Genomic DNA, 144,179 nt, shown 5'->3' with positions numbered 1-144,179 from the left:
CAACTTCTGGGACCCCAGTAAGTTTCACTCTGTAGGGTGGGCCAGCAAAGACAGGGTTATGACCCCTGTTCTTTCTTTGTTTCAGCGCATCTGCTTAGGAATTCTGAACTATTTTAGATCTGTTGAGCGAACGCTGACGATCAACACTTCAGGCCTTACCTTGGTTTCAGGGAGCCTGGTCCCTACCTCAGAAGACAGTTCCTGGGTAAATAAAGTAAAAGGAGGCATGGGCGCCTCACAAGGCCTAGGTGCTCACCACTATGCCCACGGGACACCTGCCGAGCACAGGGTGAGGATTGTGTTACAGTTTTTTTTCCCATGATTATCTTGTCTTCCAAGCTACTACTTCTTAGCACCTGGAATCAGTTAAAATAATGAAGTAACAGGCGGGAGTTTCTAGGAAAATAACTTTTTTGAAAAATTGCAGTGAAAAGGGAAATGGCTTTTTAACCACAGTAAATACAGTGTCCACTTGAGAGCAGGACACAGGCAGAGAACACAAAGCCCTGGAAACCACAATAGGAAGGAAGGCAGGCATTTAGCTGCTGATTTATCCACTTTATAGAGAACAGACAAAGAGGAGTCCTTTCAGAGAACCACATGGCCTTACAGAGGAATTCTTATAAGACCCTCCTTGACATTGCAAGAAGTACTTTTTTTTTTTTTTGCCTCTTTTCTGTTTTCTAAGCCCCAATTAAAAAAAAATAGATTAAAAAATAAATGTAGGAAAAAAAACTTGAAAGATTCAAATATTGAATTATTCTATCCCTCCTCAAACCTGCTGGTGGTGCTTTTAATATCTCTTGGATATATTTTTATATAATCTAAAAAAATTCATATTAAACCTCATATTAAATCCCTTTCTTTGGGAGTAAAGTTAAAAAATATATTTTCTTGAAATATTATAGACACTCTTGCAATATGTTCATCTTAATCTCCAGAAATTTTATTGATGGTAGGGTTTAATATGAATTTTTTATCTTCTTGAAAGATACTAGCTTGACAAATGTGAAAAATAATATCTATTTAGCTACTAAATAGGTCATATTTTAAACTTGTATGACCCCTGACTTATGATTGTCATGTTTTATTAAGGGTATGAAATCTTATTATCAACTGTTGCTTATATGCAGTCTGGAGTAGTGCTGTCCAGTAGAAATATAACACAAACCACAGATGTCATACACAATTTTCTAATAGCCACATTTTAAAAAACATAAACATGAAATTAATTTTAATAATATAATCTATTTAAACCCAGTGTATCTAAAATATCATCCTTCTAACATGTAATCAATATAAAGAAATCATTGATGAGATATTATATATTTTTTCATACTAAATCTTCAAAACCTGTTGTTAATATGCAGCTAATATGTACAGGTATAGTACATCTCAACTCAGATGAGATGAGTTACATCTCAAGCCACATTTCATGTGCTCCATAGCCACATGTGATTAGAACCTACTGTATTGAATAAATCAGCTCTGGATATTAGAAAACATTTTCTTATTTTTCCTGCCTAGTCATTTCAAGTCCAACTTACTCAATATCTGGGAGATTCTTCTTTTTGGTCTTCTTCCCTATCAATTTCCCCCTCCCCCCTCCTCACTGTATACAGATTTTCCTTTTTACCTTTCTTCCTTCTTCCTTTGATCCTAATTTATGGTGAGCCAAGTTCAGTTAGTATGTCCCTCAGTGGAACTGGAAAGGAGGGTTAAGACACTTTTGAAACAAACACACCCATAAAACAAACACATCTTTTGTCTTGCTAATATCCAGCCTGTCTTATACCACATCTGGGTGTGTTATTTGCTAATAGATTAAAAAAAGATCTTTCTTACCACTGCGCCCCTCTCCCAGTTTGTTTGTTCTAGGATGGGGTAGGGTGGAAAGGAAGGTGGAGAGAGGAGACAAATCCTATCTTGTCCCATTGATTGTAGGAGGAGTTTCTCAAGGGTAACAGAGTATTTCTTTCCTGTGGTCTCATAAATGGTAGGAATAACATCACCCTTAAGAAACTGCCAGCAGCTGCTACTTTAGTGTGAGAAACTCAAGGAGGTAGCCTTTCTTTGAGGTCTTTAATAGGACCATGTGATTTAGCTGCACTCCTTGTATGTGGCCATGTCAGCATTTAATCTAGAATGTCCAGACTAGCTATGTGATTCTTTCTCATGTAGAGGATGGAAGGAACAGATGCTAATTTGTTGGGTTGATCTTACTAGGCCAGAGCTAAGGCTACCAGGAGCAAGATTTTTGGGCTTAGCAGCCAGCAGAGATAAAGAAGAAGCAACTGAGATGGAAACCCTCTTCCCTGGGCCCAGTGTTTTTGATCCCACAAAGGAAATCTTAGGCCAGTATTAACGCATATTTGCTCAGTGATAATACCAAAAAAGGAAAGCCCTTACAACCTGTCATGGGCACTTTGCCACGTGCCTACTTTAGGCACAAATTCTTGCCATTATGGGACTATTTAATAGGCATGTGGCAGAGTAGAAAAGGCCCCAGAATGAGAGGCAGCAGGCTTTTCCTGGCTGTTTGACCTTGAGCATGTTTCTTCAGGCATGTAGGCCTGACACATTATGGCATGTTCAGGATCTGCCTGGATTTGGCATGCCGGTATCAGAGACTGTTGTAAGTAAGTAGCGGGAGATGAAGCTGCTGAAAAAAGGAGACCATGAAAGGCTAGGCTCTGTTCAGGATATGGAACTAATTTCAAGATTGGTGAGGAAGAGAGAATTTTAAATAAGAAAATGGCACTCCTCATTGCTTTATAAATTTCTCAAGATCTTTGCCCAAACATAATCATGTTTATTCCCTTGCTTGAACTGTTCATGAATTTTTCTATTCTCACAAGATAAAGTGATAAAGTCCAAGCCCTTTGGTGAAGTTTACAAGGCTGGGTGCAAGCCGGCCCCTGCCAACCTCTCAGACGTCATTTCCCTCCTCCTGTCCCTATACCTTCATTCTTACAGACCTGGGCCTGCCCTTCCTCTGAAGGGGCAGAGCTGTTCATGCCTCTGAATCTTAAATATAGCTACCCTTTTGTCCCTTACCTCCTCTCCTTGATAAAGGCTTACTCTATTCAAGTCCATTCAAACATTACCTCTCTGAGAAGTCTTTCTTATATCTCTATACAGAGCTTAGTGCTTCTTCCTCTGATTTATCTACCTACATTACAGCACGTGACTCATTCCAGACTGTTGGCTTATCTACTCCCACAGGCCATGAGCCCATCATTCATTCATTCTCCCATTCTTATACCCCACAAATGTTCTGACCAATAAATATACTAGGCACTAGGCATACAGCAGTAAACAAAACTGTCACAAATTCTTGCCATTATGGGACTATTTAATAGAAAGAGACAGATATTAAATAAATAAGTGACATTGTAGAATGGCTAAAGGTTTGACACCAAAATTTCTGCAGACATCCTAGGCCCTTGCAGTTGGGAGGGGCCAGTGGACTGTGAGCAGAAGTGACATGTGGCACTTCAGTCCAGAGCATGTAAGGGCTGACCCATGACCCTCCAGCTCTCGTCCCCTGCTGCAGCCAGTGGAAGGCATGTGTCAAGCCACAAAATAGAAACATCCTAGATCCTTGGGTCACTGCTAGAAGAGAGAAGCCCAGAAAGCGACTAGTCCTGCAGTGGACTCTGCCTGAGTTAGAAATTAATTTGAAGTGTTGACTACTGAGCTCTAAGGTTGTTTGTCACAGAATAATCTAGCCTTTGTGGACTGGTAAAGATGGTGATAGAAGCTGTGGTGGAAAATTAAGTAGGATAAGGGGATAGAGAGTTGGTGATAGGATATTGCAGGTGGAAGGGAGGTGATCAGGGAAGGCCTTACTGAGAAGGTACAATCTGAGTAAAGACCTGTAGGAAATCAGGAAGCAGACCATGTGACTGACTGGGAGAAGAGTGCCAGGCAGAGGCGAGAGCAAATGGGAAGGCCCTGAGGCAGAACTGTGTCCAGCAGTGTTATAGGAACAGCAAGGAGCTTAGTGCAGCAAATGAGGTTAGAGAGATTGGCACATATACAGGACCTTGTGGATCATTCTGAGGACTTTGAGTGAGAAGAAGAGCCCTTCAAGAGTTTTGAGAGTGATGTGATTTGACCTTTTTTTTTTTTTAAACATCTTTGCTGCTATATTGAGAATAGACTGAAGGGCTGAACAGAGACTAGCTACTACATTGATCAAACTAGAGACACCATCTGAGAAGACACAGGATGAGAAATGGTTAGGTTCTGTATGATTTCCAGGCTGTTGGGATGTAGAATACGAGAGAAGTCATTGTTGATTCCAAAGTTTTGGCCTGAATATCTGTAAGTTTGGAGTTGCCATCATCTATGATGTGGTTAGCGCAAGTTTGTTGGGAAGATCAGGCTCTTGGTTAAGGGCATTGAAACTCTGCCATTCTTAATAAAAGTTCAGGTGGCAAAAAGCAAATAGAGAGCTGCATATATATCTTTCACCTAGTAGGTATCTAATAAATGTTTGTTGAACAAAGGAAAGACTGTTCATAACAGAATAGTTGTGAAGTCACAAAAAGTCTATGTAAATGAAAGTGCTTTGCAGAGTCTATCATACTGTTCAAATTCAGAAAAAAATAGTTTTGATAAAGTATTATACTCTACAAGTGAGGCAGAGACTAGGAGATATTTTTTGTTTTCCTTTTAAAAGATTTAAAATATTGAGCCTAAAGATTGAGTCATTCACCCAACAAAGTTTGATGAGTTCTTAGACTGTATTAATATTATTATTAGTAGTAGTACTGTTTATTATTTGAAATTAATGAAAAGATGATTTAGAAAAAGGCAAGTTAGTCAGAGAAGTGTTGTCTACATTTCCAAAAGGCCTAAACTTCTTGTTCACAAGTGATAGCAGAAACCAGTAGAGTGAAAAGAGTTAATGATGACCCAGCAATTTTCCTATAACTACTATACTCAAATAGTTACCTTGGCATCAGTAAATTTGCAGACTTAAAAGCATATGAATTATCCCAAAGGTCAGATTATACCTTAGCCAAACAGGTAATTATTGCCTTCCTTTTCTTGCCGGAAAGAAATTATTATCCTCCAAGAATAATATTGAAGGATCAACTTTCTAAAACACAAAAAACATTAGAAGGAAGGTCTTCTACATAGCCATGGGAAAAACTAAAATAAAAAGGAAATATTATAATGACTGAACCATAATTCTACATAGGGTAATTTGGCCATCTGGTCTTCAGGTTCATCTTCTGTGGACACAGGCATACATTTCAGACACAGGGAGGGAAAAGGAAAAATATGTATGTCTATCTAAAGTGCTCAAACAATGAATTGGGTATGGGGAAAGTGGGGGAGGAAAAAGACCATTTAAATAGCTGGTAGCATTAGAGTCAGTGTCTTGACTCTGTTATTGCTTTCCATCAGCTTTAGAACTTAATCCAGTTGCCATTTCTTTAACAGCTCAGAAAATTGTGCTGTACAGGACACTGAGAAAGAAAGTTCTTTTCCAGTGAAGTGGGTAAAGCATGCCATATTAAGTTGTCCCTTTTTTTCCTCAGAGAATAATTCATTTTGCATAACAGGCTTTAGGAGCTAAATGCCAATAGAAGTCAACATGTAAATCTAAGTGAACTGTTTAATTTTTATATGTTACATGTAATTTTCTCAGCAGCATTTTTGTTTTCCACTGGTACCTATCATTTCACAAAAAACAACACGTTCACTTTTGGCACTCCTAGACAAAGGAAGCTCCTAAATATCAAAAAGTTTTTGCCTAAAAGAATAGTAAAAAAGTATACCAAAAGCAATCACCTACCAGAAAAATGTTTAACAATAAAATATCTTCTTGGTGGAATGTCATGAACTATAGCTCCTAGTTTTACTTATTAGAATATTTCTGAGTTTCAGCATGAATATTTAAAAATATATAATTGAATGAACAACTCATTAAAGAGGAGTCTTTTCAGGGACTTTAAATATTTAATTACCTGGTGTACTTAAGTGAAAGTGAAGTCGCTCAGTCGTGTCCGACTCTTTGTGACCCCATGGACTATAGCCTACCAGGCTTCTCTGTCCATGGGATTTTCCAGGCAAGAATACTGGAGTGGGTTACCATTTCCTTCTCCAGGGGATCTTCCCGACCCAGGGATCGAACCCCGGTCTCCCGCATTGGAGGCAGGCGCTTTAACCTCTGAGCCATCAGGGAAGCACAGGACATAAAAACTGATACAGAGCCAGAGTATTGAAAGGGCCCACAGAGTACACTCCATCCACCTTTCTGATACTGACAATTATCCATCAACACAAGTAAAACACAAGTAATCATCTGGCCTGTTTACAAAAAGTAAATAATACATCTTCTGAGAGCCATCATGTAATGACTGCTTAAAATTTATAGATAAATGGATTCTATCCAACAACTGATTACTGAACAAAGTTTTTATAAGAATGAATAGATAGGGAATAAAAGATTGGGACCTGTCGGTACCATAGTTTAAATGACTCATGAATATAACAACTAAGAAAAAAATACATATATATATAAAATAGCAAATATTGGTAAGGATGTTGAGGAATTGTAACTCTTGTGTATTGTTGAAAGTGAAAGTGAAGTCACTCAGTTGTGTCTGACTCTTTGTGACCCCATGGACTGTAGCCTACCAGGCTTCTCAGTCCATAGGATTTTCCAGGCAAGAGTACTGGAGTGGGGTGCCATTGCCTTCTCCAAGGATCTTCCTGACCCAGGGATCGAACCTGGGTCTCCTCCATTATAGGCAGATGCTTTACCCTCTGAGCCACCAGGGTTAGTGGTAATGTAAAGTGGTAAGGGAAAGAAGTACGTCAAGGCTGTATATTGTCACCCTGCTTATTTAACTTACATGCAGAGAACATCATGAGAAACACTGGACTGGAAGAAACACAAGCTGGAATCAAGATTGCCGGGAGAAATATCAATAACCTCAGATATGCAGACGACACCACCCTTATGGCAGAAAGTGAAGAGGAACTAAAAAGCCTCTTGATGAAAGTGAAAGAGGAGAGCGAAAAAGTTGGCTTAAAGCTCAACATTCAGAAAACGAAGATCGTGGCATCCAGTCCCATCACTTCATGGGAAATAGATGGGGAAACAGTGTCAGACTTTATTTTGGGGGGCTCCAAAATCACTGCAGATGGTGACTGCAGCCATGAAATTAAAAGATGCTTGCTCCTTGGAAGAAAAGTTATGACCAACCTAGATAGCATATTCAAAAGCAGAGACATTACTTTGCCAACTAAGGTCCGTCTAGTCAAGGCTATGGTTTTTCCTGTGGTCATGTATGGATGTGAGAGTTGGACTGTGAAGAAGGCTGAGCACCAAAGAATTGATGCTTTTGAACTGTGGTGTTGGAGAAGACTTGAGAGTCCCTTGGACTGCAAGGAGATCCAACCAGTCCATTCTGAAGGAGATCAGCCCTGGGATTTCTTTGGAGGGAATGATGCTAAAGCTAAAACTCCAGTACTTTGGCTACCTCATGCGAAGAGTTGACTCATCAGAAAAGACTCTGATGCTGGGAGGGATTGGGGGTAGGAGGAGAAGGGGACGACCGAGGATGAGATGGCTGGATGGCATCACTGACTTGATGGATATGAGTCTGAGTGAACTCCGGGAGTTGGTGATGGACAGGGAGGCCTGGCGTGCTGCAATTCATGGGGTTGCAAAGAGTCGGACACGACTGAGTGACTGAACTGAACTGAACTGAAGGTGGTACAACTGCTTGTGTAAAACAGTATGGTGGTTCCTCAAAAAATTAAAAATAGAACTATCTTATGTCTAGCAATTATATCATATGACCAGCTATCCTATGACCAAGGGCAAAGGGAAGCTGCAACAAGATGGTAGAAGGGGTGCAATCACATACCAGCCAGAAATGCTTGGAGGGCACAAATAAAACTTCGTGTACACCACAGTCAAGGAAAGGGAGCAGTGACCCCCACAAGAGATGGAGCCACACTTGCCTTTGAGTGTTTGAGTGTCTCCTGTGGAGGCACGAGTCAGCAGTGGTCTGCCACGGAGACAGAGGCTCTAGCAACAGCAGTCCTGGGAGGCATATCATGTGGCATAAGTCCTCTTAAAGGAGATCACTGTTAGTGCCACTGTAAAGCCACCAGGGAGGCGCCAGGGCTGGGGATGGGGGGCAACTCACAAACTGGAGAACAATTATACTAAAGAAGTTCTCTTGCTGCTGTGAAAGTTCTAAGCCACACAACAGACTTCCCAACGTGGGGATTTGGAAAAGGGACTGAGTATTCCCAGAGAATCTGACTCTGAAGGTCAGCAGGATTTGATTACAGAACTTCCAAGGACTGGAGAAACAGAAACTCTTGGAGGGCACAAACAAAATCTTGTGCATACATGACCCAGGAGAAAGGAGCAGTGACCCCACAAGAGACTGAGCCAGATTTGCCTGTGTATGCTTGGGAGTTTCTGGCAGAGATATTGTTCAACAGTAGCCTGGAATGTGGGGTCAAGGACACTGAGTGCAACAGTCCTGGGAGTCCCAGCATGCTGGAATAAGTCTTTTTGAAGGAGGTTGCCATTGCCATTGTCCCTACCATAGTCTGGCCTCAGGCCAAACTACAGGGAGGGAACACAGCTCCTCCCATCTGCAGAAAATTGGATTAAAGAGTTACTGAGCATGGCCTTGCTCACCAGCACAAGACCCAGTTTTCCCCCAGTCAGTCCTCCCCAGTCATGAAGCTTGCACAAGCCTCTCATCCTTATCCATCACAGGGAAGACAGAATGAAAACCACAATCACAGAAAACTAACCAAGCTGATCACATGGACCACAACCTTGCCTAACTCAATGAAACTATGAGCCATGCTGTGTAGGGTCACCCAAGATGGACAGGATATGTGGAGAGTTCTGACAAAATGTCCACTGGAGAAGGGAATGGCAAACCACTCCAGCGTTCTTGCCTTGAGAACCCCGTGAACAGTATGAAAAGGCAAAAAGATATGACACTGAAAGATGAACCCCCAGGTCAGTAGTTGTCCAATATGCTACTGGAGAAGAGCAGAGAAATAGCTCCAGAAGGAATGAAGAGGCTGAGCCAAAGTGGAAACAGTGCCCAGTTGTGGATTGTCTGGTGGTGAAAGTAAGTCTGATGCTATAAAGAACTATATTGCATAGGAACCTGGAATGTTAGGTCCGTGAATCAAGGTAAATTGGAAGTGATCAAACAGGAGATGGCAAGAGTAAACATTCACATTTTAGGAATCAGTGAACTTAAACGGACCAGAACAGGTGAATTTAATTCAAATGACTATTATGTCTACTACTGTGGGAATAATCCCTTAGGAGAAATGGAATAGCCCTCATAGTCAACAAGAGTTCAAAATGCAGTACTTGGATGCATTCTCAGAAACAACAAAATGATCTTGGTTTGTTTCAAAGGCAAACCATTCAATATCACAGTAATCCAAGTCTATGCACCAACTAATAATGCTGAAGAAGCTGAAGTTGAATGGTTCTATGAAGATCTACAAGACCTCCTAGAACTAACACCAAAAAAGAGATGTTCTTTTCATCACAGGGAACTAGAATGCAAAAGTAGGACATCAAGAGATACCTGGAGTGACAAGTAAATTTGGCCTTGGAGTGCAAATCGAAGCAGGACAAAGACTAACAGAGTTTTACCCAGAGAAGGTGCTGGTCATAGCAAATACCCTCTTCCAAAAACACAAGAGACGACTCTACACATGGACATCACCAGATGGTCAATACCGAAATCAAACTGATTATATATTTTGTAGCGGGGGAGCCTGGTGGGCTGCCATCTATGGGGTCGCACAGAGTCTGACACGACTGAAGCGACTTAGCAGCAGCAGCAGCAGCAGCCGCCTAAGATAGAGAAGCTCTATACAGTCAGCAAAAACAAGACTGGGAGCTGACTGTGGCTCAAATCATGAACTCCTTATTGCAAAATTCAGACTTAAATTGAAGAACAAAGGCAATGGCAGCCCACTCCAGTACTCTTGCCTGGAACATCCCATGGATGGAGGAGCCTGGAAGGCTGTAGTCCATGGGGTCACTGAGGGTCGGGCACGACTGAGCGACTTCACTTTCACTTTTTACTTTCATACATTGAAGAAGGAAATGGCAACCCACTCCAGTGTTCTTGCCTGGAGAATCCCAGGGACGGGGGAGCCTGGTGGGCTGCTGTCTATGGGGTCACACAGAGTCGAACATGACTGAGGTGACTTAGCAGTAGCAGCAGCAGTGAAAACTACTAGGCCATTCAGATATGACCTAAATCAAATCCCTTATGATTATACAGTAGAAGTGATAAATAGATTCAAGGGATTAGATCTGGTAAACAGAGTACCTGAAGAATTATGGACAGAGGTTCATAACATTGTACAGGAAGCAGTGATCGAAACCATCCCCAAGAAAAAGAAATGCAAAAAGGCAAAATGATTGTTTGAGGAGGCCTTACAAATAGCTGAGAAAAGAGAAGCGAAAGACAAAGGAGGAAAGGAAAGACATACCCATCTGAGTGCTGAGTTCCAGAGAATAGAAGGAGACATAAGAAAGTCTTTTTAAGATAACAATGCAAAAAAATAGAGGGAAACAATAGAATAGGAAGGACTAGAGATCTCTTCAAGAAAATTAGAGATAACAAGGGAATATTTCATCCAAGATAGGTGCTATAAAGGACAGAAACAGTATGGACCTAATAGAAGCAGAAGATTTTAAGAAGAGGCAGCAAAAATACACAGAAAAGGTCTTAATGAACCACAATGGTGTGATCACTCACCTAGAGCCAGACATCCTGGAGTGTAAAGTCAAGTGGGCCTTAGGAAGCATCACTACAAACAAAGCTGAACTCCAGCTTTGTTTGATGGAATTCCAGCTGAACTATTTAAAATCTTAAAAGCAGATGCTGTGAAAGTGCTGCATTCACTATGCCAGCAAATTTGGAAAACTCAGCAGTGGCCACAGGACTGGAAAAGGTCAGTTTTCATTCTAATCCCAAAGAAGGGCAATGCCAAAGAATGTTCAAACTACCATACACTTTCACTCATTTCACATGGTAGCAAAGTAATGTTCAAATACCATCAAGCTAGGCTTCAACAGTGTATGAACATAGAACTTCCAGATGTACAAGCTGGCAGAGGAACCAGAGATCAAATTGCCAATATCTTGAATCATAGAAAAAGCAAGGGAATAAAAAAACCACACACATCTGCTTCACTGACTATGCTAAAACCTTTGCCTGTGTGGATTACAACAAACTGTAGAAAATTCTGAAAGAGATGGGAATACCAGACCACCTAACCTTCCTCCTGAGAAACCTGTATGCAGGTCAAGAAGCAACAGTTAGAACCAGACATGGAACAGCAGACTGGTTCCACATTGGGAAAGGAGTACATCAAGGCTGTATATTGTCACCCTGCTTATTTAACTTACATGTAGAGCACATCATGTGAAATACTGGGCTGGATAAATCACAAGCTGGAATCAAGATTGCTGGGAGAAATATCAATAACCTCAGATATGCAGATGATACCATGCTTGTGGCAGAAAGCAAAGAGGAACTAAAGAGCCTCTTGATGAAGGTGAAAGAGGAGACTGAAAAAGCTGGCTTAAAATTCAACATTCCAGAAACTAAGATCATGGCATCCATTTCCATCACTTCATGGCAAATAGATGGGGAAACAATGAAAATAGTGACAGACTTTATTTTCTTGGGTTTCAAAATCACTGTGGGAGGTGACTGCTGCCATGAAATTAGAAGACACTTGCTTCTTAGAAGAAAAGTTATGACAAGGCTAGACAGTATATTAAAAAGCAGAGACATTACTTTGCCTACAAAGGTCCGTATAGTCAAAGCTATGGTTTTCCAGTAGCCATGTATGGATGTGAGAACTGGACAATGAAAAGCCTGAGTGTGGAATAATCAACGTCTTCAAATTGTGGTGCTGGAGAAGTTTCTTGAGAATCCCTTGGATAGCAAGGAGATCAAGATAGTCCATCCTAAAGGAAATCAGTCCTGAATATTCATTGGAAGGACTGATGCTGAAGCTGAAGTCCCATACTTTGGCCACCTGATGCGAAGAACTGACTCACTGGAAAAGACCCTGATGCTGAGAAAGACTAAAGGCAGGAGGAAAAGGGGATGACAGAGGATAAGATGGTTGGATGGTATCACCAACTCAATGGACATGAGTTTCAGCAAACTCTGGGAGATGATAGTGAAGGACAGGGAAGCCTGGTTTGCTGCAGTCCATAAGGTCACAAAGAGTTGGACACGACTAAAGCTGAAACTCCAGTACTTTGGCCACCTCATGTGAAGAGTTGACTCATTGGAAAAGACCCTGATGCTGGGAGGGATTGGGGGCAGGAGGAGAAGGGGACGACAGAGGATGAGATGGCTGGATGGCATCACTGACTCGATGGACATGAGTCTGAGTGAACTCGGGAAGTTGGTGATGGACAAGGAGGCCTGGCGTGCTGCGATTCATGGGGTCGCAAAGAGTCAGACACGACTGAGTGACTGAACTGAACTGAACTGAGCAACTGAACACCAGATGTCTGCCAGTTCCACAAAGAAAGGATACGTAGTCTGTGCAAAGTACCTGTGGCCAGAGAAGCATGGTACCCAGAGGAAATCAAAAGAATACTTGAATGGCTGGGACAGAGTAATCCAGGTGGAAAGTGGTACAAAACAAAAGTAACCCCAGGTTTCTCAACATTGGCACTATTGACATTTTGGGCCTGATAATTCTTTATTGTGAGAGACTGTCTTGTGCACTGTGGAATATTTGGAAGCATCCCTGGCCTCTACCCACTAGATGCCAGTAGCACCTCCCCCAAGTTATAATAACCAAAAAAGTCTCTAGACATGGCCAAATGTCCTCTGAGGGTAAAATCACATTTGGTTCAAAAGTACTGGAAAGAGATAGGCAGGGAGCAGACCATGTAGGTCTTTTTATGGAGTTTTTTTTGTATTATGAGCAATGGGAAGCCTTTAGAGGCTTTAGATGTTAAAGGGGAGAATGGATAACATAATCTAAGCTCCGTTTCTAAAAGATCCTCTGCTAGTAGTGAATAAAATGGAGGGGAGAATAAGCCCATGCCAGAAGGAAAGTGGAAAGACCATTTAACAGGCTAAACCAGTTTAGAAGCTGCTAGACTAGTTCTAGTGCCCAATAGTGACAGCTTGGACTAGGGTAGTGGGTGGTGGAGATGCAGTTGGATGGATCTGAGACATAGGAAGTAAAATCAACAGGACTTGGTGATAGATTGGACATGTCCGGTGAGATAGAAAGAGACATCTGGAATGATTCGTGCTAGAGGAAGTAGATGGGTGGTGGTGCAATTTACTAAGTGGGGAAGCTGGAGGTGGCCTAGGTTCATGGGGGAGAGCACATGATTTGATCATGTTAAATTTAAGGGGCTTTTGAGATGCCCAGAAACAGATGCTAAATAGATAATTGGATATGTGGGTGTGGAATTCTAGGAGGTCTGGATTGGGGACACACATGGGGGAGCAAATGGTCTGAAGATGGTTATCTCAGCTGTGAAAGTGTACAATCTCCAAGGGAAGGACTATTGGAAGAAAAGATGGAAGTCCTAGGAGCTTGAGTGTGGGCCACTATTTGATGACCTGATAAAGAGGAAATGGCTAACAAATCAGTGATAGCAAGGGAAATGTGGAATGTCAGAAAGCCACCTCAGAAAGTGGGTCAATAAGCAGGGAATGCTAAACCATGTCAAATCTTCATGAGAGATTACATAAAGATGACTATAGAAAGTCTGCTGGTTGGTCATTGTTGGTCTTTGTAAAAGTGGTTCGGGTGGCTAGATGGAAACAGGACCTAGATGGGAATGGGTGAGGTGAAGGAGACAGATGATGTTTTAGGAGGGATTGGACTGTGAGAAGGAGGGACATAAGGTGGAACCTGGGGAAGGGTATGAGGATATTTTAAAATAAGAGGGCCAGGAGCATGTATCAGTGTCAGCTGGGAAATCTCTGGCTGAGATGAAATAGATGTGCAAGGAGAAGAGATGCTTCAGGGGGGGAGGGAATGACCTTAGTGAAGGGGAGTATAATAGGCCCCTCCAGTGCAGCGGGAGCAGCAGAGGCGGGGCAAGCGTGGTGGGTTTGTGTGTGAGTGGAGAAGAGGAGGGGCATCAGCTGAGACTGAGGGAGGCTGGACATTGGGAGTGGGGAACAGGGTAGAGGAGTTTGAAATTTTGAGAGTTATTATGAGAATAATGATTCCCAGGAAGCAATAGGCCCTTGGTCATCTAAAAATAAAATTATGATTGGACTACTCAAAACTTGTGTTAGTTTCCTAGGGTTGCCATAACAAAGTACCACAAAGTGAGTGGCTCACAACAGCTGGGAGGGAAATTTACTCTCTTATGGTTCTGGAAACAGTCCAAAATCAAGGTGTCCGCAGGGCCATGCTGCCTCTGAAGGCCCCGGGGGACCCTCGTTGCCTCTCCAGCTTCTGGTAGTTGTCAACAGTCCTTGGTGCTCCCTGGCTTGTAGATGGATCACTCCAGTCTCTGCCTCTGTCTCCACCTGGCCTTCCCTCCTCCGTGTCTGTTTCCAAATTTCCTCTTTTTCTAAGAACACCAGTCGTTGGGTTGAGGCTCACCTTAATCCAGTATGACTCCATCTTAACTTGTGTACATCTGCAAAGACTATTTCCAAATAAGGCCACATTCACAAATTTCAAGTGGACATGAATTTTGGGAGGACACCAAGTCATGAGATTGTGTTAATGCATTTTAGAAGTGTTTATAAGATTAAGAGAAATAGCTGATTATAGATCTCAAGGGCCTCACATACATGTGAGGCCATACATACACATATGGTATCATAGGCAACAAACCTTGTAGTGTCTCCACTGTCGCTGTGTGATAGATGAAGAAATGGAGTCTAAAGTCTAAGTGACTTGCTTAAAGTGAGGTCCTGGCAGAGTGTATGCATGCTCAGTTGCTTCAGTCGTGTCAGAATCTTTGTGACCCTAAATGCTGTAGCCCTCCAGGCTCCTCTGTCCATGGGATTCTCCAAACAAGAATACTGGACTGGCCATGGATGGGAATGGCTGCCCATTCAAGTATTCTTGCCTGGAGAATCCTCCCATGGACAGAGGAGCCTAGTGGGCTACAGTCCACGGGGTTGCTAAGAGTTGCACACGACTGAGCGTGCATGTATACACGATGATGAAGGTGAATTTTCTATTCTTACTTAAAGCCCCAACCACCAAAGCCGTGCTTTTAATCTGGGTATCATGTGGTACCTTATGCCACGTGGTGAACCCTCAGAGAAGCAAGCAAATAATAAATTGTGTTTCTTGTCAAAAAAAAGTTACTTTCAATGACTTCACATTCTTCATTAAAATTTTTTTTAAAATCATGTGTTTATTTTGTTGCCATTACTATTGGAGTCAGATGTAAAAAATATTGCCAACTATGATAATAAGGAGTTTACCATAAATGTTTTTTTTATTAGAATTTTATGCTTTCTAGTCTTACATTCAGGTCTTTAATCTATTTTGAGTAAATTTTTATATATAATGTAAAATAATGGTCTAGTTTAATACTTTTACCTGTGGCTGTTCATTTTTCCCAATAAGGAAAAAAGAACTAAAGAGATTGTCCTTATCTCATTGTATATTAATGCCTCTTTTGTGGTAAATTAATTGGCCATATATGTGTTGGTTTATTTCTTGGCTCTATATTTTGTTTCATTTATCCAATTTTTTATGACAATGTCATAACTGTTTTGATTACTATAGCTTTCTAATATAGTTTGAAATCTGCAGGGACGGGGTGGTAGGGGGAATACTGGAGTGGATTGCCATGCCCTCCTCCAGGGGATCTTCCCAACCCAGGAATCGAACCCATGTCTCTTACACCTCCTGCAATGGCAGGCGGGTTCTTTTACCACTAGAACCACCTGGGAAGCCCCAGGACCTAAACACAGGCACTCTGGCTTCAGAGACCACATTTATCCCTTGGCTCTATTGTCTGTCTTTTCCCAGATAATCCTGAATTAATTATAAAATTTAATCAACTCTTTAATCTCTCCATCTTAGGAACTACTCTTCCCTGACATTCTTTGTTGTCATCTTTTTCCCTACACATAGCTAGCTCTTTGTACATTCCTCATGTCTACAGCTCCATGCTGATAGCCCACTGTGTGGGAACAGAAGCCTGCCATTTTGTCCATTTGAGCTGGCAAAATATTGCTCTCCCTGTTCTGGTAACTTCCAGGCTTGGCTTTCTTTCCTAGGTCCAGAGCATCCAATTTATGGAGTTCTCAGAAGTGGAGAACCAGGATGACTACTACAGTATGGATGCTGGTTACATCCACACCCAGGACCAGCAAGGGGTGTATGTCATGTATGATGAAGCCTTGAGTGATCTGAAGGACTTAGAGACAAAACTGCTGCTTGTGGCCAGCCATTACATTGAGAGAGAAAAAGGTCAGAAGTCAGATTTTTAAAAATCAACCAGACAAAAATCAACCTATCCAAATGGACAAAAAACACTAAGGGCTCTATTTAACACCTCCCACCTCAAAATATAAACACATATATAATAGTATTGGAAAAGTTAATAAGCATTTATACCTCCCCAACACACACCACTCTAGAAAAGATAAAGTTTTGTTTCCAGCTCAAGTCCCCCATTTGTTGGAAACTGTAGCTTGGTTATCAGTTCAGTTCAGTTCAGTCACTCAGTCGTGTCCAACTATTTGCAACCCCGTGAATCACAGCACACCTGGCCTCCTTGTCCATCACCAACTCCCGGAGTTCACTCAGACTCACGTCCATCGAGTCAGTCATGCCATCCAGCCATCTCATCTTTGGTTGTCCCCTTCTCCTCCTGCCCCCAAGCCCTCCCAGCATCAGAGTCTTTTCCGATGAGTCAACTCTTCACATGAGGTGGCCAAAGTACTGGAGTTTCAGCTTTAGCATCACTCCTTCCAAAGAAATTCCAGGGGCGGTCTCCTTCAGAATGGACTGGTTGGATCTCCTTGCAGTCCAAGGGACTCTCAAGAGTCTTCTCCAACACCACAGTTCAAAAGCATCAATTCTTCGGCACTCAGCCTTCTTCACAGTCCAACTCTCATATCCATACATGACCACAGGAAAAACCATAGCCTTGACTAGACGGACCTTAGTCGGCAAAGTAATGTATCTGCTTTTGAATATGCTATCTAGGTTGGTCATAACTTTTCTTCCAAGGAGCAGGCGTCTTTTAATTTCATGGCTGCAGTCACCATCTGCAGTGATTTTGGAGCCCCCAAAAATAAAGTCTGACACTGTTGTTTAGACTCTACTTGTTGCCCAGTAGCATTTCTGCGTTACATACTAGGTGCAGGGCCCTGAGGGAAGCAAAGTAAGCAAGTGAAATTAATGACTTTTTTCCCTAAGTGACAAAAAAAGAAATAATTGACCTTGGGGAAACTGCAGTTAGAAGCAGAGATATTTCTGAGTTCCTTACAAAAAACCACCAGGATGCAAGAAGACCTGGCTAGGAAAATGTCAGACAAGCCCCAGAGGGAGAAATCATTAGTCAGGGTAATCAAATAACCTATAATCTGTATTCTCTCTCTCTTTTGGCATCACTCAAATTTATCCAGTTTTAGAAATCGATGAGGTAAGAATGTTCCTGTTGGAATAATATGATGGCATTAGTATTCCATTTGGAAAGAAATTAGAGTTTCTAGATGAATTGTAACACCTAGAGGGAAATTTAGCAAGAGATTATGCCATTTTGTAATATATGTAGACTTTAATTAAGGATAATTCATGTTCATATTTTTATAAAATGCTGCTCTAAGAATGTTTGACAGTTAACCTTTCAGATCCCAGAAAGAATTAATTTAGTATTAGTTTAAATTCTTTGTTCTCCCTTTGCCAAAGACCATTTGGGATCTGAATCATGGGATGCAGTGATGGCGTCCAACATTCCAGAGCACCTAATTTCAACTTTTAGCTTTTATCTTTACTGGTGATCCTACATACCAATGCATCATTTTTGCTGATGTTAATTTATGATAGAATGTAACTGTGTTTAGCTACTAAGAACTTACTTTGACTGAAATACTTAGTCACATGAGCATGTCTCACTGAGCTAGTGAGTATATGGCCATTCATTGTGAAATGATTTCCCAACTGCTGCTGGAGAAATTCCTGACCAATGGCTTTCTGTTGTTCAGTACCCATCATATTCTTGATAATCACTAAACCTGAAAATCCCTTACTTTTTAATATTTTATTCTGAAACAGACTACTTAAAATTTTAAGCACAATAATGCTGACAATGAAAACTTACAGTACTATAGTGGGAAAATATTTTAGCTGAATAATGGCAATGGTTACCCTTACTGATTTAAGTTAGTAATTAGCACAACTAAGAAATACGTTAGAAATTTCCCTGAAAAGTTTTGACTTGGTTGGCATCAATTGATACAGCAGTTTAAACTAGGTTTGTTGTTAAATCACCAGGAACCTGTTTTTACAGAGGAGAAATGTATGTTTTGCTTTTAAATTACAGGTTTGAGGAGATTTTAGTAAATCTTTCATGTTAACTGAATTTTGGTTTATATTTCTAAAATTAGTCTTTTAAAACGAAAAGTAAAAACAAAAACCTTTGTTGATCTAGAAGTCAGCAAGTATGAACTTAAGGCCTACCTAGTCTTGCCCATGTCTCTTTAGCCAATTCTTGGGAATCCCAGCTACCCATTTAGTGTTTTCATTCCTGAGAGGAAGCTGACAATCTGACGGGTCCATTTCTACTAGCAATACCTCTATAGTGAGGTCTGTCTCTAATCATTTTCATCCGTTTCTCTCCCAGGTCACAAACAGGGCAGCAAGTCACATATTGACCAGGACTGGGGATGGACCCATGCAGGTGTGGACAGATTTGCTGTGCTGTATGACATGTGGACTTGGGAAGCAACTCTTCTAGAAAGCAAGCGCCAGGTATTTTTGCCTAGAAAACAAAACACCTATTAAAAACATTCTTATAAAACCCAATATATTTTTTTTAAACACCATGGGTCTTTTAGGGCAACTCCCAATGAAGTGAATAAGTATTTTAAAAATCTTAGCTAGTTGTAAGTATATAATCAATTTTATGTTCTTTACTGTGGTTCTTTATTACAAAAAACAAAATGTGAAGGATATGGCTTCAGCTTAGGGGAAATTTGTTAGAGGGCTGTATAATTTAGGCCCTTTTATGACATGTATGCTTTTAGTGAGAATGTGTGTGATGATTCCATTCATGTTCATTGTGCTGTCAGGGACAGGCCTCACTTTGCTAAATGCAAACAAACCGACAGACCTTATTATGGTCTTTAGAAGGGTAGGCCACATGTGGGTGGGTGAGAGCAGTTGGGCAAGGATTTCCAGAAATGGAAATGACAGGATTTGAAGACTAGATGTTGGCATGAGAGAATGAGAGTGGAATTAAAATGACTTCCTCAAGCTCAGGGAGGAGGCTGTCGACTGAAACAGAATGAAAGAAGAGGGGCCTCTTTAGAGGGGAACATTTTTTTGAGTCTAGGACACAAGGCATGGAGGAGAGTTTGCTAAAACCCAGGTGTGAATGTCTTCCCAGGTGGTGCTAGTGGTAAAGAATCTGCCTGCTAATGCAGGAGACCTAAGATACACGGGTTCGATCCCTGGATCAGGAAGATCCCCTGGAGGAGAGGGCATGGCAACCCACTCCAGTATTCTTGCCTAGAGAATCTCATGAACAGAGGAGCCTGGCAGGCTACAGCCCATAGGGATACAATTAAGGCAACTTAGCACGTATGCATGAATGTTTTATAGGAGCTGTAGGTTTGAAGTTCAGGAGCAGTTATGAGCTGAGGTGTAAAGGTGGAAGTCATACCATAGTAATGTATCAAAATGAGTAGTAAAAGAGATGTCTGAAATGGGTCCCTGGGAACACTTACATTTAAGGGGAAGGTCATGGGACAAGAATCCATGAGAGGAACAAGGAGTAGCCAAAGAGACTGCAGCAAAAAGAAAAGGATAACATTAGGAAAGCCCACAGAAAGAAAACAGTCTTAATTGGGAGAGGATGATTACCTGTGTGGAGAACAGTTGAAACATAAAGAAACATGAGTCCTAACAACCAGACGGGGTTAGCCATTAGGCAGTCATCGTTAGCTTTGTAGGACTCTCTCAAAAAGCAGCAGAGGTGGAAACCAGGTTACAGGGAGTTGTGATGTGGTAAGAGGATGTGGACGGGGAAATGTTTTCTTTGAATTGTTTTTCTAGTAGAGGGTTTTACCATTTCATCTACCCTCTGGTCTGTTACTCATGGAGATGTAGATCATCCAATTTTGGAAAACAACTGGCTAGACTTCCAGGATGCAAGCCATAGCTTTGAAAATTGTTCCTCTTTCCAAAGACAACTGATCTCTAGAGTGTGCATCTGGACACTTGATCTGTCAATTAGAAGCTCACTGTGATCAACTGAGTAAATGGGAGATTTAGCCTCATAGTATAGAAACTGGAGAGGCTGCAGTAAGTGTAAGTAATACAAAATCCTCAAACGCGACATGTTTATTTATCCAGACGTGAGTTGTAGGCAGTACCCCTTTTCTTTGCTCTCCCCACCTCTGTTTTCAGTTCTTCTAGGCCTCCTACGGAGGACTTGATAGTAGAGAAGAACAGAAAGGCAAAGAGTAATAAATAAATAAACCAATTTCTCCTCCTTTGGCCTAGTGTTCATTCTGTGCTAAGTTACCAGGGCTGTCTACTAGTTTCTTCTATGGTACATGAAAATATTTTAACTTAAAACAATCATTGAAAATAATCTCCCTCCTTTCTACCCTGAGAATAAGTTCCCTATAATAACTGACTTATCTTTGCAAAAACCCGGAAAATGTAGCCTTCCAAATCAATTTCTGGAATTCCAGAAATTGTCAAAAGAGCCTATTTTTAATTGATAAACCAGACTTTTACCTGGAATACAATTGATTTCCCCCAGTACTGATTCTACTGCTAAGTGTCTTCAGCTGTTTTTGATTGTTCAATATATTGGAATCACTAAAGTTAAAAATTGCTCAAACACATTAGGTTGCCTTAAATCCTTCAAGTAACCATATTATATAAACTGCTCATAAAAATAGAGCTGGTATGAGTTTAGGTGGATTAAGAGACTCAGAAGCCAGGCATCAGCTCTGCCAGTTCCTAAGTGACGTTTATACCAACTGCTAATTCTCTCCATAGCCACCAGAGGACACATTTTCAGGATAATTTGAATTAGTGTTTAGAGCACTAAGAAAAGGGAGGCGGGGGGAGCGCAGAAAATTCTGTGACAAGATGTGTCTGACACTGATTTTCTCTTTTACACTTTCATTTGACCTAAAGTACTGTTTTTAAAAGTTTTTTTAAATCCAAGAAATAAAAAGAGGCTTAGGTTAAAAAAAATGTCTATAAATACAGTATGGTTTGAGATTATTCATTCTGGCTCTTTTCTATTTTCTCCAATATTTGATGCCTACCATCAGTGTCCACCGCACATTATTTTGCCTGCAAGTTGGCCCTTGACATACACAGGTGACATTTGACAGGCTAGGAAGACTTCTTAGACAAATGTCAGTCCAGAGTTCAAATGGAAATGAGCCAGTTAGCAAACAGATAATAAATAGAACCTATGAGGTGTAAAGATCACGGCCCTACCCCTGATGAAAGAATTCATAATAAAATTATGCAAAGGGCCATCTGAGAGCTTTTCAAGGTGGAGGACAAAGCTTGAAAAAAGTGTTGTCAATTTAAAAAGAGCCACCTTTTCCTTCTCAACAACTGGGGGTGCCAGGTAAAATATGACAGTATTTGCGACATACTAAAAAAAGTATGGGTTGTTTATCAGCAATTCAAATTTAATTAGATGACCTGTATGTTTATTTGTTAAGCCTGGTAATTCTACCAACAACAAAGTGATGATGGCAATTTAGCACCTGCCTCTGCAACCTGGTATCACCAGATTGGAATCACTAGCAAGAACCCTCCCCACAATCTTCCCCTGCCAAATAACCAAACAGTAGGGCTCATTGTACAAAAGCAGGTCACAGCAATACAAACTCTATAAACCAGCTCCTGGGATTGCCCTGGTCCTGCCAAAAAGGTTTAAATTCATTGAGAATGATTTAGGGAAGTTACTGTTTCTTTCTTAATCTTCCCCTAGGCTATTGAGTGACAGCCTTCTTACCCCATCACTCCTTTGTTCCTGGTTTGTCTTCTGCTATTTAATAACTGAGTGCTACTCTAGAGTAGAGAGCTCTGTGGATGGATTAATGTCATTTAGATCACCCTGATGGCTCCATTTTCCCTGAGGCTCTCTTAAAGACAAGGGATCTGCACCTTTCTTCATTTCACACTCTAAGGTGTGTGAGTTTTTAACTTGTGGAGCACACTCTCTGTCCTAAGTGTAAGGTGTAGTTCGGGCCAAGGCAGAAAGAGGAAAGACGACCTCAACAGAAGTAGATTACCTTTATTCAGGCAAGGAGGGGCAACAGTCAGCCTAACGACCAGGCTGAGCCTGGAGACAGATCAGGGAGGCTCCATATTTATAGGGTGGTTTGTGGAAGCGATAAGGGAAACATTAATCAGGCGGGACGTTTTGGGTATTCTTTAGTTGAGATGGCATTTGTAGTTGGGCAGGGGGTGATGAGTCTTCTGGGCAGGTGTAGGGGGTGGAAGGTTTCTGAACAGGGGGTGATAAGTCCCAGATAGATGCAACCGGCCTGGAGCATCAGGGCAGGACCTAAAGTTCTGCTTTGTTTTCTCCGATGATGATTTCTAGATGATTCAGCAAGGGCCTTTGAAACTGTTGTTTTGTTTTGTAGGCCCAAAAGTCTCCTTCACTAAGCTTTTAGCTTCTTCTGGTGTTATCCTTTGGATACTAAGGTTGACCCAAGTTCCCATGGACCAGTGTTTCCCAAAGTGCATCCTGCAAAACTGGATGCTAAATAAAGTGCAGTTCTCCTGGGTTCCCTTACCCTACTGCTCTCCACCCGGGTGCCCTTTCCCCATAAAATCTCTTGCTTTGTCAGCACATGTGTCTCCTCGGACAATTCATTTCCGAGTGTTAGACAAGAGCCCAGTTTCGGGCCCTGGAAGGGGTCCCTCTTCCTGCAACAAATGGCGACTCTGGCGGGGACTCTTCTTCACTGAGACTGACATCCTGACCACTCGGGGTACTCAGGGGCCAGCTTGCCTGCCAATGGACCAGACCCAGCAGCCGCAACTGGGACCCTTTTGTCCCTGTCCTCCTCCTGATGCGGACAACTGGCCAGAGTGCCCTGACCAGTAAGGAACAAGAGACTTTATTGACCTCTCTCCCCTTCCCTCTCTCTTTCCTCTCCTTAACCCTTTCTATCCTTCCCTGTTTTTCCAGTCCCCCAGTCCTAGACGCAGGAATCTGGTCGAAGGGCCTTCAGCCTGAGCTGAGGATTGGAGACTGATCACCTCCTCTTGGCAGAGAACTCGAATTCTGGTTCTGGTCTGGTCTGATTTCTGGTAGGGCTGAGTTCCAGTCCTCCCTTCTCTGGAGGCCCAGGGAAAAGTCCCATAACGCCTGGGTATCTGTAGGTGGCAGGAGATGTCTGTAAGGCCACCCCTTTCACCCCCCTTCTCCCGCCTCCTCCCCCTTCTTCTTTCAACCTGGCTTCCTTTCCTCCCTTGAAATCTTTGATGTTAGTACTTGGATGAAGGAAATGGCAACCCACTCCAGTATTCTTGCCTGGAGAATCCCATGGATGGAGGAGCTTGGTGGGCCACAGTCCACAGGTCGCAAAGAGTCAGACACGACTGAGCGACTTCACTTTCACTTTAAATAAAGTGCCCCAGGCTCTCCCTCCTTGAGCCTTAGCATTGAATAGCCTTCAGACACTGGACATCTATTGCTAAGGCAATATTTGATTCCTAGGCTTCTATTGATTCTCAAGTGTTTGCCTTCTTGGGAGCCTCAGGAGTTATTATTGCAAGATGGAGACACTCCTGGTTTTTCTTGCCACTCAGGTTCCTTTACTTCCTCCTGAGCTGTTGCCACCTATATTCAAGCAGTGCTGACACCCTCCCAGTTCTTTCTGGTCTTTCATTCCTAGCTATGGACTCTACACAATGAAAGGTGCTCTTTATCTCCTTTTAGGAAATTCCTTAGTTTGTTAAGAAGTGGGCTGGCTCCCAGGCCTCAAACCATCAGGAAGATCACTACCCAAGGAAACAAAAAATGCTCTAATGCATCTCAAAGTGTGCTTGGCTATCAGGTTGGCAAAAATTGCAGACTCAACAATCCACTCCTTGCTGTCAACTAAATGAACTCACTGGGCACACCCGCACCTTTGATGCTACAGCCACCCTCGGAGCTGAGGCCTTTCAGAAGCATGAGGCCTGCAGTAGAGGAGTGGGGTAAGAGAAGACTGAGGAGGGGCATGTTGAGCTGAGACTCTAGGGATGATGCTGGATTATATAGGCAGAGGAAAGGAATCCATTGCATTGTGAGGCTGGTGGGAGCAGAAGTTCAGAAGCTTTCAGCCAGAGTTGATTTTGTCCATCAGGTGATATAGACTCAGTGTTTAGAATCTAAAGGCTTTTCAGGGACCATTGGATATATGTGCTATCTGCGAGAAAACATGCATTACATGGAAATATGAAAAGAAAATACAAAATAGATACCAATAAATGCTTAAATGACATGTCCATAAAATGTGAAAACTTTGAGTACTTGGAAACATCTCATTACATGTGAAAATAATTTATAGATCAGATTTTCTCACTTCATAAAAATCCTCAAATACATACTACTGAGAAATCAGTCATCATTAATGAAATGTATTGCTCATAGCCAAACAATTTGAAAAGCAAAATTATAAATATCATTTAACATTTTTACCAAAAGAATTGATTAGGATATGGGTTTTAATATATTTGATATAGTATGGGACAGGGTCTCCAAAACTAAGTGTGTCTAAGGCCTATGAAAGTTTTAAAACAACCCAAAAAGAGTAACTACATTGTTCAGAACTACTTGCATATCAGCTGTTAGGTATCTGTTTGGGATTCCAGTCCAGTGAACTCTGAAGAGCTTTTTCTGATTAACACCATGACTAATTAAACACAAATAAAATTTACACGCAGAACAGAAATTCCCTAAGTTCATAAACAAATGTAAAAACAAAATAAAGAGCATATCTTTCTGAGTTTCTTCAACACTTAGTGTGGGGAAGCCTTTTTCAGTTTTTAAAAAAGACTTGTGAACTTCAGTAAAACAGAAGCTTCCCGGATGCTCTTGAGAGTTTTGTACATAGGCCCTTCCGAGTGGAGTCTGATCTGGAATAAATACCTTTATATTTAGAGGGGACTTGCATCCTCCACTTGCCATTCTAACCCCTCTCCCCCACCATTTCTATATATGTGACACTTAAATAGGCAAGCTATTAAAGAGAAGGTGTCATAAATGGGGCTGATGATATAGAAGAGGGGTGGAGGCTACTTGCCTGCCTTTGGTAATAGAATAAAACAGGGGGGGGAGAGTGGGTCTGTGGGAAAAGGTGTTGAAGGTAAAAGAATTTGATGAAGTGACACCAAATTCACTGTCTCATTGGAACTTATAATTGTTAGATGTTGTATTATTCATGATCTTACTCCCCTTTTATGTGTAGAGAGCAGACAAAGAGGGGACAGAGGTGCAATGAGTGCTTTTTCCCTCGCCCTCCCTAACTTGGTCTGTGCTGCTCTGATGCTGCGGCTGCCCACCCAGGGCCAATACCCAGAGCTGTCTCTCTCCTATTGATGGTGAAGAGGCTTCCCAAAGCATGGAAATGGTTGGGAGTTCACTTCTCTTCCTTTGCTGGGCCCTGTCCCCTGACTATAAACCTTATTTTCAGCTTCTGGACAGTTACTTTGAAGCCTACCAGCATGCATTGGACCCAGAGGAGAGATTTGCCTTAGCACAAGTGATCACAGACATTATGCACAGGTGCCCGAGGTTTGACTTCAGTCATCCTTACTTCATTAAGGCCTACCGAGAGGAATGCACCTGTCTGAGGCTTCACCTGCAGCTGGTGAGGGGCATCCTCAACCAGCAGGTGAGTATGTTTGGGTTTTTTTAGCCATGAAATTAAAAGACGCTTACTCCTTGGAAGAAAAGTTATGACCAACCTAGATAGCATATTCAAAAGCAGAGACGTTACTTTGCTGACTAAGGTCTGTCTAGTCCAGGCTATGGTTTTCCCAGTAGTCATGTATGGATGTGAGAGTTGGACTGTGAAGAAGGCTGAGCGCCGAAGAATTGATGCTTTTGAACTGTGGTGTTGGAGAAGACTCTTGAGAGTCCCTTGCAGTCCAACCAGTCCATTCTGAAGGAGATCAGCCCTGGGATTTCTTTGGAAGGAATGATGCTAAAGCTGAAACTCCAGTACTTTGGCCACCTCATGCGAAGAGTTGACTCATTGGAAAAGATCCTGATGCTGGGAGGGATTGGGGGCAGGAGGAGAAGGGGACGACAGAGGATGAGATGGCTGGATGGCATCACTGACTCGATGAACGTGAATCTGAGTGAACTCCGGGAGTTGGTGATGGACAGGGAGGCCTGGTGTGCTGCGATTCATGGGGTCGCAAAGAGTCGGACATGACTGAGTGACTGAACTGAACTGAAGATTCCATGTGAGAAGGGGATGGAAAACACAGGTCAAAACTGAAAACTGTATTTTCCTTTCAGTACCAATTCAGAATCTGGGTACAGCATATACATAATGTTTATTTGTGAGCTTATTTGCATTGTTGAATTCTAAGCATAACTACAGTCTTAAAGGGAGGTTTCCAATCCTGATTACATTTAATAATCCACAAAGAATTGACAACCTATTTTCATTCAATCACAGTTTATCTATAGTGAAAGGACTAAGCCTACCCCTTTGTAAGACATTAAATCTGTAAAATTATATATATATTTTTAATGTTGCAACTATTTCTAGAACACTACAGGAAATGGTCACAGTCTATGACTTCCAGGGAAAAGCTAATACAGTCCCTTAGGCCTGCTTATAATTTTTTCCTTGTAGTCAATTATTTTACAGAAAGAAGTTTTCTTGTGCCTCTTAAGATTGCCTAAAGCTGGTTGCCTTTGCTTTTTCTGACTGATCCTTGCCTCAGACTAAAAAACAACCATGTCTGTATGTAAGGGAATCCCTAAAACTCATGTCTGTGTGAAAATTAGTCAAATAATGAAGATACGCAAAGGGCTGATGTTCTGTTCTTCTCATGCCAAGGCTCATAACTCACATCCATGGGAAAGTTTAACTTTTCTAATTTTAACTTTTATGTGACATTTCTAGATAGAGTGTCAGCGTGAGTATGTCCAGAGGCTTTGGCAAAAAGGCCATCCAGATGCTAGCAATAGATTTGGACTTCCCCTTAACATAATTTGCAAACAACTCATTTCCATCAACAATAGCTGGTAAGTTGGTGTTGTCTTTAGACATTTTACATTTAATTTCTGGATAATTTAAGGGTATGCTGTTAAGTATACTACTGTTCTACAAAACACCACTCAAGTATTTGGTGATGCTGCTGCTGCTGCTGCTAAGTCACTTCAGTCGTGTCCAACTCTGTGTGACCCCATAGACAGCAGCCTACCAGGCTCCGCCATCCCTGGGATTCTCCAGGCAAGAATGGAGAATCTCCAATGGAGCTTCTCCAGTGCTTGAAAGTGAAAGTGAAGTCGCTCAGTCGTGTCCGACCCTCAGCGACCCCATGGACTGCAGCCTTCCAGGCTCCTCCATCCATGGGATTTTCCAGGCAAGAGTACTGGAGTGGGGTGCCATTGCCTTCTCCGATTTGGTGATGAGAGAAGTAAATATAAAAGGCATAGAAGAGGGATTCCTTTGTGAACTCGATATTGATTCACTTTGCAAATAAGGAATAAGAGGCCAGAATTTACACGTACGCACTTTTCACTTTCATGCCTTGGAGAAGGAAATGGCAACCCACTCCAGTGTTCTTGCCTGGAGAATCCCAGGGATGGGGGAGCCTCATGGGCTGCCGTCTATGGGGTCGCACACAATCGGACACGACTGAAGCGACTTAGCAGCAGCAGCCGCCGCAGCAGCAGCCGCCGCCGCAGCAGCAGCAGCAGTCCCTGGGTGCAGAATCTTCATTCCCATGAGAAGTCCTAAAAAACCCAGTTGCTATTAGAATGCTGTCAAAGGATTTATTAGAGGTGCCATATAAGTCAACATACAAGAAACATGGATGTGCTTAAAATTTTTCAAAAAGGAATTTCTTTTTTCTAGCAAGTGTCAGCAGAAAGGTTTCTGCAGACTCATCTTGTGACCCCCACCCCACCCCTTTTGTTATAGATTGAATTTCCTGAGATTACCTAGAGAGAGTTCATAAGGTCACCTCCTTGATATGTAGTGTGACTCACCCTCACCACACCTTTCCAGGCCTTGAGGGTACAGAGGAACCAAGAAGCTGGTGACAAGCTCCAAGCTGGGCTGGAGCTTTAGTTCTATGTAGGTATAGAAAGGGAGAAGGCAATGGCAATCCACTCCAGTACTCTTGCCTTGGCAAATCCCATGGATAGAGGAGCCTGGTAGGCTGTAGTCCATGGGGTCCCTAGGAGTCAGACACGACTGAGCGACTTCACTTTCACTTTTCACTTTCATGCATTGGAGAAGGAAATGGCAACCCACTCCAGTGTTCTTACCTGGAGAATCCCAGGGATGGAGGAGCCTGGTGGGCTGCCGTCTATGGGGTCGCACAGAATCGGACATGACTGAATCAACTTAGCAGGTATAGAAAGGCCCTTGACTTGACTGATACTATATCCTTTATTTCCAAAAGAATAACCCACAGACAAGTGTTTTATTGTTTCTGGCCTCATTCATTTATAAAATATAACATTTTTATGGCAAACATGAATGATTCCAATAGTTGTATACAGAACTTACGGAGAAGGCAATGGCACCCCACTCCAGTACTCTTGCCTGGAAAATCCCATGGGCAGAGGAGCCTGGTAGGCTGCAGTCCATGGGGTCGCTAAGAGTCGGATACGACTGAGCAACTTGACTTTCACTTTTTACTTTCATGCACTGGAGAAGGAAATGGCAACCCACTCCAGTGTTCTTGCCTGGAGAATCCCAGGGACCAGGGAGCCTGGTAGGCTGCGGTCTATGGGATCGCACAGAGTTGGACCTGACTGAAGCGACTTAGCAGCAGCAGCATACAGAACTTAAAAACCATCTTCATTATCATTTTGGGAAGAAAAAGGGGTAAAGAATCAGGTGAAAAATAGAAATAGTCTTGGAAGGTATTTGTTTAATATTTAGACACTTTGAAGTTATCTCGTTCTCAAATATTTGGCTAAAGAAATGTTGACAGGTTTTCCATATACAATTTTAGATTTTTTTTCCGTTTGTTGAGATACAATTGACATACAGCACTGTATAAATTTGAGCTTGCCAGGTGGCACTCACAGTAAAGAACCTACTTGCCAATGCAGGAGACATAAGAGATGCATGTTCAGTCCTGAGTCAGGAAGATCACCTGGAGAAAGGCATGGCAACTCAGTCCAGTATTCTTGCCTGGAGAATCCCATGGTGGGCTACAGTCCATAGGGTCACTAAGAGTCGGACACAACTGAAGCAGCTTAGCAGCTTAGCATATATAAATTTAAGTGTACAGCATAATGATGCGACATACAATGAATGAATCTTATTCTTACTGGCTTTTAGAGTAAACTATGTCTTAAAAAAAGTTCACATTAAAGCAAAAAGCATGTTGTGTAACCTGATGGGCTCCCTGGACAGCCTCTAAGGCCCTGTTGAGCTGCCAGTTTTTTATAATGTCCTGGATTGTAAGAGTGTTTTATTGGTCTTGAAAAATATAAGATCTGGAAACAATAAGTTCTTCATCGTGTAAAATTTGTCATTAATTGTTTCTTTTCATTAAGCTCAGCTTTGAAAAACATTTATCTGCTGGAGTTCCACCCTTCCCTGGGCCTGGCTTCCTGTATCCCCAGCGCCCTCGAGCACCTCCTCAGGGAGGCCCGCCACACTTACAGGCCCACATCAGCCAGTGCCCTCACCTTGCTGGAGAGACGTGTGCTGCAGCTGGCCCTGGATGTGTGGCTCACCCCAGCCAAACCCGAATCCTGGTACAGTGCACAGCTCCAGAAAGATGTAGGTTCTCTGAAGGGGTTAGGTGGGTCCTTGGCAAAGAGAATGTTTCCTCCCAGATGTTACTACTTAGCTTTGTTTTTGTTTGGCTCTATTCCCCTCCTGTTTGGCCAGAGATCGATCATAGTCCTAGGGCTTGCCAACATTTTTATGGGTTTTTTTTTTCATTTTGGTCAATGTTTCCAGTTTATTGGGGTGCTGCTACAGTTATCATTTAAAGGGAAATGTACACAGGTAGGGGGAAAGTATTTTCTGGTTTGTTATAGTTTAACAATATATATTTTTTAATTAAATTTTTTTCTTTCTAAGACGCTTCCTAAAATGTACTGTTTTGTCCTGAGCTAAAATCTGGTAGAGGAGAGATAGCACTGAGTGAGGGAGGAGTCAGTGATCGGGACTAAGTTCAGCCCTGCCATTAACTTGGGTTTCCCTGATAGCTCAGTTGGTAAAGAATCCACCTGCAATGCAGGAGACCTGGGCTTCTAATTTGATCTTACCCTCTGTAGGTACTTGCTATAAGATAAAGGAAATATCCAGGCTTCAGCTGCCAAAAATATCTGTTCCGCAGGTCTATCTCAGCCTCCTATCTTCTCCAGTTCAAACAAAAGTTTGTTTTCTTTTAAATTAATTTTAAATTGATCAAAAAATAGAATTCAGAGTTTTAGCAAAAGAGGAAAACAGAAAATTACCCTAAATATAACCACTCAAATGCATTTGCAGTCATTATTTTTCTGAATTCAAGTATTCTTTATATACATATTTTACATAGTTCTTTCTAATCATATCCTTCATATACTAGCTCCTGTTTTTCTGAGTTGCATCATATTATATATTCTTCCCTGTTGCTAATAGTCTTTATACTTAACCTTTATGACCACAAAATTCCTTTAAGTGGTGAATGATAATTTATCCAACCATTTCCCTATCGATAGACATTCAAGGAATTTCCAATGTTTTATTATTATTAAAAATTCCGTAAGATACATCTCTATGCTCACAGATTTTACCATATTTTGAATCAATTCCTTTGGATAGATTCTTAGAATTGGATTTACTGAAAGAAAATTTAAGTCTTTGGATACATGTTGGCAGATCACTTTCCAGAAAAGTCATGCCAAACTGTAATACCACCAATAGTGTCTCAGGGTACCAGTTCTGCAATATTCTACAGTGTTAGGTGTAAGCATATAATGTCTGTACTAATATATGCATATAATATATAAAGGTGGCATTACACTGTTAATTTTCTTTCCTTGCTATTTGTTGAGATTAAATATTCTTCCAAATGTCATGATACTGCTGTATTTTTTATGAATTTTCTGTTCTTCCCCTTAGATTATTGTTCTCTTGGAATCCTAATATCATTCCTATCCACTTACACAAGCGCTTCTTAAAAAAAAAACTTTAACCATTTGTCCATAGTGTTTTCTGCAACTATTTTCCCCAATTTGTCTTTTAAATTTTTAACAGAAACTTATTTTCATATAGTCAAATCTGTTTATCGTTTCCTTGGTGATTTCTTCTATCCTAAATCCAGAAAGCCAAACTTCCTCCAGATGTTTCATATTTGTCTTCCTTTATTCTAACTTCTAACGGTTTTTATTTTATTTCAAAAATATTTAACTCCTTTTAGTATTCCACCTGGAGTGTGTGTGTCTGTGTGTGTGAGTGAGTATTTGGTGTAAGATATGACTCAAAACAGAATTTTTCCCCACATTATTACCTGTGTAGCCTACTACCATTTATTGAGGATTATTTTCACACTGTATTATGGTACCAGGGTTTCCCTGGTGGCTCAATAGTAAAGAATGTGCCTGCCAATTCAGGAGACCCAGGTTTGATCCCTGGATCAGAAAGATCCCCTGAGAAGGAAATGTTGACCCATTTTGGTATTCTTGCCTGGGAAATCCCATGGAGAGGGGAGCCTTGGGCACTATAGTCCATCGGATTGCAAAGAGTCAGACACGATTTAATAACTAAAACAGCAGCAATTGTGATACCAGATTTTTAAAATGTATTTTTAGTTCTCTTAAAAATTGTAGTGAATATCTAGGCTGATGCCACACAGTTTTATTTTTTATTGATTGATGGATTGTCACTCTGCATGGCTTTCAGAATCTTAGTTCCCCAACCAGGGATTGAACCCAGGCCCTCAGTAGTGAAAGTACTGAGTCCTAACCACTGGACCACCAGAGAATTTCCCATACTGTTTAAATTATTATTTTTCAAAATATGTTCAAATTGAGACCTAGAAATGATAAATGTTCCAGATTAATCTTTTGTACTGGGACAGAAAATGGGGCAGGTATTGTGCTCAAAAGACAAGCAGGAAATTAATAAATCTCTTGATCACTTTGGAAGACTTCAATTGTCTAGAAATTGCATCCTTGAGTAGGCAAGGCCTTTGGTAGATAAGTCTATCTACTCTTGGGATGCCAAACCAGGAAAGACAGACTAGAGGTGGTCCCCAGACTTGGTCCTTGCTGGAAGTGGTATATTAGAGGCTAGCAAAAATGTCAGAGCAGAGGAGGTGACCAAGGCAGGAGGATGTTAAAGAACAATGTAGTAACTTCACGAATCACCCAAGGCTTGGATGACTTGAGCAGAGGAGCACTGAAGAGGCAGCTTGGTGTACTCTAGAACTGTGGCTTGGAGCTAGGAAACCTAAATTCATTCTTGGTGCTGTTGTCTGACCTTAGAAAATGTCAGTGTTGCTTCAGATCCCTAACTGATAAAATGGACATAATAGAATCTGTGATTTAAATCACGGGGATCTTGTGAAAATAAAAATGAGTTAATATACATGAAAATACTTGAAAATTTTGAAACTTCAATTAGAGTTTATAAGAAATTATCATTATTATCATTGGTCACTAAAATACTTGAAATATATCAGAGACTTCTATTTAGGTCATCTTTGTCATTTCTCTCTTTATTTTGGCTTAAAACATTTATAATAATGATAATAGCAAATGCTATGTACCAAGTACTTTTGCATATATTTAACTCAACCCTCTCAACAACCCTATGATACAGTTATGATTTATTAGTTCCTGTTATGGCTATGGTTTTCCCAGTGGTCATTTATGGATGTGACAGTTGGACTGTGAAGAAAGCTGAGTGCTGAAGAATTGATGCTTTTGAACTGTGGTGTTGGAGAAGATTCTTGAGAGTCCCTTGGACTGTAAGGCGGTCCAACCAGTCCATCCTAAAGGAGATCAGTCCTGAGTGTTCATTGGAAGGACTGATGCTAAAGCTGAAACTCCAATACTTTGGCCACCTCATGGAAGAGTTGACTCATTGGAAAAGACCCTGATCTTGGGAGAGATTGGGGGCAGGAAGAGAAGAGGACTACAGAGGATGAGATGGCTGGATGGCATCACTGACTCGATGGACATGAGTTTGAGTAAACTCTGGGAGTTGGTGATGGACAGGGAGGCCTGGTGTGCTGCGATTCATGGGGTTGCAAAAAGTCGGACATGACTGAGCAACTGAACTGAACTGAGGTGCTGTTATTATCCTTACTGCCACTTTACAGATGATGAAACTGAGAGACAGTTAAATTGAGTGAATTGCCCTAAATCTCACAGCTTGTAAGTGCCAGAGCTAGAACTCAAGCCTAGGAACTCTGGATCCAGAGTCTGTACTGCTGACATATTTTTCTTAATATGTTCAAATTTCTTTCTTTATTTTGTATTTTTAAAAGTATTCTGTTTTCTTTCAGCTATTTTCAGCTAAAGTGATGGGTGATCCGTTTCTTGTGGGGGAGACAGGCCTGCTTGCACTCAAATCTGCAGCAGACCAAGGACAGAACCAAGGCCAAGATTCCCAAATGCTGCTCCTGGAGATGTTTTCCAAACTTTTGGAACTCTTGACCCTCCGACATAGGCTGATAGAAATGAGTCTGGAGAGTATACACTTGGCACGGTCAGTAGGGGGACTCACAATCCACATGGAGGGTAATAGACTGTGGATCTTCCTACCGCAAGCCTTGCCCCATCTGTGCCCCCAGAGTAACCAGAGTGAGCTTTCTAAATGACTGAAATGATGACCTCCTTTCCACCTTCCCTCCCTCCCTGTTTCTCTTCTCAGGTCTCCCACAGGCCTCTCTGACTACTCAGCTAGTCTGGGTTCTCCTCTAAGCACCTGGGCTTTTTCTCCATTCAGCCATTGCCTTTCAATTAGGTGCTTAATGTTGGTTTATTAGTTTTCCTGCTAATGTAAGCTCCCTAAATGTAAAAGCTCTGTCCGTGTTGTTTTCCATAGTATCCTATTGGGTATAAAGACTGACCCTCATCAAGCACCTAATGATACTGAGTGCTCAAATATAATGAAGTTCAATAGCAGAGAAGAACCAGTGGAGGGCCTTCAGAAAGGAAAGAATGAGTCAGTGATAGCATCCAGGTCTGGTGGAAGTATGAAATGTTCAACAGGTAGGGGGAGAGAACGCTTGGTGAGTTCTGTTTTGGCTTTGAGCATGAGAGGATGGTAAGACATTTAAGTGAACATGTTCCCTAAATGGGAAAAATATGGAACTTGAGGATCTGTTGCAAACATATATGAGTTTCGTGTTCTGTCCCATGAGAGTCCCTGAAGACACAGAGAGTCCAATTATCCACCATAAACCATGATCTAGGGCCTACTGTGTCCAGGGTCTGTACTGGGAACTTTCCATGTATTAGTTCATTTAATTGTCAAAATATTCTTATGTTATAATAGATTAATGATGTCCTTATGATATGATATTATGATATGATAGCTTGCAAACATTTTACCACCAAGAAAGTAGAGGCTCAGAAAAGTAATTTTCCTAAGATCACATAACCAGAAAGTAGTAGAAGCAGAAATCAAACTATGGGCCAAGATAATATTAACCACTATGATACTACCGCCTCATAATTTCTGATCCTTGTTCTCAGGGAGTTCACAATGTAAAAGTTACCCCTGATAAAGTTTAATATGATATTCTAGTCATATGAACAAAATACTGTGGGAGCACAGGGAGTGGAGTGTTTCATTCTTTCTAAGGGAATCAGAGAGAGCTCTGCAGAAGAAGGCCTAGGGATGATTGTGTACCTCCGCAATTCAAGTGTTCAAGCCCTAAGCCCTGGTACCTCAGAATGTGACCTTATTTGGAGATAGAGTCTTTTACAGAGAAAATGAAGTTATTAGGGTGGGCTCTAAGATAGAGAGCCCTGTAGTATATCTGGTGTCCTTCTAAGAAGAGCTGGTTTGGACACAGATGTATCCAGAAGGAAAACAGTGTGAAGCCATAAGAATGTGGTGCACATCTGTAAGATGAGGAGAGAACCTAGAACAGATCCTACACTCAGAACCCTCAGAAGGAACCGGCCCTGCAACACTTTGATCTTGGACTTCTGTCCTCCAGAACTGAGACAGATTTCTGTTGTTTAAGCACCACCACCCCCAGTTCTTGGTACTGTTCCACAGCAGCCTAGCAAACTAACGTAGGTGTCATTTGAACTCAGCCTTAATGTACCAACTTCTCAAGATGAAGAAATGTGTTTAAATGGGGATAAGAGAAGAAAGGAAGGAATTCTAAACACAAAAGGCTGAAATGCCACAGCGACATCTGAGTGGAGCCTGGCTGCAAGTCATGGGGGAATAGAGCTCAGAGTTGAAGGAGGACAGAGACGGGGTCACAGATCCTTACCCAAAAGGGAGATGATAATGGCCCAGAGTTGAATGACAGACTTCCCAAGGAGGACAGGGGGAAGGTGAGAAGAGGACTGGGTTTGGAACCCCAGGAAACACCAGGAATTTGAAAATGAAGAGGAGAAGCCAGAAAACAGTGGCAGCAGCAGTGGCAGGATGTGGGCAGTAGTGCTTGGCCCCCACCGCCCCCCGCCACAGCCAGGGCCCTGGCATGGCATGGGTGCAGCTCTTTGAGGTCCATCAGAGCAATGAGCAACTGTGTCATCAACAGCCTGAGGGAGCGGCTGGTGGGGTCCCCTCCCAAGCAATCTGGATAACTTGCATGGGGTCCTGAAGGGTCTCCAACAAGGCCAATGGCATGGCATGGGTGGTGGGGGAAAGAAAGTGAAGTCACTCAGTCATGTCCGACCTTTGCGACCCCGTGGACTGTAGCCCACCAGGCTCCTCTGTCCATGGGATTCTCCAGGCAAGAATACTGGAGTGGGTTGCCATTGGGTGGTGGGGGAAGGCTGCTTCAAAAAAAAAAAAAGGAAAAAAAGGAGAAGCCAGTGAAGATAGAGTGGTTATGAGGCAGAAGCATGGAGATCCTGGATTCAGGAGAACAAAATGGTTCAAGGAGCAGACAGCCAGCCCCGAGGATCTCTGAGAAAAAATGGTCAACTTTCTACTGAGAGCAATACTGGTGACCTCAGGAGCACTCGGAAGACAGAAGCCATCTTGCAGGAAATGAGAGTTGGGGAAGTGCCCAAGCATATCTCCTCCTACCTTAACTACTATCTTTAACCACCATAGCTGAGGGCAAACTCAAAACCTTTGTGACTCATTTATTTCACATCAGACTTGGCTTACTTTTGTTTTGACTTTTGCTTTTATGCTTATTCAGATGGCTTGGTTTTCTTACCACTTGCTTTCCTTTTAGGGAAATTAACAGCAAATGTTCTTGGCTTTTTTTTTTTTCTCGTTTAGTCTCTATAAGGATTTGGCATGTGAGATGGGTTTTGAGGAGTTCCATTTGTATCTGAGGCCTGTTCACTTTGAATCTGCATCACACAAGGACAAGGTGGTCCATCCACCTCCTGTCTTTATAACCTCTCTGCTGGAGGACAGTGATTGCATAGACAGGTGAGCCTTGAGAGAGTCAAAGTAAAAATAATGAAACAGTAGAATGGCAATGAAAAATAATTTCTATCAGCATCACAAATGCAATTGCATTCTAAACTCTCTCCCTTATAATCTATCTGCCTTGATGTCAATATTTTGTTTTCCTTTTAATAGGATGGGAAAAAATAAGATCTCAGTCAAGGGGGATAATTTGATTAAAAACATCGAATAACTGAAAAATGGAAGAATCAGATTAGAGAGCTCAAATGGATGGAATCTTAGGCTCAGCAACTGCCCAGGGCAACCATGTTGCTTCCAGATAGAAAGGGGTGTGAGGGTTGGTTTGATGGGGCAAGAATCATGGATCCCTGCCCAGGTGCCTGCTCTTACTTTCCCTGGGACCAGGAAAAAGTCAGTCAAGGTTTTTAGCAACTGTTTGCTCAAAACTCTAATGCAATGTGTATCTAACATATATGGCAATATGTCAGGCTCTTTTGTTTGCCAGTGTAAGATGCCAACTCAAACCAGTGAAACCTCTTTTTCATGCCCCATAGGTTTAGCCCATTGCCTAAAAGAAAACACTCTTACTAGTAACAGACCAGAATCTACTCAGTGGGGGAAGGGAATCTTTTCCCCCCATACAAAGTCAGGGTTAAACTCATCTCCCTCTTCTTTCCTTGTCTGTCTTCCCATGAGGGGTCTTAGCTTTGTCCTGGAGATTCCTGGTATGAGTCCCACCCCAAGGAAGGCAGAGCTGACTCTAAAAGAGGGAAGGTCACCTTTGCTTTGCTATTGTGTATCACTGCTCAAAGTTTAGCAGTATGCTAAAGGAGAGAGCATAGGCTGGAATGAAGGGGTTAGGACCACAGAATGAATTTCTCAACCTCAGAAATTTGAAATTTGAGGTTGGAAAACTCTTTCTTGGAGAGGGCTGTTCTTTACATCAGAGGTAGTTTAATAACATCCCCAATCTCTACTTACCAGATGTGAGCAGTGTGCTTTCCCTCATTTGTGATGATCAAAAATGTCTCCAGCTATTGCCACTTGTCCCCTGAAAGCAAAATCCCCCATGCTGTATCCTGTCATATAACCTAAACCAAAAAGGTGATTTATTGTAAAGATACAAAGATATCTCACAGAAGCTGAAGGCAGGAAGTGTGATTGGGCCTCAAACGAGTCTAGGTCCCCAACCTGGAGCCAAGCTGTTCTCTGGATCATCAAGGGCCTCCTGCCAGAGCAGTTATTTTACACTGCTGTGAAAATAGGCCATATTTTTGTTCAGCCAGAATCAACCCATCAACACAAACTGTCTGAATGTTCTGTGGCCTGGCCAAGTGGTGACTGGTCCTCCCAATGATGACCCAGAGATCCTTCAAGATCTGAAGCACTTTCTGAATTACCAGGGGAAGGTTTTTACATCCAAGGAACTTGTATCTTGAATTTGCATGTGTTTTATGTGTTAATTCCTTCAAGTTATCACTTTGGAGTGCCATTACAACAACATATACCAAACATGAGCATTATTGTTGTTGTTCAGTCACTAAATCAGATCCAACTCTTTGTGACCTCATGGACTGCAGCACGCCAGGCTTCCCTGTCCTTCACTGTCTCTCAGAGCTTGTTTAAACTCATGTCCATTGAGTCAGTGATGCCATCCAACCATGAGCATAGTGACTTACATTTTGAGAAGCACATTCATGCATATTATCTCCATTAAGATAGGTGGTATTTCCATTTACAGATGAAGAAACCAAGATTCCTAGATATTCAATTACTTGACAAAGTCTTATAGTTATGAATGAAGGACCATGTCCCAAGGCAGAAACATGGCTGCAAAGACCATTTAGACAATTGTTGGAACCATAGGAGAGAGTGAGGAACTGAATAAACGGGGCCAAGTCAGTGAGGGGCCTGTGCAAATGAGGTCAAGAAGGTAAGAAGAAATATGGAAGAGAGCAAAGGAATAGTAATCATGAGAAAAGAATTTCAGAAAGTCTGAGATAGATGGTTACCACAACCAAACTGCAAGAAGATTGAGGCCAGTAAGGACTGCAAAGACACTGGAGCCCTTCAGCTTTTGGATGGAAATGCTAAGTCTTGTGTAAAATCTGTCCTTGCTGTTACTACTGGTATTTCAGAGCTGATCCCGTCACTCTGTCCCTCCAGAACAGGCATCTCCTGGCTAACTGTATGGCGCATCAAAATAACCTCATGTTTCTTCTTGCAGATATTCTCCTGCTACTCTTGTCTTAGCTATCTCTGAAGTGGATGATAACCAAATTGGCAAATTTAGTTTTTATACAAAGGAAGCCATTCTTGAGGTAAATTATTTTTTTTATAAAAAGGAAACTAAAGTAAAATTAAGCAACTTGTTTGCATATTCCTTAAAAAGTATAATGTTTAATTCATATTAGTTTGATCCCATATACAAGAAAAGGTTCCACCTTCATAAATAATGATGATGGCTTTCCTTGTCTGACATGTAATACCTCTTGAGATAACCTCTGCTTGGTATTAAAAAGAAACCCATGTTGGGACTTCCCTGGCAGTCCAGCGATATTTTCAAACCTGGTGTTATCTTTCCCTGCCACTCAGATGGACTTCTTTGTTTCTGTATGTGTATGTGCAGGTTTGTATGTGTGTGTGTATGTTTTAAACATTAATCTAATGTTGGCAGTTTTACAGGAGCCTGCCTTTGAGCGTATGTTTGCTAGTTCATCAGAGCCTATGCATCCTGCATCTGACAACTGGGGAAACCTGATGGTGTCCAGATACAGAGCAATTCGGCCTAGAGCCTGCCTTCACAGGATGAAATACTGCTTAGGGAGAAACGAGCTTTAGGCTTGTTGCTGAGGAGCAAGGGTCTCGGCAAATCCAACAGCTTGATCCATATATTTACCTGTTGAGTGAGTGGTGATCCCCACCCTCAACTTAATCTCTTTCTGTATAAGAGAAATTCCTAATTACTTTTACATTTTCTTCCTTTAGCTCTTGTGCCATTCAGGAGTGGAAAATATGCAAGTGACCCTAGCATGCCAGGCTACTCAGAAGAATGCTTTAATGGTGGCTGTCCAGCAGGCATCCTTCTATCACACTCCCCGTGGGAGCTGTCCTGCTGATGTCAAGGTCAGCTGTAAGAGAAGCCTGAGGCATGCTACTGCTACTGTCGGGCTGCCCCATTCTCCCTCCATCCCCCTTCCCCTCCCTCAATTTAACACTCCTCCCTACTTGCTTTTTCCCCATCCTTCCATTTCCCTTCTTCCCTTTCTCCCTTTTTGACCATTTCCCCCTATATTTTTATTTTCTTTCCTTCCCTCTTCCCTTCCCTTTCTCCTTTCCTAATACATAGTAACACATGATCAGATTCTTACTGGGCCTCTTAATTTACAGAAGTTTGCTAATAATTTTAATTTTTCCATTGTGTGTAATGCTGTAATATTGACCAGCTAGAATCAGCCAGCAGAAAATAGCCTATTCCTCCACTCCTACCCTTTGTAGACAGATGATTCCATTGTTTTCTGTTTTATCATTCCTGTATTTCTTTTTGCAAAAGTAAGCATACATTTGCCCTTCTTTTTGTCACAAATGGTAACACAAAAGATATTCTCCTGAACTTTTTAGTTGAGATATAATTCACATAACATAAAATTCACCCATTTAACATATAATTTGCAGGATCATATCATCATCACTACCATCTAATTCCAGAATATTGCCTCGTTCTCAAAAAGAAATCCTGTATCCACTAGCAGTCAATCCCCATCCTCCACTTTCCTCATCTCCTAGCCACCAGTAATCCACTTTCTGTCTCTGTAGACTTCCCTATTCTAGACATTTCATATAAATTGAATCATACAACATATGGCCTTTTATGTCAGAATTTTTTTACTTAGGCACAGTGTTTTCAAGTTTCATCCATGTCGTAGCAAAGTATCAGTACTTCATTTTCTTTTTGTTTTGTTTTTTACTGATGAATAGTATTCTAGTATATGTATATACCACATTTTATGTATCCATTTATCAACTGACAGACTTTGGGTTGTTTTTACTTTTTGACTATTATAAATAATACTGCCATGAACATTTAAGCATAAGTTTTTCTAAGGACATATGTATGTTTTGAGTTTGCTAACACTTATTATTATCTTTTTAATTTTGGCCACCCTAATAGGGTAAAAAGATATCTCTTTGTGGCTTTGATTTGTATTTTTCTAATTACTTATGACATGACATTGAACATATTTCCATGTGCTTATTGGCTGTTTGTAAATATATATTAAAGAAATGTCTATTCAAATCCTTTGCCCTTTTATAAAGTTGAATTTTTTTGTTACTGAGTTGTAAGAGTTATTTGCATATTCTGAATATAAGTTCCTTATCAAGTATATGATAGTTTCTTTTATTATGAAGATCATCTTCTTACTTTCTTGATGATGTTCTTTGAAACAGAAGTTTTTCGTTTTGATGTGTCCAATTTACCTATTTTTATTTTTTCACTTGTTCTTTTGGTGTTATATTCATATTTAAGAAACCATTGTTTAATCAAAGTCACGAAAATTTACTCCTATGTTTTCTTCTAAAAGTTTTGTAGTTATAGCTCTTACTTTCAGGTCTATGATTCATTTATAGTTAATTTTTATATGTAGTATGAGATAGGGCATCCAGTTTCATTCTTTTGAGTGTAGTTATCCAGCTGTTCCAGTACCATTTGTTGAAAAGGCTCATCTTTCCCCATTGAATTGTCCTGGCACCCTTAACAGAAATCAATAGACCATAAATGTAACAGTGTGTTTCTGGACTCTTAATTCTATTCCACTGGTCTATATGTTTGTTTTCATGCCAGTACCACTGTGTTTTGATAACTGTAGAGTTGTGATAAGTTTTGAAATTAAGTATAAGTCTTCCAACTTTGTTCTTTTTCAAGATTGCTTTAGCTATTTCAGGTCCTTTGTATTTTCACATGAATTTTAGGATCAGTTTGTCAATTTCTGAAAATATAAAGCCATTTGGGACTTTGACAGGGATTGCATTGAACCTGTAAATCAGTTTGAATACTATTACCATCTTAACAATATTAAATCTTCTGATCCATGAACATGGGAAGTCTTTTCATTTATGTACTCTTTAATTTCTTTCAACAATATTTTATAGTTTTCAGTGTACAGGTTCTATACTTCTCTTGTTAAATTAATTCCAAAATATTTTATTTTTATATTATTGTAAATGGAATTGTTAGTTTCATTTTCAGTGTTCATTATTAATTTATAGAAAGACAGTTGATCTTTTATCTTGCAACCTTGCTGAGCTTGTAAATTCCTTAGGATCTTCTATGTAAAAGATTATGTCTTCTGCAAATAGAGATAAATTTAACATTCTCTTTTCATTCTGGATGCCTTTTATTACTTTTTCTTGTCCAATTGCCCTAGCTAGACCCTGTAGTACAAGGTTGAATAGAAACAGTGAGAGTGGATATTATTGTCTTATTCCTTATCTTAGGAGGAAAGCTTTCAATCTTTAACCATTACATATGATGTTAGCTATGAGTTTTTCTTAGATAATATTTTTTACCAAGTTGAGGACACTCCCTTTTATTCATAGCTTTTTGATGATTTTATCATGAAGGGGTTTTCGATTTTATCTGTATATAATACTCTAAGGCATTTGTTCCCACTTACCAGTATATCCTAGAAATCACTCTGAATTAATTCACAGAGATTTCCCCCCATTTCCAAAAACAACTTTATATAGTTCTCTCTTATGTCTATATACTTTTGAATGTAATTTAGGTGCAAAATTAAATATAACTTTAGGAAGTCAACTTTCCAGATGGTCTTAAACATTCTCTAAGCCTTATGAATTGTAAATTGTTGTTGTTCAGTCTCTTAGTCATATCCGACTCTTTGCGACCCCATGGACTGCAGCACTTGAGGCTTCCCTGTTCTTCACTATCTCCCAGAGTTTGCTCAAACACATGTCCATAGAGTCAGTGATGCCATCCAACCATTTCATCTTCTCTCCTGCTTCTCCTCCTGCCCTCAGTCTTTCCCAGCATCTATATTCTTGATATATGAATTCTATACAGCTTACCACATTTTACCCCTTAGCACATTTCTGTATTTTCACTCTTTACATTAATAAAAGAGTATACATTCATAAGTATGGCAAGAATATTCAATCTTCACTTCTACTGCCAAATACTAATTCCCATAGAAATCAAATACTGAAGTAGAAAATAGGGATAGAGTAAGTTATATTGATTTCTAAAAATTCAACCCCTCAAGTTTTAATTCAGTACATACTTTAAGTTAGGCTCATCAGATAATGCTGAAGTCTGATTCATGAAGTGAAAATGAAAGTGTTTGTCACTTAGTCGTGTCCACCTCTTTGTGACCCCATGGACTGTAGCCTGCCAGGCTTCTCTGTCCATGGAATTCTCCAGGCAAGAATACTAGAGAAATTATATCCGGTGTTTAAAATGGGGACAGGCTCATAAGTGGTTTAAATACAAGGAATAATAGAGGTTCAACAAGCTATAGAAGGAATTTTTAAAAAAGAGAGCTCACATCTGGGGAACCAGAAAGGGCAGCACAGAGTGGGGACATTTGGAAAAACTTGAAGGATGAGTGTTTTGACTGGCAGAGATGACTATGTGATCATTTTGAGTAGAGAGAAGACCTTCTGATGCTCAAGCATAGTATGAAAAGACAAATGAGTACTAGGAAAAAATGGATGCCCAGCTTGGCCCCACCTGTGGTCTTCATGCATAGTTGACATTTGGAATCTTTTCTTCAATTAATCTTATGAAGAATACCAATATGTAAAACAGATATAAATGGGGTTTTCCAGGTTGAGAGGCTTTTAAGTCACTTCCTGAGATTCCTCCAGGAAGTAAGTGGTGAAAGTCACCAAATAGGAAGATAGAACAGGGGTGGGAAGGCATTTAGAGTAATAGCCTGAAAAGACATAGCACAAGGAGGGGTAGAGAGGCACTGCTGCTGCTGCTGCTAAGTCGCTTCAGTATATGAATACATGAATATATATAGTAATACATGTGAGTTTTATATATATGTGTGTGTGTGTGTGTGTGTGTGTTTATATACTCTTCTACAGATGTGGGACAGGAAGTCTGATATAGTAAGGAAGAATAAATGATGGAGACTTTGAGAGGGAACAAGCAAAAGGAAGGGAAAGGAGGAAGGAAGGAAGGAAAGAAACAGAGAATAAAATTGTTACTAAGATTGTTACTGTGTAATAAAATAAAATTGTAATAAAATTGATACAATAATAAAATTGTTACTGTGTCCAAGCCAAAGGTGGAGAGTGTTTCAAGAAGAAATGAGTCACCAAGGAAGATGAGCAGGTGACAGATAAACATATAAATAATGTTTAACAACATTAATTAGTAGAGAAATGCAATTTAAACTCCAGTGAGCAACCCCTGCATACACACTAGAATGGCTAAAATTTAAACTAACTATTCTGAGTCTTGGCATGACATGGAGGATCTGAAGCTCATACACTGCTGATGGGAATGCAAAATGGTTACCTTGCAAAACAGCTTGGCAGTTTCTTAGAAAATTAAACATATACTTACCATATGATTCAGCAATTTCACTCTTAGGTATTTACTTAAGAGAAATGAAAGCACATGTCGGTCCAAAGACATATGTAAATGTTTATAGCAGCTTTATTTAAAACAGCTAAGAGCTGGAAAAAATCTAAATGTCCACCACCAGGTGAATAGATAAATAAATTGTGGTATATTTTACAGTGGAATATTGCTCAGCAATACAAAGGAATAAGTTGTTGACATATACAACAATATCGATGAAGCCAAACCAAAAAAAGAATATATAACTGCATGATTCCATTTATATAAGATTCTAGGAAGTGCGTTCTAATCTATAGTTGGAGAAAGCAGAGCAGTAGTTGCTTGAGGAAGCGGGCTGGGTAGGAGGGATGGCTATGGTCTTTATTTTTATTGCAGTAATGGTTTCACAGTTGTATACTTTTATATCCAAACTTATCTAATTTACTTTATACTTTAATTTACTGTATACTTTGTGTGTTGTTTACTGAATGTCAGTTATACCTAAATAAAGCCATTATATTTTAGGAGGAGAAGGAAGAAGTTGAATTAAATGTAGAGGGAAGAACAAGAAGAGCAGGAATTGAAATTAGGCTATTTTACATTCTCAGAAGTTCATTGCTGACTCTGAGAGAGCTATTCTAATGGGGATGGAGTGAAAGCCAGACTACCAGAGTAGGGAAGTAACAGAATGATAGAAATGTAGAAGCAGAGAATATTTACAGCTTCTGCATTAGTCTGCTAGGGAAGCCATACCAAGGTAGTACTGACTGGTAGCTTAAACAACAGAAATTTGTTTTTTCACAGTTCTGGAGGCTAGAAGTCCAAGATCAAGTAGCCAGCATGTCAGATTCTAGTAATAGTTCTCTTTGCAGATGGCCACATTCTCACTGTCCTCAAGTCAGAAAGAAAGTCCTGGTGTCTCTTCTTCTTCTTATACCAGCTTTACCAGCCCTATCAGATTAGGGTCCTGCCCTTTGACATCATCTAACCCTAATTGCCTCCCAAAGGCCCCATTTCTAAATGCCATCGCATGGGGGGTTGGGGCTTCAACCTAAGAATTTATGAGGAGACACAAACATTTAGTCCATCATAACTCTTTAAGAAGTTGGGTCAGAATTTTAAAAGAAGCTTGAGGAGTAAGAGAATTAAAAATAAAATAGATATAACCATATTTGTAGGAAGGGACTGGAAAAGAAATTGAGGATAGAAACAAAAGATCATCATAGTTGGGATTTTCGATGCACTTGAGGGAGTCAAGAAATTAAGGGTTCAATTTAGCAGTTTCTATTGTCTGGGCATGGTGGTAAGCTAAGTGATGGATGAGCCTGGACTCATGGAATGCTCTGAATAATCTTCGGAGATGGAGGCTGATAGGTTAAGGGACAGAGAGCCAAGACTACTGCTGAGTGTCAGCACTGGGCTCTGATTACAGAGCTTGTTTTCTTTCCTCTTAGTTCACTCATATCCTTTCTAAGGCCCCTTGTGTCTTCTGAACTAGTATATTCTACTATTTTTAGGAGACTGGGCTAGCCCAAGAGTCTTCAGAAAAAATCAAGATGGAAACTTAAGACTTTTTAACTCAAGATTTTTTTCTTTTGCCTCATTTTCCTTTCCTTCAGTAATTCAGCTGTGGAAAACCTTCTTTCTTTGAAAAAGAATGGGCTTTCCTTTGAAGGCTTAATGTTTTTCTTTTAGTTAGTATTTTAGAAAAATGTAAAAGAATCCTATCTCTCTTTCCTTGTATTTATCCTCCCTAAATAATAGGAATATTGGAAGATGCAGATTCCCCTTTTCTTCCCATTCTTCCCCACCATCCCGCCACCTCTCCCTCCTTCATTATTACATTGTACAGGACAGCATATACAGCCCACCTCCATCTGCTTAGGTTGTACCAGAATGGCACCCTGAGATGATTTTTCAGATCTTGTACCCTGAAGCTCATCAGCTGTATTTCTTGAGAGGCCCCTATACAAAGCACTCCAACTAGCCACCTTGTAAGATGGAGAAATTTTTTCTGAGAGCACTTTAGACAACTCTCTTCTGGAAATAGTCACACTTAGTGCCTCACCCTTTCATTGTACAAAGTGGTATCTCTTCCATGCACTCCCTTACTTTTTCTCTTCTCTTCTCTCCCTTCTACTCTCTCTCACCCCTAGGGTACCCAGCCATTTACATATATTTGGCATCAGTTATAGCTGTTAGATAATTTTACTGTCAGCACCACAAGACTTACAAATTCAGCAAATTTAATTCACTTTGGTTTGAAATATTATAGGAAATAAGTTCTGGTCTGAGAAATCATAGTGGAGTGGGTCCAACCAGAAGAAATTCCAGAATTGTGAATGGCATAGAAGGCATGCTGTTAGCCCCAATTCCAAAAGTCTCAGATGCCCTTACTCATCCTTCAAAAAGATTCCAGGCTACCAAAAGGTACTGCATGGGGGTAGCAGTGGGGGGTTGTTTATAATAACAAAAGTATCCTCTTTTAAGTCATTTAATACAAGTATTATGGGATTGAAGGATGCCTAAACTCCCAGAGTGACCACCATGTGTTAAAATTTTTAAGATCTTGTCTGAAAACATTGTATGAACAAGAAGGCTTAGCTTCTTCTAATATGCTCCAGTCTATGAAGGAGAGTCAACAGTTCCCAATTTCAACCTCTTTTCTCTTCTCTCTCTTTTCCTTTATCTTTCTCTTCCTGTCACCCCCTCCTTCCCTCTCTATTTTTCAAACTCCAAAGAAGGTAGAACATAAGGAAGAAAAGTATGAGCATGTCCAAGTTTTCCACTTCTATTTTAAACCGAAAAGGACAGAACTACCCTCACTATCCTACCATGGGTTTTTCCATTGCTGAGAATAATAGAACAGTAACTGTCAGAGAGGCAGGGCCTCTACAGATATGTATCTATAAACTAGGGACATCCTGTTATATCCTGATCTCATCTCACTGTGACAAAGAGAGAGATTTGTATTCTGTAATAATTACGAATACTCTGAATAACTGAGGCATACCAATGACACTCTAGTCTAATCCTGGCAAATTTAGAATGAAAAAGAAAATCACAAGCAATGCTTCTCTACTCCTCAAGATGCCATTAATCTGACACATGGCCAGAGTTCAAGTGTCCTAAATCCACACTTCCACTGTGTGGATGGGAGATTTAAGACCAATGTGTCTAGTCAGGAGGACCCTTAAGGCCACATCAGTCCAGGGAAGGGACACTGGGAGTACAAACACTGGCCCAGGCTATGGAGTGTGGGAGTGGGGAGGGACTGCTGGTGCATGCTCTAGGCACGCCGTGGTTCCCAACAAGGATGGTGACACAGCAGCATGCCCAGTGAATATAAGAGAAACACTTGAAGCAGGTGAGGACCACAGAAGCAGAGTTACCTGTTCTCCTGCTGCAGTGCCCAGTTTGCAGCCCCAGGTGCTCCTGTCAGTCAGAGAATTCTCAAGTCCTCTGGTTGTATGGTCACTCATCTCCTGCCTTGGGCTCACATGCCTCTGTTCACTTGTCAGGGCTCCGGAAGCTTTCGTGTCTATTCAACTAGAAAAGGTGGGGCTGCGGGACATGATGCTGAACGCCTTCCTCCTCAGGAAACAAGCCATGGCTGACAGAATGAAAAACCTTGTGAGTATAGTAGGAAGGGCTCCCTAAAGATCTCATCATCTTCTACATTTGAGCAAGTAAGAATCCTTAACTTGGAAACTGTTGCTTTCAGCCTATTTGGGTAAAACCATTGAAAATATAAAGAACTGAAAAAGAGAGTTCAATAAGAAATAGAAAGGAAGGAAGTCAAGCAAATTGCAGTCTACTTTTTAAAATATGTACATTTTCGCAAGGGCACATTACGCTTTGTCACTTTCTAAACAGAAAGAGTTTCAGTACCTACTTGGAAACATTTCATGGTTCCTGAGTGACCCACAGGTGCTTAGGAGGTTTAGACAAGGTGAGCAAGGGCATTTGCCATCACCACTATGTTTTTCAGACACTACCACCATGTTTGCATTTAAGGGTTTTATACTAACCTAACCTTTGGAAAATCCATGGACAGAGGAGCCTGGTAGGCTGTAGTCCATGGGGTCGCTAAGAGCTGGACATGACTGAGCGACTTCACTTTCATGCATTGGTGAAGGAAATGGCAACCCACTCCAGTGTTCTTGCCTGGAGAATCCCAGGGACAGGGGAGCCTGGTGGGCTGCCATCTATGGGGTCGCACAGAGTCAGACACGACTGAAGCGACTTAGCAGCAGCAGCAGCAACCTTTGGGGTGCCATTTCCTTCTCCATAAAATTTAAACCTTTAGTCCATTAAAAGTGTTGCTTAATTTTATGAATATTATTTCATTACTCATTACTTTTTTGATGAGGAAGTCCTTAGGCTAATATATAGTTATTTGGAAATGAAATGACGAGGTTTATAATCTCTAGGCTTTGTTCTTTAATGACTGAAAAGGAAGGACTTCAATTTACCTAATTCAGTTCTACAAATTGGATATGATGGAAGCTAGGGCTTCTAGATTACTGCTCAGCAATGATGTGGGCAAACGACTCCTTCTGATAAGTACTTAAGTAAATTACTTTGATACATAAATTACTCTTTATAATATTAAAAAAATACTGACCAAGTGTAAATATATTAGCTCATTAACTGCCCTTCAGGAATATCCAATGCCTATCAGATTAGAAAGGATTCAGGCAAGATACTTGTCGGTTTTGTCAAGGTCTGGGATTTTAGCCTACTTATAAGCTAAGAAGGTAGCCTGTTACTGCTCTGAAGATGCTGACAGAGAACACTAGACTCTTAGGTCAGAGAAAAAGAACTTTGTTACTCACAGCAGAGCCAGCATCATGAGCCTCACGTTTGTGTCATCTCGCTTTGCCTCCCAGGTCCCACAGGGGCAACATGGAGGAGCCGAGGTTGTACACAGTTTTGTGTCACAGTTGAAGAATCTTGAGTTTAGGAATCTACCTCTATTATAGCAAACGTGCTCTATTTCATGGAGGGAGACATTACCTCATCCCTCCAGACTGCTCTCTGCGAACATAACCCTGAGAAATGGTTCAGGTAAAAAGTCATCAGGGCATTGAATTCTTAGTGTACTCACAAGATGTGCAGGAGTAGAAAAGACCCACAGGGAGAGTACCTCCCAATAGGTTGACCTTCAGAAAGAACATCTCAATGGTGTGACCTACTCCCACTTTAAGTTGGCTATAAGTTTGTGCACATATATTAGCTTGGGGAATTCCTATACCCAATTGTCTAATAGGAAAACTATCATTCTCTTTTATCACAGGATGAAATTGGGAAAGTCAAGAGAGATGTTATAGTTGAATATTGCCAGAAGTGAGTATAATATATGTAAACTATACATTCTGATTTCTGACTCTGAACTCAATAAACAGCAGTATTATGTAGAAATCTGGACAATTAGTTAGCTGGTTTGTGTTTAAATAAGCCTATTTAACAGTCCTATTGTTGTTCAGACGCTAAGTCACGTCCAACTCTTTGCAACCCTATGCAGCACAGTCCTTCACCAAGTTTCCCTGTCCTTCACCGTTTCCCAGAGTTTACTTAAACTCATGTCCATTGAGTCAGTGATGCCATCCAACCATCTCATCCTCTGTTGTCCCTTTCTCCTCCTGCCTGCAATCTTTCCAAGTGTCAGGGTCTTTTCAAATGAGTCAGTTCTTTGCATCAGGTGGCCAAAGTATTGGAGTTTCAGCTTCAGCATCTGTCCTTCCAGTGAATATTCAGAGTTAATTTCCTTTAGGATTGACTGGTTTGATCTCTATACTGTCCAAGGAACTCTCAAGAGTCTTCTCCAACATCACAGTTCAAAAGGATTGATTCTTCAGTGCTCACCCCCCTTTATGTCCAACTCTTACATCCATATATGACTAGTGGAAAAACCACAGTTTTGACTAGATGGACCTTTGTCAGCAAAGTGATGTCTCTGCTTTTTAATACGCTGTCTAGGTTGGTCATAGCTTTTCTTTCAAGGAGCAAGCATCTTTTAATTTCATGGCTGCAGTCACCGTCTGCAGTGATTTTGGAGCCCAACGAAATAGTCTGTCACTGTTTCCACTGTTTCCCCATCTATTTTCCATGAAGTGATGGGACCAGATGCCATGATCTTAGTTTTTTGAATATTGAGCTTTAAGCCAGCTTTTTCACTCTCCTCTTTCACTTTCATCAAGAGGCATTTTAGTTCCTCTTTGCTTTCTGCCATTAAGGTGGTATCATCTACATATCTGAGGTTATTGATATTTCTCCCAGCAATCTTGATTACAGCTTGAGCTTCATTCACCCTGGCATTTTGCATGATGTACTCTGCACATGAGTTAAATAAGCAGGGTGACAATGTACAGCCTTGAAATACTCCTTTCCCAGTTTTGAGACAGTTTGTTGTTCCATTTCTAGTTCTAACTGTTGCTTCTTGACCTGCATACAGGTTTCTCAGGAGGCTGGTAAGGTAGTTTGGTATTCCCATCTCTTTAAGAATTTTCCACAGTTTGTTGTGATCCACACTCAAAGGCTTTAGTGTAGTCAATGAAGCTGAAGTAGCTGTCTTTCTGGAATCCCCTTGCTTTTTCTATGATCCAGTGAATGTTGACAAGTTGATCTCTGGTTCCTCTGCATTTTCTAAATCCAGCTTGTACATCTGGAAGTTCTTGGTTCACATACTGTTGAAGCCTAGCTTGAAGGATTTTGAGCATTATTTTGCTAGCATGTGAAATGAGTGTAATTGTACGGTAGTCTGAACATTCTTTGGCATTGCCCTTCTTTGGGATTGGAATGAAAACTGACCTTTTCCAGTCCTGTGGCCACTGCTGAGTTTTCTAAATTTGCTGTCATATTGAGTGCAGCATTTTAACAGCATCATCTTTTAGAATTTGAAATAGCTCAGCTGGAATTCTATCACCTCCACTATCTTTTTCATAGTAATGTTTCTGGGATGAAAGCAAATTGAACTGTCCTCTGACACACAGAGGAAGCAGCATCAGAAATGATAGCAATCTGACCAAGTCAGAAGTTTCTTCTTGACAGAAGTCCTCTATTCTCTTTGAAAAGTCTCCAGGGACTTAGATCCTCGAACTTCTGTGAGAAATTGAACAACTTGAATTCACCTCTGCACATTATGTCTTCTTCTGACTTTTCAGGTTCAACTGCCATATGTCTCACTATGCTCTCCGGGGGCAGATCATAGCATACTGTAACAGCCTGAGAGCCCTACTGGATGATTTCCCTACCATCAGAGATACTTTTTTCATGGTGGGACAACGGCAAGAAAAGAAGGGGTTGAGGAACTCCAATGATGGCCTCAAGAATGACCCCAGGTGTGGAATTTTCTTTCGAGCTGGTTATTCCCCCATCCCCTCCCCACTCCTCCCAGGGGAGAGATTTATTAAGTTTGGTATTTAACCTTGATCTTCTGTCCAGAACAAGAAAGAGTTTATACTCTAAGAATAAGAGTATCTTTGTATTTGAATACAGAAGGAGTTCTTTGTTTATGGGCTGTATGATTGCTTTTTCAGTCTATGAAGTTTTGTTTTGCCCTGGAGTACCCAGAAATTTTCATCAGTCACACCCTTTTATATAAGCCATAATCTAAAATAAGTGAACAAATAAGTAGACATAATATAGAACTGTTGTGGCTTTAATATTTTACTCAGTGGAGTAGAAGAAATATTCAGGCAAAAAGCTATACTTCAGTGCTTTGGGTAAATCAGTGTCCTTCTGTACTTCTCTGATAGGGAAGCAATATATATATATTTATATATGTATAGAAAGCTATTAAGTGATAAGAGTGGAGCTGCTTCTATACTTCCTTAGCATGCCTTATCCAGTTTTCCAAATGTTCTTAATTCAGCCTGTCTAGAGTTCACTCACTTGGGTGGAGGAGTTGGCATACGTTTGTTGTAAGTGACCACATTTCCTTTAAGGAAAAGAAGAGGGTATTACATAGTTGCATAGCCTCTAAGAGCGAGCAGAAACACCCTATAGGGTAAAGTTGCCTCCCTCCTTACTCTCTTTCCCTTATGGCATGGCACAGAATTTAGTGCTGAGTAAGGGAGAAATATCAATCACCTCAGATGACACCACCCTTATGGCAGAAAGTGAAGAGGAACTAAAAAGCCTCTTGATGAAAGTGAAAGAGGAGAGTGAAAAAGTTGGCTTAAAGCTCAACATTCAGAAAATGAAGATCATGGCATCTGGTCCCATCACTTCATGGGAAATAGATGGGGAAACAGTGGAAACAGTGTCAGACTTTATTTTGGGGGGCTCCAAAATCACTGCAGATGGTGACTGCAGCCATGAAATTAAAAGATGCTTACTCCTTAGAAGGAAAGTTATGACCAACCTAGACAGCATATTCAAAAGCAGAGATATTACTTTGCCAACAAAGGTCCGTCTAGTCAAGGCTATGGTTTTTCCTGTGGTCATGTATGGATGTGAGTGTTGGACTGTGAAGAAGGCTGAGCGCCAAAGAATTGATGCTTTTGAACTGTGGTGTTGGAGAAGACTCTTGAGAGTCCCTTGGACTGCCAGGAGATCCAACCAGTCCATTCTAAAGGAGATCAGCCCTGGGATTTCTTTGGAAGGAATGATGCTAAAGCTGAGGCTCCAGTACTCTGGCCACCTCATGCAAAGAGTTGACTCATTGGAAAAGACTCTGATGCTGGGAGGGATTAGGGGCAGGAGGAAAAGGGGACAACAGAGGATGAGATGGCTGGATGGCATCACTGACTCAATGGACGTGAGTCTGAGTGAACTCCGGGAGTTGGTGATGAACAGGGAGGCCTGGCGTGCTGTGACTCATGGGGTCGCAAAGAATTGGACACGACTGAGCGACTGAACTGAACTGAACTGAACTGAAGGGTAATACTTAATAAATATGACCACAGAACAGAAAGATAGAAGGGAATTGAAAGACCACTTGTATCAGACAACTCTTTTACTCCCTTATCATTCATGGATTATTCAACCATTGTTTGTTCAGTGCTTACTTAGTATCAAGCACTTTGCTATGTATACTGGAGTTGCAAAGGTAAATATGTCATTGACTCTGGTCAGGATTAGCTAAAGATGAAGGGACAGAGTTGAGGAATGAGGGTCATGGATAGAGGTCCTTGCCTTATTCCTAAAATAAGGAGTTGAGTTATATTAAGAATAAGAAATATTTTATTTTAAATGAAGATTCCAACAATGTATTAGTGTCCTGCTAAGGATTCTAAGACACCCCAAGCTTATGAGATTGTTGTGATTGATTGCCAATGACCGTGGTCAAGGAAAGGGAGAAAGGAGGCCTCCCTGCTTGTGTTTGCCATCTCCTTGATTAGAAGAGTCCCATATATTCCATAGGTTTAAAATTCTAAGATGCTACTTAATCCTTAAAGGGCTGAAATATACTGTTTAGTTTTAGCAGAAACACCCTGCCCCTGAACAGAACCTAAATAGAAGAGGGGCCAGGGGAAGCTCTCCTGCAAAGAAGGATGCCCCTTGAGGGCTCTGTGCCCTTCATGGCTCTAGAGGAGACTGGAGTCTTGACTAGGCTGACGCGTGGCCATACTCCCAGGAGCAAGGCGTAGTGGTGTTGGCTGGTGGATGATTGAAGAAGGGACAAAGAGAGAGGACACTAATACTCAAGCCCTTACTGTGTGACAGGCAGATCCACCACTCTCTCACACGGCTGCTTTATGAATAAGAAAGTGCTGTTTCCTTTGGGCAGGGGTAGTCCCATGCCAGGGTGCACAGTTTGGCAAGTCAAGTATAGGCTGGATTTTAGCTACTGCTGGTTGCCTCAGGACACAAACTGAACAATGGTACATGGTAGCCTTGGTGCCAAGAACTGTATAGCAATGAATTAAACATGGTTCTTGCCCTTCAGGCAAGGGGAAATAGACAATGACCAGACGTTGTGATAAAGAATAAAATTGAAGTATAATGAAAGAACCCACCAGGCAATATTCAGTATTATCTCAAGGATCAGGGAGGTGGGGATGAAGACCTAGGTGGGCTTCAGGGAAGGGGGTGCACTAAACCTGGGTCCTGAAAAGACTAGTGTTTCAGGTGGACAAGGAAAGAATTTCAGTTCCAGCTCGGAGACCCACATAGATATGAGACAGCATATCTCATGATATGAGACAGCCATGTGGACCTCCCAGTGGCTCCTGTTCCAGGGTATGTGAGAATGAGTTGGGGAAGCAGAATGGAAAGTGCAACGGGCAAGATCCAGAAGTCTGCTCTTTGTCCTTCAACAAACAGGCTTCCTTGGTAGCTCAGACAGTAAAGCATCTGCCTGCAATGCAGGAGACCTAGGTTCAATCCCTGGGTCAGGAAGATCCCCTGGAGATGGAAATGGCAGCCCACTGCAGTATTCTTGCTTGGAGAATTCCGTGGACAGTGGAGCCTGGTGGGCTACACCCATGGGCTCGCAAAGAATCGAACATGACTGAGTAACTAACACTTTCACTTTCAAACAGGGAGAAGGGGGGCAAGATGATTGTTGGTGACCATTTAGGAACGTACTGAAACTGCGCAGACAGGAGATGTTTAGGAAAGTTAAATCAGCTAGGTGCTGGATTTAATGCAGAACTGAGTGAGGAGAAGGAAGAGGAATCTAGGATGTTACCCAGAGTCTCTGGCTTGTGAATAAAAAAATGGTAGTCTTGCTGTTGTTTAATGGGTACAGAATTTCAGTTTTGGAAGATGGAAAAGATGTTTTTTCTGTAGATAAATGGTGGCAGGTTGCCTAACAGTGTAAATGTACTTAATGCCACTGAAATGTGCACTTAAAAACAGTTAAAATAGTAAATTTAATGAATGTTTTATCACATTTTTTAATGGGGGGGGGGGCGGGAAGAATGGTCATGCCATTAAGAGGAGAAATGTGGAGGGGGAGATAATGAATCACAGCTCAAAGGTACCAGCTATGAATTTCTTCCCTTGGTCTCCCAACGAGTCTCAGACTCTTCTTATTCTAGATGTTCTCCACTTTCACATACTTCCATTCCTCCACATCCATCACAGCATCATGCTTCAAGTCTAGCTGCCTCTGGAATGTAAGATCCTTGAGGGCAGAGCCTATCTTCACTTCATACCCTGGGTGTGTACTTCTGCCTTGGCCCTTGGTTTGAAAGAGAGGATGGGGAGGGGGAAATGAGCCCTCAGGAAGTGGAGGCAGGTCCAGCCCCTTTGATTCAATTATGAAATAATAGACCATGTCATCATCTGCTGCTAGGAATCTGGTATGAGGCTTAAGGAAGATTTGGAGTTACTGAAAAACGGAAATGGACATGAAAGCTGATCAAAGGAAAGAAAACCAGTTTTTCCTGGCGTGACACAGCTCAGACTGGAAACCAATTATTTGTTGCATCAATAAAATTAGCAGTGTGATTTCCTCCAGCTGTGCTCAGCAACATGCGACTAGAAGCAGAAAGCAGGCTAGCTAGAGGGATCCAGAGTTAGGGTTTTGCTAGATAGATGGGCTGTAAGTACGAAGAAGTAAAGAATTGAAGGTGCTGGTGGGAGTGTAGATCACATGATCGGCTGTGCTCATTGTTGATTGTAGTGTTTCTTTGGAGCACCTTTGAACAAATAACAGAGATAGGACGAGATTAAGCTGGTTTTGATCTGCTCCAGGAATGGATAGTTTGACTTTTTGGTGGCTGAAATAAGAGAAGTTCTCCAAGCTAACACGACCATGCTTTGTTTCTGAACTTCAAATTACCTGATTAAAATCCTGAGGCTTGAGACTAACCCAAGTAGAGTTTTAAAAATTTTAAGTTTCATGTTCAGAATGTTTGATATGGAAAACATTAGACCTCAGTTAAAATGAATTACATTTTATTTTAGGAAATGAAATGGGTCATCTGAATCTCTCCTAAGGACCCAGAAATAATGACAATCAAAAACTGCCCTGGTGATTTCCAAAATGCTCTCGAGAAGGTGAAACCCTCCCATTGAGAGTCCTTGCTATAGACCAATGGAGTGTGAGTGGAGACTCCACACAAGAGAGCTGTGGGATCAGTAGGACCTGAGGGGTAAAGAAGGAGGCATCTAAAAACCCTGGGTTCTGATTTTGAGGACTTGGAGGTTATGGTTCTCTTAACACAGGACGAAGCCCAGGATCGGGGTGGGGGCGGGGGTGAGGAGGTCGGTTCTTGCCTGTTTTGACTGAGGTGGTCTGAGGCACTGCCAGCCAAAGTGGAGCAAGTTGGGACTAAGGAACTGTGAAGGGGCTTCCAAGGAACTGGCCGTGTTCTATACCCCAGGCCAGGTAGTAGGTAACTGGGCTGTGTGAATCCTTAAACCAGACATAAATGAATTATGTTTATAACAAAAAACCTGCTATACTGGTGCCTAAGAAATGATAAAGTATTGAGTTGGCCAAAAACTTCATTTAAGTTTTTGTAACATCTTATGGGGAAACCTGAACCAACTTTTTGGCCAACCCAATATTTGAAGAGGGGCTTCCCAGGTGGCAGCTAGTGGTAAAGAACCCTCTTACCAATGCAGGAGACAAGAGATGTGGGTTTGATCCCTGGGTCGGGAAGATCGCCTGGAAGAGGGCATGGCAACCCACTCCAGCATTCTTGCCTGGAAAATCCCATGGACACTGGAGCCTGGCAGGCTACAATCCATGGGGTCTCAAAGAGTCTGACACAACTGAAGTGACTTAGCGCAATATAGGAAGGAGGAGGGAAAAGAGGGCCAGAGTCTGGAGAACTTGACAGGAATCTGGTGGGGAAGGAAGGAAAACAGAAGCTGGTCCCTGGAGCCTGAATTCTCGAACTGGACAAATCTGTGCTTAAATCTCAACTTCTTCTCTTACAAGTTGGTTAGGCAAGATCTTTGTAACCTGGTCAGTCAGTCAGTACAGTCACTCAGTCGTGTCCAACTTTTTGCGACCCCATGGACTACAGCATGCCAGGCCTCCCTGTCCATCACCAACTCCAGGAGTTTACTCAAACTCATGTCCATTGAGTCGGTGATGCCATCCAACCATCTGGTAGGGCCTCTGTTTTCTCCTCTGTGAACCACGAACAGCATAGGAACGTCCCAAGGTTGTCATAAGAATTAAGTGAGAAAATTGTCACCCCCAGTATGGTGTCAGTGTTGTAGCCACATGTTCTGGGAAACAAATTTACTCAGAAGGACAATGCAGATAGTGGAGTGCAGTTGATTACACCGGCGGGACCAAGGCAGAGTCTCCTCTTAGCCAAGGACCCTGACCAGTTTTTGTGAAAACCTTATATACCCTAGGAGTACGTGCCCAAACCCACCTCCCTAAATTCCCTGAAACTAGTCTGAACGAAGGAAAAGAAAGATGCAGTCAAAGATAACCAGTGATTCATATGCCTTAGGCCTAGGTAGTTAACAGTGGACAATTATCAATAGGCCTGTGCTCATACCCCAATAAGCATAATAGAATTTATGCTTCTATTCAGTTACACAGATAATTAGCGTATTCTTTTAGGTGACAGAGAGTCTAGGTATGAGCCCTGGGGGTCTTCCCTCCGGGGGTCTGGTTTTCCAGTTGGTATGTCGTTTCCATAGGTACTGGGCATATAGATCAAAGTCCAGAGTCCAGCCCAAGATGGAGTCCTGCTTTCAAGATGGAGCCTGTTCTGTCTGTTTCTTCCTTCATCAGCACCTAATTCATGCCCTCTCTGCTTCCTTTCTTATCACACCTTTCCCTGCGTCTGTGCCCACGCTTTCCTCCCAACACAGCTGTGGCTAAAACCAGCCCAACTGCTCTTCTCCTGGTGAGTTATTTATAACTGTGTCCCCTGGCGAGCTGCCTGAAAAGGAGTCCCGCTGCCCTCGGGCTTAGACACTCGATGTGTGTACAGCAATGCGGTCTCTGGTGCTGCGGCTGGAGGGCGGAGGTATAAATAGTTCACACCGGGAGCCCCTTTTAGAGAGACAAACGCTGTACTACCGGATCTCTCTTCTCATACCGCAGGAGTTTTCAGCCCCGGCCACGGCGTTTGCTGTCTGCTGATGGGAAAGTCTTCCTCAACTTATGGTTCATACCCCATCCTTCTGAAGTGCTGGTTATGTTCAAAACTCTGCCAGAAAAGGTTTGTATTTTTTTATGTGTGCCAGAATGGAAACTGGCTGTTTTTATGTCCCACAGTTAAACATGTCAGTTTCAGAGAGTATCTCTTGTTGGGTTTTTTCCCCAGGAACATTTAATAACTGAAATCTCTCAGCTTCTCATATTTTGCTTGCTTTATTATAATTTCCCTTGTGCCTCGTTATTTCATAGTTCTGCTTCTCCGTGGTCATTACTGAACACTAATGGAGCTTCTGAGACTCCTTATTAATCCTTAATTTCCTCCCCAGCTCCAAGAAAACCCCACCCTGATGTGCTGAAGCTGAAGAGAGGTTGAGATCACACTTAATCACAGTAATTAGCTGGTTTCTGTTTTTTGAAGAGTTCCTCTAAGTACCTCATTTACTGATAAAGGTTAACCATTAAAAAGAATAGATACAGAAATGCATAAAGCATTCAACTATTAACTAAATAAAATGCAGTGTTGAAAACAGCAATTTGGGAACATTATGATTTTTCTTTGGAAGTGAAAACCTGTTTAGCAATCTAGGTTTCTCACCCTTTCCACCCCCTCCCACCCCCGCCCCGCTCAACTTTTTTGACGTGTGGGGCTTCCCTGGTGGCTCAGATGGTAAAGAATCTGCCTGAAATGCAGGAGATCCTGGTTCAGTTCCTGGGTCGGGAAGATCCTCTGGAGAAGGGAATGACAAGCCACTCTAGTATTCTTGCCTGGAGAATTCCTTGGACAGAGGAGCCTGGCGGGCTACAAACAGTCCATGGGGTTGCAGAGTCAGACATGACTGAGCAACAAATACTTGCTGCTGCTGCTGCTAAGTTGCTTCAGTCGTGTCCTACTCTGTGCGACCCTGCTGTGGACAGCAGCCCATCAGGCTCCTCTGTCCACGGGATTCTCTAGGCAAGAATACTCGAGTGGGTTGCCATTTCGTCCTCCCAACTAATACTTATTGAGGTGTAATTAACAAATAAAATTGTATATATTTAAATTGTACAGCATGATGATTAATCATTATAAAATGATTACCACAGTTAATACATTCATCACTTCATAGTTACTTTTTTTGTTTTTTGGAGGTGAGAACGCTTATCCAACTCTAACAAAATTTCAAGTATACAATACAGTGTTGTTAACTATAGTCACCATGCTGTATATTAGATCCTTAGAACTTATTTATCTTATAAATAAAGTTTGTACCTTTTGACCACATCGCACCATTTCCCCCACCATTTCCACTTTTCTGTAAGTTTGACCTTCATTTTTAGATGCCACATATGAGTGAGATCATACAGTGTGTCTTTCTCCGTGGTTTATTTCACTTAGCATAATGTCATTCAAGTTTACCCATGTTGTTGTAAATGGCAGTTCTTTTTTATGTCTGAATAATATTCCTGTGTGTGTGTATGTTTGTGTGTGTGACATTTTCTTTATCCATTTATCCATACACTGGACACTTAGGTTGTTTCCATATCTTGGCTATTGTGAGTAATTCTACATGAAAGTGCAGATAATCTCCTTAATATATTGATTTATTTCTTTTGATATATCCCCAGAAGTGGGTTTGCTGGATCATATATGATAATCTTACATGCAACAGAAAGAAACTGTATCCCTGTCTTACACCAGTCACAAAAATTAACTTCAGGTGGATTAAAGACAACTGTTAAGACTGGAAACTATAAAATCTTAGAGGAAAACCGGGAAAAAAACTCTTTGACACCAGTCTTGGCAATGATTTTTTTTGATACAACAACAAAAGCATAGGTAACAAGAGCAAATATAAACAAGTGAGATAATATCAAACTAAAAAACCTCTGCTGGCAAAGGAACAAATCAATGGAAGGAGAAGACAACCTACATAATGAGAGAAAATATTTGCAAACTATATATACCTAAAATATGTAAGGAACTCATATAACTCAACAGCAAAAGCAAGAACAAAACAAAACAAAAATTTTTTAAACCTATAATCTGATTTTAAAATGGTCAAAGGACCTGAGTAGACATTTTTCCAAAGGAGACATACCAATGACCAACACATAAATGAAAAGGTGTTCAACATCACTAACCATCAGGGAAATGCAAATCAAAACTGTGATGCGGTATCACCTTACGCCTGTTGGGATGGCTGTTATTAAAAATGACAAGAGAACAACTGTTGGTGAAGTTGTGGTGAAAAGGAGACGTTTGTGCACTGTTAGTAGAAATGACGATTGGTGCATCCATGATGGAAAACGGTGTGGAGCTTCCTCAAGAAATTAGAAATAGAACTACCCTTTACTTCATTCATTCACCATGAGCATTTTTTAGGGCTTTTAAAAAATATAAAACTGCTACTTTCTGCAGTTAAGTCATAATTTTTCTCTTTTCCTTTGCTGAATGTTGATATTTAAGATCCATTGTTTGTTTTTTAGTCTTGTGTTTAAACTATGTTGATAAGTAGTTATGTTTTCCTTATAGGTAGGAAGAAATAACAGCCCTCAGGGCAATGTTGTCTGAATACGAGTCCCTGCTAGGAATTTATTTGTGAACTTTGTAATTTGTTGATCATTGGTAATACAATCATATTTTGATGTCTTTTTGGCCACCAATGGCTTTAAAGAAAGAGAAACACATTGTTTTAATTCCCCAGCAGGAGTTACCTTGTCAAAAGACTTGTATAACCCGAGTTCATGAAAAGCTTGTTCATTTTTTCAGATACTGTCTTGTAGCTATTATCATGTATTATTATGTGAAAATGTTTATTTAAAAATTCTTAAATATATTGCCCTAATCAATGCTCATATATTTTTGTGTCCCCTTAGAAATTTCTTGAAACTTATTTCTTTGTATTGATTTTACTCACAGGTAGCTTTTAGAGCCTTAAAGCTAACTCTGCAGCTGATAGCCCCTCTCCATGACATTGTGGCCTACCTTTTCAGTTTTGCTAAACTTGGAAATTGTCCAGCATGGTTTGAATTTCCTCTGAGTCCTAACCCTCTGAGAGGTGACTGGGGAGGAACTGAGGGTATTGGTAAGTGACTAAAGGTGATTAAAATTGCCTTCAATATTCAGTTGAAGTTCCGTGACATGCTTTTTTTTTAAGCTTTATTGAGGCATAGTTGAAGAATAAAATTTGAGTGAACAATGTAATATTTGATATACATATACAGTATACACTGTGGAAGGATTTCCCCCATCTAATTAATTACTGTGAAGCCCTTAATGCTCAGAGAGAGAGAAGTCACTCAGTCGCATCCGACTCTTTGTGATGCCATGGACTGTAGCCTACTAGGCTCCTCCATCCATGGGATTTTCCAGGCAAGAGTACTGGAGTGTGTTGCCATTTTCTTCGCCAGGGGATCTTCCTGACCCAGGGATTGAACCCAGGTGTCCCCCATTGCAGGTAGACACATTACCATCTGAGCCACCAGGAATGCTCAGAAAGACAGGACTAAAATATTTCCTCATAAATGACAAAATGGCAAAGGGAAAGTCCCGTCATATACTGTCTCCAAACTGATTGATTCCACATTTGTTGGCTAAACCACGAAGTATGCCAAGTGAGAGCTGGGGTCCTGGGGTTTTGCCCTGCCTCTGTCACTTGGATTACTGGAAGCTGGGCTCTTTACTCTCTGGGTCTCTGTTGTCATCTGTAGAATAAGGGTGATGATAACTATCTTAGAAGGTTGTTCTGTGGATTAGAATCTGTAAAAAGTTTAGAAGGATGTACAAATACCCTTTAAATACTAGTTTGCTTTCATTCCCTTTCCCCTCCTGGCCTTCCTGAAAGGTCAAAGCCTTGCGGACAGCCCTTGGGTAGCTAACAAGACCCACTTGGTAGTCCTGTCAGTAAGAACAGTTGAGGCTTTAGTTTTATCTGCCCATTGCTAATCCAACTCAGCACAATTTCTCGGATAAATACATGAGATAAAGACACTGAGATGCTTAGTAAACTGGGTTTATCAAAAGCAGTGAAACTAATCTTACTATTTTAACAATTTGACTCCCATCCAAATTATGTCATTGGTCATGTAAATATTAATTAATTGATATCAATATATTATAACATAGTAGCCAAGGATTTTAAAGTGTGAGAAGAGCCAAAACAATGAGGTAACATGCCTATTTAAACCTAAGTGATCTTAAAACAAATGTGATATAATTTGAATCTATTCCTCTCTGGCCAGTGCATCAAGGAAGTGTTTGTGGGAGATTCTGACTTGTTCCAGGAGGGAGATTGATGCCTATATCTGAGGATAGCCAGCATGAAGGAATGGGGTTGGTGCTGCCCCAGCAGAGAAAGCTCAGAATTACTGCAGGCCTACTAGCAAGTCTTCAATAAGCATCAAGAAATTACAGAAGTTCCAAAGCACTCTTAGCTCCTTTCCTTTTGCTAATCTTGGGACTGTTGTAAAAGGGGTTTACTCAGAAAATAAACTAAAATGCTCTCAGTAGAGCTGGATGTTGGGGGGTATGGAGCTGGACGTTAGTTGAGGAAAAGAAGAAAGGAGGATAGGCCAGGAAAAATGCCACCCCCACCTCAAGAAGGGCAGACAGGTGTTATATGGAGATGAGGAAGAGCCAGAGCTGTGTTTCCAGAAGTCCCTGCATAGGAAGTTCTATAGCAGCTGGGAGAGGAGAAGCCCACCCGGAAGATGATCTGGGGGGGACCTACCCCCACTTGAATCAATGGAGAAAAATAGAAGGACTTGTCCTGCAGGAGGATGAAAAGAGGATGCTGGCAAAGGAAACAGGCTACACGTGGCCAGTCCAGAAGGATGAACCCACCAGTGCGACACTGAGGGATAGTAGAAAATAAGGCCCAATTGTTGAGGACCTAGAACTGAGCAGGAAGGCAGTTGGTTTCTTACTATTTATATGCTTATGAACTGGAAACCATTGAAATATCTGGAGGTCCAGGCTTTCTGAGGTGTGCAATTAGAGACCTACATGTTGTCATGTTGCCAGTAAAAATATTTGTGCTCCAGGGAGAATGTACAAAGTTTTACATACTTTGCTTTGCTGAAAATAGATAAAGAGCAAACTGAACTAAAAAAAATTCCACTGTAAGATAATCATCTTTTTTAAAGGCTAGGCTGCTTAGTTCCTGGCCTGCTTCCCAGAGGAGGCAAGGAGAACTAAGGTGAAAAGATGAGATGGATCTGTTCATATACCCACCCAACTCCCTTTAGCCGTTTCAGAATTATTTGGATTAGATAAAAGGACATACGTAGACTTATGTACTTAAAAAAAAAATTTTTTTTTAAGAAACACTTCAAATTTCAGCTGTGGTCCTCCCACTTGACAGAGGAAGCAGCTCTTAGACACTGTGGACTAGTTCTGTGGACCCTGCCAAATTCTCTCCTTCCCTGAAGGCCAGCAACTCCCTTTGGAGTCAGTGTGAAGCAGAAGATGTAATCAGAATGTGGGAGTTTACATTGTGATTTCCTTGTAAAGGATTAGGAGACCAAAGAAACCCAGACACTACACACTGAACTTAGGGTTTCAGGAACAAAAGGTACTGGCTTTGAGTATTCACATGGAGGCTGGGCCGCTGTGATTCTTCTCTTTCTGATTTCCCACACAGAACCCTCCTGTGGAAAGGCACAAGAAAAGGCTCATTTGTTTCCTAGTGGAGAGTCTCCTCCTTCCCCCACCATCGCCCCCCTCCATGACCACATGCAACCACCTGCCCGATCCTCACAGACAGGCTGCCTTCCCTGCCCATGCCCACCATCCCTGCTCCCTCTGAGCAGTGCGACCCCACAGAAAAAGTCCCAAATGAGCAGTATTATCAGTGTGTAACTAAGAAAAGGTAGGCCCTCCTCTGTACCTATATTTTAATGATAATGCCATCTGCCAGCACATAGTTTTGCTGGGAAGTGACTGTGTAAAAGTGCACACACAGAATTTTATAAACAATAATGGAAATAATGAGAAAAATCACGCATAATCCAACTATTCTAACAAGTGAAATAATTTTACTTTACTTCCTTCTAACCCTTGCTCAAATACATTTTACAGAGCTTTAATCACAGGGTATGTGCAACTTTATATTCTTTTTTTTTTATTGTCATTGCAGGGGATTACAAACTTTTTCTCCTGGTTACTGCATAGCCTGACAGAGTGTATTGCTTGTAGACCAAGCACACTAGACCTTGAACAAATAAGGCTCACTGACTACCCCTCCTTCCATCCACCACAGAATTCTTTGAGTTCTTGCACCATTTGCTGTGGAAGTTTCTTTTCAGCCTGATATGACCATCAGATTTATAAAGGATTCATAAAAAGTCTAATGATTGACCCCAATTCTTTCGTGGTTGGAAAAATATGCCCAAAATATTCTTCTGTTATGTGTAAAATGTCCAATGGGTATGAAATCTGGACTGCTCATCCTTTTCTAAGGATAAGCTTCCCTGGTGGCTCAGAGGTTAAAGCGTCTGCCTGCAATGCGGGAGACCTGGATTCGATCCCTGGGTGGGAAAATCCCCTGGAGAAGGAAATGGCAACCCACTCCAGTATTCTTGCCTGGAGAATCCCATGGAGGGAGGAGCCTGGTAGGCTACAGTCCACGGGGTTGCAAAGAGTCGGACACAACTGAGCTACTTCACATCCTTTTCTAAAGCCAAGATCCCATATTGCAAGCACATGTTGGCAACCATTCTCAGACCTGGTTCTTCCCTGATCAGGCTCTTGTGGACAGCCTCCCTGTTCTCAGTCCCCTGCCTTCCATCCCAGAAACATAGACAGAGTTCCAGTACCAGGCCAGTTAGGGTACAAGGCTGCTCAAGTCTGGGTGAGCTGTTTATACAGCCTAACTTTGGAAATGCTTCATAGGTCTCCCATCTCACTTCTGCCTTGGGCTACAATCAGGGATGGTGATCAGTTTCCACATTGCTTCTCTTTGCATAGCAGGGATGTCCTCTCAAGTAGAAAACTATTACTGTCTCCACAGGGAGCTGATGAGCATTTCACATCAGCTGACATTCTGTAGACCTGGAAACAGGGCCCACCCGCCCACCCCACCAGTGCTCCCTAAGGACCGTGATTTTTTTTTTCTGTGCTTCCCCATTCTGAGTGCCTCATTTCCTGAGCCAATAATAGAGATGCTAGTACAGCCATCTAGACCCAGGCCAGGTTCCTCAAACCAGTATTGAGTACCGTAAAAGGCCCCTAGCTTAAATTTCCATCCAAAACACATATAAATCCTTTAGGATAAGGGTCCAAGAAATAAGCCTATTGAGGATCTCTCACATCTACTCCTGAAATGATGTGAATCTCCTAGAAGGATGTATGTTTGTGTATACATATATGTATACGTATTTTTGCCTCCTTGGATGGTCTTGAGTCTTGTTTAATCCATGAGCCATTGACAGGATGAGTCTATGCCAGTGTTGATTTGAATGGTAGGGCTGTAAGAAATGGCCACTGGTTTATAATAATTTCAGGCCCCAAAATTCTCCAAGCCAGGCTTCAGCAATATGTGAACTGTGAACTCCCTGAAGTTCAAGCTGGTTTTAGAAAAGGCAGAGGAACCAGAGATCAAATTGCCAACATCTGCTGGATCATGGAAAAAGCAAGAGAATTCCAGAAAAACATCTATTTCTGCTTTATTGACTATGCCAAAGCCTTTGAGTGTGTGGATCACAATAAACTGTGGAAAATTCTAAAAGAGATGGGAATACCAGACCACCTAACCTGCCTCTTGAGAAATCTGTATGCAGGTCAGGAAGCAACAGTTAGAACTGGACATGGAACAACAGACTGGTTCCAAATAGGAAAAGGAGTACGTCAAGGCTGTATATTCTCACTCTGCTTGTTTAACTTCTATGCAGAGTACATCATGAGAAACGCTGGACTGGAAGAAACACAAGCTGGAATCAAGACTGCCAGGAGAAATATCAATAACCTCAGATATGCAGATGACACCACCCTTATGGCAGAAAGTGAAGAGGAGCTAAAGAGCCTCTTGATGAAAGTGAAAGAGGAGAGCGAAAAAGTTGGGTTAAAGGTCAACATTCAGAAAACAAAGATCATGGCATCTGGTCCCATCGCTTCATGGGAAATAGATGGGGAAACAGTGGAAACAGTGTCAGACTTTATTTTGGGGGGCTCCAAAATCACTGCAGATGGTGATTGCAGCCATGAGATTAAAAGACGCTTACTCCTTGGAAGAAAAGTTATGAGCAACCTAGATAGTATATTCAAAAGTAGAGACATTACTTTGCCGACTAAGGTCTATCTAGTCAAGGCTATGGTTTTTCCAGTGGTCATGTATGGATATGAGAGTTGGACTGTGAAGAAGGCTGAGTGCCAAAGAATGGATGCTTTTGAACTGTGATGTTGGAGAAGACTCTTGAGAGTCCCTTGGACTGCAAGGAGATCCAACCAGTCCGTTCTGAAGGTCAACCCTGGGAATTCTTTGGAAGGAATGATGCTAAAGCTGAAGCTCCAGTACTTTGGCCACCTCATGCAAAGAGTTGACTCATTGGAAAAGACTCTGATGCTGGGAGGGATTGGAGGCAGGAGCAGAAGGGGACGACCGAGGATGAGATGGCTGGATGGCGTCACAGACTCAATGGATGTGAGTCTGAGTGAATTCCGGGAGATGGTGATGGACAGGGAGGCCTAGCGTGCTGCAATTCATGGGGTCGCAAAGAGTTGGATGCGACTGAGCGACTGAACTGAACTGAATAGATTTACTGAGACCTATACCTTTCCCATTCCTTGTAATTTCTTTTTTCAATCTATTTAGAGTCTATAGCCTTGCATACTTTGAAACTTACTTTCAGCAGTATGTTCTTATTCTGCTGAAAACCAATGGAAGTTACTATATTCCTGAGGGAGGGAAGAAGGAAGGAAGGAAGGAAGGAAGAAAAGATAAATCAGGCCTTGGGTTCTGGAACATAAGACTTCGTTGATCTTGTAAAATATTTAATTAGTATACTCACAAACAAACAAACAGAAGTCGATTTAGTTAAAAAGTTAGCTTTGGAGGTGAAATGATGGTTCACAGGGTAGCTGGGGTAGCCTGTATTTCAATTTGTTTGACTTAAAATGTCATCTGTCTTCTAGGATCCGAACTTCAAGAGCTGCAGAAAATGATTGACAGCCTCCAGAGCCCTCAAGACCCAACTCTGGTGTCCCAAGTCCTTCTCCTCCAAAGGGAGGTTATGTTTCTGCAGTTTGATGCTGCAGTGAGGTACCTCATCCGGTAAGGGCTGGAGGGCTATTCCTGTCTATTAAATTCTGTGGGGCAGGTGTTTCTAAGTGCTCACAGAGGGAGGCCACTCTTGGCATGATTAGATAATGAGCTTAAAATAGTCAAGGGCACAACCTGATCCCAAGCACTGCGGCTACCAAATGTGTTCTGCTGCAAAGGCTGTCCAGGTGGACTGTGTTCTTGTTAGATAATAATATTCTTGATTTTGTTAAATGTGATTCCAATGTAGTTAATTTGCATAACAGACTGTTTTATGGGGAATTATATTTTTTTATACTGCTGAAGATTATTCTTCCTACCAAGTTTTACTTTTTTCAGCCCTTAATTACCTTTCAGAAGAACAGAATTTCACTGCACATCTGAAACCAACAAAATTGACTACCTGAGTTAAATTTATAAATCACTTAATTTACCTCTAGCCTTGTAGGTATTAAATACTCTGCATCAAAAAAGAATGTTTGTTTGGTTAATGAGTCATGATTGATCAAAAAACTAGTTTGAATTAAGAATCACAATGTTTCCTGTATAAATAATAAATTGTACATGGGAAGGGAAGTGGTTAGACCTGAGAGTCCCTGCTTATTCTTAAATTGTCAAAATTAACTTCATTTAATAAATTCCCAGTGTGGGTGTTTAGGGGAACTGAGGGGGACCTTGGAGGGCAGTACTCTTATCTGTGGATTATAATCATTTCCAACCGTTTGGCATGAGTGTCCACAGAGAATAGAAATTTGGAGTTTATACTTAACCTAATGTTTTCTCTCTCTGCTTTTTCTTTACTCTGAGCATCAGAGGACTCTGGATTTAGAATGCAAATTCAGCAGGACAAAAATAATCAGGCTATTTGTTTTTTTGTTTGGTTGGTTTTTTTATTGACAGGTTGCTTTGGGAGCTATAGCTTTGTCAAGTAGGGAGGATATAAACGATCTGACTAATTGTCAGGGTGGCCATTCATTAGCCCTGTGGGCTCTGAAAATCTCAAGTCAGAATTTGCAGGGAATTTACATAGACTGAAGAAATAGGACTATACCCCAGAAATTCTTTTGGAATTCCAGCTCCATGGAGTTCATCTTGCTCCTGTTCTCCCAGGGAAACCGCTCTGCTTCCCCTGCTGCTGCTACTGCTGCTGCTGCTACTGCTGCTGCTGCTGCTGCTAAGTCGCTTCAATCATGTCCGACTCTGTGCAGCCCCATAGACGGCAGCCCACCAGGCTCCGCCGTCCCAGGGATTCTCCAGGCAAGAACACTGGAGTGGTTGCCATTTCCTTCTCCAGTGCATGAAAGTGAAAAGTGAAAGCAAAGTCGCTCAGTCGTGTCAGACTCTTCATGACCCCATGGACCACAGCCTACCAGGCTCCTCCATCCATGGGATTCTCCAGGCAAGAGTACTGGAGTGGGGTGCCATTGCCTTCTCCTCTGCTTCCCCTAGGAATTGCTTTTGGGGGCTTTCTCTGCCCTGGCATACTCAGTCTGCAGGAATGGAGGGTCACGTGTCCTATGTCTGGTTTCAGTATTCTATAGTCAGTATATTTTTCAGAGGACCTCAGAAGGAACCAAGAGTCCTTCATTTACAGCATTTCCTCCAGCCCTTTATTTCTTCAGAACCCTTTAGGTTGTGTGTGAGTTTGGAGTCACACAGCTAGTAAGCAGCAGACCAGGATTAGAACCTAGGTGCATTTGACTCCAAAGCCTGAGACCTAGGATGGATGCCAGACAGCAGCAGGATGGATGGAAAGGGAAACTCTGAAGAGAAGACAGGAGGCAGGAGAAAAAGAGAAGTGAAAGATCAGTGTCATTCTACTTGAGGATTTTATTAACACTTTGTGCTGAACCTGCGAGCAATTAAGTCCTCAGATAACCAAAAGAGACAGAAAGCTTGAGGAAGTTCCCTGGCCCTTCCCAGAGCTCGCCAACTCTGGGTAAATAGGACTTTTATTCCAGGAAACCTTTTTCTTTCGTAAATCAAAGCTTTCTTCAGAGTTTGAAAAGAAGAAATTCTCGTCTGAAATGAAAGCAGCATACTTCCATAGACCAGGGGAGGAGAGGCAGGATATAGCTCAGGACAGTGGCCCCATGGAGTCCTCGTTACCTGGCACCTGCTTCACTGTGGCACAAACCAGCTTAGGGTGCCAGAAAGATACATGTTTCTAAGCACAAAAGTTTCTCTCTGCCTCTGTTGCCAAACTCAGGCAAGAACCTGATGCAAATTGGTGTGTCCTCCAATGGTGTCAGAATCACATTGCCTAAGGCCTGCCATTCACCTCTGGGCATGTCCACCACCTATAAAAGTTATTTATTAGCCAATGCAAGAAATGCCTGAGAATTGAGTTTATGTTTAATTTCCAGTGAATTAATCATTTGTGCCAAAGATAAATGCTTGTGTGGTACAGTGATTTAATCAAATCCATCTGTTTAAGTTAGAAATCATAGGCCCCTGCTTGATTTTGTAAGGCCTGCGGGCTAAGGCTGGTGTTTAAGTGGTTGAGGCGGGGGGAATTTAAGAGTAGTATTTTGTGACACATAAAAATTCTGAGGAATTCAAGTTTCAGTGTCCAGAAATGGAGGGGTTTTTTTTTGGGAACACAGCCCTGCCTATTCATTTATGGATAACCTCTGGCTGCTCTCACATTATAACCACAGAGTTGAATAGTTGCAGTGGAGATCATATGCTTCCATGAAGCTGAAAATATTTACTATCCAACCCTTTAAGAAAGAGTTTGCCACTCCCTGATTTAAAGGATTGAATTCCTTTGAAATTCAAGAATGGAGAGAAAGAAGAAAAAAAAGAAAGTTCCTCAGAGGAACTCTATAGGAATAAAACATATGCCTTGAAAAGTGCCACTAATCTGAATGTGTTGTTGATGTTCAGAGTGATTACTGTAAAAAGGAGGAGTTTGAGGAAATAAATCAAAGGTGCCTCAACTTCCTGCCATAAGCCTTATTTAGGAGTACATCAAGGGATCTCTGAAGAAGCAACACCAGTTTTTTTAGTCCTTGAATTTGTGTTGATTTTCTTTTCATTTTTCAATTTATTTTTATGCTCATCTAGTTTAAGTGTCTCTGAACACACAGATATTAAAGTGTGCTTCAGAGTTATCTGGGGATTTCTGGGAAATACAGAGAAACCCTCATGACATCCTGGTCTCCAGCATCTGAGAAGTGAAGAGCCATGACTTTTTCCTGGCCTCCTCAGGACTACTTTGCAGCTGTTTTTTGGGTTTTGTTTTCTTATATATATCCTTGCATCCAGGAAAAAACCTAGCACATGCTCCATGAATTCCCTGCTCCCTGTGGCTGGAGCCAGTTTACCTGGGATCACACTATGGGTAACTCACACACAAGATGACTGGCATTCTAGGAAACCCTTGACTCTTGTTGACAGTAAGGCAGCTGGAGTGTGGCAAAACCGTTCGGAGGATGTGAGGCATCTATAGTTGTATTTTAGTGGGCTGCTGGGAAGACCTGACTTTATTAGGAGCTGGCGGTTGGAGGTGTACCACTGGCACAAGCAACAAATTGACCTTTCATTCCTATGGGTTTCCCTCTAACTTGAGTGCTGCTGGCAAGCTGCACTGATTAGAGCTAGCCCAGCAGAAGGTGCAGGCCAGGGTTTACCAACTGAGGGTCTGAGAGAGCTATCACAATAAGCTGTTTTCAGTATTTCTAAAGGCATGATGAAAAAGACATATTTGTCCAAGTTTTGCAGTAAAGAAAATGTCACATTTCTTTCTTTTTTAAACTGGAATCATAAGAATGAGTAAGATAAGGAGGAGAGGAAACTTGCTTTGATTGAACTCCTACCATGTGCCAACTCCGTGAGAAAGCAGTTACATTACCATCTTTACAGATGAGGGGATAGAGAGAAGTTGCATGACTGCCCCAGGGTCACATGCTTGTTGTAACAGACCTTACATTAACACAGTTTGTCAGACTCCAAAGCCCTGTTCTTTCCTTTATATCATATTTCTTTATCTCTTCCTGCAGCTCAGAGCTTAGGCTAGGTGCTTATGTGGCTTTGAGTTGAAAGCAGGAGAATGCTTAATTTGGTTAAAAAAAAAAAAAAGCTTTCAAAATATGGGATCCACGGAGAGGAAGGAAAAAAAAGAGGATATAGTGCTAAAAATGTTAGATACCATCTTGAACCTCATTTCTTTACATGGCATTATTTTGTTCAGCTTCCTAATAAACAGTTCTATTGATAAAGGGGATGTGGGACCTCCCAAGGACAGTGATCTTAACTGAAGAATTAAGAAAGTGGGACTAGGATAACCAGTGATTTGATCAGTGGTGATGCCTAGAATCGAACTGACTCTGGTCTCTCCAGACAGTATATCATATGCTATGATTCTGTCACTTAGAGTAGCAGTCATATTTATATCTGAATTGTGTTATTTTTTAATAGTCGCCAAGTATGTATAAATTAATAGACCTAGTATGTGTTCAGGGCTCTAAAACTCTCCCAATAATAGTGGTTGTTTGTGGCCCTTAGTTAAAAACTGCGCAAATTTAGCAAGATGAAAGAACAAGTCATTGTTCTGTGTTCTTTTATGTGATAATCAATCTAGTGCAATCACAGGAGGAGATACAGGAGAGACTCAGGGAAATAAAATTATATTCAGTTCCTAGACACATCCATCATGCCACGCTGCACAGGGCCATGGGTCAGGAGCAAAGAGAGTGCTTAGACCATGGCCTGGAAAGGCAAGGCAGAGCAGGGGAACATTTTAAGGTCTGCTAGTTTGAATAATTCCAGCAGGCTTTGGGCTGTAGGGTTGGTCTCTGTTCTATTCGTAATCACTCAGTCATGTCCAACTCTTTGCAACCCCATGGACTATAGCCTACCAGGCTCCTCTGTCCTTGGAATTCTCCAGGCAAGAATACTGGAGTGGGTTGCCATGCCCTCCTCCAGGGGAATCTCCCTAACCCAGGGATCAAACCCAGGTCTCCCACATTGCAGCAATTTATTTACTGTCTGAGCCACCAGGGAAGCCCATGTTGGTCTCTAGTTGCCTGTTAATTAGCCCTAGGATGATTAAATGAGAGGAATATTGCCTCCTGGGTTGCAGAGATCAGAGGAGGTATGGCTCAGACTCGTTTGTTTGGGTATCAAAAGCATGCTAGGCCTTCAGTTGTCTTTAAGAATTGGCTACAGAGGAAGGAACAGTCTCTCCCCAGCCAGCAGGGTTTTTTGTTATTGTTTTTAAAGATGTTAAAACATCATAATAAACAAGAATGGAATTTTAAAATATGAGCAATACAGTCAAGGATTAAACAATAAGATGTGAACAAAGCTGGGCCCAGAGGCTGAGAGAGAGAGAATTGTGTGGATTGGTAGGAGAGAAGTACAGGAGTGACATTGAAGGAGTCAACCAAGGAGAGATTTATTGGGATATTGGGCTTCTGTGCTCTGATTTTGGACCAAAAAGAAATGTTTCCATTAGAATACCCTGCTTTTTAGTGCCACTGACTAAAGAAAAAGGCACAGCTTAGAATTCATAAATATTTTATTCTGGAACCTTACTGAAGACTATAGCCTGGGAGACAGTTTGTCAGATAGCTAAGTATCTAATCTGAAGAAGTAAGGGAGGAGCTGGGATATGGAGGAGTTTGGGCTGACCAATAGCAGTAACAAAAACTCATGTGATCAAGCATCAAAGAATTACTGCTAATCACAAAAGACAGACATCACAAGTTAATGATTCTAGTGCTTTTCTATGTGTGGGAAGAGGTAAGAATCTGGACTCATTAAAATTATTTCTTAGCTATGCATCTTATCTAGACCCAGTATCCTGTTTTTTTCTATCCTGAATTCCCTTCAGAGTGCACCCTTGGAAGGCAGCTGCATTTGCTGATGGCTTGGTGGCAGGCAGCATTCTTTGTTAACTGGTACGGCAGGCAACATTTTTTGTCTGCACTAAGGAAATGGCAACCCACTCCAGTACTCTTGCCTGGAGAATCCCATGGACAGAGGAGCCTGGTAGGCTGCAGTCCATGGGGTCGCTAAGAGTTGGACACAACTGAGCGACTTCACTTTCCTGCATTGGAGAAGGAAATGGCAACTGACTCCAGTGTTCTTGCCTGGAGAATCCCAGGGATGGGGGAGCCTGGTGGGCTGCCGTCTATGGGGTCGCACAGAGTCGGACACGAATGTGGCAGCAGCAGCAGCATCTTTGTATCTCAGTTCCTGACACAGTATCCTGTACATAGTAGATGCTTGAAACATCAGTGTGTTGAGTGAATCACAGGTCCCTTGGCAGGGCCCATTGAGAATCATGAGAAAGCATGTGAACAATATGAGAAACAGGAGAAAATGGTCATATCCACTGAGCATGAGCAACTCCAGGTTCCATCCTTGAACTATCAGGATAAATCAGTGTTTTTATTCAGTGTCTCAGAATATAACTGTATGCAACTATCTTTTGTTAATTCTCACAAGGATGTGAAAAGGGTAATATGATTCTTGCACTAGTACAATGGTTTGATATGCAAATATAGAGCTCCCTTTATCTGTCTTCGAACTTAAGTTCATAAGCCCCTACTTCTTTTTTCAATTCTATGTCATTCAGCCGTATTTAGAATTTAAAGTGGTGAATTTGAGATATAAAATCAGTTACTTCAAGATCATCCCCCTTTACCTTTGTTTTAAATGCCTCCTTTTCACCTTGTTGGTGAGGGAAGGATTCTGCTCCAAGGTTATTGGGATGACCAAACATAAAGCTTTAAATACTGGTCAAATGAGATCAACGGCAGTTTACTAGTTACATATACTCATGGCCAAGGGGAACAGAACATTGCATGCCACATAAGGCCACAGAAGATTTGTACTTGTGAACAGACTGAACAGCTAGGGGCTTGAGAGGCAGGCTTTGAGTGTCAAGAGGATGTGGTGCCTATTGAAGGCACATAGGAGGATGTGCTTGGTTCATTGGAATAATTTTGTGGTCTGGCAGGGAACTGGAAACCACTGCTTGTGGATGGATAAGCAGGAATTATACTCGGTCCCTATGATAAGGAAAGTAAATAAACCTAGGTCCCTATGTTTGACTAGGGGACCTTCCCTCCATAGGGAGGGAAACTTGTAGTTAGGTCATTCAAGGCCCTCCCAGTTTTACCAGATGTCAAGGCAGCACTAATAATGGATCTTAACTTAGGCCTTATACCACACCTTCTCCTCCTTTATGCTTCTCAGAAGTGATCTAAGTTCTGGGGTGCTTATAGGTCATCCTAGCAGTTGAAGAGGAGTGGTACCTCACCCATCTCTATTCAACCCCAGATCTCTTCTGGTTGGCCTGCTGCTCAGCACCCCACTTGGACACTGCCTTGTGGGGTCTTAGGCACTCCGCAGGTCTTTCCTCAACCCTTGATTATCTGCTAATCTCTGAGAGACTGCCTCACTCCCATCAGGGATAACATCTCCCTCAATCATTGCTAATCTCTTTTTTGATGTCTGTTTATGCATGACTTGATCCAAGTCTATGGAAGATTTAGGCAAAAGATCCCTTTTGTCCTGGGGACCTTTTGGATCCCCTCAACTTACCCTGTTAGACAGCACTGGTCTAGAGGATAACTGTCTTTCCCTTGAGAGCTATGAATTGTGAGAGTGAAGGGCAGTGGTAGAGAAAAATAAATGAGGGATGATGTTGCCGAAGAAGAAGAAACCTGTTGACATCTCAAAATATTATCTTGCTACAAATAGCCTTGAAGAGAGTTTTGAGCTTTAGAAACTTGGGTAACTGCTTTTAATGAGATTGCTTTCCTGTTTTGGTAGACGAACATTTTTGGCAGCTGGAAATGCTTCTGCCTACCAGTCTGTCACAGATGGCATGTACCATGGGTTGCCATCACTGAGCAACTCTCCAGTGAAGAGCATTTTTGCTTCCCAACTCAGCCTACCACAACCGCTGGATCCACAGAGCCTCCAGGTGTGTTGAGAGCTATTTTTGTTCTGAGATGTGTTAAGAGCACATTTTGTGATAAAATGTGCATTGTGCATAGGAGGCTCTTCATGCCGAAATACCCATTGGCCTTGGTAAGCTCCCCTTCACTCATACAGTAGAGAGGGCCCCTGTGGCTTGCTGTTATTTCTAGTCAGGAGCTCTGTCTCCAAACCGCTTAACGGGCTAATTGGGATAACAGCTTATCTGCTCACAGCTGGTAGCAAAACCAACACCTGATCTCTTTCATGTAATAAATAATAATGATAGCAATTATGATACATAAATTAGGTCAGCAGCTGAGTTTTGAACAGCCCAATAACAATATGTGTTATCAAATGTAATCCTGGCAACTATTATTGCTCCTAGGCACCAACTCTATTACCCACCTGCCACAACTAAAGAGTTTGAGGTCAGGAAGGCCCGAGATCAGACTGCTATGCAGTCCTGGCAACACTAGGTCACAAACTGTATTAGCTTTTTATGGCTTCAGAGCAAATTACCCCCAAATACAGCATATTAACACAACAGACATTCATTATCTCATACAGTTTCTGAGGTTCGTGAGTCTGGGTACAGTTTAGCTGGGTAGTTCCAGCTCACAATCTCTCATGAGGCTGTGGTCAAGGTCAAGGTGCTCCAACTCTTAGTGGAAACAGAATCAAAAAATTTGTGGACACTTTTGTTTTTTTGCCATGTTACATGGCATTCAGGATCTTAGTCCTCTAACCAGGGATCAAACCCACGCCCCCTACAGTAGAAACTCAGAGTCTTAACCACTGGACCTCCAGGGAAATCCCTGTGGACATATCTTTAAAATCACCTCACAAGCCCATATCTTTTGACTCCAAAACCTCCAACTTAATGTTTTTATGTTACAAAGCTAAGGCAGGTAATGCCAGCATCAACCCCATGTAAGTCTCACACTTTTACTTTCCCTGGCTATAAGACAATGACCCTTGGCCCAAGCCTTGACCCTCATGAAGACCTGAAGACAGGGTTGGATTGTGACTGCTGGGCCTGCTCCTGCTGCCTTTGGGCATTGCTTGGTATTAAGTAGTTGCAGGTGTCCTGGCTGCCTGCCACCTGCATCAACTCCAACTTTGAGAATTGTCTGAAGCCAGTACCAGGTCTGAAACTGTAGAATGGAATCAGATGGACAGGCCCACTCTATCCTGGGCTGCAGGTCATGCCCCATGGAGTAGGAATGCCTTGGCTGTTGGACAGTGATGTGGAAAATATAGAGACCCATGTGTAATGTCATAGCATTCGTTTTGAGTTGTTGCCTAGGATTAGAGCACAGTGGTGATAAAGGACAAATATTTAAGGTTTGTAATACTGAAAAAAATTGAGTAAGTTTACTTTTGTTGATTATAAATATGTATCATTGGTTTTATACTATTCTGGGACTTCCAAACACTAGTACTGACTATTTACACTGAAACTTTAAGTACCCTTATATGTTTAGTTACTTTCTGAAAAATCAGTTTAAAAAACAAAATTATTACTCTCTCCTCTGCATCATCAGAGACTATTCATCAAGAACTATTTCTATATAATAGAGAAGTAATCCCATAATGTTTTAGTGTACAGATGAAGACATCTTGTTCATATACAAATGCCTATTACTTGTGGACATTATTATGTACCATTATTATATTTATTATTTGATTCTTTTAGGCATTTGTGCTGTTCCCTTGGAGAGCATTTCTGGAAGATGGAGGACTATTTCCAGTTACAAGTAGCAGCCCAGATACCCTAGAATATCACATGCAGGTAAGATAGTTCTTTCTGCTTGTCACAGAGAGAACTGAATACAGACTGCAAAGCAGACGTCACTGCATCCGTAGGTCCAATCCTTCATACTCTAGCCAGTGGTGAATAATTTATTAATATGAGATAAGCAAGGTGTTTGATTATGAAGCTATAAATCCAGTGCTGCAGGGTGAATCATGTGTTCTTACGACAGAAGAAAATCATGTTTGCAGCTAGAATCACACTTGAATCAGCTGAAATTCTCCGGCTAATAATGATCTCGGGGAGTAGTCATCCATTTCTGGTCACTCTCTGGGCCTCTTAGAGTAACTCCCAGACTGGCAGTTCAGAGATGTGTGACTCGTGACCCACCTACGGTGGTAGGAAGAGAACTCCTTAAGCAGAACTCAGAAGGAGAATTTCTTTCAAATGTATGTTTCCCTCTGATTGTTCAAGCAAGTCTTATTGTATTAAAATAGAAAATACTTGTAAAAGTATTATCAACAACATGAAAATCAATGATACATTTGCTTCAAAATAATGAGGAGGTGGGGAGTGATGAGGATGGGGTAGAACTGGGCAGAGGTTGGTGGTTTTGGGGACTGAGTGATGAGAACTGTTCTGTTTGCATATATTTACATATGCAAACTGTTCCTTTGCATATGCTCAGAATTTTCCAAAAGTAAAGTTTTTTTTTTAAGTAAAATAGTAAAAATAGTTTAAAAATATGAATCAGAGTCCCCCACTTTGGGGTATGGTTACAGATCATATTGGTTTTTCTCCTGTGTTTTCCCTGTTCATACGTGCATCACACTATTCATACAACCATATACAGACACCACCATAACATTTGGGGAACTTGGACTTCCATACAGAGCCAAATGTCTAATATGTTCAAGGCAGATATTGAACTAAAAATGTTACTCTGATTTTTATGGATTTTTTAAATAATTGAGAGCATGGGGCTTGTAAACACAACTACTGCTAGTTTTCTTCCCCCAGGACCACATGTAAAGGATACATAGAAGTGTTCAAATTGGGTGTTTTGGTTTGGTTTTGTTCCTTTTTGTTTTTAGCTATGCCTCTGTGGGCTGAGTGGCCCTGACCTCAAGGTGGCTCATGGAGAGCTGGCAGGCATGCAACTGCTAATGGAAGATGTTCTTCTGAGTAACTATCCTATGATCACGGATGGTCTCCCAGAACAGCAGGCCTCACCAGACAAAAATACACAGGTATTCTTGGTGAACAGTCTACATACTTGACCAGTGGTGTGTTGTATGAAGGACCTTTCTATTTGGGAGATGGACTAGAGAGCTTCATCTGTCCCATAGCCTCTCCCAGTGTCCCAGGACTGTGCTAGTGCCACACGGGAGCAGCAGTGAAGCAGCAGTAGCCAGTCAGACCCTCTCCAAAGTGCTTTCTTTCACAGTAAATCCTATGATCAATGGTATATCAGTTTCTTTTAATTTTAGAAGTACAACAGACATTGAGGTCGGGGGTGGTCCGTTGAAACCAGTTTGAACAAATACTCCAACTGGCTGTTTTTCCTTGTGAGTCACACATTTAGGACTGGAGTTGGAAGGGTATGATAGAGGCTCCAGGTGAACAGCTCCAGCCTGGCTCCTGTTTTCATCACTCAGCTAGCTCATGGACTCCTAGGCAAGCACTCCCTTCTCCAAACTTGTCCCTCTGAAGCTATAAGGTACCAGGAGCCTGTAGTCCCCTTAGTATTATAGCTTGAAGCAATTCTGCATATATCTGGAACCAGACAGATAACTTATGTGGACACAGGGTAAACTAGCGACCGCCCCATTTAAAGAGCCCCCTTTTCAGAGCCAAACTCTGCACCAGCCATTTCCATGTCCTTACCTTCCATTCGCTCCTTAAAAACTGCCCTCTGCCTTCTTTCTCGTCTCATCACTGAGACTGCTCTCATCAAGAGCACCAGGGACCTTGCCGCTGAATCCCATAGATATGTTTCAGTCCCCTTCCAACCTGACGCCTTAGCAGCGTTTGAAACACTGTGTCCTTCTTGAAGCCTGTCTGCCCTTAGCTTCTAAAGCACAGCCCTCTCCAGTCTTCCTCTGATGTCATGGGCCAGGCCTTCTCAGACTTCTTTGTCAACTCCCCTACCTCTGCTAATCCTGAAAACGTTATTTATTGGGTTCTGGCCCACTTCTACCACTTCCAGGGCTGCATTTTGATTTCCATGACTCTACCACTTTTGCCTTTGAGGGCTCATTTCTCCATTAAAAAACGTGAAGAGTTATAGCTTATAATTGTGTTAATATAAAGAAAAATGTATTTATATCATAAATTGCAGCATTTTATTCAACCTAAGCATTCTTTTCTCTGATTTTCAGTTCAGTTCAGTTCAGTCACTCAGTCGTGTCCGACTTTTTGCGACCCCATGAATCGCAGCACACCAGGCTTCCCTGTCCATCACCAACTCCCGGAGTTCACCCAAACTCATGTGCATCGAGTCGGTGATGCCATCCAGCCATCTCACCCTCTGTCTCCCCCTTCTCCTCCTGCCCCCAGTCCCTCCCAGCATCAGGGTCTTTTCCAGTGAGTCAGCTCTTCGCACATGAGGTGGCCAAAGTATTGGAGTTTCAGCCTCAGCATCAGTCCTTCCAGTGAACACCCTGGACTGATCTCCTTTAGGATGGACTGGTTGGATCTCCTTGCAGTCCAAGGGACTCTCAAGAGTCTTCTCCAACACCACAGTTCAAAAGCATCAATTTGGTGCTCGGCTTTCTTTACAGTCCCAACTCTCACATCCATACATGACCACTGGAAAAACCATAGCCTGGACTAGACAGACCTTTGTTGGCAAAGTAATGTCTCGCTTTTGAATATGCTATCTAGGTTGGTCATAACTTTCCTTCCAAGGAGTAAGCGTCTTTTAATTTCATGGCTGCAGTCACCATCTGCAGTGATTTTGGATTTGATTTTGTTTCCACTGTCAAGTCTAGAAGGAGCCAGTTCACATTGGTGGAGGCACCTGGGCCATCCTGGGTGTCAGCAGAATGTCTCCCTCATCCTCAGGTGAAGATAGGAGTGAAAAAGCTTTCCCCTTAAGGGGCTTTGTCTTTTTGTCAAGGAGGGAAATCTTTTCCAGACAACTTCCAATAGAATTTTCTTGTCTCTCACTGGCTAAAACTGAGTCACAAGTACATATCAGGCCAATTAGTGGAAAAGGAAGTGTGTTTAGATGTGCCATCTGAATCCATAACAGGAGTCAGTGCTTCTCCTAGAAGGAACATTTGCAAAGCTGGATATAGACCAAGTAATACCAAGGCCAAGAAGCGTGCTAGGCTATTTGGTCCTTCTATTTTCCCTCTTTTGGCCCTGTTTCTGATGGGTTATCATCTTTCCCTGACCTCCTAGCCGCCTCTGCCTTGTTCTTTATCCTGTCTCCTGTCCCTTCACCCATTCTGCAAAGTTTAGGAAGAGGTGACTTTTCTTAATAGGTACGTTTGCTTTAAAATTATTGTTTATTTTAATTAGTTTTATTTTATGATTGGTTCTATTTAATAGCATTTCCACATTCATAGACAATGGGCAGCACTGAAATTTATGCTGCCTATGACCTAGGACTCTAGGTTTCCTGTCCCAGCTGTGTCACCAGTTCTGTGACCTTTTAGACTTCCATCTCTAAGAGTCCCAAGTGAAGGGGATGGATTAGCTCAGGGCCTTTATTTTATTTTTTTGAATATTTACTTATTTGGCTGCGTTGGTCCATGTGATCTTTGCTGTGTCGTGTGGGATCTTTCATTGCAGCGCACAGACTCTAGTTGTGGCATACAGGCTTTGCTGCTCCACAGCACATGGTATCTTAGTTCCCTGACCAGGGATAGAACCAGCATTCCCTGTACTGCAAGCCAGTTTCTTAACCCTGGACCACCAAGGAAGTTCCAGCTCAGGGCTTTTAAAATAGTGGCAGGAGCTTGGGGCTTTTTGAGTGGAGGGGTCCAACTATGTGGCCTGTAGGCTGCCCCCTCCTTGTCACAGTGCTTGGGCTTGGTCTGTTGGATATCTTGGGTCACTGAGTGAGATTTCATTTGCATAAGATTCTGAGGATGAAATAAATCCAGAAGTGCATGCATTAGCTGATTGTTGAGGAGGTAGACTGCTAGGTGGAGGGCTTGCCAGGTATTGGCAGGAGTTCACTCTCCTCTGGGACATGCCTGTTAGTTCTTCTTCTGACCAACTCTTTCTGGCAGCCTCACCACCACCCCACCCCATATGTTAATAGCACTGATCTAGGATGGTGGTTCTTCCTGTTCATGGCCAGGAAGCTTGAGTCTCCAAGGTGCTGTTACCTGAATGTCCTCTGATCTGAGTCTGCAAAGGAAAGCTCCTTTCCCTATAACTGAGATATTGTCTTCAGGCCATGGGTGAGATACAGGTCCCTATTCTGTCTGTCATTCTCTGGGTAGCCCTGGCCTTTGTATCGCTGATGTAAAGGAGATCAGAGGCCTGAAAACCTTGTTCCCTCCACATCCTCCAAGGCTTACAGCAGCCCCTCAAGCAACACTCGTTTAAGGAAATGCCAATAAATGAATGAACAAATCATGATTTTAAAGTAAAATTGCCTATTGAAAGATAAATTCAAATCAAGTGACATATTCTCTGCCTAAATTTTAGAGGACGGAAGGAGGAATAGGAGATAAGATAAACCCAAGTTTCCATTTCCTTACCCATAAAATGGATAAAATCTTCAATTTAAGGTTATAATATAGCTCTACCATGATGGGCTGTTAAATCTTGAGTGTGTTGAAGAGTGCTTTTCAAAACGCAGAGGCTAAACATGAAAGTTGACTCATTGGAATAGACTCTGATGCTGGGAGGGATTGGGGGCAGGAGGAGAAGGGGATTACCGAAGATGAGATGGCTGGATGGCATCATGGACTCAATGGACGTGAGTCTGAGTGAACTCCGGGAGATGGTGATGGACAGGGAGGCCTGGCGTGCTGCGATTCATGGGGTCGCAAAGAGTCGGACACAACTGAGCGACTGAACTGAACTGAAACATGAAAGGCTCAATTTTTCAAAGGCAGATAAAAATGTTAGCACCCAAGTAAAAGAGTTTTAAAAGTCAGTGGTTCATGACTCAAGCAGAAATTTAAAATGGAGACATGTCTCTCCTTTCTGAACACTACCTGTGTTCAGGAAGGATGCTTATCCTCCCTAAGTTCTACATGCGCTATTGGCCTGTAAGCCATTCCTCCTGGGGTGAAGAGTCATTCTCCCAAGACTTCGCTGTGTATGAGCTGCATGTAGAAGGTTATCTTGTAGCAGTCTATGATGAATGAGGAAGAATCTCTGTAATGCTTTCAGCCAGATTTGTCCAGAGTGCCAGGACTCAGAAGTCAGTTCCAAAGCAGCCCAAAGGCCTCCAAGCTGCTAGGGGGCCCATGTGATGCAGTGATGTCCCTTGCTTTGCTAAGATCATTTCTGGTGCTGTGGAAGCAACTGGAAGTGCTAAAGGAGCACTGGGGCCGACTCAAGCTCCAAGTCCAGGACATCAACTCTCCCTCTCTCCACAAACAGTTCTCGGAGCTCTATGGGTGAGTGTTGCTTAGGGGGAAATTCATGTGGAGGAGTGGAACCTGGGGTCTGGCAGATTACTGCCCTTGCTCTGAGGGTGACATTTGGTCCTTGAATCTGGTATACCTAGCCCACTGATTGCCAAGGAAACTGGGCAGTGTGTCTGTCCATCAGCAGTGCTTTCCAGGAAAGGCTGAGTTCTGTAGACTGCAGGCATAGCACTGGATTCCACTGAGTAACACTTTACATCATGTACCCAGAGTTCTGGCCCTGGAAACATGCTTCTGAAGTGTCCCTTCAATACTGACTCTAAGCGTTTTAGCTCGTAGGATCCCAGAGAGTATTGAGTAGGTAGTGCCGCTGCTGTGACCTCCTCCCCACTCTCTGCCACGTTGGACTTATGTCTAATGAGTCTCTGAGAGCTTCAGCGTCACAGCCGGGGTACAGTATGGTGCAGTTCGGTCTGTGGCCCATGTTGTTTTTTCAGCTTCAAGAGCTGGCTGGGATGCCTTAGCTGGCAGGAAAGGCAGATGGCCTCTGCCATGTGTCTGTTACCAAACAAGCATTCACTAAGCACCCACCCGGCACGCTGGACCGCACTGAGGACCCTAACCCCCACTTTGGTGGCCTAATCCAAATTGTCTATCTTATGGGCTATGATAGTCAGCTTTCCTGGTAAATAGAGAATGAGAAGACATGTCAATATTTTAAAGAACAAAGAGATTAAATGTGCCAATGAGAAAAGGCCTTGGGATTTAATATTGACTAAGGGAGTGGCAACTATGGTGAATTTAGATGTTGATGTGAGTATCTATGACAAGTTGGGAGGTTTATGCATGATGACAGGAAACAGAACATGAGTGAAAAGAATTGTCAGAAAATCTAAAAGAGAAAAAAAATTTTTGTTTGCTAATTTCTGTTGCTCTTCTTTAATAGAACTGATGTTCTCTACCCCAGCATGAAAGCTATAGCTAGGCAGATGGGGAAGGAAGATGAATTTGAAGAAATTTTAATAACTAGTCAGTCTATTCTTCCCCCAAAAGGAGCTTCAGAAATCGAAATAAAAACTCAACAGGTATGTAGAAGCTGTTTTGAACTTGGCTTGAAAATCTGCTTTATGGCATTAGCATGTAAACCTACGGCTATACCCAAGTGGTGTTTTTCTTCTAGAAGTTAAGTGTAAATTGAGGGTTTGTAAATTGTTGAACAGACTCTAAGGAAGCTTAAGTGTTTAAAGGTATGTGGGGCTTTGATTAAGCAAATAGCTAACCTTAGTGTCTCAGTTCTGTAATTCTAGGTTTTCATATTCTTATTTTCCTCAAATTAAAGTGCACCACCACAAAAAAGACAACAGAAAACATAACCACTAGCATCTTAAACATAAAATTCAGCACACAAGTATCGTCTCACCCCAACACACGCTCACAGAAATAGAATATTTAAAATAGCTTCTGCGATTGTTTTTCTGAGAATAAGACAACACAATTTATGTACTAGTCTGTTTGGTGTGTGTTGATGGTGTGTGGAGGGGTTGTTTTTCCAAGTGTTTGTTCCCTTTGGTCCTGGGACACAGGCTGTCCCTGGCTGTGCTTGTAACAGGGAACAAAGACTCTAGCTGCGTGGGTGTAAGTACAGAGATACATGTCCATTAAGCACCCAGGAGAACTCAGCACTGTCCCTTCTCCACACATACCCCAGTCTCATGACCATTGAGCACCCTTTTGAACTCTGTTTCCTCTCTAGCACCAGGGGTTCTCTGACAGGGAGAAACATGGGCTTTGCAAGCATAAAGGGTAGAGTAAGGGCTCATGGGTATTGGAACAGAGTTTTCTCTTGGTCGTGTATGGATTAATATCTTCTTGTGAAATCCTCCTTGGTATCTAAATTGAGTTTCAGACCTTCACGCTTTTTATAAAACAGGTCATGAAATTCCTGGCCGTATTTAGAGACTCCAAAACATAAGAAGTCACTTCAGACACTGAGCACTTTGCAATTTAGCAGAACCTGGTAAAAAAGAGTTGTATTTTATCAATTGAGATATGAGCCAGGAAGAAGAGACATTTGTCTCCAAAAAGATGCCTCTACCCCACTTGGGAACCTCAAAAAAAGAAACCTTTCTTCTTCCTCAGTAGAGAGTAGCTAAAGGACAGGACCCAGCCCAAGGCCCTTATATAAGAATTTAGGAGCCTGAAGTATAAACTAATAGTGAAGAATGACTCTCAAACTGCTTATTCTAGCTTCAGAAACTTCTGGAAAATCTTGAAATTCATATGATCCAGGAGGTATTAAGGAAAGTTAACAGAGAGATAACACTGGTTGTATCAGAAAAGTCCAAGGAGCAGCATACTCTCCCTACAGGTAAAGTATGTTTATTACTTTAGAAAATAACATTTTAATTATTTTTCCTAATTATAAAAGCAATCCATGTATCTATCCATATTCATGGAAAAACAAAAACACTGCAATGCCCAGAAAATAGTATCTAAAAGTTATTTATTTACATTATTTTTGGCTTCCCTGGGTTTTCATTGCTGCGGGAGTTCTAGTGGTCTCGGCTTGTAGGCTCCAGAGTGAGAGCTCATTGGTTGTGGCTGACAGGCTCAGTGGCTCCACAGTGTGTGGGATCTTCTTGGATGAGGCATCAAACCCTTGTCTCCTGCACTGGCAGGCAGATTCTTCACCCCTGGGCCACCAGGGGAGTTCAAATAAGTACTTTTAAAAAATTTTTATTGAGGTATAGTTGATTTACAATGTTGTGTCTGTATCTGGTGATTCAGTTACGTATATTCTTTATCAGATTGTTTTCCACTGTAGTTTGTTACTAAATATTGAATATAGTTACCTGTGCTCAGAAAGGAGTACTTTTCATGTTTTAAAGAATATCACTTAGCAGGCTTTTAAATAGAGAACATCTGTAAACTTCAGTCTCTTCTGATCAACTCCTAACTGAAATAAAGAATAAAGTTGAAATGGAGGAAATACATGAAGCTTTTTCTTATATATATATATATCTGTCTTAGAAATACACATACTTGGGGTGGGAAGGCAATCAAAATTGTTACCTTTCATCTGAGGTCCAAAGTCAGGAGGACTTCTTGGGCAAGTGACCCGTGCACTCTCACAGGACTCCCACAGGGGCACATGGGGTTTAACGCTCTATTGGTGCCATCTTGACAAGCTTTATTTCAACCTAGAGTTTGTATTCTGTCAGTGGTGTCCAGTGAACCAATGGAATAGGCACCAAAGGCTTGGTGCCTGGGCTCACAGTCCCACCTCCTGCTGCCTCCCCACCTTGCCAGGAGGAGTTCTCTGGCCAATCCTCTGCTCTCTGCCACCCCAGGCATCACTAACCTCCCCCTCACCATCCCCATCCAGCAGTTGCTGCCACTCCCCACACCAGTGGGGGCCTGAGCATGTGAGGGCATGTGTGGGGCATGTGTGCCTGGCAGCATCTCAGGGACTCCATACTGACAGCACTGTGGTGTGTTTGATGAGCGACTTAGTGAAAGTGAGCTTGCCTGCCCATCCCTGTGTACCTAGAATATCCCAGGGCAGAGGATGCAGTACCCTTGGGGTTGCCCATCCATGGGGGATAGGAGCAATGGGCCAGTGGGAAGAAGAGATACCTGGCTTAACTTCTTTGCCCCTCGCTAGGGCATGAAGCCTCGGTCCAGTAGCTGGTAGACCATGTGTATTCATGCCCTGATCACGGGGCAGGGCCCCTGATGGCTTTGAAGGTTGCACTTGCCCTGCCAGCATCCCCAAGCCCGAGAGTTCAACATTAAAACAAAAACACCATGACAGGCCAAGAGAGAGACCGCAGAAGAAAGAAAAATACTTTATATTTTAGTACCTTAATGGTGCTAAACACCTTTTTCCTGTGTTTGGAACAAGCCTGAATTTTTATTTTTCATGGGGCACCATAGATTGTGTGACTGGTCCTCTCTGAACTACAGTGCCTGTTCCTAACTCCTACTAATTCTGTAGGAAAATCCCTGGTCTTTGAGCTAAGGAGAATTGTCTGACTGACAAAATTAATTACGGTTTCCTTTTGAGACAAGGTCCACAGACATTGTAATGTTAATTAATAACCTCTGTCCTCACTAAGACACTGTGGTTTCATCAGTGCTTCAAGTAACTGGATTCTGCAAGCAGGACTTTGAGGAACTGTGCAGCAAGAGGGGAAGCCCCACTAACTGAGTATCTCTGAGAGCCAGAGAGCCCAGTGTGATTGAACTCCAGTTACAGAGCGTTTAACAAGACACAAAGCCTCTGCTGTTTATGCTGTGTTTGCTGCATCTAGGCAGCTTCCTTCTGAGTTCTTGGAGAAAATCCACAAGCATACAGCAGGTGCAGCCATCTGCATGATTTAGGGCCGTGGTTCTTATGAGGTGGCCAGGTGGGGGCCTGGGGGAGGAAGTGTCTTTGCTTTGTGGCTGTGCTGTGTGTTGCCTTATGCAGGGCGCTCATCAGCTGTGCTTCAAAAGGGCCTTCAGTAAGGAGCTGGGGGGAGTCAGGCAAAGGGGAGGGGTAGAGTTATCTTTAATGGTGGTAAGGTTGATATTACCAAACTCTGGCTAGAATATACTGGCCAATTCTAAAGTTTTGTTCAGATTCTGTACTCATAAGATTTTAAAAATAAACAGCAGTAGTGAGAGTGTTTTGTTATTGCTGGCTTGGGGTTTGTTCAGCTTGCTTTGGTGTGAAGGCCTGAGTCTCCTCCTCTGCTGAATGTCCCCCAGTACAAGTGAGGGAGTCCCCACTGTGTACCAGGGGTGCTTTTATATTCTTCGACGTCATCTTCCTGAGACCTCTGTGGACTGGGTCTCTCAGAAGAGGAGGATGGTAAAACCTTGGAAATCTCACTCACCTATTGCTCATCTCAGCAGTAGGAAGCAGCCATAGTAAGCTGGGGCTTCCAACAGGGCCTGCTTCTTCATGCAGTGATCACGCTTTGCAGTCAAGGTTAGCTTGGGGCTAGGGGTTTCTCCAGAGGGAGCTGGAAATGGAGAGTATTGAGAACAGGGGACATCACAGGCTTGAATATTTCTCCTGTTTACTTCCCTCCTCCACACCTTGTCGTGGAACTTAATCTTTTTATGAGCTTCTGAATGAGCTTCCAGTTTGTCTGAGAGCATCTGAAAATGTCACAGCCATACCTAGTTCTTGGTAGTCTGTGTTCCCCCTGAGAGCAATCAAAAGCAGCCCCAGGCATCCTCGCTCAGCCTCAGGGCTTGCTTAACAGAGAGATAGGCTCCACTGATTCAAAGAGGCTCTGCATCCCCCATCGTTGACGTTTTGGCATTGAAGTAACTTTTAATTGACTTTCTCAATTTCTCGAAGCAGTTATAAGACCAGCAGTCTCCAGAGTAGAGACATATAGCCCAGGGATGGGGAAAGAAAATACTAGAATTTCTAAATGGATTAAGTCCATACATAAGAAATCCATGTTACACTCTATAGTAAGGTGTCCTAACGTGACCATGGGGAGGCAGTCCACAAGAGAATAATAAGAAATAATAGAGTTGACAGTTTTAATCCTAGTACATGCTTATCTTCAATCACATTATGAGGTTTTAAAAGATAAACTAATCACATCGAAGAAGTCAGACAAAATTTTTTGTTAAGTCAAAGAAACTATTGGGAGTGTGGACTGAGATTCACTCTCACTGTTGGTGAATCTCACCCTATGTACAGCATGTTTTGCAATATTAGCTAGTGATAGTACTGGATATAGTTATGAATACATAAACAGACATATGTTAAAGGTGAGTCAACAAAAATGTTTTTCTTGAAAGAAGCACAATCAAAACATCTGGGAGAACATGGGTCGAGTCAGCATTTCCCCAGCAGTGTGCCCTAGAGTACTAACTCCTCAACATGTTAATGCAGTAGTTCTCCCAACCACAGACTCAGGGATTACCTGAATCTTTCTTGGTAATACAAGCCAGCAAGGTACTCACTAATTACAGCCTTTGGGTTGCATACGTTTACCTAGTATCACTGATGATTGTTTGCTCCAAACCTGTTTGTGCCAGTTTTACTTGTCATTGTGTTTGAGTAATTTAATTATTATGTAAAGTAATGAAATAGTACAAAAAGAAAGATCTTTTCTATAAAAACTCAATTGAAATAAATTGTGGTACGTCTAGTCAATGGAATATTACTAAGCAGTAAAAAGAAATGAGTTATCAAATCATGAAAAGACATGAAGAAAACTTAAATGCCTATTATTAAGTGAAAGAAGTCAACTTGAAAAGACTACATATTGTGTGATTCCAACCATGTGACATTCAAGAAGAGACAAAATTATGGAGCCAGTACAAAGTCAGTGGTCGATAGCAGTTGAGAGAGGAGAGAAGAAGGAATAAACAGAGCACAGAGGATTCTTAGGGCCATGAAACTATTCTGTATGACACTACAGTAGTGGCTACTTGCTATTATACATCTGTCAAATCCATAGTTTCACAAGAGTGAACCATAATGTACACTGTGGACTTTGGATGACAATGATGTATCAGTGTAGATTCATCAGTTGTAGCAAGTGTACCCATTGGTATGGGATGTTGATAGTTAGGGAGGCTGTGTGTTTTGTGTGAGGATGCAGGGGATTTGTGGGAACTCTGAACGGTCCAGTTATTCTGTGAACCTAAAACTTCTTTAAAAAAACAAAGCATCAGGCATTTGGGTTGTTTCATGGTCTTTAAAATTTATCTCCATAAAAAGAAAGCAAAACACACACACACACAATTGTAGACCACACACTTGTATTATGATTTATGGTACAGAATTCCAGTGAGTGGGTGCATACAAAGAAAAAGCCTAGAGTCTGTGTTAGAAGACTGACAAATATTTGTATATTTGTGAATTTTTAATTTAAGATTTTTTAGATAGTGCATGTCATTTTTAAAGCATTCTCTAGTTTAATAGACTTTTTATGATTGACCAACCAACTCTTACTCTTGATTGCCTTGGACAGGAGGATTTCTACTTGCAGGGGTTAGGGAAGCAGGTAAGGGTTTTATTAGCTTTTTAAAAGTGTTTGGGAAACTGAGAGTAAATAATGTTAGAAAGGTCCCCTTACTCCAGACCTTCTCAGAGCCTTTGCTGTCCTACTGTGTATTGTGAATCTTCAGAGAGAGCATGAAATGTTCTTTGAATTTATATGACCACAGAACCTTGGGAATATCTTTCATCAACTCAAAGAACTAGTGTTCTGGGCAGCAGTTTGAGACGCAAAGGAGTACAGAATTCACACATATGCTTGAAGCAATAAGGCTTTCAACCTACCCACTCACCACCACCACCACCCTGCTGGTCAAGAAGACAACCGTCATTGTTGGCACTTGTGTGCCTTCAGTTATGCGTTGGCTTAGGAGCCAGGGGCTGCTCAGGCACAGTGAGTCTGTGGTGGTGTTAGAGAAGTGCTGTACTGTGTGCTTAGTCATGCCTGACTCTTTGCGACCCCTTGGACTGTAGCCCATCAGGCTTCTCTGTGCAAGGGATTCTCCAGGCAAGAATACTGGAGTGGGTTGCCATTTCCTTCTCCAGGGATTAGAGAAGCGAAGTGCTGCCAAATCAAGGTGCCCTTCCTAGAGGAAGGGGGCCGGATGGGGGTGGGGCAGGTGGGGTGCTCAGAGAAGAGAGGGGAAGTGGTTTTGCCATCAGGAAGTCAAAGTTTCCTTCAGTCAGATGACCTGAGAACAGAGTGAAAGGGAAGAAAAAGCCCTAACTGAACCCCCAGTATGCTATCTCCCTCCCACGTCCACCTTTCTTCTTAGAGAAGCCATACCACACACACACCAAAAATGAAACACATTTGGAGACCACGGACACCACCTGGCCAGGAAGTGCTTCTCTTGGATGAATTCTACTCACCCTGACTTCCCCTGACTCCTGCACACAGATGCAGATGCATGCCGGAACCTGAACTCAGCAGGAAGAAGCGTGCTGGAAAGATTTCTCAAACCTTTAATAAATAGAATGTTTCCCCCTCAGCTATAGAGTTCAGTTCAGTCGCTCAGTCGTGTCCAACTCTTTGCGACCCCATGAGTTGCAGCACACCAGGCCTCCCTGTTCATCACCAACTCCCAGAGTTTGCCCAAACTCATGTTCATGGAGGCAGTGATGCAATCCAAACATCTCATCCTCTGTCGTCCCCTTCTCCTCCTGCCCCCAATCCCTCCCAGCATCACGATCTTTTCCAATAAGTTAACTCTTTGCATGAGGTGGCCAAAGTACTGGAGTTTCAGCTTCAGGATCAGTCCTTCCAATGAACACCCAGGACTGATCTCCTTTAGGATGGACTGGTTGGATCTCCTTGCAGTCCAAGGGACTCTCAAGAGTCCTCTCCAACACCACAGTTCAAAAGCATCAATTCTTCAGCGCTCAGCTTTCTTCACAGTCCAACTCTCACATCCATACATGACCACAGGAAAAACCATAGCCTTGACTAGACAGACCTTAGTCAGCAAAGTAATGTCTCTGCTTTTGAATGTGCTATCTAGGTTGGTCATACTTTCCTTCCAAGGAGTAAGCATCTTTTAATCTCATGGCTGCAATCACCATCTGCAGTGATTTTGGAGCCCCACAAAATAAAGTCTGACACTGTTTCCACTGTTTTCCTATCTATTTCCCATGAAGCGATGGGACCAGATGCCATGATCTTCGTTTTCTGAATGTTGAGCTTTAACCCAACTTTTTCACTCCTCTTTCACTTTCATAAAGAGGCTTTTTAGTTCCTCCTCACTTTCTGCCATAAGGGTGGTGTCATCTGCATATCTGAGGTTATTGATATTTCTCCCAGCAATCTTGATTCCAGCTTGTCCTTCTTCCAGCCCAGCGTTTCTCATGATGTACTCTGCAGAGAAGTTAAATAAGCAGGGTGACAACATACAGCCTTGACATACTCCTTTTCCTATTTAGAACCAGTCTGTTCCATGTCCAGTTCTAACTGTTGCTTCCTGACCTGCATATAGGTTTCTCAAGAGGCAGGTCAGGTGGTCTGGTATTCCCATCTCTTTCAGAATTTTCCACAGTTTATTGTGATCCACACACTCAAAGGCTTTGGCATAGTCAGTAGAACAGAAATAGATGTTTTTCTGGAAATCTCCTGCTTTTTCAATGATGCAGTGGATGTTGGCAATTTGATCTCTGGTTCCTCTGCCTTTCCTAAAACCAGCTTGAACATCTGGAAGTTCATGGTTCACGTATTGCTGAAGCCTGGCTTAGAGAATTTTGAGCATTACTTTTCTAGCGTGTGAGATGAGTGCAATTTTGTGGTAGTTTGAGCATTCTTTGGCATTGCCTTTCTTTGGGATTGGAATGAAAACTGACCTTTTCCAGTCCTGTGGCCACTGCTGAGTTTTCCAAATTTGCTGGCATATTGAGTGCAGCACTTTCACAGCATCCTCTTTTGGGATTGAAATAGCTCAACTGGAATTCCATCACCTCCACTAGCTTTGTTCGTAGTGATGCTTCCTAAGGCCCACTTGACTTCACATTCCAGGATGTCTGGCTCTAGGTGAGTGATCACACCATCGTGATTATCTGGGTCATGAAGATCGTTTTTGTACAGTTCTTCTGTGTATTCTTGCCACCTCTTCTTAATATCTTCTGCTTCTGTTAGGTCCATACCATTTATGGCCTTTATCGAGCCCATTTCGCATGAAATGCTCCCGTGGTATCTCTAATTTTCTTGAAGAGATCTCTAGTCTTTCCCATTCTGGTGTTTTCCTCTATTCTTTGCATTGATTGCTGAGGAAGGCTTTCTTATCTCTCCTTGCTATTCTTTGGAACTCTAAATTCAAATGGGAATATCTTTCCTTTTCTCCTTTGTTTTTCACTTCTCTTCTTTTCACAGCTATTTGTAAGACCTCCTCAGACAGCCATTTTGCTTTTTGCATTTCTTTTCCATGGGGATGGTCTTGATCCCTGTCTCCTGTACAGTGTCACGAACCTCCATCCATAGTTTATCAGCCACTCTATCAGATCTAGTCCCTTAAATCTATTACTCACTTCCACTGTATAATCATAAGGGATTTGATTTAGGTCATACCCGAATGGTCTAGTGGTTTTCCCTACTGTCTTCAATTGAAGTCTGAATTTGGCAATAAGGAGTTCATGATCTGAGCCACAGTCAGCTCCCGGTCTTGTTTTTGCTGACCGTATAGAGCTTCTCCATCTTCGGCTGGAAAGAATGTGATCAATCTGATTTCAGTGTTGACCTTCTGGTGATGTCCATGTGTAGAGTCTTCTCTTGTGTTGTTGGAAGAGGGTGTTTGCTATGACCAGTGCGTTCTCTTGGCAAAACTCTATTAGCTTTTGTCCTGCTTCATTTTGTACTCCTAGGCCAAATTTTCCTGTTAATCCAGGTGTTTCCTGACTTCCTACTTTTGCATTCCAGTCCCCTATAATGAAAAGGACATCTTTTTTGGGTGTTAGTTCTAAAAGGTCTTGTAGGTCTTCATAGAACCATTCAACTTCAGCTTCTTTAGCGTTACTGGTTGGGGCATAGGCTTGGATTACCGTGATATGAATGGTTTGCCCTGGAAACAAATGGAGATCATTCTGTCATTTTTGAGATTACATCCAAGTACTGCATTTCGGAGTCTTTTGTTGACCATGATGGCTACTCCATTTCTTCTCAGGGATTCCTGCCCGCAGTAGTAGATATAATGGTCATCTGAGTTAAATTCACCCATTCCAGTCCATTTTAGTTCGCTGATTCCTAGAATGTTGACATTCACTCTTGCCATATCTTGTTTGACCACTTCCAATTTGCCTTGATTCATGGACCTAACATTCCAGGTTCCTAAAGCCTTTGACTGTGTGGATCACAATAAACTGTGGAAAATTCTAAAAGAGATGGGAATACCAGACCACCTAACCTGCCTCCTGAGAAATCTGTATGCAGGTCAGGAAGCAACAGTTAGAACTGGACATGGAACAACAGACTGATTCCAAATAGAAAAAAGAGTATGTCAAGGCTGTATGTTGTCACCCTCCTTATTTGACTTCTATGCAGAGTACATCATGAGAAACGCTGGACTGGAAGAAACACAAGCTGAAATCAAGATTGCTGGGAGAAATATCAATAACCTCAGATATGCAGATGACACTGCCCTTATGGCAGAAAGTAAAGAGGAGCTAAAAAGCCTTTCCATGAAAGTGAAAGAGGAGAGCGAAAAAGTTGGGTTAAAGCTCAACATTCAGAAAACGAAGATCATGGCATCTGGTCCCATCGCTTCATGGGAAATAGATGGGGAAACAGTGGAAACAGCGTCAGACTTTATTTTGTGGGGCTCCAAAATCACTGCAGATGGTGATTGCAGCCATGAGATTAAAAGACGCTTACTCCTTGGAAGAAAAGTTATGACCAACCTAGATAGTATATTCAAAAGCAGAGACATTACTTTGCTGACTAAGTTCCGTCTAGTCAAGGCTATGGTTTTTCCTGTGGTCATGTATGGATGTGAGAGTTGGACTGTGAGGAAAGCTGAGCACCGAAGAATTGATGCTTTTGAACTGTGGTGTTGGAGAAGACTCTTGAGAGTCCCTTGGACTGCAAGGAGATCCAACCAGTCCATTCTGAAGGAGATCAACCCTGGGATTTCTTTGGAAGGACTGATGCTAAAGCTGAAGCTCCAGTACTTTGGCCACCTCATGCAAAGAGTTGACTCATTGGAAAAGATCGTGATGCTGGGAGGGATTGGGGGCAGGAGGAGAAGGGGATGACCGAGGATGAGATGGCTGGATGGCATCACGGACTCGATGGACGTGAGTCTGAGTGAACTCCGGGAGCTGGTGATGAACAGGGAGGCCTGGCGTGCTGCGATTCATGGGGTTGCAAAGAGTCGGACACGACTGAGCAACTGAACTGAACTGAACTGAACTGATGCTTATTGCTCTTTACAGCATCATATCTTGCTTCCATCACCAGTCATATCCACAACTGGGTATTGTTTTTGCTTAGGCTCCATCCCTTCATTCTTTCTGGTGTTATTTCTCCACTTATCTCCAGTAGCATACTGGGCACTTACTGACCTGGGGAGTTCCTTTTTCAGTATCCTATCATTTTGCCTTTTCATACTGTTCATGGGGTTCTCAAGGCAAGAATACTGAAGTGGTTTGCCATTCCCTTCTCCAGTGGACCACATTCTGTCAGACCTCTCCACCATGACCCATCCGTTTTGGGTGGCCCCACAGGGCATGCCTTAGTTTCATTGAGTTAGACAAGGCTGTGGTCTGTGTGATCAGATTAGCTAGTTTTCTGTGATTATGTTTTCAGTGTGTCTGCCCTCTGATGCTCTCTCACAACACCTTCCATCTTACTTGGGTTTCTCTTACCTGGGACGTGGGGTATCTCTTCACAGCTATTCCAGCAAAGCGCAGCCACTGCTCCTTATCTTGGACAAGTCGCCCCTCCTGACCTTGAACGTGCAGTAGCTCCCCTCGGCCCTCCTACGCCTGCACAGCTGCCAGTCCTTGGACATGGGGTTGCTCCCTCAGCTAAGCCCATAGCTAAACCCCAAACCAGCTTTGTAGGAATTTGGCAGGGGAAGGTCTCCAAACTAGAAGTGTGTAGCCACTCACCAGGCTTATCTGTGAGCCAGTGACCTGCCAGGAGAGTACTGGAAGAAAAACCCTATACACACTTCCTTATCTGAGAATTTCTGAAGCATACATGAGCTCTGCCCTATCAAAGTTTAGATTTGTGAAAGTCTTAAACTTCTTAGAAGCATGAACTTCTAGTCACAACATTAATTCTTTTGGATTTCCTACTTCAACTATATTAGGAGAGTGGCAATATGTCTTATTTACTTTCATTATCCTAAAGAAAACAAAATCAGATTTATTTGTTTATGATGGAAAGTAGCCAATTGTAGAAGAAATGTGGAATCCCATTTTGAAAACCAGGACCCCCAATAAATAACAGTAACTGTAAGGTCCAGAGGCTCCTGCTCTGTCATATCACATTTCTGGGAGGGTTTTGCTGGATGCTTTCTCTTGTGTGTACTGAGTCTCCTGTCAGAGAAATGGAAGTATGAGTAGGAAATCCCATCTAAAATTAGAAATAGCCGGAGGCAGGGAGAGGCCCTGTGGGTGCACTTGCTGAGGGCCAGTCCCACCCCCAACAGAAAAGGGAGCGGAGGAACGGGGCTTGGCTCCTACCTCTGACGCCATAGGTCTCTCTTAGTCTCAAGACTCCCCTGGAGTGAGAAGAGAAGAGAATAGGTGAGGGAAGTTAAGAGGTACAAGCTTCCAGTTGCAAAAATAAATGAGTCACAGGGATGAAATATACAGCATAGGGAATATAGTTCATAATATTGTAATAAGTGTGTATGGTGATAGTAACTAGACTTATGGTGGTGATCATTTTATGATCTATAGAAATATTGAATCCCTATTTGAACCTGGAACTAACACAATGTTGTAGGTTAATTATACCTTAATTTTTTAAAAAAATGACTCTCCTGGCACCATGCACAAGGAAATAGGCCCCATTCATAATTACTGTGCATAGGTACCTTTGCTCTCCCACATGGAAGTTAGAGTGTTGACATACTTCACTGTTGCAGCACTGTCATATATTTAACTTGATTTTATTTTTTTTAACAGATAAGGCATTCACTTGGTTCAAAGCTCAAAATGACACAAAACATATATTTAGAAGGTTCATTGCCACCGCTACATAATCATCTTTTTCAGTTTTTAATGTATCCTTTCAGTGCTTTTTATACATATACTAATTCATCCTTTTATTCAATATCGATTTCCTGCTACTGCTAAGTCACTTCAGTCGTGTCTGACTCTGTGCGACCCCATAGACGGCAGCCCACCAGGCTCCCTTGTCCCTGGGATTTTCCAGGCAAGAACACTGGAGTGGGTTGCCATTTCCTTCTCCAACCTATTTCCTAAGCACCTGCTATTTTCTAGGCTATATATTTTAAGCACTGTTTTGGGCATATAGTAGTCCCCCCTTTTCTGTGGAGAACATGTTCGAACACCCCTAGAGGATGCCTGAAACTGGGGATGGTACCAAACCTTAGACATACACACACGTATGTATACTCAGTTGCTTCAGTCATGCCCGACTCTCTGTGACCTCATGGACTGTAGCCCACCAGGCTCCTCTGTCCATAGCATTCTCCAGGCAAGAATATAGGAGTGGGTTGCCATTGCCTGCTCCAATACATTGTATACTATAGTAAACATAGTATACTATAGTAAACATAGTGTATATTTTTTATATACATACATACCTATGATAAAGTTCAATTTATAAGTTAAACACAGTAAGAAATTAACAATAAAGTGAAGTGAAAGTTAGTCATATCCAGCTCTTTGCAACCGCATGGACTGTAGCCTGCCAGGTTCCTCTATCCATGAAATTCTCCAGGCCAGAATACTGGAGTGGGTTGCCATTCCCTCCTCCAGGGGATCTTCCCAACCCAGGGATTGAACCCAGGTCTCCCACATTGCAGGCGGATTCTTTACCATCTGAGCCCATGGTTGCCATTGCCTGCTCCAATATATATACATATTTGTACTACAGTAAATATAGGGTCTTTACTATATATATGTATATATATATAGTATCCTATGTTTTTTTCTATACATACATACCTGTGATAAAGTTTAATTTGTAAGTTTCGCACAATAAGAAATTAAGGTCTCCTGCATTGTAGGCAGACACTTTGCCGTCTGAGCCACCAGGGAAGTCGTAATAATAAAATTGAAAAATTACAATATATTGTAATAAAAGTTATATGAATGTAGTCACTCCCCAAATAGTGTACCGTTCTCACCCTTCTTTGTGTAATGATATGAAATGATGAAATGCCTATGTGACGAGAGAAAGTGACGTCGGCACTGTGATTTAGCACTCTTCAGGCTTCCATTGAGCTTCGATGATAGGTCAGAAGGGGGATCATCTGCTTTGGGTGATCCTGGATCATACAGCCATTGTGATGTCCATGCTTTGATGCCAGGAGAAGACTGTGTTAGTGGTTGGGGATCCCAGGTGGAGCAGAACATAGCTAAATGGCACAAGATTTCACTGTGATACTCAAAACAGTGCTCAATTTAAAATGTATGAGTTGTTTATTTCTGCAGTTTTCCATCTAGTATTTGCAGACTGCAGTTGACCACAGGCAACTAAAACTGCAGAAAGCAAAACCATGAGTAAGGGAGGACTGTTGTACATCCTAACTAAATAAAGTTCATGGAGCAAAAATCCTTATTCTCATGGAATTTATCATCTTGTAGGGGATAGACAGACAATAATCAAGGCACATAAGAAATAAGAAAATAGTGGAGTGAGGAGGATGGTGGTGTGGTGGTTTGAAGGGACACATTGTCATTTTAAATACGGAGGTCAGGATAGACTTTACTGAGAAAGTGACATTTTGAGCCAAATTGAAGAAGGTGAAGGAGTTAGCTGTGCAGGTATCTGGAGGAAGAGCATTGCAGACAGAAAGACAACCCATACAAAGCCCTGAAGCAGAGCATACCTGTCATGTTTATGGAACAGCAAAGACCCAAGTGTAGCTGCAGTGGAGAGAGTGAAGGAGACCAGTAGGGGATGTCAGAGAGGAAAGATGAAAGGGCAATATCATGTAGGCTCTCGTGAGGACTTCAGTGTTTACTCTGAATGTGATGGGGAGCCTGTCCCAGAATTTGAGTGGCATGATATGACTTATTTTTGAATAGAATTTCTCTGGCTGCTGTGTTGGAAAGAAAAGGCTGAAGAAGGGAGAGGTTGGTTTTGAGGCTATTGCATTATGAATCCAAGCAAGAGAAGATGGCGAATCAAACAAAGTTAGGAGCAGTGGAAGTATTAAGTGGTAAGATTCTGGGCATACTTTTGAAGTCATTGATGGATTGGGTATAGGGTTTGGAGAAAAGGGAAGAGTCCATGATGACTCCAAGATTTTTGACCTGAGCATTTGGGAAAACTGAATTGCCATCTGCTGAGATGGCAAATTAGGGAGGGAAGATCAGAAGCTTAATTATGCACAAGTGAAGTTTGAAATGCCTTTCAGCCATGCAAGAAGAGATGCCAAGTGGGCATTTGATCTAAATTTGAGAGTTGTCAGCATATAGATAGCCATGATACTAGATGAAATAGTCAAGGGGATGAGTATAGATAGAAAAAAAATAAAGGCAAACCAAGGGCCGAGTCCTAGGACACTCTGATGAACTGGGTGGGGCTGGCGGGTAGAAGGAGAACCAGAAAAAGGAGCCTACAAGAAGCAGTGAGGTAGAGGAAAACTAGGACAGAGTGGTCCCCCAACGTTTGGTGGTGGAAGTTTCTCAAGCAAGAGGAAGTGGAAAATTGTGTGAAATGTTACTGGAAGTCAAGTAAAAACACTGGTTTTAGCCATGTTGAGGTCACTGGTATTTATGACAGAATCACTTTCAGTGGAATGGTGAAGGTAACAGCTGGGTGAGCGGGTCTAAGAAGGATTTTGAAAGAAGTCACAGACAGTAAGTGTAGACATCTCTTTTTGAGAGTTTTGCTGAAAAAGGAGCAAAGGAATGAAGCAAAGGCTGATATGGGAAATGGGGTCAAGTGGAAGATTTTTATGAGGTTGAAGAAATAGTGTGTGCTGTTGTGAAGGATCCAGGGAAACAGGAGAAATGATGATATCAGAGAAAGCCAAATTTTTGGAGCAATGACCTTGAATAGGCTTGAGGGGATGGCCTCTCCCTTTATGGTATTTACTGTATCTTTCTTATGAAAGATAGGATTTTATATCCACTGTTCTACACCTTGCATTTTCCACTTAACAATCTATGAATATTCTTTTCACATTAGTACATGGAGAAATTCCTCTCTGTTTTTACAGTTGCATACTATCCTATTGGAAGGATATACCATGGTTTGTGTGTAGTTTCTAAGTTTTTGATGTCCTAAACAATGCTACTCAATAATTGTGTATATGCCTTATCACATCCTTCCTTCATGGCTCAGCTGGTAAAGAATCCACCTGCAATGCGGAAGACCTGGGTTTGATTCCTGGGTTGGAAAGATTCCCCTGGAGAAGGGAAAGGCTACCCACTCCAGTATTCTGGCCTGGAGAATTTCATGGACTATATAGTCCATGGGGTTGCAAAGAGTCAGACACAACTGAGCGACTTTCACTTTTTCACTTATCACATGTGTGTCAGCCTTGCTGCTTCAGTACAGGAGCTAAAGTTCATATTCTGCAGCTGTCTACATTTCTAATCTGTGACTCTTTATTCTTTCTTTTGAATTTCCTGACCTTTTAAAATTAACTCTGTATTCAACTTACTTGAATTTGTAACACTTAAATAGATAAATATAATAGCTCTTCATTTATTTCTGATAATTGTGTTAGTTCAAAATAATTGTTCAGTTACATGTAGGGAATTTATGAAAACAGATGTCATATAAGGTCAACAATTATGGTAACAAAATATTGTCCACTGGGCTTCAGAGGTGTTTTCCAAATCTTTTCTTAGGAATCTTGTTAGAGATCATCCGTATTCCCATGTTCTGAAGGATCCTGTATCCTCAACCACCACCTCCCCTCCCTCACCTGTTAGTTTTTGTGTATTTGGAAATGACACCTTGTGTTGTGTCTTGGACAGTCGCCAACTTGTAACTATTAATAGTTGCTCAATGTTTCCTGATACTATTATTGGTGTTTCTTTCCCTAGACCTTTGGAAACACCAAGTCATGGAAGAAAACTTTTCAATTATCAGACCGCAAATAGTTGAAAATTTTGTACAGAGACTATTGGAGAATTACCAGGATGGTGGATTAGAGGTATGAGCTGAAAATTAGTCATTATAGAGTGTCGTTTGCTTTTTTTTTAAACAAACCCAAATGAGAAAGACTTTCTTTTCAATATATCTCATAATGCTTCCCTTACTCCCCTAAAGTGAAGATATGAGAACTGAGCCTGAACTCAAAGTAGAAATCACATGTTACCATTTTAATTTTGGAAAAAGACTGATTTTTAACTAAGATGGGAGAGTAATATGCATGTTGGCTAATTTCAGATTTGGCCAATTTTTAACATAACCTTGGAGCTTATTTATGGATGAGTTATTTTTAGCAACATTTCCTGTTGTTGATTTTTTTAGTATAAAAAATTTAAGAAAAAAACAAAATAGCCTATGAAAACACTACCTAGAAAATATGTTTAAATGAACAGTATGAAAAAAACAACAGCTCCAAAAGGTAACATTTTCATGCATCCTCCACTCCATCATCTCCAGTTTCCTCTCCCAAAGGAAGCCAGTATCAATAATTTGTATGTATTTATTGGTATTTGAATTCATAACAACTCTGTATAATATATATATAACAATAATATACAGTTAATACATAGAACAGTCATACATATAGTCCTTGGAGTTTTGAACTGTTTACTATTGACAGAAAGTACCTTTCTAATCTAAATCAAAAGAATCTACTGAAAGGGCAGGATAGGAGTATATCTGTAGATATTTGGCCATAACAGAGTTTTTAGGATCTTTAACAAATTACACCAAAGTGCAGTAAGTAGCTATGAATCTAGTTTCCTTTGAAATTCAATCATTTTTAAACCCTGCCTTAGCAAAATGTGCTTAGTTTTTTGAAACATTTTCTCCACATTTATGACCATTATATCTACTACTGTGGGCAGGAATCCCTTAGAAGAAATGGAGTAGCCATTAAGGTAAACAAAAGAGTCTGAAATGCAGTACTTGGATGCAATCTCAAAAATGACAGAATGATCTCTGTTCATTTCCAAGGCAAACCATTCAATATCACAGTAATCCAAGCCTATGCCCCAACCAGTAACGCTAAAGAAGCTGAAGTTCAACGGTTCTATGAAGACCTACAAGACCTTTTAGAACTAACACCCAAAAAAGATGTCCTTTTCATTATAGGGGACTGGAATGCAAAAGTAGGAAGTCAGGAAACACCTGGATTAACAGGAAAATTTGGCCTTGGAATACGGAATAAAGCAGGGCAAAGGCTAATAGAGTTTTGCCAAGAGAACACACTGGTCATAGCAAACACCCTCTTCCAACAACACAAGAGAAGACTCTACACATGGACATCACCAGAAGGTCAATACCGAAATCAGATTGATCATATTCTTTGCAGCCAAAAATGGAGAAGCTCTATACAGTCAGCAAAAACAAGACCGGGAGATGACTGTGGCTCAGATCATGAACTCCTTATTGCCAAATTCAGACTTAAATTGAAGAAAGTAGGGAAAACCACTAGACCATTCGGGTATGACCTAAATCAAATCCCTTATGATTATACAGTGGAAGTGAGTAATAGGTTTAAGGGACTAGATCTGATAGACAGAGTGGCTGATGAACTATGGACAGAGGTTCATGACATTGTACAGGAGACAGGGATCAAGACCATCCCCATGGAAAAGAAATGCAAAAAGCAAAATGGCTGTCTGAGGAGGTCTTACAAATAGCTGTGAAAAGAAGAGAAGTGAAAAACAAAGAAGAAAAGGAAAGATATTCCCATTTGAATTTAGAGTTCCAAAGAATAGCAAGGAGAGATAAGAAAGCCTTCCTCAGCAATCAATGCAAAGAAATAGAGGAAAACATCAGAATGGGAAAGACTAGAGATCTCTTCAAGAAAATCAGAGATACCAAGGGAACATTTCATGCAAAATGGGCTCGATAAAGGCCATAAATGGTTTGGACCTAACAGAAGCAGAAGATATTAAGAAGAGGTGGCAAGAATACACAGAAGAACTGTACAAAAACGATCTTCATGACCCAGATAATCACAATGGTGTGATCACTCACCTAGAGCCAGACATCCTGGAATGCTAAGTCAAGTGAGCCTTAGGAAGCATCACTACAAACAAAGCCAGTGGAGCTATTGGAATTCCAGTTGAGCTATTTCAAATCGTGAAAGATGATGCTGTGAAAGTGCTGCACTCAATATGCCAGCAAATTTGGAAAACTCAGCAGTGGCCACAGGACTGGAAAAGGTCAGTTTTCATTCCAATCCCAAAGAAAGGCAATGCCAAAGAATGCTCAAACTACCACAAAATTGCACTCATCTCACACGCTAGAAAAGTAATGCTCAAAATTCTCTAAGCCAGGCTTCAGCAATACATGAACCATGAACTTCGAGATGTTCAAGCTGATTTTAGGAAAGGCAGAGGAACCAGAGATCAAATTGCCAACATCCACTGCATCATTGAAAAAGCAGGAGATTTCCAGACAAACATCTATTTCTGCTTTATTGACTATGCCAAAGCCTTTGAGTGTGTGGATCACAATAAACTGTGGAAAATTCTGAAAGAGATGGGAATACCAGACCACCTGACCTGCCTCTTGAGAAACCTATATGCAGGTCAGGAAGCAACAGTTAGAACTGGACCTGGAACAACAGACTGGTTCCAAATAGGAAAAGGAGTATGTCAAGGCTGTATGTTGTCACCCTTCTTATTTAACTTCTATGCAGAGTACATCATGAGAAACACTGGGCTGGAAGAAGGACAAGCTGGAATCAAGATTGCTGGGAGAAATATCAATAACCTCAGATATGCAGATGACACCACCCTTATGGCAGAAAGTGAAGAGGAGCTAAAGAGCCTCTTGATGAAAGTGAAAGAGGAGAGTGAAAAAGTTGGGTTAAAGCTCAACATTCAGAAAACGAAGATCATGGCATCTGGTCCCATCATTTCATGGGAATTAGATGGGGAAACAGTGGAAATAGTGTCAGACTTTATTTTGTGGGGCTCCAAAATCACTGCAGATGGTGATTGCAGCCATGAGATTAAAAGATGCTTACTCCTTGGAAGAAAAGTTATGACCAACCTAGATAGCATGTTGAAAAGCAGAGATATTACTTTGCCAACAAAGGTCCGTCTAGTCAAGGCTATGGTTTTTCCTGTGGTCATGTATGGATGTGAGAGTTGGATTGTGAAGAAAGCTGAGCACCGAAGAATTGATGCTTTTGAACTGTGGTGTTGGAGAAGACTCTTGAGAGTCCCTTGGACTGCAAGGAGATCCAACCAGTCCATCCTAAAGGAGATCAGTCCTGGGTGTTCATTGGAAGGACTGATCCTGAAGCTGAAACTCCAGTACTTTGGCCACATCATGCAAAGAGTTGACTCATTGGAAAAGACCCTGATGCTGGGAGGGATTGGCGGCAGGAGGAGAAGAGGACGACCGAGGATGAGATGGCTGGATGGCATCACCGACTCGATGGGCATGAATTTGTGTGAACTCTGGGAGTTGGTGATGAACAGGGAGGCCTGGCGTGCTGCGATTCATGGGGTCGCAAAGAGTTGGACACAACTGAGCGACTGAACTGAACTGAAGCTCTTCAAATATTCTCCATAATTTTATAATCAGCATTTTAGTTCTTACTTGTAAGTAGAGAATTCACAAGGTTGGTTAGAGGCACATGCTTCCTCAGAATTCACATGTGATTTAAATGTATTTGTTTTAAGCTTTCCATTATACCCAGTGTAATACTATGTATTCTGATGAGGGGGTAAAGTGTTTCCTCCTGGGTCATTCTGCAGGTCAGTGGTTCTCAATGAGAGATACAGAGGTGATTAAAGTGGGGTATGTGCAGAAAAATGTTTGAATCAAAAAATTTTATGACTTTCCTTTAAGGTAAGGAAATTCTTACACATGCTTCATCATGGAAAACATTCTATTAAGTGAAATAAGTCAATCACAGAAACGTAAATGCTGTGTGATTCCATTTATGCGAGATATCTAATGTAGTCAGATTCAAAGAGACAGAAAGAATGGTATTTGTCAATGTATAGGGTTTCAGTTTTGCAACATGAAAAGAGTTCTAGAGATTGATCACACAACGGTGTGAATGTATTTAATGCCACTGAACTGTACACTAAAAAATGGCTAAAACGGCAAATTTCATGTATATTTTACCATAATGAAAGCAAAAAAAAAGTTTGTGGCTTAAGATCTACTTGTCCTTTGTCTATATACTTCACCCCAACATTGAAGACAGGATCTTCTAGGAAGAAATATGGGTGTTAATAAACAGGGCAAGCCCACATCAGGCACAGCTGAAACCCAGGCTGCACTGATGAGGCTGGTACCAGCTGACGGTTGTCCAGGATGTTAGGTCTCTCCAAAATCTGTGCCTGGTGGGCCTCGAGACTCTTCTGGATCATCTGTAGTGTCAGGGAGTCCACTCTGTTTCAGTGTCACCCCCCACTGCCCATTCCTGGCAGCTCCTATTTCTGGCAGCTCTTACTGAGCTGAATTTGGACTCCCCACCATCTCCACCATGGATCCTAGTTCTTGTCCTTGGGACACCACAAATCATGGTTCTAACCCATCACAACAAGCCTTTAAATATCTGAGGGCAAGTCAGTCAGAGAAGCTCAGTTGGTGCCGTTGCTAGCACATGTGAATCTTCTGTAAAATTATAAGTGGGATGGGCTCCAGGAGGACACACCCAAACAGGTGTTTCTCTGGGTGGCAGGTAACAAATTGTTACCCCTTCCTCTGGGCAGTGCAGCGTATATCAGGGACACAGACATGGAAATGAAGGAGGCATCATGGTCACCTGGCCTGGGTGCCCCTGTGCAGAGCAGACCACACTAGTGTGCAAGGAAAATCCAAGGCCCACCTTCCTTCCTTTCTTCAGACTACACCAGCCTCCTTTCCTACAATCTGTCTGTAGGAGTGCCCCATCCTCATGGTCAGGCTCCTCTAATTTCATGGCTGTCTGACCAGCCTAGTGTCCTTGTCCTGGGTGCTGTGCTTTGATTAGCGCCCATGAGTGTGCTGGATTTTGTCATAGGTGACTCATTAGGCTAATAGCCACCTGAAGCCCACACAAGGCCTTCAGGCATCCTGATGCTGCCACATTACTAGTCTTGTTATTTTTCAGCCTGGTTCACTCTTTGAACCTCTTGAAATCTTTAAAAATCTGGATTTATCATCTAGCATACTCTGTCACCCTCCTGGGTTCACAGCAGCTTACCCTCAGTATCCTCACTGAAGTTTCTAATAACAAGGTATGACAGATGGGTCCCAAGGCAGTGCTACCCACTCTGGGTCCCCTCCACACTGAACAGTTGCTTTGGGCACAGTCTTGCACTGACCAGAAGCTCATTTGATTGTCCTGTCACTCAGTTCATGTTCTCCATTTGTCCAAAAGGACATCATGAGAAACCTTCTCAGATGCCCTGCCGAAACCCAGATACATTGCATCTGCTGTATTTCCTCAGGGAAAAGATTAATCTGATCTGACTATTCTTGAACCCATGTTAGTATCTCGTGATTTTTGCTTCCTTCTCCAAATTCTAGAACACCAGACTTTCACAATCAGTTTTAGTATATTGGCCAAATTTTATGCCAAACACACTGGCCTGAAGTTAGAGACTGACCTTTTTTTTGGAAATCAGAACTGAAATAGTCTATTTTGTGGATTTCAGAACCATTTTCGTTCATATACTGAAAGTCATTCCCTCATTCAGCAAGTGTTTATGGCTCTCCTTTTTTCTCAAGCAGTTTATTATAGATACAGATGTAAAGAGCACAGTCCTTGCCCTGAAAGAACTCATAGAAAAAGTTAGGTGAACCAGTGATATCCAGAAAAGGTACTTCACATTAGGCACTTTGATAAAGGCACAAATAGGGTGCTGTGTTAGCGTAGAGAAAGGGGAACACAACCTAGCTAGCGGGAGGAGGGATGGGAAGTAGTCCGGGAGGAATTCCTGGAGGAGATATTGTTTGAGGCAAGTTATAAAGCATAAATCAGGATTGGCCAGATGAAAAGGGCAGGGGAGGGAAGGCAACAGTCTAGGAAGGGGGTTCTAGCAGAGTTCAGAGGAGGACGTTGTAAAAGTAAGCAGGGCCAGATGCTGAATGGCCTTGTGTGTAAGCCTTATGAGTTTGGATTTCATCCCACAGTCAGTGGGAAGTCATTGAAGCATTTTGTCAGCAGAGGTAGGTTTTAGAAATATCATCAAAACACTGTGTGTGTGCCTGATGTTAGATGGATTGCTATGAGAAGCACAGTTACAGAAGCAGTTGGTTCCAGTAGGGACTTTGGCCATAACAAGGCCTGGCACCTGCCATCCTTCACCCAGGCTGGGTCTGCAGAAGAATCCATGGGACACTGTGATGCTTTTCCAGCCGATGCCATCCGACACAGTTCAGGTTTAAGTGTTGGTGACACCTGGAGGGCACCAGGCCAACGGTCATCACTCCGGTTCTTATGGAACCCAGGGGCCTGCCTTGGAGGGGAAGTTGGCAGATGAAGGCCCTTGGTGCTGCACTTTGACACTGAGCTCTTAGTGACCAAGGAAGGCAGGATGAGTTGCAGAACAACTTTTGAGAAGCAAATTGCTCTGAGACCTCATAGAAGGACTATGCCAGGAGAAACACGTAGGCTCCAGCCCCATAATAGATGTTTCTCTGGTGGCTCCACTGATGCTCTGGGAGGCCGGGCACCATCTGCAGAAGCAAAGATCATGTGCAGAGAGGGACTGCTGGGAACTGGGGGTGTCCCTGCACCTCTCTGTCACCTGTCAGTCATGGCTGCCTGTCTGCCCCGCTCAGACATGGTCCACATTCCAAGTGCCCACTGAAGATGCCCTGGCTGGGCCCTTACCTCTCTGCCTGCCTGCACACTCACCCTCTGTGTGCCATCCCTTTGAGCTAATCTTTCAGCCCAGGCTCCTAAGGCCTCAGTTGAGCCATTGCAGGGAAGGAAGCAACACAATTTTTCTGGCCTCTGGAGATGCTCCGGGGAGTCCCAGCTATTCTCACTTTTTTTGTATAACACAGACTCACCCAAGGCTTTCTTAACCTGGGCTGGTTCAAATAGCATGCTGGCTAAGAGAGGATGGCAGAGGGCCATGGTGGTTTGAGCCTGCGTTTCTGTTTGTTTGGGAACCTTTATCTGCAGTTGTTATGGAGAGTTAGTTTGAGAAGTGTGCCCTGCTGAAGAGCTGTGGAGGGCCTGTTGGCACACTGGCACTGCCGCCCAGGGCAGAGAGGTGTGAGTCAGTTGCGGCTGACTCCAAGCACTGGGCCCCACCCACCTGGCTGAGGTCACTGGCCAGACCCTGCTGGCCTCCAGTGCAGTCTCATGACTTCTCAAAGCTTCAGGCTTTCATTGTACTCAGTCCGAGAAGTGTTTCCTTTGTGGATGCTAATCCACGTAGCCTTGGCCCTGTCACCATAAAGAAGACAAGGTCCAGGGGATGGAATCTTGGTGTCCTTTGCCTTGGAGGCAGCAGCTGACTTTGGCTGTCCTACTGTTCACTTGCCAGGGGCAGAATGAATTGCCCTCACCCCCTTCAGCTGAGGGACCCCCTTGAGGAGGCCCTGGAGAGTGAGGGAGGGAAGCTGAGCACCACCCCTGACTGCCTGGCTCCAGCTCATAAAATCCTCCAAGACATTCCATTCTGTGTGTCTTGAGTGCATTCCTGCCAAGTTGCTGCAGTTGATAACTTTTACCAAAGTTTGCTATTTTTTAATTAGTATATGTTTTATTAATACATATATTTTATATCTAATTATTTTAATTATATATACATTTTGTGAGTATATTAGAAAATAGAAATATGTATTAGAAAATACACTCATTAGCTTACCCTCATTGATAACCACTATTGTTATTTTGGTGCCTTTCCTTCCAAGCTTTATTTGTAACTTTTTAAGGCAATGGCAACCCACTCCAGTACTCTTGCCTGGAAAATCTCATGGGCGGAGGAACCTGGTAGGCTGCAGTCCATGGGGTCGCGAAGAGTCGGACACGACTGAGTGACTTCACTTTCACTTTTCACTTTCATGCATTGGAGAAGTAAATGGCAACCCACTCCAGTGTTCTTGCCTGGAAAATCCCAGGGATGGGGGAGCCTGGTGGGGTGCTGTCTATGGGGTCGCACAGAGTCGGACACGACTGAAGCGACTTAGCAGTAAACGAAATAAGATTATTCTATATGCCTTTCTGTTATGATGTACTTGACTATATGTTATAAATATGTTTCCTTGTCAATAAACATACATCCACAGCACAGTTATTGGTGGCTGTTTAGTATTTCCCTGTATAGATGAATGAGCACATTCAACCTGTTTTCCATTATTAAGCACTTTAGGTTGTTTCCAATTTTCTTTTCTGTTGGAAGGACCACTATACAGAACATCTGTTAACATATATTTTTGTATATAACTTTTATCATTCTCTAAAGATAAATTCCTAGAAGAGGCATTGATAGGTCAAAGAGCATGAATATTTTAAAATCTTTTCATAGACACTGCTAGTCCACCCTCCAGAATACCTTGCTGATTTCCCCTCCCATCAGCAGTGATGAGGAAACCATTTTCCTCATTCCATCAATACTGGGTTTTATCACTATGTGCCACCTCTGTTAATTTGCCTCAACAACTCAGCTGGCAAAGCCTGTCTCTGCTCTCTCTGGAGGTCAATGGCATGGAGGTTGCACTGATGGGACAGTGTCACCAGGATAATCAAATCAGAGCCAGGGGAACCACCCCAGGCTGGAAGGGAACCTAGTTTCTACAGCAGACTTCCAGGGAGCCTAGAGCTGGCCTGATACTGGAGGTGTCATGGGTAGTCGTTGCATAAAGTGAGCAGGCTGAATCTTGGAGTGGGCCCCAGACACACAAACACACTTACTAGTATGTGTAGAGGGACACATACAGACACATAGAGACCTATATGGATACTCACAGGTGGAAACACACACAGAGAGGTACAGACACACACAGACATGCACTTGTGAATACAGACACACACACAAGCGGACACAGACACACTGGTTGATACAGACGTGCAGAGACACAGGCACTCCCGTGGACATGCAGGTGCTGGTAAGGTGGATCTGCCCGATTGCCCACATATTGGCTCCCATTTCTCTTGGAACCTAAGACTAAGTCTGCCTGGGAGGGGTAGACTTTTCCTCTGTTCCTTAATGGCCATTTCTTCAAAAAGGTGTTGAAAGGGAGGAAACGGGACAGCTGAGAGAGTGAGCACTATGGCCCTCTGACCAAGGCAAGAGGAGGTCCTGTCAGATGCCCCACTTCAGAGGCCCCTCTGGCTCTGCTCCAGCCCCACTGTTCCCCACAGGAGATCCTCACAGCCGAGGGGATGCACCCACCCAGATCCCTGGCTTCCCTTTTGGACCATGCTCCAGACACCTGGGGCCCTGGGATGCCCTGAATCCAGGGCCTGGTCCCCAGATCATCCTTCCCAGAGAGAGAGTGGACCTCACCACCTGTATGCACAGTCTGGCCTGTGGCGTAGACGAGGACAGCTGTGCAAGGGCAGGGACAGCTGGGGTGTCTGCTTACACATATACAACCCTCCCACCAACCAGTCCCACAGTGTGATGTGAGGGCAAAGGTAGGGAGCAACGAGGGTCAAACTGTAAACTATGCATTGGGGCCTATTTCTCCCCCAAGTAACCATATCTCAGCACTGAACTCAGGGTTGTCCAAGAATGATAAAAATCAAACCTGGTCTCCCAAGTCATTTGAAGGTCTGTTTTTCAAAGTGAAAGAATTAAACATTTTCAGTTTAATAGTTAGTTTGATTTATAACCGTTAAATATTTAAGACACTTAGACATCCAGAATGTGAGCCTCCATTTGTACTTTTTTTAAAAAATGAAGAATAATTGCTTTGCAGTACTGTGTTGGTTTCTACCAAACATCAACAGAAATCAGCCATAGGTTTACCTATGTCCCCTCCCACTTGAACATCCCTCCCACCCCCCTCCCCATCCCAACCCTCTAGGGTGTTACTGAGCCCTGGTTTGTGTTTCCTGAGTCATACAACAAATTCCCATTGGTGTTTGCACTTGGTGTAACACGGAAGCGTACATGTGTTACTCTCCATACATCCCACTCTCTCCTTCCCTCCCCCCACCCAGCTGTGTCCATAAGTCTGTTCTTTATGTCTCATTTTTACTCTTATCCTTGACCCTGCGGATGTTAGGACCAGATCTGAAAGAGAAGCTTGCAAGGCTGACGCCAATGGTTTTCTATGGAGGATGAATGGAAGTGGGTCTGTGAGCCAAAGCAACATGTGCCGTGAGCAGTCGTGTGGTGGCGCTGCCCTGGAGGAGCTGTTGTGAGTGATGCCCCTTTCCTTTCAGGTCACTTTCAGGAAAGACCACCTCGAGGCCTGCCTCCTTTCCCTGGGTTGTGATGTGATGGCCAGAGAACGCAGCAACTTCGAGAGCTACTCCATGTGTTACGAGCATATATTGGAGCACGTTAGACAGAAGCTCTGCCAGAAGGAGAAAGTATGTTCCCAGACAGATGAGAAATACATTGGGGAAGGTGTGGGTAGGGAGGCCCAGGAGTGACTCCACAATGCGAGAGGTGTTCTTAATGTAAGAATTGAGGGTAAATGGTACTCTCTGAATTTCTTTTCTTGTTGGCTTATTTTCTTGGGCTCTGGTCTTCTCAGCTGGGATGGTGATGGCCCCAGCAACACTGGTTGTATGCTTTGGAGGCTTCTAGTGGCGAATATAAGAGGTGAACAACAAGGCAGCTGGCCCTTTGGAAAAGATCCTCAGCTGACCTTCCCACTCAGCAAACACAGGGAACTTTGTGCTGTTCCTGGTCCAGCAAGAAGCCAGGATCCCTGAGTAAGCTGTCTTCAGGATGCACATCGTGGGTCTCACTGATGAGACCGTCTTAAAATGAGATCTTATCCCCAAGTGCAGTAGGGCAACACCTACCGTCCTGGCTCCAGCTGGAGCTTGAGGATCTCAAAACGAAGCACCAGTAACACAAATAAGAGAAGTCTGGAGGATGTTGTACTGAATAAATGTTTGAGTTCGACGGTGCCCTGCTTTTTTCTCTTCAGGAACTGGACATTATACGAAGAGGTCAAAGTCCACCTGAAGACAAGGCTGGTCAGGTAGGCCAGTTGTTACTCTAAAAGCTTTCTTCTCCATTTTTCAAATCTACAGTCTCTGCAGTGGCGAGACATGGGACATGCTGCTATCATCTTCTTGTGCCTCGTCCTGTAGAAATCCCGTCAATGACTGGTCCCCTGCAGAGACATCCCAAGAGTGTGTTTGTTCTTTTTAAGCAACAAATCTTTTTTCCCTTAGTTTTTTTGGTGACTCTTGTTATTTTTTATTTCTTTGTTTTTTGTTGTTGTTGTTATTGGTTGTGGTGGTGGTAGCGGCGGGGGGGGGGGGGAAGGGGGCGGGGGGGAGGGGTTTGTTTTCTTCTCAGGTCAGGATGCCATCTGAGGAAAAGGTGATTAGGCTAAAGTGTCAAGGGAAGGCCAGTTTGGAAATGGAAGCCAAGACAGTTGAAGTATTTTCTCCACATGAAAAGTGCTTAAGTAGCATTTCTTCTGGGTTCATTCATTTGTCAACCATTTATTGAGCACCTACTATGTGTCTGGAACTGTTCTGGGACCCTTAAACCTTCCTTAGCTTCTTCTGCCTGTACTTGCACAAGACATTCACCTTCTTCATTGGACCCAAAGCAGAATGCCAATTCAACATTGATATATAAAGAACTCTTTCTGCAGTGGCTATTTGGAATTCCTGAATTAGTTCCCATTAAGAAAAAAATATTTCTGCCACTAGGTTGCAGAACTCAGTCACAGTATGATCATGGAAATCACTGCCCTGAGAGCCCAACTCACGGATTTGGAGGAGGAGAATCTAAATCTCAAAAAGCAAATTAGAAAAGAAGTCCAAGAAGAATATGAAGCATTAGTCCGAGCTTTGTTTGTGACATGTTTGCACATCAAAGTAAGTGACCTGTGTGGGATGTCTGGACAGTCCCGTGGAGAGCCGGGTGTACCTGACTCCCACGGTGACCGTACAGAGGGATCGATAACAGAGTGGGCTTTGTGACAAGAGACTGTTGGGTCCAATAATGCTCCAGCTCTAGGCTTTCGCTGAAGAGAGTGAGTCAGTGATGGGTGGTCATTATTCTACCAAAAGAGATGCTGAATTTTAAATAATTTAGGTATATGCTGTTTTCCTCACTCTACTGCACTGTTACTATCTGATTGCTGTTGAGGCAAGGGGGAGTTCTTCTTCTCCCAAACCCCAGCAGTTTTATGTTACTCTTTTGTCTACTGAATGACCATCCAAAACAGGAGAGGGCAGTACCCTGGGCCAAGCCAAGCCCCAGTGTAGGTAGCAACAGCTACCTCCTAGAAGCTCACTGGGCAGATTCAGAATTGGTGAAACAGCTTTTGAAAATTTTACAGCCCTCAAAACTCCCACTAGCTGGGCATATACAGTGTCAGGGAACTGCTGCTGCTGCTGCTGCTGCTGCTAAGTCACTTCAGTCATGTCTGACTGTGCGACCCCATCGACGTCAGCCCACCAGGCTCCCCCATCCCTGGGATTCTCCAGTCAAGAACACTGGAGTGGGTTGCCATTTCTTTCTCCAATGCATGAAAGTGAAAAGTGAAAGTGAAGTCGCTCAGTCGTGTCCGACTCTTAGTGACCCCACAAACTGCAGCCCACCTCAGTAAAGGTCCACTCAGAAGAGGAGTGATGGGTGCACATGTACCCACAGCACTGTGGAAGCCTGTCACTGTCTTATGACTTCTGAGCAGCTGTAAGACGGAGACCCATGCCTAAAACAGGCCATCAGGGAGCCTGGTCCAGCTGCCCCACAAGTGAGAATTTCAGTACAGCCATACCTCCTCCAAGTCCCCCAAATCTGCCCCTTTCCCTGATAGCAGATGCTCCCCAGAGCCAGCCCCATGTGGGTCCTTCCATCACTCCCTCCTCCCAGGGGATTTCAGGGTGGTTCCTGGACTTGTTCCATTGAGAAGAGTTTCCACTGAGCCTCTCTGCCTTTATCTGGTTATTGCAGAGAGGATTGAACATTGCTTCTTACTGTGAAGTGTCCATAAAGTACAAGTGCTTACAAATACTAAGGGATCCAAACCAACTTGCATTGGGCGTGGCACTGCGCGAAGTGTAAGCAGACAGTGAAGCCTAGAATTTACTAAGCCATCTTTCAGGTGTGAAATTGTTTAAAATTTTCTTAGGTTCCTTTTAGCTTCTGTCAGATTCCAAGACAAGAAATTCTCTATTTCTCTCAGGCTCAACTAGTTGCACAAGCCCCTGGAGGTAGGGAACCCCTGTTTTATCCCAGGGTCCCAAGAAGGTGGTGAAGCTTATGCTGTGTGGTCACTAACCAAGCTTTCTGCTGTGTCTCCTCGGCACTAACCTCCTGTTTCCTCTCCAGGGAAGTGGTTCAGAGGTGACAGGACACCCCACAGTTACTCCTTACACAAGATGCTGGGTCTTCAAGTTGTACTAAGCAGTGAGCAAGCTGTTTCACCTTAAGCTGTTAGCCACAGCCACTCAGAATGAATGGGCTGTTTGATAATGATATTTCCGCTGGAGCCTAGAAAGGAAGGCAGCCAGCCTGATTCCTTCCTCTAATGTGTCTATTTTAACGGAGTTCTTTGTTAGTGGCTCGTGGATAGTGTCTTATCTGCTCAGATTCTGCTGAGTAAATCTCATAGCAAAAATCCCTAGGTTCAAATTCCCAAGTAACCCTTTGTGTGTGTTTCTGGTGCTGAGGGGGTTGAGGGGGAATGGGACGGTGATTTGCTTTTCCACCTGTGACATCCCATTCTTCTGCCTCCTTGGTGTCTGACAACCACAGGCTCTAAGATGTGCAGAATGAAGCCCTGCAGATTGAGGACAACACTAAAGGACTAAAGGGGCCACAAGTGACACTTTCAGACAATGCCCGATAGAGTAATTGTTCGGTTGATGATGTTTTAGTGTGAAATCATTCCTGAAAGTTGGGTTTTAGAAGGCAAAGTGACTCTTCCTCAGCTGTCCTTCCTAAACCTGAGTCTGCACTTGGCAGGAGAAGTTGGATGAGAATCAGCTTAATTTGATCCAGAAAGTGTGTGAGCTCATCGGCGAAGTAAGAACAGAAGGGACTGACAACATGAAAAGCCTAAAGAAGAAGTGGGGCTCCGCCAGGCCTGATGAAGAAATGAAAGAAAATCCAGCCAAAGTATGTGATTTCACTTAGAGTGGGGTATCAGCACTTCATCCTAGCGTCTGACCCTGCCGCTTGCTTGGGTTGCATTCCTGTTCTGTTTCCCAGAGAAAGCCTGTGTCAGGCATTTTAAAAGGGCACTGGGGCTCACTGCACAATTGTCTCATCTTCTGGAAGGCATGTTTCTGACATTTGGATTTATGTCCTTCCGGAGAAAAGTGCTGGGGGCAACCTTTTCTGAAAGTGAGCCTTCTAAGCAGGAGCAGCTGCAGGCCTTGGAGCAGGACAACTGCAGCCTGGCCGCTCTGGTGCGCAAACTGAGGAGCCTGGGCCATTGGAGGCTGGTGGTGCAGCAAGCGCACTTCCGGGGCCAGCTGAGCAGGGCTGAGAAGGTGAGCACTGGGGGAGAGAGGCCCCGCGCAGCCAGGGGGAAGGGTGGCACTGGCCTCCCTGTATGCAGCTGCCGCACTGGTGTCAGGTAGCAAGAGAGATGGACCATCTTAAAGAATCTGACAGTTGCAGATTTCCTGGGAACTGGTAATATCAGAGCCTGCGGAGGAATAGGAAAGAGCCAGAAGCAAATGGCAAAGAAGCAAATGAGAGGACAGATCAGAGAGTTTAGCACAAGGAAAGGGAAAAGATGGAGTTGGCAAACTTTGTCAAAGCACTGCAAATCTTTGGCTTTCAAACATGATTATCGGTGGGAAATGCGCGAACAGTAAGTTGAAAGTCTGTTTTAAGGAAAATTGAAACCAAAGCACATATCAATAGTGGTTTGGAAACTTTGACTGTTTCCGAAAGATTTTATTTATGCTGATCTGTCACACTGTTCTTAACTGAAATTAAGGAGGCAGTGGCCAGCGGGAGCTCTATGCTTCCAGAAATTTCAAAGAATGATGGATGATGGTTCAGAGACTGCTTATGAAACTGAAAATGTGGAAAAGAAACTCATATCCTACCTTACCGTGTTTGGGATGTTCACAGGAAGCTGTGCAAACGAAAAAAGAGTGTTTGAACATCAAGCTAATGGCAGAACGAGAAGTGGCTTTATTTCGTCAACAGCTATTGGCTCTAAGGCAGGCCCTGGCTAGGGCTCAGGCGGACAATGTGAAGATGTGCAGGCAGCAGGAGAATCAGGTATCTGAGCTCAGAAGCCCTCCTCCTCCCTCTCTCTGAACACGTTCTGGCCAGGAGACACGGCACTGAGCTAGCTGCCCGTGGCAGTCACCAGAGTGCCGCAGTGTGAAGCTGAGCAGACGGCACTGCTGGAGAAAGACGGCCTGGACCCCAGCTTCCCTTCTCCCTCCTTTGCAGCCCAGAGACCAGGGGCAGTGGCCAAAAGGCTTTTGTTGTTATTCATATTTGGCTAAAAATGGTGAAATACTGCTCATATCTAAGATTGATCTCTCTCTCTGTTTTTCTCTGAGTATTTTTTTTACCCAGAGAGCATCTAGGGGTCTGAGTCTCTGCCTCTAACACCTTCCTTTCATGCTCCAAGCATGTTTTCTATGAGTGTGGTCCAGCCATCAGCATTATGCCCCAAGCAGAGAGTCTTGGTTCCTTTCCTGGTGACCCACACTAAATCTTAATTTCAGAAGTTACTGTTGCTCTAAAGAACTGGCACCAAAATAAAGGCTTTAAAAAATCTATGCTCTTAATAACTGTGCCAACCCTCTGAGCATAAATGAAACAGAGACCTTAGGTTTAGAGAGACAAGAGCTGAGTTTAAATAACAGCCTAGGAAACAGCCTGGGCATATTTTAAGACATAAAATATAATCTGTTCCTTTTGGACCCTAGTTCCTTCATTATGGTGTGCCAGTGTGTCATGATATATAATTATGTGAGGTCACCCTACAAATATTAATCTTCATTATTAATATAATATTGTAAGTAAGGATCGACCTTCTGGTAACTGTTGATTAGAAAAATTTCAGAACAGAACCAAATTATTACTGCTCTTTTTAAACCATCTGCAACCTGGCTTTTCCCAGGTTTTTTTAGAAGTCACAACAGAGGCAAGATTAGTGCCTCCCTTGCCCACTCTCTGTACGTATTGCATCACCACGTTCTCCCCAGGTCCAGCCCTTCCATTGCTACCACGTGATAAAGGTGTAGTGACATGCAGATGCAGTCTGTAGTAGGAATGACTGCTGGGTCTTGCTGCTGGTTGGCACAAGACAGAACAGAATGGCTGGGAGGTGGTACCTGAACCCAGGAACACGTCACACAATTCTGCCCCTGGGTTTTAATTGAGGGGACAGTTGTGTTGGCCAATGTTTCATTCCCTCTGCTGAGAAAGACCGTGTGCCTTTCTCATTTCCTTTGGCTGTTTCCTCCGCAGGCACAATTGCTGCAAGAGCTAGAACACCGAGTGACCCAGGAAGCTCTCCACAGGCAGCAGCTGGGTCTAATGAAAGCCTCCAGCATGGAGAAGCTCTTAAAGGATGTGGAGCAAAAGGAACAGCACCTGCAGCTCCTTACTGAAGATGCCAAGAGGGCTTCTAAACTGGGCCAGCTGCAGCAGAAGAAAATTCAGAGAGAACTCCGACAGGTAACCCCAGTGAGAGGTAGCAAGTCAGGGCGCACCAGCCAGAGTGGTTTCCTTCTTGTCACGCTCTCCACACCTCTCTCGCCTCCACAGTGGTTTTTCTTACCTTGGTCACTCCCAGGAACAGCAGGGAAATGGAAATGTCTATACCTGGGTGATTGTTCAGGCTGCTTGTGAGCAAAGATGATGACTTGAGTGCCATGAGGCCCAGAATCTTGGCATCTTTGTCATCCACTTGGAAAGCATATTTCCACATGGCTCTAATCTTTGAGCTCGGAGGGATCTTTTAGAAAATCCTGACAAGTAATCTGGAAAAACAGCAAGTATTATTGTAAGGGAATTTTATTCATGGTGTTTCTGGAATTGTAGAAATAAAAAGGAAAGGCTGAAGTGGTTTCCAGACCCAGTATGTTCTTCTTCGATATACCCCACAGCGAAAAAAGGAAATAATGTACATGTGGGCTAATGTAAGTTCCAACAAAGGAGACCACAGGATGAAATTCAGCACAAAAGGAAAAATTAAAAAACCAAAACAGCACTTTCTGGGGCAGGTGTTTCACACATATTCATTGAATAAATAAGTCAATTAATTCCCCAGATATATTAGCAAACAGAAATCAAAAGGTTAAATGTTTGACTGTTTTAAGTGCTCAAGGAAGTCAGGGGAATTTTACAAAATAAATGACCAAAACCTGTATCCTCTCACAGTTCAGGAGGCCAGAGTCTGAAAGCAAGGTGTGGGTCCCTCCAGGTGGCTTGGGCAGAACCTGCTCCCTGGCGCCCCGGCTGCTGGCGCTGACGGCAGTCCCCGGTGTCCCTCCGCACGCAGCTGCAGCTTTCCGTCCGGCCTTCTTCCCTGAATCTCTCTGTGTGTGCGTCTGTGCTTGCTCCACTGTTTATAAGGTCATCAGCATTCAATCTACGGCCCTCCCTTTAATCCAGTATGACTTCATCTTAACTTAATCACGTCTACAAAAACTATTTTCAAATAAGGTAGCATTTTGAGGTTCCAGGTGTCCATGACTTTGAGAGACACTATTCAACCTGTTACACTGTTACTTTTTCATAATTAAAAACAATTAGGAGATGATAAAAAATAAATTTAAAAAGAAAAAAATGCCTGTGATCTCTGTAGACGAGTCACTTTAGACATAGAGACTCTCTGGCCAGGGGACTCTGGGTCAGGGTTGCAAGGGGAGAGCAAACATGAAGTTGTCTTCTGGATGTGGGCCTTGTGTTAGGCCTGGAGATGGTGCTCGGTGCATTCCCTGCAGATGATTAGTTGAACTTAGAGGTCTGGGAGAGAGATCAAGTCTTTGCTTGAAGCCATCAGGGGTCCCACAGGCACTGGGGCTTGGCCTACAAAGTCCTCTGTGAACTGGTTCCTCTCCCCTCCCCGCTTCTCCTCTGACAAAACATAACTTTTGTGAGTAAACTTCTATTATAAGAGGATAAAGTGTTCCAAGGGCTGCCTCTGTTCCTCGCTGATTAAGTTCTTGGCCTTCCTGGTGCTCCTGATTTCCATAAGGCTCAGTTCAGCCTGACCAGGAATTTTTTGAAAACTTATATTCCTGGGATAGCTTTGGACCCACACTCTCCCTGGCAATCCCCCTACCCGACCCTTCACAGTGAACTGATGGAGCAGTTCTGCTTCCCAAAAGCATTTCTGCTTCCCACGCACTTTTCCACTCAGGTGAGAAGCCGGCTTGCCCGTGAGCGTAGTGTGAAGCTGGATGCTTTCCAGTGGGTAGAAGAGCTACAAAGTCAGCTTAATGATGCTGAGCAATCCTCCACCCAAAGAAACTCACCTGGCGGTAAGGATACCCTCTCTCTGGGTAGAATAAGCTCCCAGGGTCTTGGGTGGGGATTGAAGGAGGGTACTGGGGACTAATGATAACATTCCAGTGGCTATGAAGGGAGGGCTTCATATTTGTTGAATGAATGAGTGAACCTTTATTCTCATTTGCAGTTAGAACTTTCTATTTTAGTTTACCTTGGAGTATTGATATATTAAAAGGTTTCAATCATAAAAACTAGTTCAAGTTGAAATATGTCACCAAAAGAAGACTGAGCGCATCACTAGATTCTGAAGCAAGCTAACACCTTAGGAGAGTAGAGGAATAGAACTTGCCACCCTAATGTGTCTCTTTGGCTAAAGTTTTAAGCTGATTATTTTTAAGAAAAAGCAGGCATGGGAAGGGAGTTACCCATTTGTGAGAAATGTTTACAGTTTTAAGAGCATCTCTTTCTTCAGTACAAGGAAGAGATGGATGACCAAATCTCTAGCAATTTATCTGTGGAAAAGACAAATCTGTGTAACAGTGTTACCCTCATTTACTGTGCTTTTCCTGGCAACCTCTCATAACTGACTTTCCCCCATCCTTAACATCTTCTTCTGTCTTTAGCTGAGGATGGCATTTAAGTTGAGTGCTTCAGGAATGCTGCCAGTTACTCAGTTTTCCTAGGTCTCGCCCATGTGTTTGTTGTTGTTCAGTCACTAAGTCATGTCTGACTTTCTGTTATCCCGTGGACGGTAGCCTGGCAGGCTCCTCTGTCCTCCACTGTCTCCTGGAGTTTGCTCAAATTCATGTCCATTGAGTTGGTGATGCTATCTAACCATCTTATCCTCTGCTGCCCCCTTCTCATTTTGCCTTCAATCTTTCAGAGTCTTTTCCAGTGAGTCAGCTCTTCACATCAGATGGCCAATATATTGAAGCTTCTGCTTCAGCAATAGTCCATTCAGTGAATATTCAGGGTTCATTTCCTTTAGGACCGACTGGTTAGCTCTCCTGCAGTCTAAGGGACTCTCAAGAGTTGTCCAGCACCACAAATGGAAAGCATCAGTTCTTTAGCCTCAGCCTCCTTTATGGTCCAACTCTCAAATCCATATATGACTACTGGAAAAACCATAGCTTTCACTAGACAAGACCTTTGTTGGCAAAGTGATGTCTCTCCTTTTTAATATGCTGTCTAGGTTTGTCATAACTTTTCTTCCAAGGAGAAAATGTCATTTAATTTCATGGCCGCAGTCAACCATCTGCAGTGATTTTGCAGTCCAAGAAAATAAAATCTGTCACTGCTTCCACTTTTTCCCCTTCTATTTGCCATGAAGTGATGGGTCTGGTTGCCATGATTTTAGTTTTCTGAATGTTGAGTTTTAAGCCAACTTTTCCACTCTCCTCTTTAACCCTCATCAAGAAGCTCTTCAGATCCTCTTCACTTTCTGCCATTAGAGTGGTATCACCTGCATATCTGAGGTTGATATTTCTCCCAGCAATCTTGATTCCAGCTTGTGCTTCTTCCAGCCCAGCATTTCTCATGATGTACTCTGCATATAAGTTAATTAAGCAGGGTGACAACATACAGCCTTGTAGTTGTTGCTAAGTCACTTCAGTCGTGTCCGACTCTGTGTGACCCTATAGATGGCAGCCCACCAGGCTCCCCCGTCCCTGGGATCCTCCAGGCAAGAACACTGGAGTGGGTTGCCATCACCTTCTCTGACAACCGTGTAGTACTCCTTCCCAATTTTGAACCAGTCTGCTGTTCCATGACCAGTCCTAACTGTTGCTTCTTGACCTGCATGGAGGTTTCTCAGGAGACAGGAAAGGTCTCTAAGAATTTTTCCACTGTTTGTTGTAATCCACACAGTCAAAGTCTTTAGTGTAGTCAGCAAAGCAGAAATAGATGTTTTCTGGAACTTCCTTGCTTTCTCCATAATCCAACAAATGTTGGCAAATTAAGCTGTTGTGTGATTTTCTCTTGTTAATCTCATATCAGTTGAATTCTTAGACCAGCCAAAAGAAGAACCTAGAAGGGTAAAGAAAAATTTCTTCCTTCCTGACAGGATACTAGCGACCACGTTTCTCAGATGTTATTCATAAAGCACATTATGATTCTTGGGTCCTAGGGGCTTGAGGAGTCCTATGGAAATGACAATCAAAACAGCACTCTGGACAACACAGTCAGTGAGCAGCAATGGAACGGAGGCCAGAACCTGGGATGTCTCTAAACTAGCTTCCTCTCATGTAAGATGAGGACTAAGTAAATCCCAAGTTCCCTTTTAGGTCTATCAAAGATATCAATAGCCACAATCAGCCTATTGTTAAGGTCAGTTAGGCCTTTCCTTTCTGTTCCATAGCACAGCCTGGTGGTTGACAGTATGGACTTTGAAATAAGACAGCCAAAGTTCAAATCCTGTCTCTGTCACTGCTAGCTGTGTGACCCTGGACAGGTTAATTTACCTCACTATAAAATACCTACCTCAAAGATGAATCCTGAGGACTCTATGAAACAGTGTGTGTCTGCCACAGAGTGTAGTAACACTAGGTCATTGTGCAAATGTTTGTTATTATACTTTCATACATGTGTGTCCTCCTTTAGCTGTGTTTTCTTTTGGCCACTTAACAGTGGTGTGAGTGATGTGAGGAAACACAGTCAGAAGCAGAAAGATCATTTTTAAAGGTCAAGATAGTTTAGGTTTTCTAGGGAAAAGGCTCGACTTGTGACTTCCGTGGTGGCTCAGACGGTAAAGCGTCTGCCTACAATGAGGGAGGCTTGGGTTCAATCCCTGGGTCGGGAAGATCTTCTGGAGAAGGAAATGGCAACCCACTCCAGTACTCTTGCCTGGAAAATCCCATTGACGGAGGAGCCTGGTAGGCTACAGTCCATGGGGTCACAAAGAGTTGGACACGACTGAGCAACTTCACTCACCTCCTCCCTGCCCATTCTTGTGGCCTGGGCCCTAACAGTGGGACTGGTGTCCCCCACCCAAGCCCAGATGCAAAGAGTGTCAAGAGCACCCAAGGGCCCTATTTTGACCATTCACCCTGAGTGATTCTGTACCTCCCACTATCCTCTACAGACTCCCTGGGGTTTTCTGTTTCTCCCTTTCCCCTCTGCCTCCAGCCTAGCCAAACATCTTTTAAATCCTTCTCTGAGTTAACATGTCCAATCAAACTGCCATCTGTGTCCTCTAAGACCTGCGCATTTACAAAGGAGGGCAAGAGTCAGGCAGGAGGCACATGGGCAGAACCCTAATTACCAGGATAGGAGTGCTGCAGGAATGAAAGAGAAGCCTCTTTTTCAGGAAGCAAAGGTAGAAGTTACTCCCAGGTCTCAGCCCCCATCTGCCCCCTTCTGCAGTGATGGGAGGGGGTTTGCTCAGGAATTTCTACATGTTGTCTGTTGAATAAGAAATGCACAACCTAAAAGTTGTGATTAAGTTTTATTTGAAGAGCTTACTAGAGTTTTTGCTGAAAAAAAATCATGTAGTTGAACATCATAAGATTACTGCTAATCACAAAAAAACAAGTTAATGACTTTAGTGTTTCTCTATGTGCAGGAAGATGCAAGAATCTTATGAATAACTGAGTGGTCTTTCATTGTATGTATACACATATATGCCACGTTATCCACTCATCTGTTGATGAGCACTTAGATTGCCTTCATGTCTTGGCTGTTGTAAATACTGCTGCTATGCTATCTTTTCAAATTATAGTTTTCTCTGTGTATATGCCCAGGAGTGGAATTGCTGGATCATATGGCAACTATTTTTAGCTTTTCAAGGATCCTCCGTACTGTTTCCCATAGTGTCTGTACCAATTTACATTCCCATCAATAGTGTAGGAGGGTTCCCTTTTCTCCATACCCTCTCCAGCATTTATTATTTGTAGACTTTTTGATGGTGGCCATTCTGACTAGTATAATACCTCAGTGTAATTTTGATTTATATTTCTCTAATAATTAGCAGTGTTGAGTATCTTTTCATGTATTTGTTGGTCATCTGTGTGTCTTCTTTGGAGAAATGTCTATTTAGGTCTTCTGCCCATTTTTTTATTGGTTAGGTTTTTTGTCATTGAGTGTATGAGCTGTTTATATATTTTGGAAATTAAGCCCTTCCTTGTCAATCATATCATCTGCAAATATTTTCTCTCAGTTTGTAGGTTGTCTGTTTTATGGTTTATTTTGCTATGCAAAAACTTAAAGTTTGATTAGGTTCTATTCGTTTATTTTTATTTCTATTGCCTGGGAAGACTGACCTAAGAAAACATTGCTACAATTTCAGAGAATGTTTGACTATGTTCTCTTCTGGGAATTTTATGGTGTCATGCCTTATGTTTAAAGCTTTAAGCGATTTTATTTTTGTGTATGGTGTGAGGGAATGTTCTAACAACTTCGTTGATTTACATGTAGTTGTCCAGCTCTCCCACCACCACTTGCTGAAAAGACTCTCTTTTCTCCAAAGTATATATATTCTTGCCTCCTTTGTCAAAGATTAACTGATCATGGATGCGTGAGCCTATTTCTGGGCTCTCTATTCTGTTCCACTGATTCATGCAGGCTTGATCAAGGTTTGTTTCTTGAGGACTGATTTCTCTCTGCATCTCTGAGCCCTGAGCATGCTGGGAGCAGACAGGAAGTAGAGCCCCTTGGGAAGCAAGATGTCTGTCATCTCTGTAGCTTCCATCCTCTGTCCAAGCTTACATGGCAGGAGTGGGGAATGGAGAGGGGACTGGGCTGACTCAGGTCATGTGACCAATTTTGAACAAATCACTGAAGCCAGAGACTGAGATGCCTGGTGAGCTTAGGCCCAGCTCACATGGAGCTGAGGGGAAGGTCAGCTCACTCTCTCCTCTTCACAGCAACTAGTTTACCTTATTTATTCTTAATTGAAGTATTATTGATTTACAGTATCATATTAGCTTCAGATATACAACATAATGATTCAGTATTTTTATAGATTATACTTTTAAAAAAGTTGTTATAATACAGCAACTATTTTAAATCTTCATGGTCTCTGCAGACACTGTCCTCCTCCCCTATCAGATGGGAACACCCTCTACTTGTCCTCAGCCTACCTAAACCTAAACTCAGCTGCTTCTCCTTCCTTCCTGTTAAAATGGAAAAGGTGTTCCTTTTCCTCCCTGGGACAATCACTGTGATCAGCGTCCCATGGGCTTCTGTCTCAGGGGCCTTGAGCTAATCTTTGTCTACTTCCTGTCTATACATTCATATTTCCCCCCCATCTATCCTGATCTTGCAATGAACAATGACTTGTTGAGCATGTATGTGCCATCAGCATAAAACCCACCATAAAATCTGATCAGTTGTTTGAGCCAGAAATCTGAAAGCTATTCTTCCTTACCCTGCATACCCAACTAATTACCAAGTCCTATTAATGTGAATATCTCAGTCTGTCTACTTCTATTCACAGGTCCAAGTAACCCATCATCTCTTTCACTTGGTCATAGACACTCAGGCAAAAGACACTATCCATGTTTTGACATCTTCACTCAAAACTGATGAAGCTGAATCAGATACCCATTTTAAGCTCTAAAATGTTATGAATTAAACCTAGACCTGTACATTGCAACCAGAGATATATTTTTAACATTTTTCACATTACAGGCCGTATATCCCAAGCTCACAACCCCCTAAGTTCTGCTTCCACATCATCCAGATATACCCAGCAACACCTTTTAAAGACCCAACTCATGGGCAGCAAAATAACAAGGATTCAAAGGCCAAAGACTGTAAGTAATGATAAATTTGATTATATGAAACAAAAATGTAAATATGAAATCATCGATTTAGGGTTACTTCAAACTTACATTAAAAATTGTGTATCAAGATCTTATCTCAATGGTTGGATCTTAGAAAATAATATTCTGGGTTTCTCACTAAGGGAATTTGTCCATGAATTATTGCTGAATCAACATGTTCCTGCAGGAAGGAGGGTCTAGGGTTTCCTATTCTGCCATCTTGATGGCATCACTCCTCAATAATAAAATTCTAATGTTGAAACAAGCCCCAAAGCACTTACTCAATTACAATTCAGTAAATGGGTGTAAGTCAGTACAACACCTGGACATGTTCTCTCAATTTTTTTTTTTCAATCATCTACAGTAATTAACTAGCAGTGCCACAGCCTTTGTGTTCCCTGGCAGAGCAGAAATAATTTCAGAAGTCAGCCTTAAAACATGTGAGAAATGCTTGGAATACAGATTAGGTTGAAGTATAGCACATATTTGAAGAATTTAACTGTTTTACCTCTTAGTTTATTGTAGTTTATTCTAAGACACCATTTGAATCCCCTTTCACCACCTTCTCTATGCTATTTTAATAAGTATTACACTCTTTGCTCCACTGTTTTTCAGAATCCCTTCCAGAGAGGTATATATATCTAATCAACACTTAAGAATGCCTCTCCTCTTACCCTGAGAAAAGTTAAGAGGAAAAAATACAATCATTCTGTCAGAAAACATGCCATCCTAAGGCCTCTCTTGAAGCCAATGGTCTAGTTATTGGACCAAAAGTTTGTTGCAGTTAAAGGGAGACACACACAGAGGGAAGAAGCAGGTCAGGAACATACCCAACTGAGAACCTTGACCAAGTAGGGCTACATCATCAATGCCTACCTTTTGCTTGACCCACCAATCTCTGTGCAATCATCTTTCACCAAAACGTGACATTCTACCATGTCTATTTGCTTCTGCAAAAGCCCTTTCCAAAAGGAAGCGATGTCCTGTTGACCTGTATGGGACCACAACGGCTTTCAAGCTTTACTCTATCCCCACTTCACTCCCCAAAGCAAACGTTCCTCATGGGGCAGGTTGCTGATCACAACACTTATGGCTGAGAAACCTGCTAAGGAGCTAAGTACATTAGCGGAGATGCACTAGGTTTCAGATTTAGAAGGGTTATGGTCTAAGACCAATTGTTGGCTACATTATCAAATAAATAAACTAATAAATAAGGAAGTGTCTTATGGGCCCATTGGCTTGTGTAGAGTGGAGACCACAGGCAAAAAGCCTGAGGTCCAGAAAAGTCACGGAATCATCTGGCACCTCTTCAAATCTAAGGTCTGACTTCTTAAACAAGGTCTATGAGACAAGTCAGATAAACACAGACTGGGAGGAATTTATAGAGGGCTGAAATATAAGACCACCACTGATTTTCTTTCAAAAGTAGCACTGCACTAACATAAATGATAAAACATTAAGGAATTTATTGATTTCTCCAAATATGAGATATCTTTCCTTCCTTAGCTGGACATGGCTTTGCATTAATGGATTCATCCCTGACTAGTTCCCTTTATAAACAAGAGGCAAAATATGTATGACAAGGCACACTAAATGGTCTAACCAAGACTGAACCAATGATCTTGGTCTCATTAGTAACAGTGACTTGTAATGATGCTATAATAATTATTCATCATCTTTTAAAAAGGCTCTAATACCTACTTAATAATTATTTTGCAGGTACCTATTAAACACAAAAGAACGGACTGTATCTTCCTACCCAATGTGGCAGATACTGTTCAACTTCCAGCTTTTCAAGTTCAAACAGCTCCATCCAGAACCCCATTTAGACCTGATTGGTAATCATATAGCCTTTTCCCAAGTTTTATTTCTGTGAGCATTTGAATGAATAAAAATGATTCTAAATTCCATTAAGCCTTTTATCTAAATTTTAGCATATGTGAAGATGGTATGGAAGGACTGAGATGATTATATGTTGAATGTCCCAAGTGAAGTAGGATTTGACCCTAAATTTTAACAGTTGATTTGCATTTCTACATCCTAAGCCTTGCCTAGGTCAACCAAGCAGCCTCTTAATATGGGTTCTAGTTACTGATTAGGTCGGAGGACCAAGAGAGAGGGCATTGCTGGCCAGACATATTTATTAACAAGTGAAAAACCAGGTCAGAGACAAATCTAAGTAAATTTCAAAGCACTTATTTCTATTTGTTTCACTTAAGAGCACCATTCTCTCAAGTCTTTTTATTCTTCCTACAAACAGCAAAACCCTCTCCAGATTTTTATAAAGTCCTAATCCTAGTCTTTTTGTTGAGACAGGAAAATTTATCTCGGGTAAAGGAATAAACATCAATAAATAGATAAATGGAACAGAAGAGACCAGAGAAACATATTAACTATCTAAATGCACACGCAAATTTATTTCTGAAACAAAAAACACAAGGAAGGTTGATGACTGAGATCAAAACGAAAAAATCAGCCATGACCAGGTAAGATACCACTGAAGTTTCTCAGGTCCAAATTCACTCTTCATTGTCTTCTATCAAGTAATGAATCTGGACCCTGCAAACATGTCTTCTTTACCACCAGGCAGGATGTTAAGCTCTGTCAGTAGAGGGTGCTGGAGGAAGAAGGGTTTCTCTTGGGTTCTGGGCTCCTCACCTAGGCAGGCACCTGCCGCTTTTGCAGTGCTGACCTCCAGTGGTGCATGCAGTTTCCTGGTGGAGTGCCGTTGGCATAGCACCTCCTGTGAAGGGGCTCCCCCTGGCCCCCTGCCCCACTACCCCACCCTTCACAGCTTCAGTGAACTCCTCTGCCATTCAGCCTTGGCCACACCTTCTCCAATGAAGTGTGGATATAAGCTCAGGAGGGGAGTGATGCACAAGGGTAGTGATGATATAACAAGTGGTAATAGTAAGTGGAAGGACAAAGAAAACACTCTGATATCTGCTGGTAGGAAATGGAAGGCAATCTCAGAGTGTTAAAATTTTCAAAGTGGAACCCTGGGCGCAGGTGTGCACTTCTGTTTGCTCTAGAGAAACATTCACACATATAAGCAAAGTGGCAGGTACCAAGATATTCTTTTAGAAAACAAAAAAATCTACAAATTACAGCCTAATTGTTCTTCAGTAGGTAGATACTTACTATAGTCATAACTACATATACCAACAGAGAATTTAAGAATTTGGTATCGCTAATAAGTGAAAAAAAAGTTGCAGGATAATAATAAAAATCCATATCATGTATTAAGGGTATATTTAGTTGTGTGTATATAAATGCTGTGGGGGAGAGTTTACCACCAAACCAGTTCTAGTAATTATCTCTGGAAAGTGGAGAAAGACAAAGACGGGGAAGGGGCTGGGATTATCAAAGCACTTTACCTGTTTAAGAAGAAAAAAAAATATGTATTTGTTACTTAAATAATTAAAAATGAAGACTTTAAAAGTCCTATTTTGAACTTTTACTTCTGGCCAAGATGAAATAAGAGACTGGATATACCCTGAAACAAATGAAAAACTAGGCAAAACACATTAAGCAGTGGTTTTCAACACACTGGACTTCAGCCAGAGAACAGTGATCCTTGAAAAAAAAGGAAACCACCAACCCAGCTTACTGCCTTGAATTTCTAAGTCATGATGCAGGAAGGCAACACCTAGGCAGAAGTCGGTGGGCTTCCCTGAGTTGAGGAGATGGAGCTGAGAGTTAAGGGAGATGAAACCAGATAGAGTTCCCAGGGCAGAGGACCAGGGAGGGGAGAACTACACAAAGGAGACCTCCAGGGACCTGCAGAAGGTAACCCTCAGGTATTCAACAATGTATTGGTCAGGACACGTACACGAGGAAACCATCCAAGGCTGAGGAAAGGTTTAGAGGAAACAGTACTTGGAATGCACACAAGGCTAGGAATAGAGGCTGTTTCCACTAACCCAGACCAGAAAGCTTCTTAATCCAGGGAGCATTGGGTAGATAATTAGCCCGTGCAGAACTGGGGAACAATTAATCCTAGAACAAATGTTCTGCTCTCTTAACAAAGCTTAAAAAGCAAGATCTGAAAGGAGCCAACTGCTATCATGGAATTTAACTATGTCCCAGGACAAAAATAACCAGCACCCAACAAGTTAAAATTTACATCTGGTATGCAATAAGAAAGTACCAAGCATACAAAGAAACAGGAAAGTTACGACTTATAGTGAGAAAAAAATCAATAGAAACTGACCCAGATGTTAAAAACTGTTACATGTTCAAAATGTAAAGCTGGAATATGTGGAAATATGAAAACATCCAAACTGAACTTTAAAAATGTAGACATCTGAGTGAAAAGACTCCAGGTAAGATTAACAATAGATTAAACATAGTAGAAGAAAGTATTAGTGAATTTAAAGATAGTAATAATCTGACACGAAGTAGAAAAAGATTTTTTTAAAAACTAAAACAGTGCACGGGTAAATTTTAGGTCACCTTCTAGCAGCCTCTGTGGAACTAAAGTCCCCAACACAGAGAATGGGGAGGACAGAAAAAGATATCTGAAAAAATAATAGCTGAAAGATTTCCAAATCTGATGAAAAACCACAAATCCAAGACGCTCAACAAACCTCAACCACAAGAAACAAAACAGCATCAGTTCAGTTCAGCTCAGTCATGTCCGACTCATTGCAGCCCATGGACTGCAGCATGCCAGGCTTCCCTGTTCATCACCAACTCCTGGAGCTTGCTCAAACTCATCCATGGGGTAGGTGATGTCATCCAACCATCTCATCTTCTGTCAGCCCCTTCTCCTCCTGATTTCAACCTTTCCCAGCATCAGGGTCTTTTCCAATGAGTCAGTTCTTCCCATCAGGTGGCCAGAGTATTGGAGTTTCAGCTTCAGCATCAGTCCTCCCAATGAATATTCAGGACTGATTTCCTTCAGGATGGACTGGTTTGATCTTGCAGTCCAAAGGACTCTCAAGAGTCTTCTCCAACACCACAGTTCGAAAGTATCAATTCTTCAGCCCTCAGCTTTATGGTCCAACTCTCACATCCATACATGACTACTAGAAAAACCATAGCTTTGACCAGACAGACTACAGCATAGCACATTACAATCAAAATGCTCGAAACAAGTGATAAGGAGAAAAATCTTATAAAAGCAAAAAGGAAAAAAGACATGTACTGAGGAACAAAAGATATAAAGATGAGATTTCTCATAGGACACAATGCATGTGAGATGCTGGATCAACATCATTAAAGGGCTAAAAGTAAAAATGTCAACCTAGAACTCTATCCAATGAAATCATTCAAAAATGAAAGCACACAAAAACTAAGTCATAACCAGTATCTGTACCAACAAAAGCAGAAATGTTGAAGGTTAAAAGACATCCTTTAGGCAGAAGGTGAATACCAGCAGCAACATGTTACCTACACAAATTAAGGAAGAGCACAGGCATAGTAACTACATGGGTAAATACACAGGACTTTAATCATTAAAACATTAACAAAAAACAAAACACCCCACCTACTGTGAACACCATGCCCATCAAAATAACAGTTTGTCTTTAGCAATGTTCTAGGAGTCTTCAATCTACTCTTCTGGGCTCTAAGGCTGGTAGAACAGTATTTATTCCCTCTTCTTTTTTAGTCTAAGTTCTGCAATTTCATATAGAACGTAATTCTGCCCAAAACACAGGCCTACAGAATCCAATTTCACATACCAGCATGTGGCTTGGTACTAAATATTTATACCAAAGACTCTGAACAGAAACCCAATTTTACTTTACATGCAATCTGAATAAGGCAGAAAGTCACAAACAAGCTTTCACATATCTAACAGCAGATGGTATTCTCATAAATACTTGGTAAACTAGCACGTAAGTAGATGATTTCTATTTGAGGAAGATCAACTTCTGTCAATAGCAAGGCAAACCAAGTCCTCCCTCCAACTATCCTTTCTAAGGCTCTGTTCACCACTGATAAAGACATCCCTTAGCTACTATCTGCTGGTCTTGAGGAGCAATGAAACACTGAGTAGACAAGCCATTCTCAACAAGACTAAGGTAAATTCACTAGCATTAAATTTCATAGTCAAAATATAAACACACACTCCAGTTAATTAAAAAAAAAGAGCAGATTAACCCAATAAACATGTAGATTTATTTTAGATTGGTTTGGTACATGATACAGATTGGTTTTGCAGTTTTTAATGAACTGAAACAAATTTCTAAATACAGCAGTGTCTGCCTGTGCAACAATTATCTGTTAAGGTAAGATACGGGATTTTAATAGAACTACAATCTGCATGAACAAATCAGGTGAAAAATCTGAAAATGTTTCTATGTACCTTCTGGATTAAAAAAAAACAAAAAACAAATCATTAATGGCTCAAGATACTAAACTGCTCAAGAGGGGAAAAGGCTGTGAGTTCGCTCTAAGAGCTCTTCTTGTAAAATCTGATTCCACATTATGACTCTGTTAGAGCAGTATTCAAACCTACAGAGGATGAGAGGCTTCATCAGCTACATGTTCACAGAGATAGCTATAGCGTTAACATTAATGTGTGGCAAAGTATTCATATCTAAGTAAATGACAATTACACCACTGTAGCTAATTTTTACCCCTTTGGGAGAATGGAAATTCTGTGTATTTTCAACTGAATTTTGTATCTTAAAGCAATCACTAAAAGCTAACAGCCATGGCACCATAATAAAAATTTTTGTGAGGTACCTAGAATATTACTACTGAGGGAAACACAAAAATGTGAGGTAAGCCTACTTTTTCCCAAAAACCTTTGAAGCCAGAGATTTTAAACAATTAAGGCACTTGAAAACATTAGGTATATGTACAAATGTGCAAGTAAAACAAACTTTAGCTGTACCAGCAAGTAACAAAGAAACAGTAAATCTTCATTTTAAGAACCTTTAATTATCTAAATATAAGGAATTCTGGCTTATGAAATGGACCAAAGCAACTTGTCTTGTACTATAAAATATTGAAAACCAGTACTAAAATCGGCCCCTATTGGCTAAAGAAACTAAAACAAAACATCTTTATGACCTAGAAAAGCAAAAGTTCATTTTAAACTGATTTAAGCCCCTGAAACTAATCCAATGTGTCAAAGGCAGGGAAGAAATATCCCTCAACCTGAAAAAAACTAGTGCTTCATGAGGAAACTAAAAAATGAAAGTACGCATGCTTTTCCTACAACAGGAATCGAAACTAAGAAAGGCTGGGAGAGGAGAAACAAAAAGTTCAATCTGTTTATCCAGGGAAATTATCAATAAAAATTTAGTCATCTGATCAACTAAATTTTTTCTGAAATTATACTGCTCACATTTGCTATTTCAAAACTTAAAATGACTGTCTCATTTAAAGAGTTACTAACTGATTCTAAAATAATTTATTTCTTCCTTGCCTTATAGAAGTTACTTTTCAAATAAGCTCGGTGGAAATCTTTTTAAGGTACAACAGTGTTAGGATACTTTTTTGAAGTACAAAGGAAAACATAATTAAATCAACTTTATACTTTTTAACAGCCGTAAGAAAAATGGTGGTAGGTCCAACAGATGAAGGCTTTTGACTCTGCAGAACATCATTTAAGTTATTCAGGCTTGAAATAAAGTAGGTAAGTTTTCAATTAAATACTAACAGTATGGTATCTAAAAGCAGGTTTACTACTGCTCACATCAACAGTTACATCCGCAGACCAACTTTTCCCTTCATTAACGCAAAAGAACAAATCACCAATGTTTTTTTAAGTTACAGTCTACCTTTCAGTCTGTCTTTTAAGGCACTGTTCTTTATTTTCTCAATGATATAAGGTGCTTTACAAGTATGAACAATAACCTGCTATACTTTTCATGTTTTGTATCCTCTCATTTCTTTAAATCTGGAATGTAATTCCCTGTGTGGCATCTTTTTTCTAATCTAGAAAAAAACAACTGGTATCAAGCACAGAATTTTACTCTAAGGGTACTAAATTTATAAATTTATTCCACTTTTGAAACGATAGCCAAAAATCCACCTGATTGATGCTCATTTGGCACATTCTTCTCAATTCTGGTCACTAAACTACATCCTGAGTTAGGATGAAAATAATGCAGCTTTCAGGCTTAAAACAACTACATTTAAATTGCCAAAAGAGTCATGAGGTTGTCTGCGCAGGACAATGTTTTCCATCACTTACAGTTACATTTGGCATGTCAAGCAGAGAGAACACAATCCCACAGCAGCAGCCATGTAAAATGAAAGACAGCCACAAGGACGCATGCAGCGTACTTTAAATAGCCCCGTTGAGCAAAGTGACTGAACTGATTCTTCTTCAAGGGTGGTGCTCCTATATGCATCCTTTGAAAAATTAAAGATCCTAGAATAGCATCTTCCATGTGGGACATCTTGAAAGATAATATTTTGGTTTCAGTGAGTTACACGCCAGTCCTTGTTAATTTAGTGGGTCTCTTTACAGAGTGTGGTAGTTTCGTTCTTTAGATTTGCAGAATTTATAGAGAAAGAAAATTACAGCCTGCACACCCAAGACAAGGACAATTCCTCCGATGAAACTGGCTGCATCAAAGGTAGACTTCCGCATAGGTTGCATAGTTGGAGTTACAGTGGTATTAGTTGTACCTGGTTAAATGAGATAAAAGAAATAACAATACTTAGTAAGATACTCAGTAAGTCTCATGATCCTCTATGATAATTTCAAGACTCATCTGAGCCTTTCTGTCAGGTGTTTCTATAAAGTATTTCCTCTTATGTCAATAGCTTCCTAACTGAAGAAGACAACCATTTATCAATCCCACTCTTCATTCTATCTAACAACGTCAAGTGGTCAATGGTGCTAATATAATTTCAAATATGAAAAGGAAAATTTATTCTCTTGGCACATTATGCCCTGTGAACATATTAAGCACTTTTAAAATTTGCAGTTTCTTCAGACTACATATCTTAGTAATTGCTAGAGTAAATATTAGTATTTGTGTTTAAAATTCATACTTTGCATTTTTCTAAATTTATAAAAGGTAAATGAAAATTTGATTACAGGTTTTCAAATTACAAAAATAATCTTAATAAAGCCAAAAAAATTCACAGAATCAAAATTTTCAGTATTACCTAGAAGTAAAAAGGATGGCTATATTATCTTCAAACTGACATAGTCTAATACAGCATACAACCAATCTCCAACAGTAACCAGTATTTAATGTTTAAGTTATAAGAAATTAGATTTTACCTACAGATTGTACTAAAAGGGTTTTGGAAAACCATTACTATTTAATTCTAACATGTCACGCCAAATGTGATTACAATTTTAAAATGTATTAGAGGACTCTCAGCAAACCTATCCTTATTGCTTTAACAGCCTACTACCTTGGTCTTCCAAGAGATGATTTCAGTTCCTAACTATTTAAGAATAAAATTGGAAAGTGATAACAAATAGTAAAAGCTAACACTGCACACACGTCCTATCTCACTGTTAGTTTTAAAAATCACAATTACCTGACGTAGTAGCTGTGGTGGAAGTTGTAGTAGTGGAAGGCAGAGTTGTGGTTTTAGCTGGAATGCAAATGAAATGTATTAAAAACTTAAATTTCTCAATTATCTAGCATCTATCTTTTAAAAACGTAACTACCACTTCAACATGCTTCCAGTTGTTTTTTTTTTTTAACAGAATAAAGGCCAAATCTCAGTTAATGGTTTACTAACATATCTGCACATTCAGAACATTAGTTTTGAAGTGTATTCTAAAACATTAAGCAATCATAAAGTTGTATCTATGTTAGCATCTATGTACACAGTTAAATATAAAAATTTATATATACACCTGGATACAGTTTGCAAAAAGACACACAGGTGGGCAAGAATTTAGGTGAGGGAACTCTTGGTTCTTTCTCAATAATCTTGCTTCTAAGACAAAACCCATTAACTTAGTAAGTCATGGTAAGAAACAAATACAATTCAGTATTTCTTAAAGTAGCTATCAAGATTTGGCTTCTTCATTTCAGGGGTTTGGCAAACTTAACGAGGCAGACAGTAAACATTTTAGGCTCTGTGCACCGTGTAATACACAAGCAGCCAAAGACAACAAGCAGATGAATCCACATGGCTGTGTTCCAGAAAACTTTATTTATAGCCACAGGTGCCCTAAGGCCCTAATTTCCCTCGTCTAAATGATGTTAAGAGCCCAAGGGTAAGCTCTCCTCTACTGTAGCACATGAGTTCAAATAATTATCTGCTGGTGTCTCTAAAGAAATGCACACTCATGGGAAGAATAAGTTGGAATGTAAATACATTTTAGGAACTACAGCACTATGTTAAAAGAGACTTCAGACAGTATCAATACTACCAATAAACATTAGTAAACACTATGATATGTTCACACACTTATTTGTACTCCTTTCTCTGTCATTGTAAGCACTGTGGTCCCACTCTTGGTTGGATAGTTAGGTCATCTTTCATTTCTCCAAGCTATGAACATCTCACAGGGAAATATGTGATCTCCTCTCTGATAGGACGGATTCTTATACAGATTTCCTAGATTAGAGGGTATGGTTATTTTAAGACTCATAATCTGTTCAAAGTTTTCCTTGCTTGTACCTTCTGTGAAACCACAAAAAAATATACTTTATAAATTAAACATGTATCAAATCCTTTACAATACTAAAATACTATTACTAATTTTGTCTGACAACACTGGGAGAAAAAATTCGCAAATTTGCCATTTGTGTCTATTCACCCTCTGGACATGGCAAAAAAATTATTTTTTAATTTGCACTGGTTTCAATCTCTGAAGCACTAGAAGCCTACTACATAATGAAGACAGAGCTATGAGGTTTAATTTTTAGATACTTGTAGAAGTTGCACTCATTTTTAAAAATAGTTCTCTAGAATTACCACAACAGAATACCCCATCTGTGTTCAATCTTGCCTCTTTCCATATTATAATGCAAATCTCATCATGTCTACACACTTCAAACATACCAGCAAGGCACACAACGGCACTTCTCAGTCTGGCTCTTGACCTGCTGATTGTCGTGCTTAACTTGTTCTCATCTTGTTACTGGATACTCCAAATGCAACTGCCTGACTTTATTACACTCTTTCACCTCTCCTTCACATGTGCTGTCTGCCCTGCTCCACTTGGAAAGTTCCCCTCTTATTTTACCAGGTAACTTCAAGACTCAGTTACCCGAAGTCTACTCAACATCTCCAGGAAGTTGTCACCACGTATTACTTAACACACACACCTTTGTACAAATCCCACAACGCGCTGTGCTTCCTGACCTTTCATAGTTCCTACAAGAGACAAAATACTATCTTACTTCTGTTTTTATATCCCTGTCTTCTAACCTAGTACTTGTCCTGGAGTAGACGTTTTTATTCACTCTATTAAACTGGTAAAAATTTATACAAGGAGATAATATTTAATGCTGTTGAAGTGAAATGAGTCACTCAGTTGTGTTCAACTCCTTTGCAACCCCATGGACTGTACAGTCCATGGAATTCTCCGGCCAGAATACTGGAGTGGGTAGCCGTTCCCTTCTCCAGGGATCTTCTCAACCCAGGGCTTGAACCCAGGTCTCCCGCATTGCAGGCAGATTCTTTACCAGTTGAGCCACCAGGGAATGCTGTTGAAGGTGTGATTTAAAAACTTTTCAGTTTCTGGAAAGCAATCAGTATTAAGAGCCTTAAGATTATCATATCCTTTGACCCAGAATGCTGTTTGAATCAATCCTACCAGAGATGACACCAAGTATTTTCCTGTAAGATATTCACTGCACAGAGAATGAAAGATGACCTATCCAACTAAGAGTAGATGGGTAAAGTGCATACAACTACGTGTGCAGTAAGAAAGCAATTCAAATGTGCGTGGGCATATCAACCAATTTCCTAATACGTGTATTTATTAGGAATCTATATATATAAATATATTTAGTTAGTTCTGAGAGAACTGAAGACATTTTGGTGTACCTATGGATGACTAGAGTTAATTTCCTTTAGGCTTCTGTATTTCCTTAGTTCCACAAAATCCACAAAACACAGTTTTCAGACTCAATGTACAAAACTACAACCAATCTGTTCAGATTCAATGAACGTGAAACACTACAGTTATCTGTCTCTGTCACAAACAGTACATATTAATGTAATTATTGCAGTCCAAGACTAAATATGTCTACTCATCTTTAAAATTAAACTAATGATTTTTAGGTATTAATTACTAAAGTTACTCATCAACAGAAGTTTAAGAAACCCTCAAAGGAGGAGGAAAAGAGTCAATTATCTTATATTACCTGTAGAATTGGTTGGCGTTGGTGTGGTAGTGGGCACTATTTAAAAAACAAACATGTAAGTCAAAGCTGTCTAAAATATCATAATCAAAGCTGCTAAAATATAATAATCTATAACACTGTTTCCCAACCTGCAGTCATTTGAGTACTTTTACAATTTTTTCATTTTAGTACCACCTATGGAGGAGACAGACAGTTGCTCTGTCCCAATACCGGTCCTCCATTCTTTAGAAATAGCACTAATTTTTAGTGACATCCTCCCCTGCAAAAACATTTCTTAGTCTCCCCTGCAGCTAGGTAGCCATGTATAACTGCTAGAAAGCATCTGTAAGGTAGATACAGGTCTCTCACCTTCCCTTCCTCTTCCTATTGGCAGAAAAACTATCCTGATGGCTGGAACATGACCATTCACCTTGGACAATAAGGGCAAAGCCATTTCCGAGGAATGACACAGTAAAAGCATAGAGAGAGCCTGGGTCTCTAATGACTGCAGATGCTACTCTAGCCCGCTAGCTGCACTCAAGCCCAGATTTCCTTTACATGAGAGCCAAATTAATCTTATCAATTAAACCACATTAATTTGGAGTTTTGTGTCCTTGATGGCCAAATGAATAGAATTACTTATTCAATTTTTCCTTAACATATTTTAAAATTTTATACTCATTTCTAAGCAATATTATCATAAAATTACATTAAATACTAAAACTGTGCATTCATTTACCACCTAAACCATATTATGGACTCTATGTAGGGTATCACTGATCTCATACTAAGGAAAGTTTCAGTTAGAAAGTTCAAGTTGGGGTGAGGGAAGGGAAGGGGAAATGACTACTGAAACTAGTTACAGGTAGACTTGAACGGTTATTTACTCTAGAAAAATCTTTTATTCTACTTAATTATTAATATACCAAATTAAGAATTTGACTTTCCCATTAATTTATAATCTTTTCAGAAAAACCAGCTTTCATGCAGGAATTTTAACTATTTCCTGGGCAAAGATGAAAGGTTAAACCATCAAGTTTCTCAAACTAAAATACAGAGAACAGATGAATAAAGCAGGGATTCATTTAATCACAGCACAAACTAAGCTGACTGTGATAATCACCAGTACCATAATAAAGAAAGTGACCGAACAATGTTGTTCAAGCCTGTAAAATGCAGCAAATAGAGAGGGTCTAAAATTCAGTGAGTATATGGAAGAGGTTAAAGAAAAATAGAGGAAGAAATACCTGTACTTACAGCATTCCACATTATGTACCACCAAACGACTAAATCAAGCGTCAATGCAGTGAGTATGAATATGCTATTCAGATCCAAATTTCTTACAAAATAGAATTATGGAAATGCTTCAAACCAAATATTGAAATAAGGTTTCCTGAGGCAATGATCTTCCTCATCTCCTCAGATACCAAAGTGAACACTTACCAGAACAGAATCCTGTGGTATTCACCACCTTGCAATCACTAACTGTTGAATTATCTGAACAGTAGCTTTTACCTGTTATGGGGAGTGAGGGAGGTGTGGGATGGAGGAAAAAAAAAGAATTATCAATTACTCACTTATGTTATCTCTGACTTTGTTACTATGCTCCAGAGTTCCTCCCCAAAATAGAACTCAAGTACAAACTCTCTAGAAGTCCACAAATACTCCATTATTATCTTTTCCCCATTGTTTTAAGTACTACACAGGATCTCTCCAAACACTTTCTAAAATCCACATGAATATACTGAACAGGTAAGTCCAAAACACACAGACCTCAGAACTGTGGTACAACGAAGGTTGCTAGAATTCACTAGAGGGCTGAGTCAGTAGGGAGAAGTGCTTAGAAACTAATAAAGGCTTAGTAAACATGGGAGGTGCCCCAGAGCAGCAGCTCTGTTCCAGACCTCTGCTTTAGTCTTCTACACTTTCTAAAACTGCTTTCCTGGATGGGAAGATGTGTAGCAAAAGAGAAAGTTTTCCCCAACATGTTCAGAGGGGAGGGGCGCATTCTTAAATTCCATTTTATGACCTAAAGAAAAGTGACCCTATGTAACAAAAAAGTTAATTCAATTCAAACTTAGGCTAATTCCTTATTTTTAAAAGAGATTTTTAAACTTTCTTACATAGTGATATAATTTCCAGAACTCTTAAATTTTTCAATGAAGAATAACAAAGTTTAATACCATGTAGCTTTGGATTTTTCTTTACATAAAAAGGAAACCTGAGAGATTATTTTACCAATAAGAAAAAAATTCAACCATCTTACATTTGCATAAGATAAATATGGTTCAAACATTTTTCAGGGCCAACAGTTTTCAGGGGAAAATCCCATAATTTCCTTTCATGGCTAATTTCAGTGTACATTTAACCTAACCACAAGGTCTAAAATTTCTCTTCCTTTTAAAGCTATTGAGCCTTGATTATCAAGTCTAAGAAATTAAAGGGGAGAGCATGGGAGACAATAAAAGATTTTAGGGGGAGTATTAAGCAACTGATATTTTAAAGGAAAACTATTTGATTTGCAAAACAAATAGTGCCCACCATCCTAAATGTTTTACATTTCCAAGTGTTCAAGAATACCTTGCAGCAATTTTTTAAAATGTTAGAACAAAATAATATAGCATTCTCAAATTTAAAGCAAACCCAAAGATTCTTACCTTTACATTCTACCCAAAAGCAGGTAGCATTACCATCAACACAGGAAATACAACTGTTTCGGCTTCCACAGATATCTAGGGGTGGGAGTTAAAATATATAAAATCGATCAATTGGTATCTCATTTTGAGTCTGTACTACTTATCTTTGTTAAACAACAGCAAGCACTGCATACATACCAGACTTACTTATTCAGAGAAATAGCAAACCTTTATAACTCATTCATAGATGAATGGATAAAAATGTGCTACACAATAGAATATTATTCAGCCATTATAAAAAGAAAGAAATCCTGTTATACGCTAAAACATGGATGAACCTTGAGGACACTATGAAGAATAAAATTATCTGGTCACAGAAGGACAAACACTGCATGACTCTACTTACATAAAGTATCTGAAACAGTCAAAGTCTGAAGCAGAAAGTAAAATGGTGGTTTGTCAGGGGCTGGGAGAGGGGAATATGTTTGCTGTTCAATGAGTGCAAAGTTTCAAACAAGATGAAAACTTCTGGAGATCTGTGCTTATAGTTTATTATGGTACAGTACACTTAAAAATCTATTAAGAGGGCGTCCCTGTTGGTCCAGTGGTTTGGAATCCACTTTGCAATGCTGGGGTTACTGGTTCCATCCCTGATCAGGGAAGATCCCACATGCCTCAGGGCAACTAAGCCCCTGCATCAGAATGGCACACCTAGAGTCTCTGAAACAAGAGAAGGCACCCCACCAAGAGAGGTCACCCCCGCTGGAGGAAACTAGAAAAAGCTGGCACCTAGCAGCGAAGACGACCCAGCATAACCAAAAATAAAGAATAAAAATATATTCTTTAAAAAACCTATTAAGAGGGTAGATCTTATGTGTTTTTAAACCAGACACATAAAAAACCAAACTATAGTTTACTAAAAAATTCTTTCCAATCATTATAAAAGACTTATGAAACCAAAAGGCAACTCAAGAGAAAGGGGGAACAAAGCACAAGCTAGTGTTAACACTCAACACTTCATGGTACCTATCTAAACAACCCCTTTGTGCACAGCCAACATTTCAGATGCTCAGTTTCTTGAGGCATTTTTTAAAAAGAAAAATATTGGGAAAAAGGCTGTTAGAAGGCCAACACTACACACCGGGAAATCACTGCCCCCAAACATCAGATGTGAAATGGAATTAATAGTAATAAAGATTTATTATAGGTTGAACCCAAGCTCCGATGATGTCTATTCTGAAAAACCTGAGATCATAAAACTCACAAATGATCCACGCTTTCCGGGGTTTTCCATGAGAGGATAAGAGACAACTCACCTGGAGGGGACTACATTCACAAAATTTAACAAGTTAGCATGGTCTTTGTCAATAATTTAAGCCAAACAGCTCTGAGACAGAATACTGAAGGCGGCTACATACAATTCAGTGTCTGGGCTCTACACATTTTCCTAGAAGCTAGGTGCCTCCAAAAATATTCTCATTTGCTTTCCCCCTGCCTAAAAAAGAGTTCTGCAAAGAGGAACTGCATTTCAATATTTATCAGAAATTGGAACAAATACAGTACTTTTTTGGGGGTAGGAGGAGAGTCACAAAGTAGAAATAAGTTCAGAGGTTTGTATACACCTGAAAAACGCTAGTTGTTTAAAATCTTTTGTGCTTGTCATGAATGGTTGGTTAGCACAGTGTGTGTTACTTAAAATGAACTAAACTGCTGCCTTTCAGACTACAGTTTATCCAACCACCACTTAACAAATGAGACTAATCATCTCCTTTAAACTCATTTCAAAATACACAAATGCAATTAACGTATCTCCAAACCTCTCTTCAAACACACACACCCTACCAAAAAAAAAAAAAATTCTAGGAGGAAACCACCAAAAGAGCACAAAACAAATTCTGCTCTATCATCTTGGAAATAGTGAGGTTAGAATCTCCAGTATTGTACTGCAATTTACTTTCCTCATTAAAAGATGTTTACAATCTTTCATTATATATTTTATTTAAACCCCTATAAAACACAAAAACTAGAGAAGATATTTTCAAACAGATCGGCCTGGAAAAATTCTTACACTGCAGCAATTCTTAGGTCAATATATTACTCCTTACCCAGTATTAACATGGATAACCAATCAAACTGGACTCTTAAGTTTTAAATATCTAGGGAGGGTCTTCACTTGATTAACTCAAATTTATCTCCCCCTCTGTTGAGCGTGTTGTCATGACATTGCCTTTTCCGCCGTAAGACTCAGCTTACGTTTCAACCAGTCCCCAAATGGAGTCAGAGCTTAACAAAAGGTCCCGACCGGGTTCTGAAAAATCGATAGACCTGGGTTCCAATGTCAGCTTCACAATCTCTAAACACAGGATTCTAGTGGAATTATTTTATCTCCATCCAACTTCTAGGTTTCACCACTTATCTTCCAGTTTAGCCTAGAATACTAAGAGATATATGCGAAACAGGGGGTACACAAATAGGTACTTTCTCTACTTTGTACACATCACAGAGTATAGTTTTAATTAATTAAATGCTCAAAATTCAGATATATCCTGCGAAATCTATGTAATTAAGTCCCAAGCGACTAGTTTTTTCAGACCCAGCACTGAGACACCAGCGAGTATTTCTGTCTCCCGGCGTCTCTTTCCTTCTTTCACCAACTTCGGGAAAAACCTCCCTTCGAAAAGACGACCTGGATTGCCCGGGTGGACACAAACGAGTAACCTCGGGGAGAGGGAGTTGGGTCTCATCGCCAACTTTGGAGGAGGTCGCCTCGCCCCACAATCAACCTCACTGCCGCCACCGCAGAAGGAAGCCACGTCCCCTCTTCAGAGCCTGAAGCGAGGCTGGGGATTACGAGGCGCTTTTAAACAACACCTCGGAGCGGAACACTGTGGGGTCCGCAAACAACCCTACGCCCCCGAGGCTCCACCAACCCTTCCAACCAGGGCACTCCGCAACCGCGGCCACCTCGGCCCGGCCCCAGCCGGACTCGGACGGGCCGCCATGTTGCCGGACCGCGGCCCGCCCCGGCCCCGCGCACCACACGCAGGGAGGGCGGCTCGGCCCCACTGGCGGGCGGCGAGCGCAGAAAGCCCGTTGGGCCGGCGCCCACCTGGTGCTGGAGTGGTGACCGGCGGCGGCGTGAGAGTCGTCGGTGACACCGGGACTGTCGCGGTGGTGGGCGGTGGAGACGAGGGTGTAGTCACGTTCGGGGCCACGGTGGTGTTCCTGGCCGCTGTGATCACGCAGAGCGCGGCCAGGCAGCCGACGGCCAAAAGCAGCGGGCGAGAGAGCCCAGACATCGCGGCCTCCGCGCTGGCGCTAGAGCGAAAGCTGGGACACCCTGCGCTGCGTCCGTCGCCCCGTCCACTGCAGCGCCGCCTCCGAGACTCCGCTCCCCCAGCGGGATCGCGCCGGCGTCACATGAGGGCGGCGTGCGAAGGCGGGGCGCCGGCGATACCAAGTGGAATCCTCTGGGAGGAGGGGGATGGAGGAACCGAGAGGAAACCAAGGAAAGGTTTTCTCTCAGGCGACTGTATTGGCCAATCAAAGCAACTGGCCAGATGCAGGAAACTCTTTTCTTTGCCCTCAGGTTGCCACACAGGGCGCGGCCGGGCTTTTCTCGTTCCTGCAATAGAGAAGGATCCCACCTCGACTCAGATGGAACAACCTACATGACGTGGCGACGACGTCCCCGAGAAAGACTTGCTAGGCCCCATGTGACCTCTGGGGCGGCGCCTTCCCGGCCGGATTCGCGCTGGGCGGAAGTTGTTTTCGAGCATTTCGCTTAGAACCCCCGGCAAGAGTTAAGTTTTTACTGTCGTCCGGCGTTCCCAGCATGCTTGCATAGGTATCCTTCGAAGGACCCGCGCATTACCCCTTGAAAGCCGATTTCGCTGAAAGTAACCTTGTGTTTGGACACCCCAGGGAGATGGAGACCCCACGCGTTTAAGGAGTTTGTGCTCCGCCGCCCACGTAGTGAGAGCGGCTGAAACACCGAAAGCAGTCTGCCGGTGCCCACACCGTCTACTTCTGTCGCGCTTTCCCACCCTGACTTCTCTTGGGGATTTCAGCCAGCGGTAGAAACAGCTTGTCAGTGCCCCCTTTGTAGTCGAAGAATCAA

General features: G+C 41.9%; 2 protein-coding genes and 1 non-coding gene across 5 annotated transcripts; 1 reads left to right on the top strand and 2 right to left on the bottom strand.

Annotated features, from left to right (window-relative positions):
- Positions 1-32,332: 32,332 nt before the first annotated feature.
- Positions 32,333-32,405, bottom strand: TRNAE-UUC (transfer RNA glutamic acid (anticodon UUC)). Its single transcript has one exon. It is a non-coding gene; the product is annotated as a tRNA-Glu (tRNA).
- A 15,745-nt stretch (positions 32,406-48,150) lies between these two features.
- LOC138089542 (coiled-coil domain-containing protein 162-like) lies at positions 48,151-127,029 on the top strand. The gene is made up of 23 exons (XM_068984941.1): positions 48,151-48,210; positions 49,877-49,926; positions 51,744-51,920; positions 58,553-58,670; positions 61,509-61,674; positions 67,719-67,857; positions 75,861-75,894; positions 77,480-77,575; positions 78,631-78,786; positions 82,898-83,127; positions 84,044-84,182; positions 85,345-85,465; positions 100,796-100,905; positions 111,235-111,384; positions 111,954-112,007; positions 112,693-112,860; positions 114,959-115,111; positions 115,357-115,488; positions 116,081-116,233; positions 117,440-117,649; positions 119,340-119,460; positions 125,054-125,178; positions 126,907-127,029. Exons 1-23 carry the CDS (start codon positions 48,151-48,153, stop codon positions 127,027-127,029), a joined length of 2,985 nt encoding a protein of 994 aa, XP_068841042.1.
- A 3,735-nt stretch (positions 127,030-130,764) lies between these two features.
- Positions 130,765-143,434, bottom strand: CD164 (CD164 molecule). Of its 3 annotated transcripts, XM_068985098.1 has the most exons (6): positions 143,169-143,434; positions 140,081-140,155; positions 138,867-138,938; positions 137,445-137,480; positions 134,653-134,709; positions 130,765-133,782 (listed from the first exon to the last, which is right to left on the bottom strand). In XM_068985098.1, the coding sequence occupies exons 1-6, from the start codon at positions 143,356-143,358 to the stop codon at positions 133,616-133,618; spliced, it is 597 nt and encodes a 198-aa protein (XP_068841199.1). In that variant the 5' UTR covers positions 143,359-143,434; the 3' UTR covers positions 130,765-133,615. The 3 variants fall into 3 exon arrangements, with proteins under 3 accessions (XP_068841199.1, XP_068841202.1, XP_068841200.1); XM_068985101.1 differs by lacking the exon at positions 134,653-134,709; XM_068985099.1 differs by lacking the exon at positions 137,445-137,480.
- Positions 143,435-144,179: the final 745 nt, after the last annotated feature.

This window comes from Capricornis sumatraensis, chromosome 13 (assembly GCF_032405125.1).
Source record: "Capricornis sumatraensis isolate serow.1 chromosome 13, serow.2, whole genome shotgun sequence".
Classification (NCBI taxonomy): domain Eukaryota; kingdom Metazoa; phylum Chordata; class Mammalia; order Artiodactyla; family Bovidae; genus Capricornis; species Capricornis sumatraensis.
The sequence above is the reverse complement of the archived record's forward strand: the minus strand, read 5'-3'. Positions and strand labels throughout refer to the sequence as shown.

Bases quoted from the DNA above. Each gene is read 5' to 3' on its own strand.
- LOC138089542 (XM_068984941.1), top strand. From the start codon at position 48,151: ATGATGCTGAACGCCTTCCTCCTCAGGAAACAAGCCATGGCTGACAGA. The intron at 67,858-75,860 runs GTAAGGGCTGGA...CATTGTGCATAG, and splicing joins GCAGTGAGGTACCTCATCCG to GAGGCTCTTCATGCCGAAAT. The intron at 100,906-111,234 runs GTATGAGCTGAA...CTTTCCTTTCAG, and splicing joins ACCAGGATGGTGGATTAGAG to GTCACTTTCAGGAAAGACCA.
- CD164 (XM_068985098.1), bottom strand. From the start codon at position 143,358: ATGTCTGGGCTCTCTCGCCCGCTGCTTTTGGCCGTCGGCTGCCTGGCC. The intron at 137,481-138,866 runs GTAAGTGTTCAC...TTTTTTAAATAG, and splicing joins TACCACAGGATTCTGTTCTG to TGCCCACTACCACACCAACG. The intron at 133,783-134,652 runs GTAATTGTGATT...TCATTTAACCAG, and splicing joins CACCACAGCTACTACGTCAG to GTACAACTAATACCACTGTA.